The sequence below is a fragment of the Agelaius tricolor genome, unplaced genomic scaffold (genome assembly GCF_023055355.1).
Source record: "Agelaius tricolor isolate 1412-34295 unplaced genomic scaffold, bAgeTri1.0.p SCAF_17, whole genome shotgun sequence".
Classification (NCBI taxonomy): domain Eukaryota; kingdom Metazoa; phylum Chordata; class Aves; order Passeriformes; family Icteridae; genus Agelaius; species Agelaius tricolor.
The window spans coordinates 15,967,725-16,097,938 of record NW_027269277.1 but is presented as its reverse complement, the minus strand read 5'-3'; the positions used below and the strand labels follow the sequence as shown (position 1 = coordinate 16,097,938).

The following is a 130,214-nucleotide window of genomic DNA, read 5'->3' as shown; positions in this document are numbered from 1 at the left end:
CTTTGCCCACTGGACTTGGAGGACATCAGGGTTTGGGGATGGCAGGAGGCAAGGAAGGGCTGCTCTGAAGGGGAGACACGGGCAGGGAGAGGTCCCAGATGCCTGACAGACCCCAGGGCCACCCTGAGTATGAGGATTTAGGAAATAACTGAAATCTGAGCCTGAAACCCTTGACTTAAAGTTATTTTCTCATGGTTGCTCACTTGGTGGCATCTCTAAGCATGATCTCTGCAGTCTGCAGAAGGGGCCTTGGGATCCCACATCATTTATACCACTGAAACCAGCACCAGAGACAAGGCTACAACCCTGACTGCTGACCCACAGCTGGGACCAGAGTCTGAGAGTGCCCTTCCAGGGGCTTTGGGTTCTGGGATTGCAAAAATTATCACAAAACAGCATATCCTGCAAATGAAGCTCACATTAGATTTACAAGAGCTCTCTTAAGAAAGCAGCCCCAGGTGGTGCAGGCAGCTTTTCACCAGGGACTGCAGTGAGGCCAGTGAGGGGCAGTGGTAATGAGGTCCCTGCTGGGGCCACTGGCAGCAGGGGGAATGTCACTGTCATCCTTTCTGAAAAATCCTCTTTGCCCAGGATTTTCTTCTGGGAGACTGAGAAACCTCAGCTTCTCCTGTGTTTGCTGCTCTGGAATGTGGTCTGGAGATTGTTTATCCAAACATGTGAATTGTTTTAACTTAATCACCATCAGCTCTGTCGAGGCTTTGAGGAGTCAGTCACAAGTTTTTATTATTCATTCTTGTTAAGCCTTCTGTCTGTATCCTTCTCTTTCTTTAGTATAGTTTTAGTATAGCATAATATAGCATAATATAATATAATATTATATTATATTATATGATATTATGATATATTATATAATATGGTATAATATAATGTGATGTGATATTTTGTGAAATATAATATAATATAATATAATATAATATAATATAATATAATATAATATAAATATCAGCCTTCTGAGAACATGGAGTCAGACTCCTCATCTCTCACCTCGTCCTGGGGACCCTCACAAACCCAGGGGAAGGATGAAGGGGTGGCAGATATGGTGACCTGGGCCATGCCTCAGGAGCTGGTCCCTGCTGCCAGGCCCAGCAGGGAACAGGAGCTGGGGCATTTTCTCCCTCTAAATTGTCTCTATGGGAGGAGGAGGTGGCTGAGTTTGCAGCCTCCCTGGCCCTGTCTCTCCCTGTTTGTGTGCTTTGGTTCTGAGCAGCCCTCAAGGCTGTGTTTTGGAGAGAGGGTTTCATCAGGCAAAGGAAAGGTACAAAGATGAGTTAATGAGAACGATTATTCAGTGACAGCTGCTGCCACTCACCTCCTAACGAGTGCAAGGCACAGCCTTGCAGAAACAAGCCTTTCTCTGATGATTATGTTCAGGAGATTAATTTAGGAAACTCTGCTTAAGACCCGTGGTGATCTTATTTGAAATCTAGTCAATGAACAGGCAAGTGTAGGGGAAAAACATCCCTTGTTTGAGGTTCAATTGCTGGGAGCAGACAGATGCTGGGGCATCTTTCTCCTCTTCTCTTCTCTTCTCTTCTCTTCTCTTCTCTTCTCTTCTCTTCTCTTCTCTTCTCTTCTCTTCTCTTCTCTTCTCTTCTTTTTTTCTTCCATCCTTCCTTTTCTTTCTTTCTCTTTTCTCTCTCCCTTTCTGGACTGTGGCTCACACAGGGATGTGCAGTCCTTGCTCTGCTGTCCCTGGGCTCTCCCCAGCACCCTGGGGCTGTGTGGCTCAGGAGCTCAGCCTGGCTGCAGAACCATTTCATTCCCTGACTGCTGCAGTCCACAAATCCAATCCCCTGCCTCAAGCCCATGGCTGGGGAAGGGCTGGACCACGAGCTCCTGCAGGGAACAGTGGCCCTGCTTGTCCTGCAGGGAACTCCTCTGTACAGCCACAGTCAGGTCTCTGATGGCCATCCCTGTGTCTGTGCCTGGGAGCTGCTCATCACACAGGCAGGAGATGCCCAAGCTCAGCACATGCTGCCTGCTATTTAATGTCCCCATCAAGGCACAGAGAAACCAAATGGACTGGAAAACTGGCCCAGGATCAGTGCTTTCCTTCCAAACTGGCACCCACGGAAGGCAGGACTCCTCTCCTGGCACGCCCAGCAGCCCCTGCCCAGCTGGGCACAGCCAGGGACAGCAGCACTGCCAGGGGCACTCTGCCCAAGCTGCAGAGGGTGGCACAGGGTGTCCCTGCTGTGCCCCCGGGTGTCCCTGCTGTGTCCCAGGGTGTCCCTGTGGCCTGGCACAGCTGACTGGGGTCCCTGCTGCCCAGTGCAGGCACAAGGCTCAGCTCCTTTGGGGCTGGCATCAGAGCCCTGCCACCAGCTCAGACAGATGGAGAGCCAGCCCAGCTCCATCTCCTGGGGCTCTTTGGCCACTACAGAGAGCTGAATTGGGCTGGCAGGTGTCCAGACCCCAAATGCAAACATTTGGGCAGGAGTGGCTGTGAGCCCAGGGGATGAGGCTCTGTTTCCCATCAAAGCCAGGGAGGTCTGCCCCACAGCAGCTCCTGGGATTTCCTCACCTGGAGACACCAAATCTGATGCTCAGGAGCCTTCACAGGCTCCTCCTCAGCTGCATTTTGGGCATCCACACTTTCTGCCAGGGCTGGTGTCACTCCCAGGGCAGTATCCCAAAGTATTGGCAGTAGAAATCTGCATTTCCCTTCTGGTCTCCCTTTGAAATCATTCTCTCTGACCTGTGGTTGTTCCCCCTCAGCTCCTCCTGCAGTGACCCCTGAGCTCCAGGGCCCTGCTGAGGTCTGTAGGGAGCAGCCAGTGCAGTCAAGCCCTGGTTCTTTTCATAAAGTTCTGGGTATTTTCTGGTGTTTTCTAAGTGGTGTTTTTCAATTCTACCCCTTCAGTGCCTCCTTCACACCCTCTCCATGGATGGAGGAGCACATGGAGGCTCTTGGAAGGGCTGCAGGGGTTTCACTACTGTCTTTAATTCCCAATGCCCAGGAACTGAAACCAGTCTTTCCCCACACAAATCTGTAATATTCCTTGCACACAGCCTGTGCCTGTGGCAGTAAAACTCCCATCACTAATCCATACTACTCCCTTCCTAGAGAAAAGAAAGGAGTGGGGTTACCATGCTCTCAAGGGATGCTGAAACCATTGTGGTCTTCTCTATATACCCAAAAGAAACCTTTATCAGCCTGTGATTTGGGCCAGAGGTCTGCAAAAAGCCACGCTCTTAAAAATGAAATTAGAAGCCTTGAAGAATTTTTATTTGCTATCTCTGCTCACAGAAAATTAGAGGTGCAGGACATGAGGTCTGGTTTTATGTGGAGGCCTTTTCTTTTCTTTCTTTCTTTCTTTCTTTCTTTCTTTCTTTCTTTCTTTCTTTCTTTCTTTCTTTCTTTCTTTCTTTCTTTCTTTCTTTCTTTCTTTCTTTCTTTTCTTACCTCTCTTTCTTTCTTTCTTTCCTCTCTTTCTCTCTCTCTCTCTCTCTTTCTTTCTTTCTGTCTCTCATTTTCTTTCTGCCTCTCTCTCTTTCAGTTTGTTTTAATTGCAGTACCTCCTGTACCACAGAAATGTGTCTTGCATGACAACTAAAGGCAGAAAGAACACTCACTCCATAAAAAGTCTGATCAATACTGCTGGACAGCCAGAGCCAAAAACATGTCAAAAGTGAGCTGGGAATTCAAAGAAAGTCACAGCTGTCATTCAGAACCCCAGGCTGTGACAAAGGGCTGAGTCCTGCCCTGCCTGGCTGAGCAGCCCTGGCAGGATGGGAGCTCTGGGGCCAGGGAATCCCTGAGCTTTGGGCATCAGATGGAAAGCTGGGGAAGCAATGGAAACCACAGGGGAACTGCCCAGCCAGCACTGGGAGTGACCCTGCTGCAGGAGGGATGGGATACCAAGGGCACAACAGCCAATGGCACTGCAGGTGGGGCCAGCAGGGGTGTCAGGGACCAGGGGGCAAGGGCAGCAGGGGGACAGCACTGTAGGGGGAAGGTGAAACAGGAGAGCCTTATAAATGTGATTGCCTGGCAAAAGATTTTGAGAATATAGAAACTAAAAGCGAGATTGAAACGAAAACAAGCTTTGAGATCCCTCAGTTACTGAACAACTGGAAAACAATGGCATGGCCAGCTGAAGGTGAACCCCTTTTGATGGAACAACACCCTCTGCTTGCAGACAGGCCCAAGGGTCAGAGCAGACCCTGCCAGCTTGGCAGAAGGGGCCCAAAGAGGAGTTTGTAGGGTTTAAAATGTAACACAGTATGGTGATGTAATGATTCTTATAGGCTGTATGGAAATGCTATAGGATTTGTATCTTGTACTAGATTGGTTAGTGAGAATTAGAATATTCAGCACAGAAGAAGATTTATTGTATTGTAATGGGAACCTTGCTCTCTCTCATCCTCTTTACCACACTCTTCCCTTCTCTCTCTTTCCCACTCTCTTTACTTCTCTCAGTCCTGCTCTGAGCTGTGTTTGGCAGCTCCCAGCAGGGCCCTGCACCCAGGCCCTTTGCAACAAACCCCAGGTTCCAGACCTGGCTGCAGAGATCTCTGTCTCTGTCCATCCTGACTGTCCTAGCCCTGCCACTCCTACACATCACCCAGTGCTGAGCCCAGGGTGGCCCCTGCTGGGGCAGAGCACTGAAAGGGGAGAGCAGGAGGATTTATGGGCACAGCCATAATGAGAGCCAGTTACCCGTGACCATCCTAAATCTTGTCAGGGAGGGGATGAAGGGACATCTCCAGTGGACAGGCTGGGAGATTTAACACCCCCATTCCACAGTGGAATCACAAAATGAGCCCCCGTGCTGGCAGGATGGGGACTGACTCCTCCCAGGGCTGAGCCACACCTCAGACAGGAGGAAGGGAGGGTAAATAATGCCAGAGGCACTGCAGAGAGGCCCAGAATCCCACCCTGACCCCAGGGAGGGTCAGGATGCTGCCAGCATCTCTCCAAAGCCCAGGGAGGGTCAGGATGCTGCCAGCATCTCTCCCTGACCCCAGGGAGGGTCAGGATGCTGCCAGCATCTCTCCCACAGCCCAGGGAGGGTCAGGAGGCTGCCAGCATCTCTCCCAATGCTCAGGGAGAGTCAGGAGGCTGCCAGCATCTCTCCCAGTGCCCAGGGAGGGTCAGGATGCTGCCAGCATCTCTCCCACAGCCCAGGGAGGGTCAGGAGGCTGCCAGCATCTCTCCCTGACCCCAGGGAGGGTCAGGAGGCTGCCAGCATCTCTCCCAGTGCCCAGGGAGGGTCAGGAGGCTGCCAGCATCTCTCCCAATGCTCAGGGAGAGTCAGGAGGCTGCCAGCATCTCTCCCACAGCCCAGGGAGGGTCAGGAGGTCAGGAGGCTGCCAGCATCTCTCCAAAGCCCAGGGAGGGTCAGGAGGCTGCAGCTTGCTGCAGGTGCAGCAGGGGCTCATGGTGGCCCTGCCCAGTGGCTCACACCAGCAGAGCCACACACCCATCCCCCCACAGCTTTTATTAATTACATTAATAAAACATTAATAGACATTAATAAACATGTATTTATTACCACATTTCCAGCCCAGCTGCTGCAGTGCCCCTTGTCCCAGGCACAGGAAAGAGGAGCCAGCCCCACAGCAGCAGCCCAGGTGCTGAGGAGGTGCTTTCCTTCCCAGCAGTGCCTTGGGAAGGCTGACCTAGAACAGAGATTGGACAGAGTTAAAGAATAAAGTGGGGATTTATTAAGAGGCTTCAACAGATCCACCTTGGGCAGCACAACTCAAAATGGTCACAAAAATGCACAACTGGTCATGGGGTCTCTCACTTTTATAAGTTCTGCTCCATTTGCATCTTGCAGTTCATTGTCCAATTCCAGCTTTAGCCCAAGCAGTCCCATCCTTCTTTTCTCTCTTCAGCCCACAGTGTTTGTGCTCTTGGGCCTGAATTTGGATCATTTGTCCTTGGTGCCCAGCTGGAGCAGGAATTGTTTTGTCTCCCTGCTCTGTGCACAGAGCTCAGCATGCCCTCATATGAAGCCCAGACCCACACATCAAAGCAGCACAGAATGTGAAAAATGGAAAAGTTAAACCCTGAGGCATCACCAGGTGTGCAGAACTCTCAGAGCTGCTCCTGTGTGTGGCTCCCATTGCTCAGAGCCCGTGCTGGGGCACTCACCCTGCTCTGCCTGCCCTCCACAGGTGCCCTGCTCTCAGCCCAGCCCTCAGCTCCTGGCACAGCTCTCAGACCAGCAGCAATGCCCACTGGGCTGAGCTTTCAGCAAGGCCTTGGGGAATGTGAACTCAGCCAGCAGCAGAGGGGCTGTCCCCCTGATTTTTAAAGATTTTCTAGGCCTTTTGATGTTCACATTCTTGTAACGAACTTCCTCATGCACTTTCTGTAAATAACTCGTTGTTTTGCATTCTTTTATGGAGGAGGAAAATTTGATGGACTGTTGGTTGTCCAGTGTCATTGGAGAGGTGGCACTGTCACCTTCCAATCCACTGTCACTTTTGGAAATCTATAAATGCTGGAGTCAGAAATTAAAAATTCTCTTTTACCTTGGAAAGAGCAGTGTGTGCACATATTTTGTGTCCTATAGTGACGTGGGGGCTCTCCCCAGCCTGGGGACATGGGTCACTGCCACCTCCCATGGGACATGGGGGCACAGAGGATATGGGGAGAGCAGTGACAGCCCCTGCAGCCCCCACACCCACAGAGGGAGGCCACAGGAGCTGCCTGCCTCCCCCTCTGCAGCCTCCTCATCTGTCCCCACGAGAGAGGGAAATCAGGTAAGCGATGTCTACGAGCCCATATGGACGGGCTGGGATGCTGCCCAAGCTTCAGCTCGAAAAAAAAGTGCACATTTGATGGTATAAATATTTTGGTTTGCCTCCTCCTCGGCAGCCCACGGGCTGCAGCACAGGAAGCACAGCAGCAGAGCAGCCTGGCAAGAGGCTGATCCCCACAGCTCCCAATGTGTGCTGCAACAAAAGCCCACACACACTGACCTGCCTGCCCACGTGCCTCCCAGGCACTGCCACCAAGCAGAGAGGCTTCTGCCAGAGTGAAGTGGGGCTTTCTGGCCCTGCAAGGTGCTGCTCCCCAAAGAATCTCAGTGGCTGCCACATTTAGGACCAAGGAGATGCCTCATGAGACCGTCCCATTCTCATGGAGCTGTTTGGTACCTTTTGTTGCTCCCATGACAGAAAAGAGCTGATTCCCTTCCTGTTAGCAGCCTGAAATCACAGAATGGTTTGGGTTGGAAGGAACCTTAAAGTTAATTTCATTTCAACCCCTGCTGGATTGCCCAGGGACACACTGGGAGCAGCTCCCCACTGCTGGTTTGCTCTCAGAGCCCCAGAGCAGGACAAGGAACCTGCAGCACTCACTCAGACAGTGCCTCCCTGTGTGTGTGTGTGTGTGTGTGTGTGTGCTCCTCAGAGCCAAAGCTGAGCCTGGGATCTGCACTTACCTGGGCAAACATTTGTTTTGTGCTCTATCAGCAAGGTGAGTGCGCTATTCCCCTGTGTAAACAGCAGCTCCTCAGACATAAGCACTTCTGAGCTGTGCTGCACTCCCCTCTTGAAACAGCCACTTTGCACATGAAATCTGCTGCACTCTCCTGTGTCAGCAGAGTCAGAGCTCCAGGCTGTGCTGGACTCCCCTGAAATGCCTCTTGTCTTGCATGGTGTCTTGGTTTGGAAAGACAGGAGTCTGCTAAGGAAGGCAGGAGCCTCCCCTGAAATGGAGAATGTAAACCCTCCCCCCTCTCTGAATTGCTGTAAATTTTAAATTAAGGGGCTCTCAGGCAAAAATACGGGAGCAGGAAATAACAGTTCTTTAATAGGGAAGGAAAAAAATAAAAGGATAAAATAAACAATGCAGTAAACTAGAACAACACTGACAGAGTCAGAACCCAGCCTGACACCCTGTGGGTCAGGGTGCTGGCAGCAGGGCCATTGGAATTGTGGCTCAGCCCTCCTGCAGTGTCAGGGGTGGCTCTGCTGGAGCAGGGATCCTGTAGAGAAGGATGGATTCTGCCTCTGAAGATCCAGGGGAAGGAGAGGCAGCTGCTGTTCCTCTGGGAATCCAGTGCAGAAGCTGTGCTGGTGATCCAGAATCTCCAGATTATATCCAGGTAGGAATGCTTGGCTCCTCCCCCTGGGCTCACATCTCCCAATGGGATGCTGTAGCTCTTATCAGCCATGCAGGGACATTCAATGGCTGTTATCAGCAGGTGTCCCCCAGAGGGAGGAGTGATTGTGGTCACTCAGAGAGAGATAAGGCAAACTGCCCACTTGACAAAGGTAATCTGCCATAGGGATGGTAATTGAAAACACCTTGCCTTGCAATATTCAACACATGGGGACAGGCCCAGGGTGTTGGTTTATCCATTTGTAGGTGCACTCTGTTCCTTGTGCCATCCCAGTGGATGGGTCTGCAAGGCAGGAACAGGAAGAAAGGAGGATCAGCAGCATGGACACAGGAGAAAAAGGGTTAAAAACTGGGTTTGTCCTGTCAGGCTAACATGGGACCTGTCTGAAAGAGAAAGGCAAAGGGATAAAGCAGTTTCCCTCTCTGGCCTTAGTGCTGGAGCTCCCTGGGAGATGGTGGCCAAAGCAGGAATGTGTGGGGAGTGGGAGGACCCAAAAGCTGTCAAAAGTGGGTCCTGGAATGGGAAAAATGAGGCTGGAGGGAAGGGGCCAGCAGAGCTCCCTGCAGGAGAGGTTTGTGACTCTCTCAAGGTCTCATCTGTGACCTGGTGCTGGTTTGGGAGCTGCTGTGGGACCAGGAGGGGCAGAGGGAGCTGCAGAGCCCAGCAGCCAGCCTGGGACAGCCTGGAGCCGGCTGGGAGGGGAATGAGGCACACAGCCTGCAGGGCTCAGGAGCTCGGGGTTGGGAGCAGCTTCTTCCACTGCCCAGCCAGGGCTCACCCATGGGAAGGGCCAAGGAAGAAAATTGTCACAGACATCTTTTATGAAAAATCCTTTCCTTAGGATTTTTTTCTCCTGAGAAGCTGAGAGGCCTCAGAACAAAATGTAACCAATGGTTATCTGCTGCTGTGGAATGCAACAGGTGCATCTGGGACTGGTGTCGTGTGGTTGTTTCTAATTAATGGCCAATCACAGCCCAGCTGTAGTGGACTCTCTGTCTGAGACAGAAGCTTTGTTATCATTCTTTCCTATTCTATTCTTATCCAGCCTTCTGATGAAATCCTTTCTTCTATTCTTTTAGTACAGTTTTAATATAACATATATCATAAAATAATAAATCAAGCCTTCTGAAACATGGAGCCAGATCCTCATCTCTTCCCTCATCCTTGGACCCCTGTGAACACGGTCACAGAAAATTATCTGAGCCAATGAGCCCAGGAAAGCTTTGATAAACCCTGAGTGTGACAGAACACCTGAGGAGAAAATGTCTGTGGGGTCCAAATGTCTCCTGAGACACTCAGGAAACCCCTTCAGCCTCAGCAGATGGTGGCACCACACAAGCCCCCAGCTGCTGTTGTTTTCACTGGAAAACACTTTTGTCATGGCTTCTCCCCCTGGTTTGAGGCTCCTGTCAGGCCATGTTTGGTGATGTGGGGGTGAGCTATCCCCACCCAGCCCACTCTGGATGCTCAGCTGGCTTGCTCAGCTATTCTGAGCTGCCTGCAGTGGTCTGGGGCTGCTGGTCCCATATCTCTGCTGTTTATGTTTCTGTTGAGATGGAAATGCACAGAATACTGAAATGAGCCCACACTGAGGAGCTGGGCTGGGAAAGGGAAATCTCCTGTACCTCTTATAGCACCTAGCCCACCCCATGCCACAGGATGGGACACTGTCTTTTCTCTATACGTAGGGAAGCCAAGGCAAGAAAAGCAAAATTATTTGCCCAGGATCACTCATCAGAAGGCTGTGCACATTCAGGAGGGTTCAAAAGGAGCAGAGAAGGGCACCTGAGCGAGCTGGTGAATGGAGGACACATGGTATAAAAGCTCTGTAGAAGAACAGAGCTTGCTCAGCCTTGATAAAGCAAACTGGCAGTGATGTGATTTTTTTTCTCTATAAATACACCTGGAGGCCAAACATCAGGGAGGGGGGGGAAGCTATTTAAGCTGAAGGACGATAGTGGCACATGAAAACATCCATATTTATGCCTGAGGAAGTGAAAGAACAAGTTTGGGAAGAGAGAAGGGAGAAATGAATGGCCTGAAGGGTAGGCAGAGGAGATGCAGGCAGGGGCCAAGCAGGAGCTGCCTCTCCCAGAGGAGGATTCCTGTGGGATCATTGGCCTTGCAGAGCTCAGGGTCCTCACCCTTCCTGCAGGACTGGACAAGGCAGCAGGTGGGAGAAGGGAGGGGAAGCAGGAGCAGGGCTGTGGAGGAGAGGAAGAGATGTCCAGCCCCGTGTGGTGTTCAGGGAGCCCCGGGTGTTTATCTGGGTGTGTGTTCTGTCCCCATCTGTCAGAGCTGGGGCAGTTCTCTGCTGTTCTTGGGGCAGTTTTTTCTTTATCTCTCCCCCAGCCACTCCTCCCTGCAGGAGATCTCTGCTGTCCATGGCCACTGAGTGTCCCTGCAGGGCTGATCCAATCCCAGCATCCCATGGGGAGATGCTGCATTGCCCAGGGGAGGAGCCAAGCATTCCTACCTGGATCCAATCTGAGGTTTGGCACAGCCCAGCAGCCTTTGCCCAGTGCATTGCCAGAGGAGCAGCTTCTGCTGCCCTGCATGGCCAGAGGGAGCCCAGGCCCATCTGCAGCAGCCCTGGAGCTGCAGAGGAAAACTCCCCCCTTGTGCAGGATCCCTGCTCCAGCAGAGCCACAGCTGGCACTGCAGGAGGGCTGAGCCCCCATGGGATGGGGCTGTGCCACCCCCTGACACACAGGGGACAGGGACTGCTCTCACTCTGGCAGTTTGGGGTTTTTTTGGTTTGGTTTTTGTGTGTGTGTGTTTTTGTTTGGTTGGTTGGTTGGGTTTGGGTTTTGTGTTTGGGTTTTGTTTTTGTTGTTTTTTGGGGGTTTTTTGTACTATTGCATTTGTATTTTTTTTTATTTTTCCTAGTAAAGAACTGTTCCCATATCTTTGCCTGAGAGCCCCTTAATTTCAAAATTATAATAATTTGGAGGGAGGGGGTTTGCATTTTCCATTTCAAGGGAGGCTCCTGCCTTCCTTAGCAGACACCTGTCTGTTCAAACCAAGACACTGGGGAAGAAGGTGATTGCCAAACTGCTCCTCAAGGTGAGCAGCAGGAAAACAGCTGCCTGGGCTCACAGGAGGAGCTGGTGCCTCATCCTCTCATCCCCCAGGCTTTCCACACACACGTGGCAGGTGCTGGCAGGAGTCCCTACGTGCCCCAGGCCAGCAAGGGGTACAGCCCCCCCCAAATGTCACCACACAGCAGCCCCAGCACAGCCCCGTGCTCTGCTGTCCCCCTGGCTCAGAATGGCTCAGAAGCAGAGCCAGACATTGCTTCCTCACCCCTGCTTCTAGGAGCAGGCTGGGATTTCCATAACCATTAAAAACAAGCCTTTGTTATTAGCCCTGTGAATTATTTATCCTGTCATAATTAATGCAGGACTGTGAAGGGCCGTGGCAGAGCTCCCCTGGCAGCAAACACCAGCCCTGCTCACCACTGGGGCATTAAATATGCATTGGGGCTGAGAGATGGCTCCAGCTCCTGATCCCTGCCAGGCTGGCATCCAGCAAAGTGCCTGGGCATGGACACTTCCCTTGGGAAGGGCTGGATGAGCTGGGGGTGGCAGGGGAAGGAGGCAGCACCAGGGAGCCCAGCTCAGCCCCCTTGTAGCTCACCCATGAGCAGAGACACCTTCCTGGGGTGGGATCTGAGCCATCCTCAGACACATCCCTGCCCTCAGGCTCTGCATTCGTCCTGGCCCCTCTGTTTTCAGGCCAGGTTTGGGGAGGATGAGCCCCTGCACCACTCCTTGCTGTTCAGAGATGTCAGCTGGGCTGCAGGGCTCCAGGGACACTGAGCCCAGAGGGAGATGCTCACCCTGCCTGGGCTCCCAGGGCCCTGCAGAGAAGGGGTGGGATCCTCTGCCTTGGTGGCTTCACAGGTTTTAATCAATTGCCTGCAAAGGAGGGAGATGGGGAATAGCCTGCCTGATTAATAAAATAAGAGGAAATCAACAGCTGCTATGAAGCTGCTGAAGTCTTTTGCTCATTGCTCAGACCAGCCCTTAAGAAGCAAAGCAATTCCAGAGTCTGAGGTTTCTCAAACTCAGCAGGCTTTTAGGCAGAGAGCTGTGCTGGGAGCCTGGGGAGCAGATCCCATAGGCACAGGCATTACAGGACACCACAGGCACTCTGGAACAAACTCACTGCTCAGCAGGGTGGCGAAAAACAAACCAAATCCAGGCCTGGTGCAACAAGTCAAGGGATCAACACGTGGATGCTGATATTGCTTACCCTACCAAGAACCTCTCCCCTTAACTTCCCTCTGTCAGGCTGGGTCCTCCAGGGCACTCTCAGCACCCCAATCCTGCTTGGTTTACACTTTCTTTCCCATTTTTCCCTTTTAGTTTAGAAAAAAGTTTACACTTTTTTTTCCTTTTTTCCCAAAACTGGATGACAGTGGCAGGGTCCAGAGAAAAGCTGGTCCCAAGTACAGCTAAATTGATTTAAATACAATCTATGATACAGAGCACATAGATTTGATCAAGATATATATATAATATAATATAATATAATATAATATAATATAATATAATATAAATATGATACAGAGCACATAGATTTGATCAAGATATATATAATATAATATAATATAATATAATATAATATAATATAATATAAATATGATACAGAGCACATAGATTTGATCAAGATATACATATGTCTGTGCTCAGACATATACAACTGTAAGAGCAGCAGTTTTGCAGCCTGGCCCCATAAAATTGCTGCAAGCAGCCTTTCCCTGGTGCCTGAGAAAGGATTATTCCAAAATATTCAATTAACTGACTCTGCCACACAGGTCTGAACCCACTGGCATGACTGGAGCTGCTCCCATCCCACCACTTAGGAGGTTTAAACCTAGGAGAGGAAAAAAGAAGCATTAAAACGTATTGTGTGGGCTAATCCTGGCCCAGCAGTGAAGTGCACTTAAAATGACCCTTCTCTCATTTGATGTTTCTCTTATTCGAGGATCTTTCTGGCTCCAACATCCATTTCTCTGTCAACAGCCCTCAGTGCATCTCTCCTGCTATCTTTAGGCTCAGTTTATTGATCCCTCATTCCTATCTATCCAGATCATTCTTTTGTGCTCATTCCTGCCTGTCACTCCATTTACTGCAGGACGCCTGTCCTGGTTTACAATGTGCAGCTCTTTTCAGCCCCTTTTTTCCACATTTCCCCTTTCCTGGTGAGGAGATCCATGAGGCAGGGACCTGCTGGGCAGCCTGCAGTGCCCACCCAGCTGGGAGATGAGCAGACAGAGCTGTTTGGTTTTGGTTTTTGTTTTCTGGGGGGGGTTTGTACTATTGCATTTGTATTTTTTTTTATTTTTCCTAGTAAAGAACTGTGCAGGAGCAACCCACTTTGGCAGGGCTGGAACATCCCCTCGACCTCTCCTGGGAGGGAGTTAAATATAAACCAAGCACCAGAGCTGTGGTGTCAGACCTTCTGGCCTGCAACTCCTGCTGTGACACTCCTTATCTGAGGAGATTAGTCAGAACTCTGTCCTAAAGCTGCCTCTGAATCCCAAACACCAGCCATAGCCTTGGAGATAAGGGCATCAGTGTCAGCAGCCTCAGTGCTGGATCACAGCAGAGCAAGGAGCAGGGAAAGGCAGGGGATGGAGGGCAGAAAAAGGCTGAGAAAAGGGGGAGGATGAAGGTGTGCCCTCAGAGCTGCTCTGGTTTTGTTTTCACCTTTCATGTCTGGAAAGGTGAACTGGGGAAAAGAGAGGCCAAGAACAAAGCCCTGTCACTTAGCCTGGCTGGTTAACTCATTATCCCTAATGTGTGCCACGCTGTGGCAGGCAGGACAAGGTGAAGGAGAAGGGTTTTCTGTTTTCTGTCTCAGAGCAGGGAAATGAAGTCCCTCCCTGCTCAGCAGACAGCCTCCTTTCAGAGGGGTTGAGCTGAGGGATGTCCAGTCTGTGCAGAGACCCCTCCCCAGGGCTTGGCAGGGCTGAGACCCTCACAGAGGAAACCCAGCTTCCCTAAGGATGGTTTGTAACTGAAAAACACCCTGCTCTGCAAGCAGGGACACACACAGAGGGTGTGAAAACCAGCTGGGAGCCCAGTGCCTCAGCCTGAATGAGACTGAGGCCTCAGAAAATGTCAGGGAATCCCCAAATCCTGAAGTCACCAAGAGCACAACGTGGAGCAGTGAGAAGGGCTGAGGAGGAACAGGCAGCTCCATGAAAATGTGGCCATGGAAATAATGGAATTGCCAAACCTGACCCCCCTCTCAGTGGGAACAGGGCAATCATTACTGTTGAGAAGGATGAAAGTTTGACAAGAAAGTCTCACAGATATGTATGACTGGCAGAAAGATTTTTAAATGTAGAGTCTGATGAAGGAATAGAGATGGAAGCAAGTTTTGATATAGAAGAAAAGAATTGCTGAGCCAGTCTGACTGGATAACCAAGGGTGTGTTGGTTAGAAGGGGTTTTTATGGCTTAGAGCAAAGGATAAACCCACCCCAAACAAGAAGATGTTTTTACCAAGCAGGAAGAGAGCACAGGCAAACAAGGCAGCAAAGCTGCAAGTAGAAAAAAGGTCTCAGAATTTTCCACTGCAAGAAAACTGAAAAACAACTTCTAGCTGAAACTGTAATGTACTGGCTTTTAGTGATTGGAGAACAGTAACATGAATATGGTAATTACAGTAGTTATGATAGGCTATAGATAATAGTTAAGGTATAGATTGGTTCTGCTGTATTAAGATGCTCAGCAAAGAAAAGTATAAAATGCATTGTAACCTAAACCAAAGGGTGCCCAGGCCTGCCTGCAGCTGGAGCTGGCAGCTGTGGGCACAGCTCTGTCACCCACAACCCTGGATGCTGTAACCTCTCAGATACAATAAACTGCATTTTGGAGAGCCCCTGGAGCCCCACATCCCTCATTCAGGCTCTTACACGTCCATCAGAGCTCAGGGGTTTGTTTGCACTGAGGACTGCCCTGTGGGATGTTATCCACCAGGGCACAGCACTGCAGCTGATCCTGAGTCCCAAAAGCTTTGTTCTGTACAAATCTCAGGGCTGAACCTCATGGCCCAAAGCAGCTGAGGGGCAGAAAAGCTGCTCCCTCCATTTCTCTGCCTGAACCACCACATTGCCCCCATTTGGGCAAGCAACATGCAAAGACACTGATGCAAAAACCAGCTTCTGTCCTCCTGAAAAAGCCACAAAAGAGAGAGATGAGGGAACAGCCATCCATGGCAGACAGACACTGAAGAAGATTCATGCCCCCAGTAAAACCTCTTTCCACATTGTAGTCCCAGCAATTCAAATGGAAATTGTTTTTTACAGGAAAAGGACAAGAACAGGGAGGCTGCAAGGGCACATCCTTATTTAAGAAGTCCTGTTGGGTTCTGGGGAAGAGAAGGAAAAAGGGATGGGATGCTCTGGGTAAAACTGCAGTCCAGAGCTTCACAACCAGGAGTTCAGATTGCTCCCATGCTCTTGGCAAGCTGGTGGCATTTGAAGGTGCATGCTTGTACTTCCCAAGCAGGAGTATTCCCTCAGTGTTGAGTTTGTGAGGTCCCCAGGACGAGGTGAGAGATGAGGAACTGACTCCATGTTCTCAGAAGGCTGATATATTATTATATTATATTATATTATATTATATTATATTATATTATATTATATTATATTATATTATTTACATTATATTATTTACATTATATTATTTACATTATATTATTTACATTATATTATATTAGATTATATTAGATTAGATTACATTACATTATATTATATTACATTATATTATTAAGAACACTATACTAAAACTATACTAAAGAAAGAGAAAGGATGCAGACAAGGCTTAACAAGAATGAATAATAAAAACTCCTGACTGACTCCTCAGAGTCTGGCACAGCTGATGGTGATTGGTCATTCAGTAAAAACAATTCACATGAAACCAATCAAACATGCACCTGTTGGGAAAAGGATCTCCAGACCACATTCCAAAGCAGCAAACACAGGAGCAGCAATCTGATAATTATTGTTTTCATTTCTCACTGAGGTTTCTCAGCTTCCCAGGAGAAGAATCCTGGCAAAGGGATTTTTCAGAGGATGTGACAGTGACACCCAGCCCTGCTTGGTGCTCTCTGACTGGCTCCCAGCCCCGAGGAACTGAGGCAGGGGGGTGATGGTGCCTGGGCCCAGTCCCTGTCCTGCAGGGATGCTCCAGCAGCCTGCACAGCCCTGGGCACTCCCCAGACCCCTCTCCCAGTGTCTCCCTGTCCCACCACCAGCAGCAGCACAGGGCAGAGGAGCCAGGTCCTGTCACAGACACATTTTCTGAAAAATCCTTTTGCCAGGATCTTTTCTCCTGAGAAGCTGGGAAGCTTCAGCTTCTCCATGTTTTGCTGCTTTGGAATCGGAGAATTGTTTACCCAGCATGTGAAATTGTTTCTACTTGATGACCAATGACAGGTCCAGCTGTGTTGGAACTCTGGTCAGTCACAAGATTTTATTATCATTCCATTCCTTTCCTTTCTAGCCTTCTGATGAAATCCTTTCTCTTTCTCTAGTGTAGTCATTTTCTTTTAATATATATCATAAAATAATAAATCAGCCTTCTGAAGCATGGAGTCAAGATTCTCATCCCTTCCCTCGTCCTGGGACCCCTGTGAGCACCATCAGAAGATCCTGCCTGACTCTGCAGGCTCTGCTCCCTCCCCAGCCAGCACACAGCTCATTATTGCATTTCCCATTCCGAGCCTCTTGGCGCCTCCAGTGCTGCCATGGAAGGATCCACAGCCCCAGGAGTCTCACTTTCCCAGACATATGGGGGTTTTTGAAGGAGTTTTGAATGAGTTAGAGACAGGACCTCTGAGGTTTTTTGATGATGTGATTTATTTTCTTATCCTCTACATAGGCAGGAAGGGTTTTTTTGTTGTTGTTGTTTGTACTATTGCATTTGTATTTTTTTTTAATTTTTCCTAGTAAAGAACTTCTATTCCTATTCCCATATCTTTGCCTGAGAGCCACTTAATTTCAAAATTATAATAATTTGGAGGGAGGGGGTTTTCATTTTCCATTTCAAGGGAAGCTCCTGCCTTCCTTGGCAGGAGTGAGTTTGGCTCTCATTGTTACAGCATGGTTCAGAAGGCCACAAGACCCTCAGTTACAAGACCTTTTAAGGAGTTATTGACTAATAAAGCACTGCTAACAAGGATATTTATGTTTTTAACCTAATCCTTAAATATTCTGTTTTATGGAGCCATGCTAAAGTGTAAGCTTTCTTAGCCAATCATGTTCTGACACACAAACCTACAGAACTGCATTCTAAAGTCCTTGTTTACCTCTGTCACTTTTATTTTTTCTATATCTTAAACTCTAAAACTCTAAACTTTCCTTTACTTATCTTAACATGTCTCTGCTTGGAACTGTAAATCCACATTCTCACTTCTAGTACCTAAGTTTGGAAGACTTTTCCAAGGCTTCAGATCAAATCCTGTGTTTAAGTCCAAGGTTTGGCTTAAAAGTTCTGAGAGTTCATTGCATTTCAGATTCCCACACAGCCCCAAAGTTCTGAGAGTTCCTTGCATTTTGGATTCCAACACAGACAGCTCTTTTGTGACCACCAGGAGACATGGGGACAGTCGGGAAGGGAAGGGAAGGGAAGGGAAGGGAAGGGAAGGGAAGGGAAGGGAAGGGAAGGGAAGGGAAGGGAAGGGAAGGGAAGGGAAGGGAAGGGAAGGGGACTCAGCCTTAATTCATCTGGTAATTTCTCTGAATTCACAGAGAACGTTAGCAGCATCAATACAACTCATCTGCTGCACAGCACAGTCATGGGCTGCCATGGCAGGAGGCAGTGCAGAGCATCCTGTGCTGGAGCCAGAGGGTGAGTCCAGTGGGTCAGTGCACAGAGCTCCACCAGCCCCTGGGGCACTCCCCAGTCCAGGTCAGAGCTGAGTTTGGAGCTGGCAGCTGAGAAATTTTCTGTGCTCAGGAGACAGCCCCACCTGTGCTGGTGAGCAGGGGGAGCACCTCAGCCTGAGGGCTGCCAGCAGCAGAGCCCCACCATGCTCCTGTCCAAGCCTGAGGCTGGGGAAGGGAACAGGAACAGCCTCCATGCAAACAGGTCTGTCAGGCTGAGCACCAGCTCCCTGTGTCTGACAGAAAGCAATCAAGCCAAGGCCAGCTTACAGGCAACCTTTGCCACTGCTTTGCAGTAGAAAGATTTCCATAAACTGCTGGTTTGGTTGTTCTTTTCATGAGCCATTTTGTCTCAATTTGTCTTTCCCTAAAGGTCATTCTCACAGACAGCAGCCCACTGGCACCCATCAGTCAGAGGCTCTGACAAGCCAGAGGATCTGTCAGACCACAGTTTGCCTCCCAGCTACATTCAAGGTTTTACATTCAACATTTTTAATTCCCCTAATGGAGCTTTCCCTCCAAGGCTAGCACACTATCAGAAGGCAGGGAGGCAGGAGCTGGCACAGGAGAACTCTTAAAATGCACATTACTGCCAGGGAAATGCAGGCTGCCACAACAGCAGAGCTCAAAGAAGCCATTGGGTAAGAGGGCACAGAACAGCCCCAAATTTGGGAGCATCCAGGTAAAGGTGAGATGCACAGGGATCCCAGCAGCTTGAAGAGGAGTCAGACTCTCTGTGCCACAGGTGAGCAGGCTGGGAAAGCATCAGGAGAGGGCAAAGCCTTGTCTGGAGCAGGACCTGTCTCTGTGTCACCTGCAGAGCTGGCAGAGACCCTGCCACAGGGTGTGGGCTCCTCCTCCAGCCCCGAGAATGGTGAAGGAACTCCACAAGAGACCTGTCCTGCTCCTGCCAGTCCCTCTGGAGGGCAGCACCCCAGCAGGGGCTGCAGCTGGATGGCCAAAAACCACACACATGGCAGCACCTGCTCCAAGAAGAGCTGTGTCAGCACACAGCATTAAATGTAATCATTTCCACTCCCTTTTGGTGAGGTGCTGTGTGGTATTTGCAGGGGTCCCCAGGACGAGGTGAGAGATGAGTGAATCTGACTCCATGTTCTTAGAAGGCTGATTAACATAACATAACATAACATAACATAAACATAACATAACACATACATTACATTATATAATATATAATATATAATATATAATATATAATATATTATATATTATATATTATATATTATATATTATATATTATATATTATATATTATATTATGAATACTATACTAAAACTATACTCTAGAATACAAAAACTATACTCTAGAATACAGAAAGGATACATAGAGAAGGCTTAACAAGAATGATAATGAAAAGCTTGTCTCTCTCCACAGACTCGACACAGCTGGCTGTGATTGGTCATTCAGTAAAAACAATTGACATGAAAGCAATCAAACAATGACCAGTTGGTAAACAACCTCCAGACCACATTCCAAAGCAGCAAAACACAGGAGAAGCAATCAGATAATTATTGTTTTCATTTCTCTCTGAGGTTTCTCAGCTTCCCAGGAGAAGAAATCCTGGCAAAGGGATTTTTCAGAAAATGTGACAGTGACAGTGCTGGAGGCAGGTGTGAGCCATGCCAGGGCTCAGGCAGCCCAGATTTATTTCACTGAGGGTGGGAAGGTGGCTCTGGCTACCTCAGGACAGCGACTTGGACCTGGTGGGAGGGACAATGGTCTCACTGTGAAGTTCAGCACATGCAGCTCAAAACCATTATATAAATAAATTATTTAAAAGCTGGGGTAGGGGGAACCCCCTAAGCCCCAGAAAAAGCTGCAGAGGCAGCATTGTGAGCTGAGTCTTGAAGATGTGGGCAGAGATGGTGCGGGACCCCCACATCTCAGGGATGGCCGTGCACACCTGTGAGCTGAGCAGAATTCAGGGTAACAGGAGCATGGGGCAGGAACTGTCCCCTGGATGTGCAGGGAACAGGTCCAGTCCTGTGGCATCTGAACCTGCAGATCAGTGAAGAGTGAGATGAGCACAAATCCTGTTGAAGAATACATCAAACCTGTCCCAAGTGGATTCCGGGAGGAAGCAGAAGCCCCCATGGGGAGTGACACCGTGCTCCTGGCAAAGAGCTGAGGAGGGGGATGGCTTCTGGTCCCTTCTGCACCCCAGGGCACCTGGGGGAGCCCAGTGCCAGGGGCACAGGGGAAATCCTGGCTCTGACTGCAGCACTGCTGCTGGCATTTGTTAGGCATTGATTGCACAATCAATGGGCTGTCAGTGTTAGTAGCATTTTAACTGGAATTATAATAACAACAACTGTTTATTGCATTTTTGGTTATATTGTTAAAACTTTTAATTAGACTAACAATGAATTTTGGGCTTGGCATAAGACAGTGTGTTTGGGCTGACACATCTCTGTGCTGCCCTGCCTCAGGGGGATGAGCTCAGGGTCTCTGGCTGCAAGGAAAAGCTCAGCCCCACACCCACCTGATGCAGGGTCCATCCCTGTCTGCTTCACCCCCTGCAGCCTTCCCCAGGCTGCTCCTGGGGACAGATGTGCCAGGCACCATCCTGAAAATGGGCACGAGCCTGACAGCCCCAAATTCTGCCCCAGTGTGGGGCTGCCCAGCCCTGGCAAAGCCCCTCTGAGTGCCCATGACAGCTTCACCTTCTCAGCATCTCACCTTCTCCCAGCATGGAGACACACAGGAGATTGGCCAACCAGCACAGAGCTGCTGAGCCCCAGGTCCCTCATCTCAAGGGGAGACTTCATCCAGCTTCCCCCAGCAGCCCAGATAAGCCAGGCATGTCTCTGTCTCCCAGATAGTGCAGATATTTCTCCATCTCCCAAATAAGCCAAGCATTTTCCCCATTTCCCAAATAAACCAGGCATTTTCCCCATTCTCCCAACTAATCCAGGCATTTCCCCATTTCCCAACTAATCCAGGCATTTCTCCATCTCCCAAATAAACCAAGCATTTCTCCATTCTCCCAAATAATCCAGGCATTTCTCCATCTCCCAAATAAACCAGGAATTTCCCCATTTCCCAATAATCCAGGCATTTCTCTATATCCCATATAAACCAGGCATTTCTCCATCTCCCCTGCATGCCCTCCCTTGCCACTCCTCTGAGGCCCTGTCCCAGTGACTGGCAGCATCTCAGGGCTCCCAGGGTAAGAAGCAGCCCGTGCTCACAGCCCACCCAAGGGAGCAGCTCACCACAGCGTGCTCCCTTTTAATTTGCTTGTCCAAGCAATAAAGCAGAAATGAGGAATGCCAGCTAATTAAAAGTATCGATCCATGTGGCATTCAAAGCACCCGGACCAAGCCAGGGTGGGGCAGGGAAGGAGGGATGAGGAGCCTGGAACAGAACAGGGCACAGCAGGGCTGCAGTCAGGTCTATCCCTGCTCCCTGGGATTTCCTACATGGGGAAAACTCTGCTTTAACAACCCTCTCCTACAGGGCTCCATCCCTGAGACACTGAGCCTTTTCCTTACCAGAGTGTAGGACTGTATCCCCTGTTGATGGAGTGACAAAATTATCCTTTGTCTCCTCAAAAAGGAAAAGAGCCCAGAGGTTTATCTCCTCAATTAGGTGAAAAGACACCTCATACCACCTGGGGGACTTCACCTCAAACTTAAGGACAGCCAGTTGGACAGGAGCCAAAAAAGGCCCACCTGAGCAATTCACTAGAAAAAGAAGAGAACAAATTGCCATGAGGAACTGATTGCCATGAGGTGTTTTACCAGGAGCAAAGACCTTTTGCACCTGGCTCGGTTTTTCTCTGTAAAGAGTTTTGTTATTTTGCCTTTTCTTAAAACTTGTTTCCAACGCTACCACAGAAGCCATCCTGCTGATTTTAAGCCTTCTAAGGTAGCTGAGCTATCTTGGGTGTGAAACAGATCTCCAAGAGCTTGTGAGACCTGGCTGGAGGAGACCCCTATTTCCCCAGAGCAATCTCCAAGGTTCCCACTCCCTCAGCTCCCTGTGCATCCTCATTTGACTTGCCCCATGTATTTTTAAGGCTGGCTGACAGCAGACCCAGAAATGGGGAGGAAGCACAGTCAGGATGTGTTTCTGCAGCGAGGCTCTCAAAGGTCACTGCCTGCAGAGCCCTCTGCCCTTCACATCAGGACAGAGCACACAGGAGATGTTTGTCTCTGTGGCTCAGGTACAGGCAGGACTCACAGCGTGCCTGGGGCCAGAAAATCCAGACAACTTCCAGCCCACCTGCTCTGCTCTGCTCACCATTGCACAAGGTGGTTTTTAAAACCAGTGTCTGTCACTCACACGGGAATGGGAGTGGGAAGATGGGGGCCAGCACCAGGGTCTCAGGTGTCTGCTGTGCCCAGGTGTCTCTTAGCAGAGAGCTGGTGGGAATGGATTCAAACTGAGAGTAGGTTTAGATTAGCTATTAGCAAGAAATTTTTTTTGTGAGGGTGGTGAGGAACTGGCACCAGTGAAATTGTGGCTGCCCCATCCCTGGAAGTGCTCGAGTCCAGGCTGGATGGAGCTCTGAGCAACCTGGTCTAAGGGAAGGGGTCCCTGTTGGGTTGGAACCAGGTAATCTTTAAGGTCAATTCTACAGTTCTATGAAGAGGAAGCTGCTGATGACAAGACAGGAGCTGGGGTTGACTAAGCCTGGCCAGCCTGGGTCTGTCTGGAGGGGAAGGTGGCGGCTGAATCCTCACTTCCCAAAGAGTAAAAACTTTGCATCTCAAGAGATGAGCCAAGTGAGGAGCATCCAGAGAGTGCTGTGCCAGAGACAGAGCTGGGAACAGGCTCAGGAGCATCCACAGCCACCCATGAGGTAAGAAACTGTCACTCTCTTCCTGCTCTGCATCACCCATCCCATTGTCTCCCCATCCCTCTGTGGGGCACAGCTACCAACAGCTCTGCTCATGGGATCATCAAAGAGCCAGAAACTCTGCCTGAAAGCTTCCTCCCTGTCCCCCTGACCTCACACAGCAAGCAGATGCCACCATGGTGTGGAAGATTGCAATGCAAGTTGTGTTCTATATCCATCCCTATGGCAGATTATCTTTGTCAAGTGGGCAGTTTGCCTGATCTCTCTCTCAGTGACCACAATCACTCCTCCCTCTGGGGGACATCTGCTGATAACAGCTATGGAATGTCCCTGCATGGCTGATAAGAGCTACAGCATCCCATTGGGAGATGTGAGCCCAGGGGGAGGAGCCAAGCATTCCTACCTGGATATAATCTGGAGATTCTGGAACACCAGCACAGCTTCTGCACTGGATTCCCCAGAGGAACAGCAGCTGCCTCTCCTTCCCCTGGATCTTCAGAGGCAGAATCCATCCTTCTCTACAGGATCCCTGCTCCAGCAGAGCCAGCCCTGGCACTGCAGGAGGGCTGAGCCACAATTCCAATGGCTCTGCTGCCAGCAGCCTGACCCACAGGGTGTCAGGCTGGGTTCTGACTCTGGCAGTGTTGTTCTAGTGTGCTGCATTGTTTATTTTATCCTTTTGTTTTTCCCTTCCCTAATAAAGAACTGTTATTTCCTGCTCCCATATTTTTGCCTGAGAGCCCCTTAATTTAAAATTTACAGCAATTCAGAGGGGTGGGGAGGGTTTACATTCTCCATTTCAGGGGAGGCTCCTGCCTTCCTTAGCAGACTCCTGTCTTTCCAAACCAAGACACATGGCCTGGAGTGCGAGGGGAGCAGAGTCCCCAAGTGCATCATCCCCATCCCAGGACTTAGAAGCAAAGAGGAACCTGCAGGAAAGGACTCCTGCTCTGAATATGCTCCAAAAGCTTCTCAGAGAAGTGACAAAGTACCTTCTCATTTTCAAAACTGCCCTGGCAGCCTCCTCGGTGAGGTTTGCACCCAGATTGTGGGCAGGGACCCTGGGGGGGTCTCCATCCTCTGCCTGTGGTGTTTTCAGTGCTCCCTCTGAGCTCTGGGGACTGCAGGCACAGCTCAGGCTCCTGCTCTGCTTCCTCTCCTGCATTCCCCAGCCAGCAGCCTGCTCCACCAGGCCATGGCACACCCTCCTGCCTTGCCAAGCACCCAGGCAGCTCTTCCCAGAGCACAGCTGTCACCCTGATCTTTTAAGATTTTCTAAGCCTTCTGATGTTTACATTCTTGTAACAAACTTCCCCACACACTTTCTGTAAATAACTCATTGTTTTGCTTTCTTTTCTGGAGGAGGAGAAATTTGATGGACTGTTGGTTGTCCAGTGTCATTGGAGAGGTGGCACTGTCACCCTCCAATCCACTGTCTCTTTTGGAAATCTGTAAATGTTGGAGTCAGAAAATAAACTTCCCTTTTCTTCACCTTGAGAGTGCACTTGTGTTGTTTTGTGTCCTACAGTGACAGCCAGACACAGAGAGGGCCCGTGGCCACTTCACAGCTGCCTGCCCCCATCCCACCCCACACCTGGGCATCACAGCACTGCAGGAGATCAAAGATCCTGCTGAGGAACCCACCCAGGCAAGCAGGAGAGGGATTCACTCTCTGTGACAGGCTTTATCTGGCTCCCAGAAGGATAAACCTAAATCCTCTCCTGTGTTTCCCCTCCACTCTCCAGCCCAGAAGATGAAATGTGACCAAGACCAAAAGGCAAGGACCAGGCAGAGCTGGGCTGAGGAGAGCACCAGGGAGAGCTCCATGATGGGACAAGGAAACCTTCACCCTCAGGAGCCCCAGACTGGTGGGTCAGGGGGAGATGGGCTCTTGGGAAGGCACCCCAGGATCTTCCATGCCATCCCTCCAAGGGAGGTGGTTGAGATGGCTTCACCTCCTGCTCACCCATCACCCTGAGCTGCTGTCATGGCAACACATGCTTGGATTCAGGAAGGAACAGGTACTTCAGCTTGTTTACCCAAGAAGGAGGCAGCATCCTGGTATTGAGAGCAGGAGAGAAGGAGGGGAGTGAGCCAGCAGGGAGCTCACAGAGCTGGGCCTGCTTGGTGTGCAGGCTGCAGCCTCCTGCCTCCCACAGGAGGGGTGCAGCTCCATCCACTCTGCTCCTGCTGCTCATGGCTGGCAGATGTGCTCATGGGGGTGGTGGCAGTGCCCACACCTCACTGGGACCCTGCATGGACAGGGGCTGATAGAGGGTTTAACTGCACAGGGCAAAACTGGGACGTGCTGGGCACTCAGCACCAGCCTTGCCCTCCAGAGGACACCACACCTCAGAAAGGTCCTTTAGTGCTCAAAGAAAAGCCAGATTGCAGCCCCCCCAGGGCTCTGCAGGGCCTCCTGCTTCTCCAGGCATTCCTTTCCCAAGAGCAGCCCCAGCACATGGCACATCCAGCACCACCCAAGGACCACGAGAACAAGCTGAGGGCAGAGCCTCTCCTTTGGAGCCTCCCTCTCCCTGCAGGAGAAGCAGGCAGTGCTTTGATCTCAGAGCTCCTGAGCCCAGAGGAGCCTCAGCAGGATATTTCCCTTGCAGGAACCAGCTGCACGGGGGGCTGGTGACCACCTCCACGTGCCAGCCCCTTGGGAAGGGGTGGAATCTCACTTGCAGCAGCCTCTGCATTCAGTGCCTCGCTCCTGGGAGAGCAGCTCCAGCACCAGCAGCAGTGCTGGCTCCCCTGGGTGCAGAGGAGGCAGGAGCTGCAGGAAGAAAAGCTGTCTAGGAAGCTCTAAAAGAAGCCCATGCTGGAGTTGCCTCCAAACTTTCCTGATTTTCAAGAGATTTAGGTGCAACCAGCCCATAGGAAAGCCACAGCATGGTCAGGATGACAGAGCAAGATGGGAGCTTGCCCCTGAGCTTCACACCATCCCCCTGGCACACAGATCTTCTCACCAGGCTGGGCCTGCTGTGCTTCAGGCTTCAGGCCAGACCCTCTCTGCAATGCCCAAATCCACTGCTCCAGCCTGGTTTGCAGCTTGCTGACCTCACTGAGCTCTGGAGAAGGGGCAAAGCCAGATGGCCTCTGGTGCTGCAGCCCTGCTGCCCACAGCCTAAGCAGAGATTATTGTGGGGTTTGCTCACTGTCACCAAGGGGCCTCCTCATGAACACCTTAAGAACAACAAGCAGGCAGCTGGGAGGCAGCAGTTATCACTGTGGTGTCCTGGCAGGCTCCCTCCTTTTCCCCAGCTGTGAAATGGGCACCTGCATGCCCAGAGGGCAGTGAGAGCTTTTTCTGGTATCATCCAGTGACATCCATTTAATTCCTGGAAGTGATGCTCACCCCAGTATGGCACAATGCAGTTATGGGTGATCCACCTGAGCATCCCAGGCCTTTTCCTGCAGCTCTGGTGCAGGCAGGCCAGTCTGAAGATGCATCCTTTGATAGGAAACATCTGCTGCAGATGTCAGGGGGTGGATGGGTGGCTGCCTGGTGAAGTACATGTTTTCCCCTGGCATGACCTCTCCCAAAGCCAATATATTTACTCCATATTTGATGTCTCCCATCCACAACACACAGCTGAGAAACCCCCCTATACAACAGAAGCTGTCTTTGGAGAGAGCCAAAAGGAGGAAATGATTAATAATATATGGACAAGGCAGCTCAGAGCTCTGTGTCTCTGCAGGGAGCTGAGCAGACCCTTCCAGTGGGCTTTTCCTCCTGGATGCCTTTGCCAGCTCTCTGCTCCCCATCTCCAGGAGAGCCTTAGGGAAACCACCTGTAAAATGGGCAGCAGCCAAAGCTGGATCTCAAAGCTGAGCCCCATGTCTGCTCTGCTGGGAATTGAGGCAGCCTGCAAGTGCAGCTGTGCCACTGTGTGCTTCCCTCCAACATCTGCCTGTCCTGCTCACTGAAAAAAACCATGGAGCTGCTGCTAATTTCATTAGCAGGCCCGTCAAGCGGTTCATCAATCCATGATTTCCTGGCTTGCCGCCCTGAGGAAACAAGCGGGATCTGCTCTGAATTCACAAAGCCATCCCCTGGGGTCATTTGTCTGAAGGCTTAAAATTTCCCGAGTGCATTATTATCTCGGATTAAAACTGGGGGAGGGAGGGGCCTTGATTGGTTTTTCTGCCCATCCCCGGGGGTAAAGCAGAGCTCCCTCAGCCTCCAGCAGCTCCCGAGCCGCGGCAGGAGCTGCTCTGCTCCATCCGTGCCCCTGCTCCTACCCGGGCGGGGGTAAAGATGGGGCAGAGCCCAGGGGCACACACGGGACAGAGCCCAGGGGCAGGGGCACACACGGGACAGAGCCATTGGCGCAGGGCAGTGGAGGGGACATCGAGAAACAGCCGTAGTGGCATTGCCAAAGGCTTCGCTCTCCGCCCCCTGGCTCTCTGCGAGCCCGCACCGAGGGTGCCGCAGGCAGGGTCCCGCACAGGGCGTCCCCTCGCCCGCAAGGACGGTCCCGCCTGGACGGTCCTGCTGCCCGCAAGGAGAGTCCCGCACAGAGTCCCCCCTCCCGCCCGAGGATGTCGCACTGAGGATGCCCCATCCTGCACGGGGATGTCGCACTGATGAGGGTCCCTTGTGTCGCACTGAAGGTTCCCTGTGTCGCACTGAGCGTCCCCCCATCCCGCCCTGAGGATGTCGCACTGAGGGTCCCCTCTTTCGCACGGGGATGTCGCACGGAGGGTCCCCTCTGCGGCACTGAGGATGTCGCACTGAAGGTCCCCCCGATCCCGCACAGCGATGTCGTACTGAGGGTCCCCTCTGTCGTACTGAAGGTCCCCTATCCCGCACGGGGATGTAGCACTGAGGGGTCCCCCCGCTCCCGCACGAGGCTCACTGAGGGTCCCCGCTGTTGCACTGAGGATCCCCCCTATCCCGCCCGCCGATGTCGCGCTCAGTGTCCCTTCTGTCGCACTCCGTGTCCCCTCTGTGCCACTCCGTGTCCCCTCTGTCGCACTCCGTGTCCCCATCCCGCACGGTCGGGGCCCGGAGGTTCCCGCGCGGGCGCGGCGGTTCCGCGGCCCACAGCGCCCTCTGCCGCCCGCCCGCGGCACCGCAGCGCCGGCTGGGGAATGGGGAACGGGGAACGGGAAACGGAGAGCGGGGAACGGGGAATGGGGAACGGGGAACGGGAAACGAGAAATGGAGAGCGGGGAACGGGCGGTGCGGGAGGGAACAGGTGGAGAGGGAGGGAGAACGGGCGGTGCGGGGTAAAGGGCGGGCGCTGCAAAGTTCCAGCTGCAAATCCATGAGCGATCCTCCCAGGAAAGGGGAATTTGGAAGCCGTGGCTCATGGCATTATAAGGAGTAGGAACTGCAACTACCCCGATTTTAGCCAAGAGCATCTTGATCATAAAAGAAAAAAAAAAAAAAAACAACAACAAACCCAGAAATGCTACCGTTTAATTCAGAGATGATGAAAAACGTTTTTTCTTACTCCAACTTCTAATTTTGGTAATGTAACCATTCCTAATGCCACAATCCCAAAAAGCAAAGCTGTTTTGTTTTTTTTTTAATGGAAAACATTAATATGAAATTCAGAGAGGCAGTCTTATATTGGAGGGAAAGAAAGAACAAAGGAAACACCCTCCATTTTCCACTATGAACCCTTCTGGGTTGATATTTCCCTGTGTGTCCTCCCATCATTTTAACCAAACTCTTGGCTCAATTTGACCCAGAACACAAATTCCCTTCTGCACCAAATATTTCCCTGCTTGGAAACCAGCCCGAGCCCACTCCATGGGTGCAGTGGGCTCAGAGGTCCATAACCAAGAACTGAGGTGTCACCCTCCAGTCCCAGCACTGCCCCATGCCCTGAGGCAGGGGTGACACTGCTGCTTGCACTGGTGCTGCTGCTGCTTGCAGGGGTTTGGGGCTGTTCTTGCACTGTCTCCCTCTCCATCAATCTGCTCACACCATGGAGCACCCATGGCTGCAGCACAGCCTGGCAGAGCTTTGCTGGCTCTCACAGTGGTGCCACATTTCCACCCTCACACATGTCCCTGTGGCTCTGCCACTCATCTCTCCTCCAGAAGGCAGGGGCCTCTGCAGCCTGCAAAGCCCCAAAACTCCCACTGAGTACAAGAAAACCCCCTGCCTAAGAAAATAAATGTGTTCTGTGCTCTCTCTGAGCTACCCACAGCCAAGCAAATATGGGCACAGTTGGCTCCCACCATGGCTTTATTCCTTAAAAACATGTCCCTTCAGTCAGACCTGTCCTGTCTGTCATTAGACAGAGAAGAGAGACACTCTCAGCCTGAGCCCTGCTCTCTGTGTGACTCTAGCACTGCCAGCACTGCTCCTCTGCATTGCACTGGTCATGCAAGGCACCCACAGCCCCAGTGGGACCCACGCTGCTTCCACAGCAGGAGGCTTGGGAACGCTGTCTGCAGGCAGGTGCAGTGCTCAGGGCACCAAACCACCTGCACCAGTGCCCCCTGGCAGCACCAAACAACAGAAGAGAGAGGCAGCAGCTGCAGGCCCTGCCAGCTCCATGACCAGGGGAGTGGCAGTGACCCAGATGAGCCTCTCTGTCTGCAGGTGTCAGAGGCACAGTTTGGCCTGGCTCAGCTGAGTTTGGGAACCTTGTGGGTAAAGTTTCTAGGCAGTGTTTGCAGACACTCACTGAGGACTGATGACCTGGAGTGAGTTATAAAGGCTGAACCCAAAAGGCAATGAAAAAAGTGACAGGACAGAGGAGGAGCTGGGACAATCCCCTGGTTTGGAGCCACCTCAGGAGCTGGCACCAAGGCAGTGCCACAGCAGCAGTGCTAAGGACCCAAGAAAAGGCCCTGGCAAGGCAGCCACAGGGTCTGTCTTGTGAAACAGCAAACACTGCCTCAGCACCAGGTCAGACATCATCCAGCTGACTCTGTTCCCCCTCACTGCATCCCACCACCAGGTGAAGCTTTCTCCTCATCCTCAAACAGACTGTCTGAGCTGTCAGAGAAGAAATCCTCCAGTTCCTCCTGCCTCATCCTGGACTCCAGAGCAGTGATGCGCTGCTTGAGCTTCATCTGGGCATCGTTGTACTCGGTCAGGAGCCGGCCAAAGCGGGTGTGCAGCGTGTCCAGGTTTGAGGCCACCCTGTCCAGCCTCTCCTCCACGCTCTTCCCTTCTGTGCTTTCCTCTGCAGCTGACTCATCCAGCAGCCCTTCCTTCATTAGGATCTCCCTGCCACGCTCCTCCAAGATCCTTTTGGCATCAGGGTACTCTGTGACTGCTTCCATGAGATCTTCCTTGGACAGGCAGAAGAGATCAGAGTAGCCCAAGCTGATGATGTTGGCCGTGCGCCTGTTGCCCATCTTGCTGCCTTTGATGTTGAGGATGCTGATCTCACCAAAGCAGCCCCCTGCAGTGAGCAGAGCATACTGTGTCGTGCCATCGTCCCCCACCACGGCCAGCTTGCCCTCCTTGATGATGTACATCTCCTTCCCAATGTCCCCCTTCCGGCACACGAAATCCCCTGGGCTGAACACCTGAGGGCGAAGCTTCAGCACCAGCTCCACCAGCAGCCCCGCCTCACAATTCTGGAAAATCCTCACCTTCTTCAGCGTCTCCAGGTGAACATTGATGGCAATCTCTGCCCTTAACTTATCAGGGAGGTTCTTGAGGACCTCCCGTTCGTCCACCGCCTTCTTGTTGGTCCACAGGTAGTCGAACCACTTGATGACTTTGGTTTCCAGCTCTTTGCTCACCTTGCGGAACTGCATGTAGTGTTTGACGGCGTCGATCCTGGCCTGGAACTCCGCCCTGGTGGCGTTCATGTTGGAGATCATGGAGCCCACATTGCCCACGATGGTGGCAAAGATGAGGACGCCGATGAGGAAGTCGAAGATCACAAAGAGGTACTCTTCATCCCTCACAGGAGGAGGGGTCTCCCCAATGGTGGTCAGCGTCAGCGTGGACCAGTAGAGACAGTAGACGTACTCCCGGGTCAGAGAGCCGTACTCAGGCTCTGTGACGTTGGGGTACACCCAGCTGTCCTCCCCGAAGCCAATGGCCTTGGAGATGGCGTAGTAAATGCAGGCGTTCCAGTGGATGATGACCAGGATGTAGAGAACCAGGTTGCTGATGCGGAAGATGTTGGGGTGGCTGGTTCTGGTCTCGGTCCTGTCGAAGAACTCGAACATGCGGGAGAAGCGCAGCAGCCTGTTGAAACGCAGCTCAGGGCAGTGCAACCCCACCCAAAAATAGGCCAGGTCTGTGGGCAGGCTGGAGAGAACATCCAGCTTGAACTGCAGCGTGGGGATGTAGTTAGCCCGTAACTTCTTCAGGTCCTTGACCAGGAGGCCCTGTTCCAAGAACCCTAAAGAGAAGGCAAATCACAGGATTATCTCGGTTGAAGTTTAATTTTTCTGCAGGTTTTGTGAGCACCTGAGCAATAGTATGCCATGGATTTGTATGCATAAATTCACAGGGTCACCCAAACATTACCAGTTCCTACTCTACTCAGTTTGTTATCACTCAAGACCTTCATCTGGCAAAAGCCATCCAAAGATATGACTCAGGGATTTAGTCTCTTGCCACGAAGAAAAAGGAGCACAAAGGTTTCATCCTCCAGATCATGAATTATTGCAGTTCTGACAGAAAATGTAGAGCCAAGTGCTGCCTTCCGAGAACATTAAATTCTACCATTTTTCCATGCAGATAATTCATTAGCTGAGCTGATGCAAAATCAGAGATACAGACCTTCAACTATGCCCGAATACTAATAGTAATGCAGGTAATTTTGTACAATTATTCAAAGGTGAAGTTGAAAGCTGGGAAGATTAATCTTTCATATTGAAACTTGCTCCATTTCTCAGATCTTCTAATTAGATTCTTTCTCTGGAGTCTGTTTCATACTAGTGAACACCGAGGTAGGCAAAACCCTCCTTCTAATGGAGGTGTGGATTGGGCCTGTCCCTTGCAGCTCATCTGCACTTGTAAGGGATTAAAGGAAAGCTCCTGCTCACCTGTGTGCAGGCGGATCACTGTGTCCCCGAGGTAGAGAGCATCTGAGATGTAATCCAACACCAGCCACAGCACAAAATAGGTCTGTTGCAGGTCAGTGAAGCAAGCCCTGGTGGAGAAAGGTCATCAAACAGGGTGTGAGACCACAAATCCCCACATCTTCTCTATTACAGCTGAATGTTGGCTGGTCCTGAAGTGTCCAACTCTGCAGCAGAGCTTGGCCACTGGACACCCCTCTTTTAGGAATTAAAACTCCCTGCTCTGAAAAATCTGCCCTCCCTTGATGGAGGTAAAGCAGCATCTTGAAACCACCTCCCAAATGACCCTGACACCAAGGCCCTTTCCAGCTGGGCCAGAATTGACAGTGATGGGAAGAGTCTCTTTCCTTTCAGTGCCCAGCAGGGTCAGGTTGGTCCTGGTTGAGCCACAACCAGCAGGTGATCAGGAGGGTGAGAGGAGGCAGGAACCCTACAACCTCCCAGCTCACCTGGCCACGAGCAGGCACCAGTTGTAGAGGACAGGAACTGCAATCACAGCCAGCCAGTGGTAATAGCAGTCCCCCGCAGGGTCCACCACAAAGAACAGCCATTTCCTCCTGGAAATGTGGAAAACAGGGTTGGAACAAACCATGTGAGCCCCGTCCTTCATCCCCTGCACCACACTGCCTCCAGTGTGCTGCAGCTTGGGGGCCAGCCTGTGAGCCAGGACCAGTCCCCGCAGTGCCAAATCCCAGCACTGTTCAGGTTCCTTTATTCCTAAAACTGAGCTGAGAATGCAGCAGAAGAGGAACCTGTGGGATGGTGAGGCAAAGCAGGTGGCCCACATGCCACAGCACCCCCGTGGCAGAGCCAGGAACAGATGTGTGGAAGGGGGGGATCAGAAAAGTTCTCCTGTTGTACATGACATTGCTTCTCCCAGGTGAGGCAGGGACCCGTGCCAGGCACATCTGAAGAGAAGAGAATTGGAACAGGGAGCAAAGTGTGCTGCAGATCAGTGGCAGCTCCAGGAGGGGCTGCCCAAGCCCCAGAGCAGTGGCCCTGGGGGCAGCTGGCACGGCAGGGCTGCTCCTGTGCCTCCTGCAGGCTGCACAGCCCGGCCTGCAGCCTTTGAACTGCTCCCAAGTGTTTGATCCTGCTCGCCCTGGGACTCTGAGATAAGGAGCGTGCGCTCCACTTGCCAGATTCAATGGAGAAGCTGGGGAAGAGAAACTCTGTGGCTGGGTTGATAGGTTTGTAGCAGCCTGGTGGGGCAAAACAGCCTCTCCCTCCTTCCCTCTCTCCCAGCTTTTGAACACAAAACTCCCTCCAGTGATAGGAAAAAAACTCAACCCACTTGCCAACAGATTCCCCATGCCCACCCCATTACTCTGGCAGCTTCAAAGGCAGAACCCCTGCTTGGAAGTCTCCTTTTCCTGGAGTACAGGCAGTGCCCAGAGTGTGGGCCCTGGCACTCAGCTCAAAGCCAGCCCCAGTCCCTCATGTTCACCCTCTGTGCACCCACAGACAAGTGGTGATCCAGCCTCCCCATTGAAAGGGCTTATTTTTAACCAGAAAGTGCAGCTTGAACATTTGCTTTTTGAGAAAGGGGCTCTGCTCCCTAGGACAGACAGCAGTGCCACAGGGGAAGGACTCACCTGCAGCCAGCACCCACAGCCACCAAAACCTCAGCAATGCTGTTCATGGTGTTGGTCATTTCAGCTTTAAATCACCAGTGCTGCCATGACAGGGGGCCAGAATCACTTACTCTAGGCAGCAGAGCCAGGACTGGAAAAACAGTTAACCCAGGAAGATGGAATAATCATCTGCCTCTCCCCAAAGGCTTCGGAGCCATGGAGCTGCCACAGCCATGAGCAGCTCATGTGTGGCATTACCAAACTTGGGGCTCTTCTTACCTGTGGAAATGAGGGCCTAGAAAACCCCAGCAGCTCCCACGGGGTCCCCAGAACCCAGTGGCACTGAGCAGCCCTTTCCCAGCACACCTCAGCTCCTTCTAGGCATGAACAAGCTCCCTTCAGCCTCACAGGGCAGAACAGCCTTTTCTTCCATTACTGGTAAAGACCCATATACAAGGCTCAGGTTATTTTTCTCCTACAGAAAACAATTATTTCTTGGTGTTTTAATTACCATGTATAATGGTAGGGTCCAGGGTAGTCTGTGAGCTTTGCCCTCTAATTAGCCAGCAGAAGAAAAGCCAGGTTATTGCTTCTCACCAGGAGTGTGAGCTGAGGAGATGAAAGGGCTGGATTTGAAAGAGCTTTTTCACAAAGCTGCTCTTTGTGGGGACACAGGCAGCAAACACACTGCCTTCATGCTGCAGATGATGAATGAGACTGGCAAATCCCAGGTTTGTGGCTCCTGGGTGGGATGCAGTGGCTGCTGGGTGGAGCCCAGCCCCTCACATGCACAAGGTGCATCTTATTACAGACCCAGGGCTGGCTCCAAAAACAACCCTAGTGTGGGACTGCTATGAACTGGGGAGGTCTGATGTGTTTCCCACCAGGGCATGGACGAGGAGAGAGAAGATCCCATGGCTGAAGGACAGGCCAGGTCTGAAATTTTCACAGGGACAGTCCACCAGCTCCTGTGTGTCAGCAAAACAGCCCAGCAGAGCCAGGCTGGCTGCCAAGACAGGGCCTGGAGAGGGCAGGAGGGACCCTTCCCACCACCCCACCCCAGATCCTTCTTTCCCACCCCCATGGGAGCCCCGAGCTCCACACACAACTGATCCCCAGCCAAGGATGGCAGGGACCACAGCAAAGGGACCCTACTTTTTGTTTAACTTCTCAGTCTCCTCATCCTCAAGCTCATCAGCAGCTTCTGCAGGCACTGTCAGGAGCTCAGGGCCTTGGAAACGCTCCAGGAAGGGGTCTGGCCTCTGCTGCTCCTCGTGCAGGCTCTTGTTGGCCCAGTCCCTGAGCACCAGCACCAGCCGGACTATCCTGCACGGGGAGACAGGCACACCAGGGGTTAACACACAGCAAGGACAGAGAAAAGCTTCAACAGAGGCTTCACCAGGGGAGCTGCAGCTGGGGAGAAAACGCTCACAGCTCCCTCTCAGTGTGGTGGTGCTCACAGGGGTCCCAGGAAGAGGGAAGAGATGAGAATCTTGACTCCATGTTCCAGAAAGCTGATTTATTATTTTATGATATATATTATATTAAAATAAAATTATATACTAAAACTATACTAAAAGAATAGAAGAAAGGATTTCATCAGAAGGCTAGCAAGGAATAGAAAAGAATGATAATAAAATCTTGTGACTGACCAGAGAGTCCAAGCCAGCTGACTGTGATTGGCCATTAATTAGAAACAACCACATGAGACCAATCCCAGATGCACCTGTTGCATTCCACAGCAGCAGATAACCATTGGTTACATTTTGTTCCTGAGGCCTCTCAGCTTCTCAGGAGAAAAAATCCTAATAGAAGGATTTTTCATAAAACATGTCTGTGACACTCAAGCACTAGAATTTGTGCTTTATCCCTTTTAGTGATGATGTGGGACCAAAAATATACAAGCAATAGAGGCCACCCTGATAGAGTCCCACGACTTCTACCCCACTCCCACAGGAATATGAGGGATCTGTGGGGCACAGAGGCAGAGGGAGGCTGCCTGCAGGGACAGGAGCCTCTGAGCCCTGTGGGGGTGAAGCCATCCCACACCAAAACCCTCTCCAGGGGCACAAAGAGCAGCATTCACAGATGCTCATCCATGAATTCCAGACAGCAGAAGAGGACCCTCACCCCACAGAGCAAAGGGCTGTGCACAAAGGGCTCACCCACCCCAGGGGCACACGCCAGTACCTGGCCAAGGCTCCCTGGCCCTGGAAAGCATGGTCAGCCCTCTGCTCCCCCCCATGCAGGCTGGCTCCTCTCTGCAGCTCCAAGCTGGTGCCATCCTGGGTTGAGCAGGTCCTGCTGTGGGAAAAAGGGGATTATTGTACTAGTGAACCTCAGAATAATGAGTATTGACTCCACGATTGTGGAAGGCTGGGTAAATGTTTCATTAAGTTATACTATATTAACACCATACTATACCATAGAGAGAAAAACCTGTGACCCTTACAGACAGTCACGACACAGTTTTGACCTAATTGGTTAATAAATTAAAACAATATCACTAATTAAGAAATCCCTTTTTAAATAATCTCCATAACACATTCCACATGTGTCAAACAACAGATGCAGCAAGTGAAGATAAGAATTGTTTTTCTTATGAGTTTTCCCACATCCTTCCCCAGGAAATCCCGGTCAAGTCTGTGTCTCTCTCTCTGTTATGTGATCCCACAGGGGATCACACCCACTCTGTGCCACCACACACAGAGGCTCACTGGAGGAAGCTGGCAGCAGGGATTGGGCACCACAGCCCTGCCCTGTGCAGGTGTTCACAGGGGTCCCAGGATGAGGGAAGAGATGAGGATCTTGACTCCATGTTTCAAAAGGATGATATATTATATTATATTATATTATATTATATTATATTATATTATATTATATTATATTATATTATATTATATTATATCTATACTAAAAGAAGAGAATAAAGGATTTCATCAGAAGGCTAGCTAAGAATAGAAAGGAATGATAATAAAATCTTGTGACTGACCAGAGAGTCCGAGCTAGCTGACTGTGATTGGCCATTAATTAGAAACAACCACATGAGCCCATGTTGTTGCACCTGTTGCATTCCACAGCAGCAGATAATCATTGTTTACATTTTGTTCCTGAGGCCTCTCACCTTCTCAGGAGAAAAAATCCTAAGGAAAGGATTTTTCAGAGAATGTGTCTGTGCCAGTGCCCATGCCAGGCCTTTCCCTCCCCTCCCCAAAGCAGGGAGCAGCTGACCTGGTGCTGAGCCCTGTCCCCTCCGTGCCACCCTCGGGCTGGTGGTTGGCTGGGGAGCTGTGCACACCATTGCTCCTGGCTGGCATCCTCAGGGAGAGGGCACCAGGGGCACACACCCTGCCCCAGGGACCTGCAACAAGCACAGAACAGCAACAGGAAACACCTGCAGGACACATCACAGGTTTGAACAGAGGAATCCAGCACAGAGTGGGAAGAGAGGGTCCCACACCATGGCAGGGGCCCACACCATGTTCCCCAGGAGTCCTCCAAGCGATCCCACAGCTGCCTGGAGCCATGAGAGATGCTCTCCTCATCGTTCAGGCTCCTCATTCATTGCCAGAGGAACACCTCTGTTTCCTTCTCTTCCCTGGTTCTACCCACCTCTCCTTTGCTTTCCTGCTCTCCTTGCCCTCTGTTACCTGGCCTTGCCTGCCCCTCCCCTTCCCATTCCTTGCCTTGTGCACTCCTCCTTTTCCCCACCCTGCCTGCCCCTCCTTTGCCTTGCCTTTCCCACTCCAACCCCTCCTTTTACCCTGCTTGCTTTCCCCTCCCTTGCCTTGCCTTTACTTGCCTTGTCCTTCCTACCCCTCCCTTGCCTTGCCTGCCTCCTCCTCCTTTGCCTTGCTTTGGGTTGCCTTGCCTGGCTTCTCTATGCTTTGCCTTGTCTTGTCTTTCCTTTGTTTGTCTTGTCTCCTTTCCTTTCCTTGTCTTTTCTTTCCTTTCCTCTCCTTGTCTCCTTTCCTTGCCTTTCCTTTCCTTTCCTTTCCTTTCTCCTTGTCTACTTTCCTTGTCTCCTTTCCTTTCCCTTCCCTAGGGCACCAGTGCCACCACCACCATCTACTTATGAGCCCAGTGTCCCCCGGAGCCTGGAGCGCTGCTGCCTCAGGAGGGCTGGCAGGGCTGGCAGGGTCACATCCCTGCCCCAGGAGCTCCCTCGGGCTTTTCAGACACGAAGGCAGGGCAGGAGCAGCAGAGGTACGGGCACGGTGACAGGGGGACAGTGCCCACCCCGTGTGGCTGTCACCGCCCTGCAGCAGCCCCCGTGCCCTGAGCAGCAAGGCACACTCTGAGGAGCTGGCAGCCGTGTCTGGGGATGGAAGGGGAGGAGGGAAATGTGCTGCTCGGGGATGTTCCATTCCCTATGCACGTGTTCCCTTCTCCCCCCATGTTGTAGTGCGTTCTTATATTTTGTAATACCTTGAAGTAGTTTGTTTTGTATCCCCATGTTTTCCCCAAATGGTTTATCCCAGACTGTACCCCCCCCCCCCTCCTTTTCCCTCTACTTGTGTTATCCCTTTCCCGGGATAAGATCTCCAAAACCCCCACCCTGGCTCTCTGTCAGTCACCTCGACATCCCAGCCCCCTACCTAGAAGTTTCGGTCCAAGTTGTCGAGTGATTAGCCAGGGGCCAAGGGTCAACCCCCCAAGTCCTGCCCCATGCGCTGTTTTGTATGTCTATCCCCCCAGCACCCATCCCCCAGAGATACCTATTGGTCAGTAGGATTTTATCTATGTTAGTTTCCTCCCCCCTTTAAATGCGAGCTCCGAACATCCCCCAGCGCTCTCGGCAGGAACCCCCTGAGGTATAGGAGCTCCCTCGGGACTCCTTAATAAAACCTTGGAATACCCCCTGCTGGGAGTCGGCCCCTTTCCTCTTCCACCGACGTCTCGGTCGTCTCTGCTGCAGCGAAGGCAACCAGCCTGAGTGCCCTCAGCACCCTCGGGGCACAGAGAGTGTCTCCCCGCAGTCGGCCGTGGTGGGGTCACCCCCCCCACTCTCTGCCGACCCGGGTAAGGCCCAGGGACTTGAGAGGCTTGCAGAGAGACTGGGACACCCCCAGCCATCACCATCACCTCCTGAGGGCTGGAGGGACCCCGACAACTCCAGGACAGTGCCCACTGGAGATCCAGCCATGCTGAGCTGCTCTGTGGTCTGGACATCCCAGCCATGCTGAGCTGCTCTGTGTCCTGGACATCCCAGCCATGCTGAGCTGCCCTGTGTCCTGGACATCCCAGCCATGCTGAGCTGCTCTGTGTCCTGGCTCTCAGTGCAGCCAGGGACAGGCACAGGCAGCAGCCCCAGCTGGGCTCAGGTGCTGCCACACCAGGGGATGCACCCAGATTGCTGCCCAGGGTTCTGCTCCCACTCCCCTCCCAGCCCCTGCCCTGGGGAAGAGCAAAATGCTGATTCTATCCCTGCTTCAGAGGTGTGCCACAGCTGCTGCTAGGATGGAAAACTGGGAAAAGCAGACATATTTAACACACTCACACCCACTTACCTCTTCTCCTGCTGGCAGAGCAGGGGACCAAAAGTGCTGCTCTGGAGTCCCAGCAAAGAGCTGCTGAGTTTGAAGGTGATCATGAACTGCACCTTTCACCAATTTCTGCCCTCTTATTTTGCTCAGGAAGTCATTCTAGTGCCCAGTTAGCAAAAAATCTGCATCCCCAAGGCAGTCAGGAAGAGGTCAGCTTTTCTCCTCTCTCTCAGGATGTAACCGTTAGCAGTGGCTGAGGATCCATCCCTGACAGGCACACGGAGTCCTGCACCTTGTGCAGGGCTGATCTGAAAGCACCAGCACCTGGAGTCTCTTTTATCTTTGCTATCAAAGGTTTACCTTTTCCTTTCCCCTTCAAAGCCTTGAATTCCACTTGTTCTGATCTCCCTGAGCACCCACGCAGCAGGCAGTCCAAAGGAACAAACAGAATTTCCCAGCCTTGGCTGGGGCTCCTGGGCGAGCACCCAGCAGCACAGGATGTCACCCTGCTCTTGTCCCCACATCACAGACTCCAGGTGACAGCCCACCAGGAGCACTGGCAGCAACGTGCCTCTATTCCAATTCTCTTTTTGCTCCCTGCCTGCAGCTGCCTCCAAAAGGAACCTGGGAGCTCCAGAGCTGCTCCCTCGAGCACCATCATGCACAAAGCACTTTATTTGCTGTGCAGTTGTCGTGGCAGTGGCCCTTGGGGACACCCAGCCCTGCCACGTGTGCTGCCTTGGGACAAAGCAGCCAGGAGGAGGAGGAAAGGAAGAGAAAAAAAGGAAATAAAAGCATCACTCTCCAACAGGGACAGCATTAACCAGAAGCTTTTCTACTCAAGACTCCCCCTCAGCCAGGGCAGCTGAGATCCCATGAGCAGGTGACAGTCCTGCTGCCAAGGGAATCAACCTTACCTGTTCCCACTGACTGGGACATCAGCACCAGACTCCACAGAAAATAAACACATCCAGAACACAAAGAGTTTATTAAAATATGCATTTTGGGGTCAGTGTTTCCAGAATTACACCAGCATTTATGCCTTACATAGAAGTCATATTTTCCCACAACCTGCCCATGAGAACATATCCAGCTTGGCCACCTCTCCTCCAAACACCTTCCAGCCACACTTTGAAGGTGGTGTGCCTTCCCAAAGTCATCCCTCCCCAGCCCAAAATAAACCCCAAACGCAAGCTTCCTCCACAACACATTAACACCTCTCAAAGGAGAGAAAACAGACAATTCACCCCATTTCCTGGCCCCACTCACACCCCCTTACACAGAACAGCTGTGCAAGGTCCTCCTGCCACAGGAGCCACCCACCCTGCACATCCCCCTGCCACAGCACAGCACCCAGCACACCACCCTGGCTCTGGTGTGCAGTGAATGCCAGCACTGTCCTGTCCTCAGCTCAGCAATCAGCCCCAGGTTCAGAGCTGCCATTTCTTGGGGACAGATATTCATCAGTCCCTGCCAGATTCACAGTCACGGCCGCTTGGTGCGGTGTCAAGCAGAAAACACCTGAGCACTGATGTCTGTAAATAAGCTATTGGGACATCTGGATGACATGGAGATCCAGCTATAATTAGGTACAGGTGACACAGAGAGGTCCTGTTAAGCCTTGCCAAAACCTGCCCCCAGGGCCTGCGTGCACAACTCCAGCAGATGTGCTGGATGAACCACCAAAAACATCTCAAAGTCACCTCAGAACCAAGTGTTAATAAACTCTAGAGAAGGAAACAAACAGGAAAGCTGTTAAACTGAGCTTGTTCACAGCTAAGGAGCATCTGGGTCAGGAATTTCCCTCACCATGTTCTTCCATCATGACCGAAGTTGCAGGTTGGCAGCAAGACCTGGGAGAGACACTCCTCCACTCCCCTCTGCCATGGGAGCCTAACAAATATCTATTTTCCCTGCCCTGTTTGGTGCTATTGCTGTTTGCTCTGAGGTTTTATAATCCAGAGAGTCACCATGGGTAGGTTTCCCATGTAAATCTCTCTGGGAAAGAGCCAAGCCCCCAGATGTCAGCAAGGCTCTCACATGTGAACATCTGCAAACCTGCAGTGGCTGCAGGGATAGGAGCTCCTGGCCCCTCCACTCCAGTCCTGCAAGGGGGGCTGTGGCACAGGAGACTGTGGCACAGGAGACTGGCAGCATCACCTCCACCAACCAGCAGTTGCACAAGGAAGAAAAGAAAACCCAGCAGAAGTTTAGAAACCCTCAGTCACTCCACAGAAGGTGAGGAATAGACCACAGCAGTTAGCTGAGAACTTTTATGGGGTCAGGGTTGAGATCCCCAAGGTGGGACATGGCCAGGCTGTGACTGTAACAGGACTCCACACCCACAAACACCCAGCTCCTCAGGGTTGCATCTCCTCTGGCAGCCTGAGGGCAACTGCACAGGGCAGACACCTCCTGTGCCAGCCACCAGCTCTTCTGAGACCTCAGCTCTTCACAGCAGCTTCTCACACCCTCACTGTCACCAAGGCCTGAAGGACACACATTCTTGAGGGCCCACAGTGCAGAAAGCAGTCCTAAGCAAGAAATAAGAATTTCACTGCTGGCAGAGTACATGAGAAATGCTCCTCTGCCTGCCCTCACCCACCCTGCCAGGCGAGCAGGAGAGGTTGGGCATGGGCTGTCATCTTCTGAGCCAGAGCCAGGTGTTGATGAGGCAAGCAGAGATCATCACCGAGTACACCAGGGCCTCCTTCTGCCTCCAGGCGTGGCACTGCTCCTCCAGCACACGCAGCCTCCCCGAGATCCTGGCCAGCTGCAAGGGAAGCAGAGGGCACTGTCAGCACCCAGAGGGGCACTGTCACCTCCCCTGGCACAGCAAGGGAGGCACAGGGGGAGCTCTGCTCCTTCAGTGTAGGAGTGGCAAGGCTAGGACAGTCAGGATGGACAGAGGCAGGGATCTCTGTAGCCAGGGCTTGGAATTTGGGGTTTATTGCATTTATTGCAAAGGGTCTGGGTGCAGGGCCCTGCTGGGAGCTGCCAGCCACAGCTCAGAGCAGATCCCAAAGAGGGAGAGAGAGGGAAAGAGAGTGGGAAAGAGAAAGAAGGCAGGAGCATGGTAAAGAGGATGAGAGAGAGCAAAAGAGTAAAAGAGAGAGAAGTTCCCATTCCAAAACCATAAATCTTCTTCTGTGTTGAATATTCCAATTCTCACTAACCAATCTAGTACAATATACAAATCCTACAGCATTTACATACAGCCTATAAGAATCATTACATTACCATACTGTGTTACATTTTAAACCCTACAAACTCCTCTTTGGGCCCCTTCTGCCAAGCTGGCAGGGTCTGCTCTGCCCCTTGGGCCTGTCTGCAAGCAGAGGGTGTTGTTCCATCAAAAGGGGATCACCTTCAGCTGGCCATGCCATTGTTTTCCAGTTGTTCAGTAACTGAGGGATCTCAAAGCTTGCTTTCATTTCAATCTCACTTATAGTTTCTATATTCTCAAAATCTTTTGCCAGGCAATCATATCTATAAGGCTTTCCTCTTTCATCTTCCCCAACACTTCAGGTCCTCCTTCTCTAAAGCAGAAGCTCCCTTTGTGTGGGAGGAGAGGCAGCAGCACCTCGGGTCTGCAGCAGATGCTTCAGGAGGATTCTTCCCCATCAGAGAGCATCTGAGCCCCTCTCAGTGCCACCAGATGGGTCTGGCTGGGTCCTGCAGCCCCTCGGGGTAGGAGCTCCATGGATAACACACATGTGAGCTCTCTCCTGAAGGCAGGACCAGGCTGACAGCAGCAGCCCACGAGGACTGAGCAGCTGCCCCAGCAGCCTCCTCACCCTTCCCCTGTGGCTTTCCCAGCAAGCATTTGCAGCCCTTTCCCCCATCTCACCTGCCTTCTCATTGCTGCCACCTCTGTCACCCCCGCCTCCTCCGAGGTGCTCTCTGCAGCTGGGACAGGCTCCTGGGAGCTGGGAAGGAAAGCAGAGATGCAGGGGGGCCAGAACTGCTCATGGGGTGCAGCTGACCCCCACAAATGCAGTGCTGCCACAGGAAGCTGAGCCATGCAGTGTCACTGTGATATTTTCTGAAAAATCCCTTTGCCAGGATTTCTTCTCCTGGGAAGCTGAGAGGCCTCAGAAAAGAATGAAAACAGTAATTATCTGATTGCTTGGGAATGTGGTCTGGAGATGGTTTCCCAGCAGGTGCATTTTCGATTAATTCCATGTGAACTGTTTTTAATTAAGACCAATCACAGCCAGCTGTGTCAGACTCTGAGGAGTCAGTCACGAGCTTTCATTACCATTCTTTTCTAACCTTCTGATGTATCCTTTTCTCTTTCTTTAGTATAGTTTTAGTATATAATTACTAATAATATAATATAATATAATATAATATAATATAATATAATATAATATAATATAATATAATATAATATAATATAATATAGATTGTATGATATGATACATGATATAATAAATTATATATTATATAAGAATATATTATATTTATTATATAAGAATATAATAAATGATATAATATATAGCATAATAATATATTATAATATAATGAATATTATAATAAATATATAATAATGAATATCATATCATATATCAGCCTTCTGAGAACTTGGGAGTCAAATTCTCATCTCTCACCTCACAACACCACAATGCAGGGAATGTGTGCCCAGGCTGGGCTGCACCAGGGCTGCAAACAGCCCCTGCACAGCATGCACTCATCTCTCCTGAACCCCCCCATGCACATTGGTACCCCTCCAGCATGCACCCAAAGGGGCCAGACGGACAGACAGACAGACAGCACGTGCCAGGACAGGTAACAGGAAACACAGGTTTGTATTTCTTTAGAGGTGCAACAGAGAGAGAACATTTCTACTAAGCATCCATCCTCTGTAGTGCCAGGAGTTCACTGGGGGCTGGATAAAACATCTTTAGAGCCAGCCAGGTAAGCAGGTGTGACAGGACAGTGCTGAAATGGAGGGGTGATCCTGTCTGCATCAGCAGGTGAGGAAGCTGCCATCAGCTGGAGGGAACTATCACTTTTTGCTCTTGTAGCACATTTTACCTGCAATTTGAAACATAAACAAGCAACCCAAATGTTCAGCACTTTCTTCCCTCCCTGGAAACACAGGGGCCCCCACTGGAATGAGCTGCTGCACTGGCAGAGGCAGCACAGACCTGATTTCCAGGGCAGCCCCTGGAGGCACAGCCTCACTGCAGGGTCCACACCACTGAATCATAAAATAAAGCAGATCCACAGTGAGAAAAATATAAATTCCTGTCATCCTAGGCTAGCCAGGATGACAGGAAGTCAGCTATTCTATCACCAAAACTCCCCTGTGCACACCAATAACTCACACAGGCACTCAGTGATCCCCTAGGGGTTACCAAGCCCCTAACCCCACTCCTTGGAGCCCTGGGGAGGAAAGGGTGTTTATCTCTGCAACATGATGCTGATCTCGCTGAAGACAAGCCAGAAGAGCATGTGGAGATCCACTGAATCCCTGTCTGAAACTCCATTTGTGAGATAATACCTGCACAAAATGTAGCTGCAGTGTAAAATGACAGTCACAACAGAAAGAAAATGCAATTTTCCCCAGTAGAGAACCATGAAAAAAGGACACATCCTGCAGCTTTTCACTCAAAATCCCAGTTGATACAGGTAGACACCCTTTAAAGTAGAGACTAGAAATTGCCTTCTGGTGACTCATACCTTTCAAGAGGTCACTGTCAGCCAGATATTCCAGCTCTGTCTGAGACCAGACTTTGCTAAAATTTCAGGACAAACAAGTCAGCAGAGTCTTGTTGGTTTTTTTACTGTTGCACAGGGGTACAAAGCTGTCATACTGAAGGGATGTAAAGCACTAAGAAGAGGTGTTTGAGGGTGGCTGCTTTCAAAAGGAGATCAGTGCCTGGGGAGAAGCCCCAGAGTGACCCCACTGCATCACAGCAGCTCTGCAGGCCACCATGGCCTGCATGCCCTCCACTGCCACAGGGAGGAGGGAAAAGGTCTTTTGCAGCCACTAAACAGATCTCTTGGCCATTAAGAAATTAAAATGATGTTTGAAGACAGCCTCAGCCTCCAGTTTTGAAGAGCAGACACATCGCTTTGGATGCTCAGCAAGCAGCAGGGGAGGGAAGGCAGGACATGCCCCCGATGATGGATGTGATGATGGATGCTGCTTCTCCTCCCTTTCTGCCTGGAGGCTTTGCTCAAGGAGAATGAGGAGTATTTAGATGTTCCTCCAGGTGCTCAGCAGCCTTAGAGCAGTGGGGACACCTTAAGGCTGCAAGGATGCCTTTGAGCAAAGAGAATTCACTGCAGCAGCACAGATGAGGGTGGTGGAGATGGTTCCTCCAGCACATCTGCAGGGACTGAGGCCACTGCACACCTGCTCCAGGGAGCACAGAGGGACACCACAGCCTGGCCAGGGCACTGGCTGGGGGATGAGTGCAGCCAGTTCAGGGAAAGGCTAATTAAGAGTGACCAAGACACAGCCAAAGGTGTGTCTTGTCTCAGGGACAGCACCTGGGTCAGGCCATCTGCTCTGGGTTTTCATTCCCTTCACACACCCCTCTCCAACAAGCTATAAAAGCACACAGAAAAATCAGTCCTTGCTTAGCAGCAACCCCCCAGCAATGCCAGAGCAGCACAGGGCACTCAGGGTGCCCAGGGACTGGTGTTAAGCTGAGCAGCAGAGTCAAGGCTGGGTTAGTGAGGCTCACCAAGGCCTGGCACCCAAGGCAGTCCAAGGCAGCCATGCAGGAGCATCCTGCAGCCCAGAGCTTACAGAGCTCGTGCCCCAGCAAGGCCCAGGCCAGTCCTTGCAGGGTGACACAGAGCTGGCTCAGGACACGTCACCTGCACGGTGCCGGGTCCCGCAGAGAGTCCTGGACACGCTGGAAGAGCACCTGGCCCAGCAGGTACATGGTCTGGAAGATGTTCTGCATGGAGTAGATCCTGCCTGCCTCTGTGAAGAGGGCCAGTGGGGCACTGGGAGCAGGCAGGGGACAGGAGCCTGGCCTGGGTGCACACAGAATCATTGCTGTTACTCCCTGTCTCACACAGGGGGGCACAGCCTGGCACGAGGCACTGCCCCTCATCCCTTCAGCAGCTCTAGGCCATGCCACTGGCACCCAGATGGCATCAGCTGGGAGAACCCTCTCCAGCAGCCCTCAGGCCCAGAGGGACACTGGATCCCTCCAAAGCCAAGCACAGCTGTGTGCCTGCCATGCTGCTCTCCTGCCACCCAGGGCAGCTCTGGGCTTCAAGGGGGACAGCAGTCCCTGCTCCAGCACTAGCTCATAGACAAATTCCCCACTGCAGAGACTCATGAGCAGAGGCCTGGGGAGCAACACAGCTGCCTTCAAAGCTGCCCAGCACAAACATCTCTGGCAGCAAAGACCACATTCCTCTCATGGATGAGCAGGACCTGCCAGGCACTGCATTGCTCTGATTTGAATCCCCCCTGCCCCTCCCAGAACACCAAAACAGCCCCAAAACAGCCCAGTGAGAGGAGATGCTGCTCCCCACCCACCCTGGGTGCTCTGGGCCCGTGCTCACCCCTCATGGTGCTGTCCTGGGCTGTGCAAGGCCGGCTGGGCACTGTCACTCGGGGCCCTGTCCCTCCGTGCCCTGCTGCTGTGGTGGCCCTGTGGGAATGGAACAGAACCACGTCAGCACAGGGCTGAGCCCAGCCTGGAGCCCAGCCTGGAGCCCCCATCAGCACGGGGAGAGCACTCAGGGGCAGCTCTGCAGGAGCCCCAGCCTGGTGATGCCACTGCAGGTGGGGAGATGTGCCCAGAGCAGACAGAGGGTCCCCAGCAGGAGCCTGCTGAGCTGAACTCTAGCCAGACCCAAACCCCTGAACCTAACCCACCCAGGATCAGCTCTCCAGATTCAGAGAGGGTGAAGCACTTGAAGAGGCAGAACAGCAGCTCCAGCAGCCAAATAAATCAAGCCTTTGCCTGCCCATGCCTGGGACTTCTCTTTGAAAGGTTCGCACACAAGGTTAAAATCTGCTTTTGGCTCTGACCCCAGAACCCTTTACACTGCTGTAATGAACCAGCTCTGCCACATACTTCATCAAGAAGGAAAACAGGACTTAAAAAGCAGCAGCAGCAGCCAGTGGTGGGACTGCAGCTACCTTAGCCTGCCCCCTGCCCACAAAATGCAGCAGGAGATGTGGCTGGATCAAGGCCCCAGCACACAGGTGTGCACTGGCTCTGGGTCAGAAAGAGACCCCACCATCCCTACCCCCTCATTCCTAGGGCCTCCTGGAAGATGAATCCTGCCTTGGGGTGATAGCAGCTATCTGGAGAACCCCGAATTTGGGATTGCTCCCCTTCCCCTCCCCAGCAGCCCGGCCCTGCCCACACGGTACCGCTCGCTTGCGTCGCTGGGCGCTGGCTCTGCTGGCTGGGGGCAGGAAAGGGACGTCCCCAGAGGGCTCTGGGGACACGTGCACCACCACAGAGGGCACCTTCCTTGGCTGGGTCAGCAGCACTGGCCTCAAACCGGTGTCTGGTATCTCTGCAGGAAGGAGAGAGGGAAGAATTAAGCCAACCTGAATGGCCTCAGGAGAGGGAAGAGAGATGCACCCAGTGGAGAGTCAAGCCTGTGTTTAGTGCCAGATGAACACCATGCCCTGGGGTTTTTGGGCAGCCTAGAGAGGAAGAGCCACTGCTTCAGGACAGCAAGGTTTCAGAGCTGTTTGTCAAAGACAGGGCCAAACACCCTGCATCCCAAAGCAGGGACCCTACCAAAGGCCAAGAGAGAACTGCAAGGGACGTGGAGGGAGATGCCTCCACATTTTGCTCCTCACCTACTGGAATTAAGGTGTAGGGGGATAGAATATAAGTAAATAAAGGTAGTATAGAAAGTAATCTTACCCCCTAAAGAGTTGCAGCTGGGTTAATTACTAAAGATTAGGAGGAGGCCTGATTTTAATAGGCCACAGCTGTAGCCAATAGGAAGAGTGTTAAAAAAGAGTGGATTGGTTGGCTGAGGGGAACTGGAGTCAGTTGGTTACTGTGAGGACAAGGAAGAGTCAGTGCCTAGAGGAGCTGCCTACAAGAAACATCAAGGAGGTGCAAAACTCCAGCAATATGGAACCCTTGCAGTGTAATGACAATAGAACTCTTGCACTATAATGACAACATTAAGTCCCCTCCAGGCTTCTGCTGGTGACCTTTTCCCACCTCTTCCCAAGCCATCCACCATCCTCCCCTGCATTCCTAAAGGGAACTGCCTGCATTATCTGCCCCCATCCTCTCCTTTAGCAAAGCACACAAAAAGGGGGGTTCATAAAAGGCTTCTACTCCCCAAGATGTTGTGCCCCCCCCCCAAAAGACAACCCAGGGCTTTACCTGCCAGAGAAATCCTCTCAGGGATGTGCATCCTAAAGGAGGCAGGGACATCCTCTGCCTCCTCTGCCACTGTCCCCCTGTCCCCAGGGCTGCAGCTCTCTGCCACCTTCAGCCTGCTGGGAACCTGCATCCTCTGGTTGATGGCCTCGGTGAAGAGCAGGTCACAGCGCGCCCGGTTCAGGTCCAGTCCCCAAAGAGGCCACATCTGGGGGTGAAGAGGGAGGGATTACAGGGACTGCACCCCTGGAAAGTCACAGCTGGGCTAATTACCAAAGAACAGCCTTGCCATGAATGGGTCACAGCTGTGACTAACGAAGATAAGGGTGATAAAAGGGGTGGGCTGGCTGGTCAGGGAGAGCCTGGAGTAAGAGGAGCTTGAGGAAGAAGGAATAATCCGGAGAGATGCGAAGAAATAAAAAAAGGAAGAGAGCTGCTGCTACAAAAGATCTGCTGTGAGGTCAGTCTGGGTTTCATAAAATTAGAGCTTGCAGTCACAGTCAAACCAGGTAAAAGCCTCTGGTTATACCAAGGAAACATTTGCAGTCATATTCCAGCAGGAACAGCCAGCAGGGTCTGTCAGGGAAGCCAGCAGCAGGAGTTTGCTGTAGTCACTCAGGATGGCTAAGCTGTGAAGAATAATAAAAAAGGACCCTTTTCATGTTGTTAAATGAGAGTCTGTGCCTTGGCTCATTTCTACCCCTAAGGAGAGCTCTGCTCCATCACACATCTTTGGAGATGTCCTCAGGTGTCCTGGGGGGTTCACACAGAGCCAAAGAAAGCTGCAAAGTAGCAACAGGAGCAGCACTTCCAAAAATGACAACAGGGACAGCCCTACCTGCACAGGGACAACACAAGGTGCTGTAAGACAGCTAAAACACAGGCAGACACAAGCCAAAAGGCAGAAACAAGCCAAAAGGCAGACCCTGCAGGAGTGGCCTGGGACAAGGGGATGTCCCACAGTGCCCAGCTGGCAGGACAAGGTGTCCTGGGAGCCATGGATGAGCTTAGCACCCACTGCCTCAACTGAGAGCAAGGAAAGGGCTCAGCACACAGTTCAGTGCTAGTGGAAAAAATTATTTTCCATCCAGAAGTAACGTTTTCTGGAGGGCTGGGGTCATATTTTTATGTTCATACACACCTTTGAGGAAAAACGAGGTTTTCTAAAAGCAAAACACACTCTTTTGATGATGGGCTTCCAGCTTACCACAGGAAAGGCTTTGGTGCTCAGTTTTTCTCCACACACACGTTCACTGCAGTATCCCCAGGGCCATTCCCCCCCTGATCCAGCACTCCTTGGGTAACCCACATCCAGCAAGGATGGACTGTGCCCTGAGCAGAGCTCCCAGATGCTGAACCACCCTCCCAGAGGGGAAGGAAAACCACACATCCCCTTCCTCAGCGTGGAGCAGAGCCCCCAAACTTGGCTTTCTTCCAGATGGGGAACAGCACCAAGGAGGGACACAGCCCCCAGTTCTCCTGGGAGCAGCTGACAGCAGGACCAGGACATGGGATGTTGGATTATAATTTTTTTTTTAATTAGAGATGGGGCAACTGAGAGGCATTAAAAAAAAAACCACTTTTATTCTATTTCTAGTCTCATGTGAAGGGTGAGACAATACAGATATTATAATTTATTCTATTATAATCAGAAGTTAACTATTTCTTAATTACAATACACTGTAAGTTTTTCTTGTATGATGGGTAAATCTTTTTTCTCTCTGTTTTCTCTTGATGGTTTTTTAACACTAGATGTTATCACAGTGAGCTTTAAGAATTTCCTATAAATCCACTTCCCACAATGGGACATGGACACCACCTGGGGCATTGCAGCTCTTGTACACACAGTGGCCCCATGCCTCAGTTTCCCTTTTGCCAAGTCCCAGGGTTTTGAGAAGTGCTCTGGGGCCACAATGTCCCAACACTTTCACCAAACCACACAAGCAGAGGGCAATCAATGCACACTTTTGGGAGAGGATCCCCAAATTTCACCTTCCTGGCTCCCAGCATATGCACTCTTTATTCTTTCCCAAAAAGCTGCAGCTGAGGAGAAAACCCCAACAAGCAAAAGGGGCTGAGGCTGGAAGAGCCCAGCCTAAATCCCAGTGCTGCCCAGGCACTCCAAACATGCATGCACAGCATCCTGCACCCTCCTTGCTGGCACCTTTTGATCTCAGTGTGCCCAAAAAGGTCCTTCTTTGCTTCTAGAAAAAATTCTCCATTGTAAGAGGGGCCAGCAGCAGTCAGGGCAGCCCATCACACCCCTCACTGCTGCTCCTCAGGGCCCTCTGGACCCCCTGCAACTCTTTAGGAAATCCCTGGGGAAGGACCATGGGATGTGTCCCCTGCAGCTGCCAGGCCTTGAGCTCTGGGTACAGGAGGGTGGCAGAACCAGCTCTGCACTGTCACAACCAGCACTTCCAGTGATCACTCACCTCCTCCTCTGCCATTAAAAACCTTTTAATTACACAGGGATTTGCCCAGCACCAGCAGTGGTGATTGCCTGCTTGCAGACAGAATCCCTGTCCCGCACTGGGTCTGTCCTGGGGACACAGTGGGGGCCCCACACCATCCCCACCACCCTGGCCAGCCCCAACCCATGGGTCTCATCACACACACACTCCCAAAACCCCAAATAAACTGTTTTTTCTTCTCCCAAAACCCCAAAGAAATTGGATTTTTGCAGGCACCCCCTACTCAGAAACAGGAGAGTAATTCCTGGGATGGTCCCAGAATGTGTCAGCCCCACAGGAGGAACCTGCCTCAGACTCCAGGGCAGGGTACAGAGCCATGGAGAGCACCAGGATTCTCCTTCCCATCTGTGGTGCTGCAGAGCAGCCTGTGCTGCATTCCCAGCCTATTCTCTGGGAAACCAGCTTATATTAATAACAGTAAATCTGGAGAGGGCAGAGCTGTTCATTTTCTAATCACCTGTGAAACCACTGCAGCTCCCAAGGAACAGAGGGATGGGAGGGGGTGAGAAGCAGGATCTGAGACTAAGCTATTAAGAAAGGGAAAAAAAAAAAATCAGCTGTCTAAACTCATAAGAACAAAACGCTTAAGTGGCTGGATTTCCTCCTTTAACTTTCTTTAGGGCTTTTTCGAGCTCTTGCCAAGCACCCCCCACTCGCCTGGAGAGGCTCAGCCTCTGCTTTGGCACTTCTCCTTGGATTTGCAGCGACAGGGAATTTCCGGCTCACTAAACCAGAGTGGCTTTAAGTCCTGCGAGCCAGGAAAACCTGCCCTGGGGAGGGAAACCCCACAACCTCCCTCCCTCTGTCCCTCTCCAGCCCGGGACACCCCAAACCAGGCAGGCCTGGTGCAGCACACCCCATTGGGGTGGGGAGCTGGAGGGGGCAGGGGGTTTGCTCCCAGCTCTGCCCTGTGGCTCGGGGGCACCCCTGTGTCCCAGACATCTTTCATGAAAAATCCTTTCCTTAGGATTTGCCCTCCTGAGAAGCTGAGAGGCCTCAGGAACAAAATGTAAACAATGGTTATCTGCTGCTGTGGAATGCAACAGGTGCATCTGGGATTGGCTCATGTGATTGTTTCTAACTAATGGCCAATCACATCCAGCTGGCTCGGGCTCTCTGTGAGACACAAGCCTTTGTTATCATTCTTTCTTTTTCTATTCTTAGCCAGCCTTCTGATGAGATCCTTTCTTCTATTCTTTTAGTATAGTTTTAATATAATATATATCATAAAATAATAAATCAAGCCATCTGAAACATGGAGTCAAATCCTCGTCTCTTCCCTCATCCTCAGACCCCTGTGAACACGGTCACACCCTTGTCCCAGCAGAGAGGGACACGGCAGGGCAAATCAGCCTGCTCGGGTCTCACCCTGTCCCGGCAGAGAGGGACACGGGCACTCACTCGGGGTGAGCCCTCTGCCCCGGCACGGCTCCGGGGACGCACGGCACAGGGGGGGTCCCTCGCCCTCCCGGCCCTGGGGACATCCCGGCCCTGGCCCGGGGTCGCTGCAGCGGCCCGCAGAGCTCCGTGCGGGCGGACAAGGGGACACTGCGGGCCGGCGAGGGACACGGGACACTTACTGTGTGTCGCAGACCGACGCAACTTGTCGGACCTGTAAACAGCCGGGACGGGCCGGGGCGGGGACGGCAGGGAAAGCCCGGCCCCCCCGGTAATGAGCCCAGGCTCCGGTATCCAACCCGGCCCCTCTCGGTAATGAGCCCCGCCCCCGGTAATGAGCCCGGCCCCCCGGTATCCAACCCGGCCCCTCCCTGTAATGAGTCCTGCCCCCTGTAATGAGCCCGGCCTCCGGTAATGAGCCCGGCCCCCCCGGTATCCAGCCCGGCCCCCGCTATCCAGCCCGGCCCCCGGTGTCCAGCCGCTCCCGCCTCGCTTAATGCCGCAGCCGGTGATTAACACGTTGCGACTCATTGTGGTGCCACCTCCCCCGGGAGCCCTGCTGTCCCCAGCCCGGCTCAGCCGCGTGGTAGAACACAGGCATTGCTGTCGCCAGGGGCAGAAGCAAACCCGGGACCTTCCCCGTGTCCCCAGCCCCGCTCCCCGCAGCCCCCGGCCCAGCACAGCCCCGGGCCGCCCTGTGCCCGAGCTAATCTCTGCCCTCCGCAGCGCTGAATGATCCCCTCGGGATTAACGGCAGTTTAAACACTTCTGAATGGGGACAGGGTCCAAGACCTGACCGTAAAATCTGGGTTTGAAAGGACTTAAAATAAATCCCCCGCTGCCCTAGTCTTGCTATTTAAAGGGGATTATCTAAGGGGTTTAGGAGCGCAGAGAGGACGGCAGGACAACCTGTGCACCTCAATCCCCTCAAAGACCCTCAGAAAACCTTTCTGCACCTCACCTGCCGGCAGCTCGGGGCTCACAGGACAGACACCCTTCAGGTTTCTCAGAGGGTGCACCACATGGCCAGGTGAAGTTCAGGGCTCCAGTTGGATGTTTGGGGTTCACTCCTGAACACTCCCATCCTCACTGGGCACAGTCCAGCAGCCGTGGCAGGGGTTATTGGTGTCACTGTCCCCCACAACACCCTTTGTGGGAAAAAGCCACCTTGTGCCACTCAGACAGTGAGGGTTTTTTAATAAATACCTTTTTTTTTTTTTTTTTTTTTTTGCACAGAAATATACCAAGTTTTACAGAATACAAACTGCAGGGATAATGACCAAGCATCAAAGACAGAGGATGCAGAGCACCCTTGTGTCTCCCTCTGCTGTTCTCTAGCTCTGGCCCTGAGCTGTCAGCTCTCCCCATAACCCCACCCTGCTAAGGCTGGGGAGGGGACAGATGAGGTGCCAGCATGTCCTGCCCCAGGAGCAGCCAGGCTGGGCAAGCCCCAGCTCTGGGCTGAGGGCACCAGCTGGAGGGCATCACTGGGGCCAGGCAGGATGCAGGCCACTGATGGATGGACAATAGCCTTTTGGTGCTGGTGGAGAGGCTGCTGCTGGGTGAACAGTGGGTGGTGGCAGTGCTGGGAGCTTCTGGGCTGCTTCTGGGGGGTTGGAGCACAACCCTTGGATTAATCCATCAGACATGACTGGGGAAGGACAGCCCCGTTGCCTGGACCCTACAGGCAGCTGCCCAGGGAAAGGGGACACTGATCCCACAGCAAAGTACCCTGCTCTGCCCTGCCCTGGCAACACAACCACCTGAGCAGGGCTTGGCCCTGCTCCTGACTGTCAAGGCATGGTCTTGTGGCTCCTGCCCCTGTGAGCAGGACTTCCAGGCCACAGCCCTGGACACTCAGCCCACCTGAGAGGTCAGGAGGAGAGTGCGGTCCCTCATTCCACCGTACCTGCTCTGGAGGACAAAGAGCCCCAAAGAGAGGGGCCAGGCAAGGCAGAGAGGTTTGGGGCAGGGAGAGGAGGTTTGGCCTGTCTGCAGGCTCTCACCTCTGGGGCAGACACCAGACAGGCCACGCTCCAGGAGAGAGTTGAATCCCCATCACTAAAAGACATGAGACCACAGTTGGCTCGGGGTCAGAGAGGACCCCCTTGGCCAGCTCTGCAGCAGCCACACCTCCAGCTGCTCAGCACCCACAGGGGAGAGCAGAGAGCATCAGGAAAAGGCCCTGCTACTCCAAAGTCACTTACCTCAAGTACAAGACCACCATGAGCCCTTTCTCCCTTTCCAAAGAGATCCAGGAGATCAGAGAGCACCTTCAAGCTGCTCCTCCCTGATCTCCACACAGCAAATATCCCTACAGGCACCACAGTGTGGCCCGGGCTCCCCACTCCCACTCGGCAACAAATCCACATGGGGGAATCACCATCTCCCCACAGAGCTGGCCCCACCAACTGCAGGGATGGACAAAAATTTGCCACACCAATCCTGCATCTCCATCACCTAATCAGAGCCCTGAGCAGATCAGGGCCCAGAACATGGGGTGAGGCTGAGCAGCAGCCCAGGGAGGCAGCAAGGCTGCTCTAATCATGGGAAATGTTATGTCTGTTTGAGGGGGAAGTGAGGAAATCAAATGCACCATGGGGAGAGCCCCACATTGAGCCAGGAACAAGCTGCTGCTCTGCTCTGGCTGCTGCAGCACTTACGTGAGTGGGGAGTGAGGGGCAGGAGACGGCTCCAGAGCCATCCCACAGCCAGCCCTGCCTCACCCCACCTGGGGACAGCCATTTTTGGTTAGGAGGGTAAGGCTATTGTGTGATGGCACCAGATTGTACAAGTGAGATGGGGGCCTGACGAACGCCTGAAGGGGGTGCCAGGCACGGCGAAGGGAGGGTGGCTGGGTGAGTGTGAGAGTGTGCAGAGGCAGCAGGGAGGCACACCCGCTATTTGCCCGCGGCGGGGGCCGTGGCCACGATCTCCTCGTACTTGGGCGGGGGCTCATTGTAGGAGACGCTGGTCTCCTCGCCGCTGCTGCTGCTCTCCGGGTGGCCCGTCACCTCCTCGTAGGAGGGCGGGGGCGTGGCGCTGGACAGTCTGGAGAGGACGGAGACGGAATGCTCGGGCGGGCACAGGGCGCCGTCAGCCTGGGCGGTGCCCCCGGCCCGGGCATCCCCGGCCCCGCGGCTGCTGGCTTCCCGCTGGTACTGGGTCTCCCCCTGGCTCTGCGAGCGCTCCCGGTACACCATGACCCTGGGCAGGCTGCGGCCCGTCCGGCTGGCCAGGTAACGGTTCTGGGCGTAGGAGGGGCGGTGGCGGGTGGCCTTCTGCAGCTGGCACCTCCAGATGATGAAGAGGGCGATGACTATGAGGAGAGCCACTCCCAAGAGGGGCACCACCACGTACATAGCGTCAGAGCGCTCCGTGCTGTGCCCGGGGTCCTTGACAGAGTACACAGAGCTGGTGTAGCCTTTCCAGAACTCCATCTGTGACGGGAACAGGGAAACAACCATCACGTGCTGCAGGTGGGAGAAGGACCCCAGCCACCACCAGCAATAACCACTGCTTTCCCCAGGCCCACAGAAGGGGCAGCATTTTGGATGTCCCCCACCCTTTCGACCTGAGGTGCTGTGGGACCAACACAGAAGGTCCTGGGAACATCCCTCAATATCCCACAGCAAGCAGGGAAAAATGTATTCCACTCCAAGCCCAGCCTAGAGAATCATGGACAACAGCAGAGATTTGCCACACGTGCCATGGGAACACCAGCTCAACCTGCAGCTGTGGGCAGGGAGTCCTGGCAAAAGCAATGCCTGGGAAGGGAAAGTCATGCTGGGAAGTGAGGCCACAACATGCTGCCTGCAGCCAGAAGAGGACAAAAGGGACAGGAGAGGCTGTTCCCCTTGTGCTTTCCCTCTGTCTCCAGCCTGCTGAGTGTGAGCCCTCCCACATGCCCTGGGACACACACGCAGGACACACCCACCGTCTTCTCCTTGTTCTCAAACACCTCCTTGACCTCCTCATAGCTGCAGACTTCCTCGATGCACTCCCGCTCGATGGTGCCCTGCCGGATCTCCTCCAGGAAGCCATTGGCTCTGGGAAAGCGTTTCAGGAGCGAGTGGGCATTCCTGGCTCCCAAGAACACTGCAACACACAAGGCACAGACATTCTGAGCAGGGACAGGTACCCATACCCCATCGCTGGCCTCTGCCCAGCCAAGCTTTCCAACCCAGCTTCCTGACACCACATGCATCCCCAACACCAAAAACCAGGGCTACAGTCAGGTAGGACAGCAGGTAGGAGAGCCAGAGGTCCACAGGACTCTTGGGGTCTGCCCAGAGACATGGCACCAGGACCCACCCTGTCAAGGCTGAGGTGCTAGAGACACCACAAGCAGCAGCTGCAGCCACACAGAGCAACTGAGGAAGAGAGAAAAGATTCCAAAAATATTTCTTTCCAACCTTCTGCCCCAATGGATTTCATCTTTCTGCCCCTTTGTTGCAGGGCAAGGGAGATCCCACCAGGAGAGCAAGACCCCACAGGGCTGGGACACAGAGCTCTGCCAGGACACGGGGCCAGCACTGAGAGGGACTCAGAGGCCACAGTTCACCACGACAGCCTGCTGGGAGCTGGTGTCCCTGCTGCCAGCTGCTCAGGGTCGTGCAAGCTCATCAAGGACTCTGTTCAGACCCCAGAGAAACCACTGTCTTCTCCCAGGCCCAGGACAACAAGTGCAATCATCCCCAAAACACAGGGACAGCACAGGGGTATATGAGTCAGGGGCCTGAGCAGCCTCTCCTCACACAGCAGCACATTCTTCTCCCCACTGTGTTTTGATGCAGAGGCCTCACAAACTTTCCTCTGCTCCCAAAACCTGGGAGACTCCTCAAGTCTTCTCACAGTGCATGCACTCCTGGAGCCAGGAGCAGGAACAGCACCTTCCTGCCTGCACGAGAGACATCAAAGCCTCTCTCCATATCCTGCAGGAGGGACACCTCCAGGGGGTGCAGGAGGCCAGCACCTGCCAGGACCTGCAGCAGCACAGGAGGCAAAGCTGTTTGCTCTGAGAGCAGAAACTTCACACAGAACATGATCCTTCCAGGATCCAAACACGCATTTCATGACTGAGTGTTTCCACAAGGCAGTTCAACACACTCAGCTCTAGGCCGCTTCCAGCTCTTCCCACCAAGCCACAAAATCCTGCTGCTTCCCTTGGGAAGATGAATCAGTTCAGCTGGGTGATCCACAGGAACCTATTTACCTCCTTCACCATCAGGCTGTTTTCCACTGGATTAACAAGGTGAACCCATTCACACAGCAGCAGGAGTATCAGAGGAGGCAGGGGGACACAATCTCCCATCTGACCAGCTTGGTGCTAACAAAATACTGGCTTCACAAGCAAAACAGTCAGTGAAAAGCCACCGACTTCTTTCCTTAGGAGCCTTTTGCCAGGGAGAAAGGCAAGATTCCTTCTGCTTTACCTTCCGTGTATCCTGCTGCTGAAACAATACAGCAAGGTATTTGTGGGAGTATTTGGAAATATCAACAGGGACAAGATCATGGTGTAAGAAACAACCACTACTGTGCTACACCAGCCTGGGCTTGGAGGCACTGAGCTGCTTTTGTGCTGTGTAGGTGCATTTCCCCCTCGTGATTTATTAATGCCTTGCTTCTGTGAGAGTTTGCAGAGGGCTGAACCACTGAGGTGTGAATGAAGAGCAGCATGAATGATGTGAGTCACAGATCTTCCCTCAGAATCGACTTTATTATGCAAACCATTTTTTTTTTTACAAGGACAACCGAAAAAGCATTTTCAAGAGGCACAGAAGGCATCTTGCAGAAGGGCAGGGATCAGCTTGCCTTGGCTTTCACAGTTGTGGAGGGCTATGCTGGCTGGAGAGGAACAGGCTGGCAGGCTGACCTTGTCTTGAGCCTTTCCAGAAGGAGATGAAATTTTACAAAGACAACATTCACTCTGCAAATGTCCTGTACTTTGCTGGAGAAGTCTGGCCTCACCTCCTTTGCCTCCCACCTTGATCAGGCCGTGGTATAAACTCTCCCCTCCTTGGCACTTGAGCCTGAGACTTGGATTTCAACTTCCTCAGCAATCTTAGAGCAACAGGCTTGGCTGCAGATCTCACTGTCAGGGTTTTCCATCCCTGCAGAAAGCAGTCACTGGACCCCTTCCCTGCTTTGCCATGCTGAGCTGGCCACTAAGGTAGGAAATAAAAACAGACACACAGGCAGGCAGGTATCAAAAGCACTGTCCTAACTGCAAGCATGCTGTGACAGAGGTGTGTGTTTTTCCCCACATGCAATTTCCCTCGGGGACATAGAAATGGTAGGAGAGCAGAAACTGAGTCACTGCTCCTTTCCCTTGAAAGTGCAAAGTGGCTCAGGACCAGAGCAGGAAAAGCAGTGGCCCTCAGGAAACGAGCCTGTCATCTCTACTGGATCCCCAGCTGACATGAAGAGCAGCCAGCCAGGCAGGTGCTGTCCCCAAACAAACCAGGGGGCTGAGGGGACCTGACAATGCCCAGCAGGCTCAGTGCTGATCCCCTGTGCCTCTCCAAGCCTCCCCACACCAGCTGGAGAACCGGTGCTCAGGAAAGATCAGAGCTTTTAGGCAGGGGAAGCAGGAGCAAGGGCTGGGTTCACCTCAGCCCTGCTGGCTTTCCTGAGGTGCTGCTGGCCCCTGGTGGACACCACGCCATGTCTCAGCTGCCCTGCTTGGGGGGCTGCTTCTCTGGGGAAGGACTATGGCTGTGCCTGCAGGGATGGCAGGGAGCTTGTGGTGGAGAACCTGCCCATCACCACATCCACCCCCTGGACATCAGGGTCACCGTGAAGGGGACACTGCCACCACAGGGGACACCTTCCACCACCAGGACATGCTGGTGAGCCAGCACCTGAGCTCTGGGAAGGCGAAAATGCAGCAGTGGAGGAAGGCAGGGACCCAGCTGGGCACCCTCCTCATTAACTGAAGATTAAAGCAGCCTTTTAAAAACACTGCCTGCAGATCTCTGCTCCCTCCCGCACCAGCAGAGCACAGATAATGAAAGAAGGCATACCTGTTATCCCTGGGGTCCTCCTCCCCAGCGTGGCTACTGCCTCCACCTTCACAGCTGGCTCTGGTGGCACTCGGAGCAAATCCTGAGATCCCAGTCAGATCTCTCCATCTCCCCTTCACCACTGCTGTCCTCCTTATGCTCCCATCACACCTGGGCACGCAGCCTTCGTGCAGGCTGCCCAGGAGAGCCAGAGGGAGGCTTGAGCCCAGCTCTGGACAGGCCACACACCTCTCTGCAGCCTTGCCAGGCTCAGCCCATCTTTAGTGCTGGCCCAGCAGTGCTCTGGGTGTGGCACAGCGAGCTCAGGGTGGGGCTGAGCTCGGCAGCATGCACAGAACGCAGAGCCCCGGTGCCACCGGGCACACAGGGCAGTGTGGCCCCCAGGGTGGGCATGGGCATGAGGAGCACTGCTGATGAGAGATGTCAGAGCAGACAGGCAGCCCAGAGAGCCCTGGGGAGGCCTGTCCTGCACAGCAAGCAGCACACAGAGACAGAAATGCTGCAGAGGTCAGACCTTCAGCACCTCCTCTCGACTCCCACCTTGCAGAGGGGAGAGAGAAGCACAAGTCAGGCCAGACCTCAGACCTCACCCAGGGCCAACAGCTGATGGCAGCTGCTCCCCAGAGAGGATAACACCCCCCAAAATGCACAGGCACCCCTTTGTTGAGAGGTGGCTGTCAAACATCCCCCTTCTCTCCAGCACCACCGGCACCTCTCCGCCTTGCCTGGGACCACTTACTTGCCATGCTGCCTCACTCGGCCAAGGGGGGCTCCTGCCTACCTGCAGGGAAGAAAACAGAGAGTCACTGACAGCTTAAATTTCCAACCCAGTTTCAAAGCCCAAGCCTCCATCACCCAGGTTCAGATTCATGCAGAAAGCATGGTGCTGAGTGGTGGACCCACCACAGATCCCATCCCAGCAGTGCCCCTGCAGAGAGCCAAACACTCCAGCTGCCTCCCTGCTCCTCACCTGCCTGGGGTGGCTGGAGGGGCTCAGGGCACCCTCAGCTCCTAGGGAGAAGCAGGGCCCTTGCAGACTGGATGAAGGAAAAACTGGATGAGGGATAGGCTCCATTTCTCACCAGCAGATGAGATGACCTGCATGTCACAGACTGCTGGGAGCAGCCTGGTGCTCTTCCCTTCCACAAGAGATTGATGGATACAGGTGAAGCAATCATCTTATTTTAGAGCAACTTCACAGACGTGCCAGTTCTCACTTCTGCAACTCCTACCCACAATCTGGTGGTTGGGCCAAGCTAAGGGCAGCAGCAAGAGTGACAGAGCTGCCTGCACACCCAGGACAACAGCTCTCCAGCTGGACAAGCAATTTTTGTGCTTCAAAAGCAAGACTGAACTAAACAAAACCCCACAGAAGTTCCATGAAGCCCTGCAGAAGCAGAGGATACCTGCTTGTTTTCCATGCTTTGTCTTCTCCCTGTGCTCAATGCCCCACAGATCAGAGTGCCCTGGCTGACTATTGCTGTGACACTTGCTGTGGCAAAGCCACAACTGTCAGGAGTCAGAGCAGACAGGACTGCCCAGCTCCTGCAGGGATTTATTGCAGGTGAAGGAGCAGGCATGGTTAGAAACAGCAGGAACTAAACCACATGCTGGTCTCAGGCCCAGGACTTCAGATATCCAGTTATCCCCAAAGCACTTGGATCTGCTGTGCTGGAGTGAGGTGAGGGACAGAACAGAGCTGTTCTCAGGGGGGCTGGAAACACACTTCTCCTTTCACATGAAAGGCAGGAACAGCCAGAAGGGCTGATGCTGCATGCCAGCACACCTCACAACAGCCACCTTCCAGTAAATGCAGCACCTGTCCCTGCCAGCATCAGGTTTGCTGTGCTTTCCAAGGCTCCTACACCTCCTAGTGCCAAGAGGGCATGCAAGCCTGGAGCTGTGTCCAGAGAGAGAAAGCAGCTTCTTCCCAACACTTTGGGAAGCTCAGATTGCAAACCTCAATGTGGAGTGGAAGCAGGAGTGAGGGAAAGCAGCAGAGTACCAGAAGGGAGGGATCTGCTGCCTCCAGTGCCCCATAGCCCAACCCCACTTCTCTGAGCCCTTCTGGGAGATGTGAGAGGCCTCTGGATCCTTGAATTCCCCCACAGGCTCTGAGCAGGGACCACCTGACCCACTTCTGCTCTCATCAGTTTTTACAAAGAGACCCAAAGCCCCAGGATAAAAGAAAGCACGGCACAGAGCACATGCCACAGTTTCCACACAAACCCTCCTTGTTACAGGCATCCTCCCCCTCTGATGGACAGGAGAACAAAGACACAGAAAGAAGGATATTCTCACGTCACACAACAGACCACAAATTTAATGCCGTTTCATTTCATTTACACTCTTTTACTTTCTTCCACGTATCTGTGTCAATGCACCCAGTGCCACAATCAGGGAGCTGCACACAAGCCTCCAAGCACAAACAATGCCGGTGAGAAGGGCAGACGTCCCAGCCGCTTATTTTTATTTCCACATGCAAATTCCTGGCCACCTCCCCTGGCTCCAGCGAGCAGGAAAAGCTGGAGCAGCGCACACACTGACGCCAAGGGGAGCAGCATCCCTCCTGCCCCCACGCAAGCCGAGAGAAGCCTGAAGCTGGAGGCTGACCTAGCAGACGCCCACCCATTCCCGATGCCCCCCCTCCGGCTTCCCATCCTCTATAAATACCCCATCGATAGGAGGTTGCTAAGGCAACCGTGAGGAGGCGCGAGGGATGCAGCCATGGGAGTGAGGATGCTGCAGTCGCACATTTGTGTCTCCCCCAGGCTCCCCCCATCTCCGCCCCCGCTCCCGTCACTGCTGCCAAAGGAGGAAATCGTGCCGGGAAAACACGGAGCGTGCCTGGAGCCGGCTCCCCGCGGACCCCGAGGGGACACGGGGGTCCACACTGGGAGGTGGCACCTCCTCGACAGGCTGGGGGTGGCCCAGTCCCCCCGAGCCCCCCGTGCCGCGCCACGGCACGCAGGGAGGGTGCTGACAGTGGCAGCATCACGTAGCCGCGGTGCCAGCTGGATGCCAGCAATATTGGGGCTGTTCCGTGCCAAGATCCACGGCGAGGAGAAGAGGCTACGGCCGGCTACGCTTGACAGGGCAGGAAGCCTCGCCCTCCCAAAACAGCCGTCACACCCCACCCTGCTCGCTGGCTGCTGTCACACTGCCCTGGCAGTGCCACTCCGGCCCCTCTGTGCCCAAACCCAGCTCCCAATGATCCCCACTGCGCTCGGCTCCCAGAGCCACCCCACGGCTGGGACCCCCAGCTCACCTGTCACCCTGCAGCAGGGACCCCCAGCCTACCTGTCACCCTGCAGCTGGGACCCCCAGCCCACCTGCCCAGGTGTGCAGGGGCTTTCCAGTCCTCCCTCAGCCTTCGGTGCCACCCCACAGCAGAGCCCTCAAGCCTAAGTGTCACCCCACAGCTGAGATCCCCAGCTGACCTGTGACCCCACAACAGGGACCCTCAGTTTACCTGCCACCCCATGGCAGAGCCCCTCTGCCTACCTGTCACACCACAGCGGGGTCCCCCTCCTTCCTCACCTGTCACCCCATAGCAGGGCTCCCTAGCTCACCTGCCACCCCATAGCGGGGTCCCCTAGCTCACCTGCCATCCCATGGTGGGGCTCCCTAGTTCAGCCGGCACCCTATAGTGGGGTCCCCTTCCTCACTTGCCACCCTACAACAGGGACCCCCATGTCCCCTGTCACCCCACAGCGGGGTCCTCCAGCCCCACCTCCCCGGCTGTGCGGGGTCCTTCCAGCCCCACCCTCCGCCCCACCGACACGTCCTCCTCGTCTCCGCCGCTCTCTGTTCGCCGCGCGCCCAGACACGCCGCGCCAGTCCCAGCGCTCCCGGCTCCCCTCTCCGCGGTACCAGCCCCTTCATCCCCGCTCCAGCCCCGCAGCCGCGGTCCCAGGGCTCAGCTGTCCTCCCCCCAGCCCCGCGGCCGCACCCCGCGCCCCGCCGGTACCTCATGGCGGCCCCGCGCCCGCCGCAGCCTCTCCCTCCCGCCGACGGGCAGGGGAGGGGAGGCCCCGCCCCCGACACGCCCCCTCCCGCCCCTCGACCAATCGTGTCCTTCCGCGGCCCGCGCGCGCCGCCTTCCTCTTGCAATGGGGATGCGGGGCGGGAGGGTGGGCGGGACCACGCGCTCCTCCCTCTGCTCGGGATGGATCGGCAGCCAATCAGAGCGGGCTTCAGCTGCCGGGCGGTGCCGCGATGGTCGCTGGGAGCTGTAGTCCTGAGCCCCGCCGTGGTTCCGCGGAGAGCGGGCGCGGCCCGGGGGCGGCCCCGGGGGTTGGCCGGGGCTCCGGGCGGGTCTGGCCCCGCTGCCGCACGCAGCGCTGTCTGCCTTCCCCTGCCTGTTGCCTCACGCCGGCCTGCTGGGGTCGGGGCTGCCAGCATTCCGCGGGTGCCCCGCGGTCATATCCCCTGCCGCCTCCTCCTCTTCATCATCCCGTTCTTCTTCTTCCTCCTCATCCTCCTCCTCGCTGCCCGAGTCCTCATAAAAGAAGAGGGTGGCCTGCACCGGGAAGTTCTCCAGCAGCTTCTCCCCCACGCTATACAGGTGGTCAAAGGCCTTGGACTTGGGCCAGAGGAGCCTGTGTGGGGAGAGCCGGAGTGAGCCCCCGCCCGCCGCGCCCCCGCGCCCGCCCGCGGCCCCGGGGCCAGGGCACGTACCTGACCGGGTGCTGGAAGAACGCCAGCGCTTTGCTGGGACCGCCGTGCCCCTCCGCTGCCCGAGCCTGGGGAGACACAGCCGGGTGGTACCGGGCTCCCGCTGCCCGGGCTGGCACCGGGGTGCCACACACACAGCGACTCCCCCCTCCCCTGCCCCCGAGCTGAAGGGCTCGCAGCACCGCAGGGAAGCTGGCATCTACCCCCACACCCTCCTGACGGGCTTTTTGCCAGTGTAATCTCTGCCCCGTGCTCCAGAGCGGGTGCCCAGGCATGCCGCTAACGCCCTGAGGAATGCCCGCCCGGCTGGGAACAGGCGGCCCCCTCAGGGCTGCTGTGGCCGTGTCCCCTCAGAGGCTCCGCCGGTGCTCCAGGGGAGCTGGGCACGGCACGGCCCTGGGACAAAGGACTCCGTGGGACAAAGTGACTGAGAGGGTGGTTGTGTGCCAGCAGGGACCCCACGGGCATGGGGACAGTGCCAAACTCACAGCGTCCATCTCCTCCCGCCGTGGCGCGGGTCCCTCCTGGGCTCGGGGCAGCCACGGTCTCCAGAGAGGAAGGGCTCTAGGGGAGAGACAGAGAAAGCAGCTTCAGTGCCACAGCTACCCACCCTGGCCCGCTCCCTTTGCCTTGCTCGGGTGAGGCAGCCCCACAGCATCACCCGCCCGGCCAGCCCTGCCCGGGTGCCAGCACCTCTGTGCCACCCACGGCCACTGGCATCAGAGTGTCCCCAGCTCCGCAGCCTTCACCCAAACCCAGCTGGCGCTTTCCCATCCCACCTTCCTCACCCTCCTGCCCGCCCCATTTTCCCCAGTACCTTGCCCCTTGCTCCAGCCCCGGGGGTGGGCAGGCACTGGGCACCGGCACCCGGAGCCCGTGGGCAGTCAGGCAACAGGCAGCAGCTTGCATGGTAGCAGGAGATGCTGTTCCTTGTGACACTGCAGACCCTCGGTGGGGACACATTTATAGCTCTGCCTCGGCCGGTGACTCACAAATTCTTTGGGGCTGTGGGGACAGCGGTGTGAAATTCGTCCCAGTTGTGTAAACAGAGGGCCGAGGGGAGGCTGGGGGCGGAGGGGCTGCGATCTCTGGTGGAAAAGCAAAACACAAAAGGGAAAATTTGGACACCATTTGTGAGAAAATCCCCGGGGGGGAACAGGGGAGGGTAGAGACAATTAACAAGGATGATTAAGTGCTCTTTGTAGCCATTTGCATAAGGGAGGCAAGGGAGATGGGAAAGGGATGGGAAATGGTGGGGCAGATGGGTATGGGATTGGGACAGTGCAGTGGGCATGGGATGGGACTGTATGTTGGGCATGCCATGGGCACAGTGTGCTGGGCTTGTGTTGGGGACAGCACAAAGGGCATCACAAGGACAGTGATGGGCTACAGTGGTGACAAGCACAGAGCCACCAGGAGGCAGCTGATGGCTTGAGAGAGGCTCAAGAGCGGACAGGGAGGGAGGACACGTGGCAGGGATGGACCCCAGGCGCTATCAGGGCAATGGTCTTGCTCAGGCACCCATGGCCCATCACCTCAGGGAGCTGCCAGAACCCATTTCCACAGATAGGAGAGCAAGCACTTGCCAGTGTTCCCTGCCCTCTCCTTTGAGTTTTTGAGATGTGGACCACAGCAGGAGGGACAGAAAAGCTCCTCAATGTGAGGGTGCAAGGCTGATGCAGCCCCTGGCCACAGCAGGGCCACTCATCCTGTCCCTGCCCACTGCTCCTGCCCAAGCACTCAAAGAAAAGTGCCACTGGCAGCTCCTAGGAGAGTTTCAGTTTGGGACAAGGAAAGAAAATAGCAAATGGTCCCGGCTGTAGCTCTGCTATCAGCATCCAAACACCGCTGTCCAAACGCCGGCCGGACCCTGCTCAGCTCTGAGCACAATTTGTCACCAGAGGCCCTGCCTGCCCCTCTCCATCTGTGGCAGCCGGTGAGCAGGAGGGGGCACGGGGCCAGCACAGCTCTCATTACCTTCCCCATTTGCTCCTCATTTGGGCCAGCAGTCTTACAACAACAAACCCCGTGGAGGACAAGCAGGGCCAGGAAGAGTAAACCAAAAGTTCAGGCTGGCTCTGAGGAGTGGGGAGCTCAACCTGCTGGTGTTTCACTGCCCCTCAAACCCCAATACAGGCAGCACAGCCCAGAGTGGACACAGGGATGGTGGCACAGTCACCTGCCAGCCACTAAGGCTGTCCAGAAGGATGACAGCAAGCCTCAAACCTGAACCCATTAGGTGAACCTACCCCAATAATTCATAGACAACCAGCAAAGCATTGGGCATCCCAGCTCCCCAATCCTTCCCGACACCCAAAGGGTTTAATTCTGATCTGCAATAAGCCTCTGATCCAGGAGATTTGCAGGTGGATTGTGCAAAGCTGTAGCTGAACAACTGCAGCCCCTGATCCCCTGGGCTGGGGCCCTGGCTGCTCACCCTGCCCCGAGCAGCCGCCTCCAGTCCTGGGTGACCCCCGGCTGCAGCCACCCTGGGTCCCACGCTGCACCTCCAGCCACCTCTGTAAGTACCTCAGAGCCCCCTCCCTCACCTTCTGCTGGCACCCTGAGCACCCAGGTTTTTCTTCTCTAGGTGTGGGAGGTCTTGGTGAGAGCACAGGAGAGCAGACAGAAAGCTGGCAAACTTTGGTGCCGAGCATTTGAGGTGGCAGCGGGGGGACAGGAGCAGGGGCAGGCCCCGGGTGGTGGCAGCACGCTCAGCCAGGAGCGCTCCCAGGGGGAGCGAGGCCACTGGCCGCGGTGCCGGGCTCAGCCCGGTTTCGCAAGGCACCACAGAAGGAGGAATTTTTAAACAAAGCAGAGGGAAAACAAACCAACCCTCTCCACCACCTCTGCCAACCTCCCCCGGCCTGTGTACAGGGCTGTGGGCGGGAGGTGGCACTGACTCAAAATCCCACAGGAGCTGCACCCCGAACTGCTCACCCCTCCACAGGACAGGTCACCCCTCCACAGGACAGGTCACCCTGCTTGGCTGGCATGCTTCCACAAAGCATCCCAAAGAAGATGCCAGCCCTGATGTAATTCTGCCCTCTGCGGGCCTCCAGGCTCTGCTGAGGATGCAGGTGTCACTGTCACATGCATCCCTCTCCATCCTTGTCCCCAGCAGCACAGAAAGGCTGATATCCACGGTTCAATCTCAGCTGGCCGTGTCCCTTTGTGCCAAAGGAGCCTCAGCTGCTCTGGGTGGGTCGTGGGTGGCTGCAGATGCCTCGGGTGAGCCCCATGCAGATGGGACAAGGTGCCATCCCCTTTTTTTCAGCTGAGGGAGCTTTGGCTTCACCACCTGCAGTCACCTCCATCAGGTCCCAAATAGCACGGTGCAGCCGTAGCTTTTTGGCTTCCTCAGCTCGAGGCGTCACAGAAGACAAGGGACCTGGAGGAAGGCAGTGGGCTCTTTCCCCACAGCAGCAGCTGGCTCTCCATCCCTGCCCGCGGCGTCAGTGCAGGGGAGGGCTTTGGCGTCCGTCCTGGGCAGCGCTGCTCTGCCTCTGGAGCCTGCCTGGGGAGATAGCGGGGGTGAAAGGGCGCCTGGCGCTCCTCCACGGGCTCGGGTCAATCGTTAATCGGGAGGGATTGCTTTCCGCTCCCGCAGGTAACTCCCCGCGGCTCCCACCCCGCACAAAACCGGCACCCCCGGCAGCGGGGTGGAGCTGCAGAGCTGCGAGCGGAGCCTCTCGCCGGGCCATGGGAACGTGAGCAAACGGGAGGGACCTGGGCGACAAGCTGCGAGCCTCGGCCAGCGACAGAGGTGACAAGCAGCCCCCACCATGGTGTCCATGGGGCTCCAGCTGCTGGGCTACACCGTGGCCTTCCTGGGCTACATCGGCACGCTGACGACCACGCTGCTGCCCAGCTGGAAAACCAGCTCCTACATCGGCTCCAGCATCGTGACAGCCATCAGCTTCACCAAGGGGCTGTGGATGGAGTGCGCCACGTACAGCACGGGCATCACCCAGTGCGACATCTACAGCTCCCTGCTCAACCTGCCCGCCGACATCCAGGCGGCCCAGGCGCTCATGGTGAGCTCCTGCGCCGTGTCCTCGCTGGCCTGCCTGCTCTCCGTCTTCGGCATGAGGTGCACCGTGTTCAGCCAGGGCTCGCCGGGCAAGGACCGCTTGGCGGTGGTGGGCGGCGTGGTCTTCGTCCTCGGGGGGCTGCTGTGCTTCATCCCGCTGGTGTGGAACATCCACGTGGTGCTGCGGGATTTCCGCAACCCCGTCATCCCCGACAGCATGAAGTTCGAGCTCGGGGAGGCTCTTTACCTCGGCATCATCTCCTCCCTCCTCTCCCTCGTCGGCGGCTTCATCCTCTGCACCTCCTGCCCTGCCCGGGGCGCCACCACCGCCTACTCCAGCGCCTACCAGCCCCAGCTGCTGGCGAGCAAGAGCCCCCAGTCCTCTGCCAGCCAGGTGCAGAAGACCAAGAGTGAAGTCAATTCCTACAACCTGACAGGATACGTGTAGTGGCTGCAGGGGGAACCAGGCTGGCACCTCTCCCGGCTCCCAGGGCGTCCGGGCTGGCACCGAGGGGGCGCGGTAAGAGCAGAGGGCACGGGCATCGCCGTGTGCTTGGGGGGGCTGACCCCGCTCTCTCCCCGGCATTCTGAGAGCCTTGTGACTGCTCGGAGATCCCAGCTGGTGGCTTACACTGCTGAAGAACCCTGAATCCGGCTCCTGGTCTTTACTCCGTGCAGCTCCTGGCACGGCGGGAGCCCAGCCCGCAGCCCCAATGAACCTGCCTGCAAAGGGGAGAGGGCTTGTGGCCGCAGGGAGAGGCCCGCTGGCCATGGAGGCATCGCAGCAGGGTCAAGGGCATGTGCGTGGGTCTGGAGGTGCTGCTGGGGGTGGGGGGGTGAGTGCTGGTTGCAAACCGATGTCGCAATAAATACGTCTTTCTAGCCACACTGTATCCGAGCTTTTCTCCGGCACCGAGGGGCTGTGAAGGGGGCCAAGATGTGAAAGGTGTCCCTGGCCCTTGCTCTGGCCTGCCTCCCCCAGCCCACGGCTGATGGCTCTGTCACCCGGGAGCCCCGGCATGTGGGAGCCCTGCTGAGGGGGAGGAGGGCCACTCCCTGGCACAGTTTGTCCCTGGGCACCACGCTGGGACGTTGCCATGCACCACTACTGCCAAGGTGCCAGGAGGGACATGCAGAGCTCCCTGTGGGATAATAGCAGGCAGCACCTTCCCTCTGTCCCCCCAGCCCTTCTTGCCCCGGGGAGTGCAGGTGTGATGAGGCTGGGGTGCCCACAGGGGGATTCATTGCCCCTGTGTGTGGCACACCCCAGTCCACAGGAGGTGGGCAGCCCTGGCATTCCCACATCGCCATCCCAGTGAGCACTGGCACCGTGGGCAAACATGGTCCCAAGAACCAGGGGCAGCTCCTGGCTATGGTGGAGTCTGAGCAGCCCAGCTCAGCTACAGAGAGGCCTCACAGGCAGGTCCTGAGCCATGAGGTCCTTGGAGGGTCTGTTTTGGGAGAAAATGCCACCAGTGAGACACTGGAAAGCTGCAAGGGATGGGCAGGCAGGAGCTAAGGGTGTGGAGGGACAGGCTGTGTGCTGCAGGCCTGCACAGGAACATCCACACAGGCTGCAGGTGGCACTGGGGGTGCTGGCACAGGCCAGGCCATGGCAGGAGAGGAGGGGCAGGCAGCCCAACCCCACAGCCCACCAGGCTGATCCATCTGCTGTACCACTGCCCCAGGTGAGAGAACCCCTGCTCTGCTGTGCCACTGCACAGGGCCACCCAGAGACCACCCCAGGGAGCAGCAGGCCTTGGTCTACCTGCTGACCCCTCATAAAGCAATTTAGATTAGGCCATGGAGAGGAGGGGACCATGTTCTGCACTCGAACGTCACCACCGTCACCCTTGCACCAGTGAAATTGTGTTTGCTGTGGGGTTAGCACGCTCCTGATAACGTTGGGTCACGCTTTCTCCCCTCCTCAGAGGGCAAGGAGCTACACAGGGACCCATCCCAGGGTGACACTCGCTGAAGGGACCAAGGTGGATCTCCAGGCAAAGGCCAGTGACCCCATTTCCATGGCCAAGGGACAAAGCACAAAGCACAGCATCAACCCTGGAGCAGCTGAGTTATTTATTCCTGCCCCAGGGAAAAGAGTGCCCTGGGGCATGCAAGAGGCTTAACCTGCTGCTGCAGCCCCCCAGGAGATGCTGCAAGTTCTGAGGGTCCTTTGGCCATAAATGGTTTTTTTCTGGGCAGCTGGTGGAGAGAGTGGGAGAGAAAATAGTTGGCACAAAATGTCACACCTTAAAGAGGAGGAATTCCTGGGCACTGGGTTCTTGCCCCTCACCTCCCACCCCTGTCTGCAGGCAGAGGCTGTGCTAATTAAACAAAGGGGCATTTGAAACACTCAGAGCTTGATTGGTGCTGGGCTTATTAATGCTTTAATTCAGGGAGCAGAAGGGAAGCTTCCCCCAGAAGGAGAAAGGCAGCTGGCACAGGCAGAGTTCAGAGCTGGGGTACAGAAACACCATCACACTGCAACAGGGACCAGTTCCCCAGGCCCCTGGGCCACCACCCTGCCACAGGGGAGCCCCTGCATTAAGCACTGGGTGGGTTCAGGGAAGGGAACGTTTTTCCCCTCCAGCTTTCCTGGCCTTCAATGTGAATGAACCCAAAGATGTGAAACCTGGCTACAGGGCAAGGCAGGGTGACACAGATTTTCCACTTGGGAAGGAGGATAGGGAAGGGGAGGGGAGGACACTGGGTGCACAGCTGTGGTGGCAATGGTTATCTCTGCATCATGCAATAGCCATGTTCTCATTATTGATAAAGCAGGTTCTTGAGGGCAGTCTGGATGTGGCCCAGCCTAGGGACAGGAAGAACAGGAGCCCAGACTGCCCCAGGGGCAGCTCTGCTGATGGACAGTGTGAGGGAAGGGATGGAGCCCAGCCAGCCAGCACAGAAGCAGCCCCTCAGAAGGCTCCTGCCCCTCACCAGCTCCGTGGCAAAAGCTGAGGGTGCTCCAGAATTCCTGCAGGAAAGGCCCAGGGGAGCACAGCCAAGTTCAGGACAAGATGGGGGAAGCAGGGCTGGGCAGAGGGCTGGGTGGGGAAGGGCTCTCTCCATCTCAAGCCCACACCTCACAGGCTGGTGTGGTGGAGTGGGGAGCCTTGCAGCCCTCTCTGGAGGGCCAGGCTGCAGTGACTAATCCCCTGCCATAAGGAAATTAGTCCTTTCCCTCTTTCCCATCTGGATGATGCCTCGATGGAAGGAATGGGGCAATAAAATAATGTGCCCTTATCTTCAAAAGTGATAGAGGCACTATAAACACCCAGGATCAGGGACTGCAACCTCATCAGCTGGTCATGACAAATGTGCAGAAAGTCACAACTTCTTCCAAAGAGGGAGCAACCCAGCCCATCTGCAAGGGCCCTGCATCCAGCCCTTGCCCACCAAGCCTCTTCTCATGCAGAGCACTGGCAGGGATGCCCAGGTGAAAAAGGGCACAGGTTTGCCCTAGAGCCACCAGGATCACACACCTCCTGCCTCCCTGGAGCCCTACAGGCAGGCAGAGCTCCTTCTGGCATTCTCAACCTGCTGCTCATCTCTGCCTGGCACAGCTGACCTGGAGCAGCAGCAAATAATCCACGCAAGCTCTCTGGGGAATATCAGGCCACGTGCTGGGAGGGCCCATCTCTGCCCACAGCCCCCAGGAATTTTGCTCAGATAGGAGGGAAGGGAGGGGGAAGGAGGTTCAAGCCAGGTTCCTGATGGGCTGAGGCACTTGGAAAGGAGCAGCACATTCCTCCACCCTCTGCCCAGCCACAGCACACTCCCAGCTGCCTCCCACGCCGTGTCAGAGCCCTCCTGGCCCCTCAGCAAGCCAGGGTTGATGTGGAACATTGCCCATGGCTCTGCAGCAGCCTCTCAGGAGCAGCAGAGGATACACAGCTGAAAGGGGCTGCCCTGGACACCCCAAATCCTGACTGCCAGGCTGGGCTCAAGTCACACACTGACAGGAGTGGGAGAGGCATTCCCTGCCCCAGCCATGCTCCTGAGCCCAGGAAAGAGCCTCATGGGTTCACCTCTGCTATCTGTGGTGCTCAGCTGGCAACTGCACTCACATTTCACCTCCTGGGGCCGTGGGGATGGCCCTGTCTGGAGTCAGGGCACACAGCACGGGCTGTTGGTGCCCAGCTCTTCTGTCCTGCTTGCACTGGAGGTGAGGAACAAGCCCCTCTTTGGAAAACACCTCCTATCAGGGGAAAAACTGCTGCACAAACTCATGGCTGTCCACAGCCTCCTAGGTGAGACCTGTTTAAAGGCACCTTAAAGGATCTTTCGGTCTTGAAGGAAAGATATGAGGGCAGAATGAACTCCATGACACTGCAGGGGACAGAGGCCTTTGGAGATTGCTAGAAAGCACCTTCCTGTTTGAACAACAGCTCAGAAATCTATCAGGAGGGTTATAAAAGGTGTTTATCTCAGAAAAGCTGATACCCGTGGAGAGGACACGGATGTTTGATCTTCCAGGCGTTGCATTAACATCACAATCTGATTGTTCCATAATAATTGGAGTCCAATCTCTACTGGAGGAGCTTCAATTAGTGATCTCAGCAAGCCTCATGTACCTGCAATCTGTAGTAGCAAAAAAAAAGGCTTTGTAGTAGAACCCAAACCAATTCAGTGAGCAAGGCATACTTTTATAGTGTAAAACATAAGGTCTTCCACAGATTTTAAAGAAGTATTGGGAAAAACATACTCCATCTCCAAAATCTGCCAAAATCTGATTTGGAGAACTGGTTTAGAGAATTGCAGATAAATTGTGACAGACAGAGAGAGGAAGACCAGAGGATCCCAAATGCCTTTGCATGAACAAACAGAGCTGCAACCACCTTAGCAAGTCTAGAGAGTCAGCCCAAGCAATCCCTGCCATCCTGGCACCTCCAAGCCTGAGGGCACCAACATTTTGGCAGCTGCTAACAAAGGTTCATGCCTAGAAGATGCTCAGACCCCAGGCACAGCTGAGCCCCTCCAGGCTCCCTGCTAAGCACCACAAGTCTGGAAGGAACAGATCTTCCCATAAGCAGAGAAACCAGTCAGCTTTGGGGCTGCCTTCTATCTCCACTCAGGATATCAGGGTGTGCTTTGAATGAAGGTTTTCCCTCACTGGCAAGCTAATCTTTCCCCAAGTCAGGTGTCTTTTTTCACAGAACTTACAACACCCACTATTTCTGGGACGTCCAGCCTGCTAAAAAGGGCTGAGAGCAGAACAAGACTCACGTCAGAAGCAGCATGATTGCCTTGAACTTGCTTTCCCAGAAAAGCTGTCTCTCTAGGTTCCTCAGGTCACTGGAGCAAAGTCCCACAGCACCAGCTCTACCTGCCAGGTGCTCCCAAGATTTCTCCAACAGATGCATTTTCATTACCCAAATTTTTAGCCTTTTCCTTTTGAGGTTGTGGGCACAATTTCAGCCTTCAGTATTTTTCAGGGCATAGAAAAGCCCAGAGACTCTGCAGACATTCCAGAGCTACAGGCTGACCTCAGCTATCCCTGGAAGCACCACTGTGATGCTGACATGCCCTCTGAACAATTCCAGCACACTTTCACAGGAATGAGGGCACTGCTCTTTGTCTCTGGTTCTTCCCCACTGCCACAGGAGCCAGGCACACATCTCACCCACCACTGGAGCCTCTGATCCTCCCACGACTGAGCACCTCCTCCTCAGCCTTCTGCCCTTCCCAAACACCCTTTATTTTAACGTTTCCAGATGGTGAACTGGCAGGATGTCTCATGCCAGGCCTGGCTGCTGGCTGGGGCAAGGCTCGCTCCACCTCCATGCTGCTGGGGAGGTGGCAGGGGAGAGATATCACAGAGAAAAACAATTAGCTCCTTGTTTCAAGGCAAGGAGAGCAGGCTTTGGGTCCAGGGACATCCTTGGCAAGGGAAAGGACCCCCCTGTTGCAAGGCAAAGCCCCTGGAAGTAGCTCCCAGAGCAAAGTGCCCATAGCCCAGCCAGGGAGCTGCCTGGATCCTGCTAGCACACAATAAATTTCCACCTGCCTGGGCAGACCTGTGCCTGTAGCTGACACCCCAGGGCCTGCTGACAAACAAGGGTCTTGCTGGGGGTTATGGCCTCCTTCCCAAAGCTCAGGGAGCCCCATCTCCCTGCTGTGCTGGGTGACCAGTGTGCCAAGGGCTTATTCCTGCCTTGGGGTTCTGCAGCTGAAAACTGTTTTACCTCACAGTCACAGGTGCAGCTAATCCACCCAACTTCAGTACTGAGTAAAATCCTCATGGGGAATAAGCAGTGCAAAACACAGTGTAAAGGCAGCCCAGTCCTATGTGAGGAGACAAGTTTACCCTCAGCTGTCCCTGAGTGCAGCTGCCCTTTCCCATGGGAGATCTTTGCAAAGCAGAGGGAGGCTGCCCAGGAAATGCAGGACTAAAGCTCCCAGCTCAGTGAGGGGATGAAGAGAGCCACAGTGCCTTCAGCAGAGTGAGCTGAGGAGAAACACACCACTGCTCTTCCCTGGCTCCTTGCACCCCTGCCTGCTCCTGCACACCCCCATGCAATGCTGGGACCAAGGGCAGGACAGGCTGGGTCCCCCCAAGCCCTGCCAGGGCTGCTGGGTGCAGCCACAGGAATTCATGGGGCACAGCACGGTGCTGGCACAGCGGGCACTGGGAGGAGAAGGCTTTACCAACCTTCCTTATCTCTGAAGATGCCTTTCTGACCTCCTCACCTCCAATATGTGTTTATCTCCACTACACAACTTAATCCCCCAAACTACTCTGGCAGCAACTCCTGGCACAGGCATCCTCAAGAGAGTTTTGAAAGACGCAGAAGAGAAGTGCCAAGTTTCAAACCCAGCTACTCTGATACCAGCTTATCCAAGGAAAATTAATAGCTGCAGCTTGCCAAGCTACATCCATTTAGGAAACGCTCCATCACAGAACTACTTTGTGTGTTATTTCCTCACACTGGGGAAAACAAATCAGCTCAAGAAATGCCAAAAGACCCATGTATTGCTGTAAGGAGCATATATTTTTATCTTGCTGCTGATGTCAGACACAGAGAGGTGAGAATATGAAGCCTGCTAGCTGTTCACAGGCTGCTGAACGCTTCCGTAGGCTCACGGCTCTCTGCTGATGGATGCTTGCATCAAAGCTGCCCTTTGCTCACCACCTCCTCAGTCAGTACAGCCCATTCCTCTCACTAACTCCTCAGTGTCTGTTTTCTGCACATCACCGTGCTGGGCTTGGCTGGGCAGACTGAATTTCCTTCACAGCAGCTGCTGTGGGGCTGGGTTTGGTTTTGTGCTGATAACCCAGGGGTGTTTGAGCTCTCCCTGAGCAGGGATTGCACCCAGCCAGGGCCTGTCCTGCTCCTCACCCTCAGCAGTGAGGAGCTGGGGGGCACAGCCAGGGACACCCCAGACCTTATGGCATCACCCTCAGCACACAGAGCTGGGGGAGAAGGAGGAAGGGGGAACATTCTGAGTTTGTCTTCCCAAGTAATCGATGGAGCCCTGCCTTCCTGGAGCACCTGCCTGCCATGGGAGGCAGTGCATGAATTCCTTGTTTTGCTTTGCTTGCATACACGACTTTTGCTTTAGTTATTAAACTGTCTTTATCTCAACCCACAGGTTTTCTCACTTTTACTTTCCCAATTCTCTCCCCCATCCCACCGGCGGGGAGGGAGTGAGTGGCTGCGTGGGGCTGAGTTGCCAGCTGGGGTTAAACCATGACAATCACTCAGCCATGTTCTCCTTTCCCTGGGTGGCAGGAATAAACCAGGAGACAGGATTTAGCCCAAGGGCTTGACACACGCCATGAAAAACTCTGGGGATGTCTGTGAATAATCTGCTGAAAAATAAGGTCAAGTATGTTAGGGATAAAGTTCAGATCACAGAGCTACTTAAATGGGAGGGAATAAAAAAAGATGCAAAGAGGAGGAGCAGCAGCAGCTAAGATTACGCATATGTGCCGTGAAGAACATTGAGATCAAGTCTGAAGGAGGTGTGGACATTTCCTGCTTTAGAAGCAGCTCTGGAGAAGAAAATAAAGGTCTGTCTTTTCACCCACCCAGGGTAGATGCCTCAAAGCATGATTGGCTTTGGGCATAAAACTTCCCAGAATGGTCAGAAGCATGGATGCTCCCAAGATCATTGGCTATTTTGTACTTCAGAAAATATATTTCATGCAACCATAAAAACTGGTGCAAGCATCCCAAACACTGCTAAAGTAAAACTTCAGCTCATTGCAATATCCTAGTACAGATTCAATCTCCTCAACAGCTCTACTGAAAATTGAATATGATTGAAGTGTGGGCCTGTGGTTTGAGGACTGGCTGGAGAGATGTCAGAAACAAAACACCAAACAATGAATGAAGGTAAGAAATGCTGCTTTCAAACCATGAACAGAGGGAGACAAGGGGCATACCTTCAATCTCAAGTGTTCCCACCTGCAGCACTGACCTGGAAACACAGTAAACAACACAATCTGAAAAAATCAAGAGAGGTCACAGAAACAGCTCTGAAATCTCAAAAGATGACCTGGAAACTAAACAGGATTCAACCAAGCAGGAGATCAGGAATGGTGGAGACAGACACAGGTCCTACAGACTGCAAAAAACCCCACAGCTGTATAGACATGTCCTTTCTGCCTGCAATAGCAACAGAGAAAGTCCCTTCTGGTGAGTTGTAAGAAGTTATAAATGCTGCCCTTTCCAGGAGGAAATGATGTGGCACAACCCTCACCATGCAGGATGGGGATCTCTGTCCACAGCACTGAGTTGCTCAACTCTGGCTCTCAGGCAATGCACACAGCACACGTTTGGTGATATCACCTGAGCACTGCTTTCTGTCACATGGCCTCATGCCTCTCCAGGTAAAATGAAGAGTTTCAGTCAAAGGAGGGATGCTGGGCTGGCCACCCACGCACCCTCTCCCCCACACCCACGGCCTGGGTGAAAGAATGCACTTCAGGAGGGACAGGGAATGTGTGACTGCAAGGGTGGGCTCTCCTCAGCTCCTTGGAGCCAGTCATTTTAAGGTGTGAAGGAGGAAATCAGGGTTCAAGATGCTTCTGCACTGGAAACCACCTCAGGCTTGAACAGTATTGAACTATTTGCACTTGCCCTTGTTTTCTTCCCATAAACCATATACTGCAGGCAGCACAGGGACATGCAGCATCTTTTGAGTGCAGCCTCTCCCCTTTGTCACATCTGGCTGCTCCCAAACCCCTCATCTTCCTCAAACACCCATCATCCTCGACATTTCCAAGTTTAAAGTACAGCCATGTGTCACTGTGATATTTTATGAAAAATTCCTTTGCCAGGATTTCTTCTCCTGGCAAGATGAGGAGCCTCAGCTTCTCCGTGTTTTGCACCTCTGGAATGTGATTTGGAGAATTGTTTACCTCATGAGTTTACCCATGTGAATTGTTTTTAATTAATGGCCAATCACAGCCAGCTGTGTCAGACTCTCTGGGTCTGTTATGGGTTTTTATTATTCATTCTTGTCTAGCCTTCTGATGTCTCCTTTCTCTTTCTGTAGTATAGTTTTAGTATAATTTTAATATAATATAGTATGATATGATATAGTATAATATAATATAATATAATATAATATAATATAATATAATATAATATAATATAATGTAATGTAATGTAATATAATATAATATAATATAATATAATATAATATAATATAATATAATATAAATATATCAGCCTTCTGAGAACTTGGAGTCAATTCTCATCTCTCACCTCGTCCTGGGGACCCTCACAGCACCACAACAATTGGTGACCACAGCCATGCTGCTGGCTGAAGAAGAGTAAGAGGAGTTTAAGAAGACAGGGCCAAACAAGGGAAGCTGCCAGGCAGGACAGCATCAGCTGGAGATGCAGGGAGCAGGGCTCAGGCAGGCTCCCCCAGAGCCTTCCTTGCAGCAGATCTGAGGCAAGCCCGGCTCAGCACCCGCCGGCTGTTCCCATGGCTACCCGGGAAGATAAATTGAGTTCAAGGAACCTCGTGTTGCTACATTATTTAACAAACAGACTGTCACGCTCGGAGGAAAACACAGGCGGGACCCAGTTTAGCAGCTGCGTGGGCTGGTCAGACTGATGGATGCCCTGACGGCGTGGAAAGGCCAAAATCCAGCTCAGCCTGAGCCTGGCAGGGTGTCAGCCACAAGGAGAGTCCAGTGTGGCCACAGCAGAGCCATGCTGGTCCTGCAGGCCACAGCTGCTTGTCCAGAAACACAGCCAGACCCTGCACCTCACACAGCCCTGGATGCCTGAGCCGTTTATGAAAGAATCCAAAGCCTGACTTCAGGAAGGGAAAGGCCTCCCCACCTCCAGTCTGTGCTCTGGCCCAGCAGAGCTGCTCAAAGGCAGCCCTGGGCAAAGAGCAAAGGGATGTGGGCACAAAGGAAAGCACAGGAGGAAAAAAGAGCATGGAGGAGTATTGCAATCCTGTGATGGCCCCAAGGAGGGGAGAGAATGATGCATCTGACTCCATGGATATCAGAAGGCTAATTAATTACTTTATTAATCTGTATTATTCTATACATCTAAAACTGGATCTGCCAAGCACTCAACCCTGCACACACTGCCCAGAATCTCGTGACTGTCCCCCAACAGTCCTGACACACACACACACCTGGCCCTGACAGGCCAAGGAAACAAAACACCATCACTGTGGGTAAACAATCTCCACATTGCATTCTGCTTTGGCACAAACACAGGCACAGCAAATGATAAGAATTGTGTTTTCTTTCTCTGAGGTTCAGAGAATGTGAATCCCAGAAATATTCTTGGGAAGAATCGTGCCTTGCTTTTCTCTGGGAAGAAAAATGTGGAGCTACAGAGGAGTTATAGGGGTGCTGGGAGAGATGAGCGGGCTTTGAGGGAAAAGGTGTTGATGGAGCTGGTGTTGGAAAAGAGGCCCAGCATGGCAGCAGTGAGGAGAAACAAGAGGGGTCTGGGGGGGAGCTGAGGCAGGGAAAACAGGAGGGGTTTGGCCCCATGAGTGTCCCGGGGCAGCGAGGGATGAGCAGGATGAGCAGCACTGTTCTCACCACACCATGTGTTCAGTGCTGGCGTAACCCAGCCTTTCCCCTTCCCCAAAATCCGGAGGGAGGAGCAGAAGGTGACCCAGATCGCTCTGTGATTCACCAGCCAGCTGCACAGGGCCACGGTGCTGTGGTTCTGCGAGATGCCAGGGTCCACCGGGCCGTTCTGAGGACCCTTGGTGGGCAGGCAGGGGACACGTGCGGGACACAGGCAGGCCAGCAGTGCCACCGTGTGGGAGCGGGTCACCTCCCTCTGCAGGACACGGGCAGCGAGCTCTGCAGCGTGAGAGAGAGCAGTGGGAAACACAAACACACACACGCCTATAAATAAACTCAGCTCTCACCCTCCCCCCGTCCCGAAACTTGAAAAGAATGAGAGGCTTATCCAGAGAAATTTTCTCAGCCAGAAGCCTGCTCCTTGCTGGAAGCCAAAAGACTGTGTTGTCTCTCAAGTGATTTTCAATAATGCCCAGAAAAATAACTCTTTCACCAGGCACTGGAGTGAGACTGACAGGACTGTAAATACCAGGGTCCTCCTTCTTGCTCATCTGGAAAACTAGGACTTTGGCCAGCTTCCAGTGTGCAGGGACGTCTCCAGGCTCCCAAGACTTGAAGAATAAGGGAGAGAGATGCTGTGATGACAGCCCAAGCATTTTCATTTCACCCTGGGATGAACCCTATCGTGCCCCATAGACTTGTGTGCATCCAGCTGGAGCAGCAAGCCTCAAACACGTTCAGTTTCGGCTGGGAGTTTATCCTGCCCCTAATCACAGCTCCAGGGGTCCCAGGGCCCATCTGATGTTAATGACAGACATGAGGAAGGTATTAAAAATCTCTGCTTTGTCCATGTCCCTGCTTGCGAGGTGTCTGACCTCATCAGTGCAGATGATGTGATCTCTGAGCCTCCTTTTGCTGTTAGCATGTTTTAACAAGTCCTTCTTACTGTCTTTCACAGCACTGGCAAGCACTAATCAAGCTCTGGCCACATGGACTGTTGAACAGCATCTCCCTCATTTTCCTGTGTAACCTGTCCTTCCTTCCAACTGGGCCTTCTGTTCCCCCAGAAATGAGTGCTTATGACAATAAACTGTCTTTTTTCTCTCCACAGGAGAGGTTCTGATATGGAATGCAGGTTAGCTGGACCTTGTTGGTGCTTCCAACCTCAATGGAGCATAGTCCTCAGCACTGGTTCCACTTGCAGAGCCTGGTATCTCTGACCCAAGGGCACCTGAGAAGGTGGGGTAATCTCAGAAGAGCACACAGAGAAATGCAGTTTAACCCCTGTGTGCAGCACAGAGCACTGGGAACAGCTGATTCCAGGGGAAGGCACCAGCACAGTCAGGAGTGACAAGGAAACAGTGTCAGGAGAAGTTCTCTCTAGGCACCACCGTCCATTTGTGTTGGTGTCCAGAAGCACAAGGTGAAAATCTGGCACGTAGGGGTTTAGAATAGAAAATGTAATTATCATTTTTCTGGCAGCCACAAGTTGAACTGCACAGGTGTTTTCACTGAACTTTCCAACACATTCATAGGTCTCCATCCTCAGAGAGCTGCTGACATTGCTTCCTTCTGTTGAAAAGCTCCTTTATTATCTGGTTTCTGAATTATAAAAATTTACTTCTTGGGCTCCGGAGCCAAGAATAATTTCTACTTAATGATAAAGGCTATCTTATCTGGCTTTATGGAATGCTGAACTTCAACAGCTAACAGCCATTGAGCCATATGAACTGGTTGCACCCTGGAATTTGTTGATCAGAGAAAATAATTTTCCTTCAGTAACATCCAGATACTTGTCCAAACTCTAGCAGTTCTTCCCACTTAGCATTAAGCTGAAATTTTTGGTAAGGAAGCAAAACTTCTTGTTCTGCAACAGGTCAGGAGTTCTCCACAGGAAATTAATTTTTCTATTGATGTTTTGCCATTGGAATGTGACTCAATCAGCACATTGAACTAAAACCCACCCAATTCTCTAGAAATGATCTCATTGAAATGGATGGATTCCTCTGGAATGAAAGGCTGTTATTTTAAACAGGAAAAAAGAGGTCAGGCAGTGATCAAAGAAAGCAGGCACTGAAAAAAGTTCCTGACTTAATGTCGCCTGTGTGAATGAGAGGCAGATACTGGCACGTACGTGTTCCTGCCCCGCAATTCCAGCCTGGTGTCCCCTGTCCCGCACTCCGACCCAGTGTTCCCTGTCCCTCACTCCGGTCCTGCTGTCCCCTAGTCCCGCACTCCTGTCCCACACCCCGGTCCATCTCTCCCCTGTCCCTCGGGTCCCGGTGTGCCCTGTCCCTCGCTCCGGTCTCTCCCCTGTCCCTCGCTCCGCTCCCGCAGCCGCGTCCCTCATCCCCACAGCAACGCCGACACGCCCCGCCCCTCGCACCCAGACAGCCAATCGGAACCGACATCCCGCGAGTGGCGGCCGCGCTGACCAATGGCCGCGTAGACCGGGAAGGCGCGGGGGCGGGCCGGGCCGGGCGGGGTGCGGTGACGCCATCGCCGCGCGCGGGCCCCGTGCCGGGGGCGCTGCCGGAGCTCGGCCCGCGCTGCCGCCGCCGCCAGGCCATGAGCCAGTTCAGCTTCGGGGCGCCCGCGCCCGGCGGCGCCTTCGGCCTGGGCGCGCCCCGAGCCGCCGCCGCCACCACCACGGCCAGCAGCGGCTTCTCCTTCTCCGCGCCGGCGCCCGCCTCCGCCTCCACCGGCTTCAGCTTCGGCAGCGCGGCGCCGGCGGCGGGCGGCAGCCAGCCCGCCGGGCTCTTCTCCTTCAGCAGGCCGGGCACGGCCGCGCAGCCCTCCGGCTTCAGCTTCGGCTCGACCAGCGCGGCCCCCGCCGCCCCGGCAGCCGCCGCCTTCCCGCTGGGGTGAGACCCGGGGCCGGGCGGGGACGGACACAGGGACAGAGGGACGGACACAGGGACGGAGGGAGCGGGGTCCTGTGGGTGCTGGGCGAGGGCTCTGCGGGGAAAGCTGCTCGGAGCGAGCCCTGGCCCTTGTGCCGGCTCTTCCCAGCGCCCCGCAGGGCTCGGCGAGCCCCGGCCCCGGTCCCGGTCCGTTCGCACCGGAGCCCCCGCAGCGTGGGGAAGGAGATGTTCCGCGATCCCGGCTGGAACCGGGCTGGAGACGCGAGCACGCAGAAATGCTGAAGCTCTGCTGCCCAATATCAAACGTCTCGTTCTCTCTGACCCGGATCCGGAGTGCTCGGAATGTTTTCCCGGCACTTTGGGAGGGATTTGCCGATCAGGAGAGGCGGCGAGTGCTGGAGCGGTTCTGCAGAGCTGCTGCTGGCAAAGCTTGCTAGATGGGAGCTGTGGGAAGGGAGCTCAAATGGGGACGAGCAGGAAAAAACCAGCCTTGTGTAAAGGGAATGGAAATGGTGAGCTGAGAGAAGGAGCAGCTCCACGTGTGCTGCCATCAAATGCCCAGTGGTACCTGGGTGGGTGGAGGTAATGAAGCGACAGGCAGTGGAATGAGCCCTGAGGGGGGATGGCAGGTGACAGCAGCTGGATGGAGCCTGTTATCAGAACTGACACAGCCTGGCCAGCTGTGCATCTCTTTGAAAGGAGGTTTCTGCTGTCAGCAAATGGTCAGGGAGAAAGCCAGCTGTGCACTTGGGTGGATGTGTGTCTCAAGCAGAATGGCTTCCTTTCTTTTCTTTTCTTGCCTAGGGCAAACACCCCAAAAGTGACCTTTGGGGCCAGCACTGCCACTCCAGCTCCTGCAGTCCCGGGGGGCTTTTCCTTTGGTGCCCCTGCGGCAACCAGCACCCCCTCGAGTCAGGCAGCAGCCCCGTCTGGCTTTGCCTTTGGCTCTGCTGCCAGCAGCAGCAGCACCACAGCTCCCTCTGGGACACCAGGAGGTTTCACCTTCTCCAGTGGCACCACGAGCCAGGCGGGCACGGCCGGGTTCAGCATCAGCACCGCGGCCACGCCGGCCACGTCAGCAGGGCTGAGCTTTGGCACGGCCCCTGCGGCTGCTGCCAGCACCAGCACGGCCACCCTGGCAGCTGCCACCCCAACAGCAGCGCCCTTCAGCCTCGGGGGGCAGCCCACAGGTGGGTGAGCAGCCTGGGGCTCGTGGAGTGACACACTGGGACAGGGGCACCCAGTTTGGGGTCACTGGGATGGGGCTGTGCTGTGTGCACACAGTTTGGGGTCACTGGGATGGGGCTGTGCTGCAGGCACAGTTTGGGGTCACTGGGATGGGGCTGTGCTGTGCACACAGTTTGGGGTCACTGGGATGGGGCTGTGCTGTGTGCACACAGTTTGGGGTCACTGGGATGGGGCTGTGCTGCAGGCACAGTTTGGGGTCCCTGGGATGGGGCTGTGCTGTGTGCACACAGTTTGGGGTCACTGGGATGGAGCTGTGCTGCAGGCACAGTTTGGGGTCACTGGGATGGGGCTGTGCTGTGTGCACACAGTTTGGGGTCCCTGGGATGGGGCTGTGCTGTGTGCACACAGTTTGGGGTCACTGGGATGGAGCTGTGCTGCAGGCACAGTTTGGGGTCACTGGGATGGGCTGGCCCAGCCTCATCCCCAGTGGGCACAGCTGTGAGCAGCAGGTGAGCAGCACTGGCAGCAATGAGCCATGGAGTGCCCAGGTGTGCTGAGGAACCACCAAAGGGAGCACAGGGCACACAGGGGCAGTGCATCAACAGGAGGGGTATAAAGGGTTGGGCTAAAGAACAAGAAGGGCAGATGCTTGCAGCCTTCTGCAGTGGTTTGGTGTTTCTCTGTGTGGGTTGAGGCTTTCTGTGTTTGTATGATGGTTCTGTGTGTGTCCTGGCTGTCTCAGCTGTGCCCTGTGCTGTGACACAGCCTCGGGGGCAGCTGCAGCCTGGGAGCCTTTGCCATGGGGGTGTCTGAGGGTGCAGTGGGGGTTTGGCTCTGCAGCCTCTGGCTTATGCTGGGGCAAAGAGCAGCGAGGGGCTGAGGCCAGAGGTGTTTCTGACAGGCCTGTCCAGGGGCTGCAGTGCTGGGGAGCAGTTGCTCTTTAGCCTGGAGGAAGGAATGCCATGTTTTCCTTTTGCTCCTGCTTCCAGGTCTGACCTTTGGGGCTCAGCCTTCAACCGCAGCCACCAGTACAAGCACAGCAACACTGACCACAAGCACCAGCCAGGCCCCCACCCTGAGCTTTGGAGCCAAGCTGGGAGGTAGGAAGCTGTTCTAGAAAACAATTCCTCAAGGCTTTGGGGACTCTTCTCTCCTCCTGGCTATAGCTGTCTGTTGGAAGCAGACAAATCTCTTATCCTGGGGTGTGGGGAGGGGCCACAAGTGTTTGTTCCTATGGGTTTGCCCTGGCAGTGGGGATCTGTGACAGCTCCCAGAGCCATTGCACAGTGTGTCCTGTGCTTCTGATTGTGTCCCAAATGCCAGATTCTGTTCTGTGCTTGTTTGGGGAGCACAGGGGAAGGGAGGCACAATCTTAAATGGGCAGATTGTGAAAGACAGGGAGTGGAGGGAGAATAAGAGGGAAAGGAAGTTAAAATGCTGACATGGCCAAGAACGAGGTGTGGCTGGGCAGTTGGTGTCACCCTCCCAGCAGGGTTGTTGGGCAGGGGGTGGGAGCTCAGTGTGCTCTGCTTGTACAGCTGGAGCTGTTTGTCCCTGCAGTCACATCCACAGCTGCCAGCACGGCCTCCACCACCAGCACCACCTCAGTGCTGGGCTCCACGGGGCCCTCCTTGTTTGCATCTGTGGCAACTTCTTCAGCCCCAGCCTCCTCCAGCACCACGGGCCTCTCACGTGAGTCTCTGCAGGCAGCTTTGTCCCTGGGGCAATGAAGGGGCAGCCAGGCTGCTGCTGCTGCCCTGGGGCTGCTGCTGCTGCTGCCCTGGGGCTGCTGCTGCTGCTGCCCTGGGGCTGCTGCTGCTGCTGCCCTGGGGCTGCTGCTGCTGCTGCCCTGGGGCTGCTGCTGCTGCTGCCCTGGGGCTGCTGCTGCTGCTGCCCTGGGGCTGCTGCTGCTGCTGCCCTGGGGCTGCTGCTGCTGCTGCCCTGGGGCTGCTGCTGCTGCTGCCCTGGGGCTGCTGCTGCTGCTGCCCTGGGGCTGCTGCTGCTGCTGCCCTGGGGCTGCTGCTGCTGCTGCCCTGGGGCTGCTGCTGCTGCTGCCCTGGGGCTGCTGCTGCTGCTGCCCTGGGGCTGCTGCTGCTGCTGCCCTGGGGCTGCTGCTGCTGCTGCCCTGGGGCTGCTGCTGCTGCTGCCCTGGGGCTGCTGCTGCTGCTGCCCTGGGGCTGCTGCTGCTGCTGCCCTGGGGCTGCTGCTGCTGCTGCCCTGGGGCTGCTGCTGCTGCTGCCCTGGGGCTGCTGCTGCTGCTGCCCTGGGGCTGCTGCTGCTGCTGCCCTGGGGCTGCTGCTGCTGCTGCCCTGGGGCTGCTGCTGCTGCTGCCCTGGGGCTGCTGCTGCTGCTGCCCTGGGGCTGCTGCTGCTGCTGCCCTGGGGCTGCTGCTGCTGCTGCTGCTCCCCTGGGGCTGCTGCTGCTGCAGGGGGAGTGGAGCAGGCTGGGCACAGCTTCTCCAAGGGCCCTGCATTCCCTGGCTCATGCAGCCTGCTAATGGTGTCTTCTCTTCACAGTGGGTGCCACCTCCACTGCTTCCACTGGGACAGCCAGTCTGGGAACACTTGGCTTTGGATTAAAGGTTCCTGGAACCACAGCTGCCACCACAAGCACTGCCACTGGTAGGAACAGCATGCTGGAAGGCACTGAAGAGAAGGGAGACTGAATTCACTGCTATGTACAGCTGTAAAGGGCCATGTTAGAGTAGGAGCAGAGCAGCTGTGATTTGTAAAGCCCTCAAGTGACTGAAAACAGCACAGTCTGTCTTTCTCTGATCCTTTTCCATCTCTTTGTGAAAACACAGATGTTCCCTCATCCACTGCCGAGGTGCAGGGGAGGAGCTGGGTGTGCTGGCAGTTCTTGGTTCTAGCAGTAAAACAAGGGGCTGGGCTGGGGATGTTTTCATTCCCTCCTTTGACAGATGTGGGATTTGCTGTTGTTCCCTTCAGAGGGATCTGCTGCAGCTCCTCCAGCCATGGGCACCTGGAGCTGCTCTGTGTTTGAGAGGTGCCAGCTGTGTCCCCTTCTGCTGCCTGACTTGAGTCTCTGCCTGCAGGGACAACCTCTGCTTCTGGCTTTCCCTTGAACCTGAAGCCATTGACTACCACTGGTGCCATTGGAGCTGTGACCTCCACAGCTGCCACAACCACAACCACCACAGCCAGGTGGGAGTTTGCTGCCATTGACCCTTTGCTGCCTGGCCAGGAGCAGCTGCAGGGCTCAGGCTGGGCTCTGCAGGAGGAAGGGGAGATCAGTGAGAGTTGTGGTGTTTGTCTGTGCTGACCTCGTGTGCTGTGCTGCCCTGACTCCTCTCAGTGCCCCCCCAGTGATGACTTATGCCCAGCTGGAGAGTTTGATCAACAAGTGGAGCCTGGAGCTGGAGGACCAAGAGAAGCACTTCCTGCATCAGGCCACACAAGTCAATGCCTGGGACCGCATGCTGATCGAGAATGGGGAGAAGGTGAGGAGGCCTCCAGAGCAACCTCATTCTGCTTGCTTGGCTCCTGCAAGGGCTCTGTCACAGGTGCAACAGGCATCTAGAACATGGTACAAATAGCTGTGAGCTCCCCCTGGCTGCTTCTCACAGTCTCTGGGTGTCTGCTCTGGCCTTTAGGCCTTGGAGTCTGTTCTGTGCCTTTGCTCTGTGATACCAGGTTCTCCTAGGGGGGATCATTCCAAGTTTATTCCATCATTGCCGTGGAATAGGGAGGAGGAATAAGGGAGGATCATTTCTCCCTTACTCCATCTTGGGTCTGTAGATCTTTGTGACCATCTCTTGTTTCCAGCAGAACTTGAACAGTACTGCTCTCTCCCTCCCACCTCTCTTCTTTGCAGAGCTGACTTCTTGGTTTTCAAGGTGTAATGAAATGTCTTCTGTTTCCAGATTACTTCACTACACAGAGAAGTAGAGAAGGTGAAGGTTGACCAGAAGAGGTAGGAGACCATGAGCACTTGACATGATTTCATTTCTTCTCTGCATGGTCCTGCCTGGCTGTGGGACAGCTGTGCAATGCCTGCCACATGAAAGGGAAGCAGTTGGCATTTCTCTTTGCAGACTGGATCAGGAACTGGACTTCATTCTGTCCCAGCAGAAGGAGCTGGAGGACTTGCTGACCCCTCTGGAGGAGTCTGTGAAGGAGCAGAGCGGGACCATCTACCTGCAGCACGCGGATGAGGAACGGGAGAGGACGTGAGGCACCGACTGCTGGGGATGGGGATGGGCCCTGTGCTGGGCTCACAGCAGCCAGCAGCACATGGGGCTGGGATGGGGGACAGGACTGAACAAGCAGTGCCTGCTGTCACATATTTAATCCTGTTCTATGCATGGCAACTTCGATTTTACTCTTTAGAAACTAGAATAGTAAGTGGAAGCCCTTGAATCAGCATGAAAAGCTCTTTGGGTGTTGGTGTAATCAGCTGTCTGGGAAGAGGTTACTAATTTTGGCATAATTTCGGAGAGTTAATGGTTCCTCAGTGCCAGCAGTGGTGAGAGCAGGGAACTGTGTGGCACAGGCTCCCTCGTAAGGCTTTAGTGATGCATCATGGCTGGGTAATTAAAGGCAGTGTTTGTCTGGTTCAAGAGATAAGGAATCCTGAATCCAGGCTTGCTCCTTTCCTCAGTCCCCACAAAGCCTTGCAGGGCATCCTCCACTCTCCTGCTTGTCTGTAGATCAAGGGAGACGGGCTGGGAGTGCCTTTGTGTGGGTTTGGAGCCTCTCTGGCTGCTGTTCCAGGTCTCTGCTGCTCTTTGCTGCAGATGTGGGAGCTCATTCTGATTGCCCACAGTTGCTGTGACTGTAAGCAGCTCTTCAGAGTTTTCTTTAACCATTCTGATCTTGTTTCCTGTGTGCTCTGCAGCTACAAACTGGCTGAAAACATCGATGCTCAGCTGAAGCGCATGGCACAGGATCTGAAGGACATCACTGAGCACCTGAACACATCCAGGGGCCCAGCAGACACGAGTGACCCTGTAAGTGCAAGCTTCTTTTTTTATTATTTACATTAAATTGATCTTAATACTCCTTATGGCTGTACTCAGCAGCTTTTTATTTCAGTAAATGTTTCGCTTCAGTATTGCAGACTGAGTTTTTCCACATTCATTTTGAATTTTGCCACCTCAAGCCTGAGGTGAGGAATGTTCTGCTGGTTCCTAGGTCTAAATGAAAATAAGCCAAAGCCACAGACATATCCTCTAAACTGTGCAGTTTTCTTGCTGGTATGGAGGAGCAAAGGAGCAGCACTGCTGCACACACTTCCCTGGCCAAGTGGCTGCTGCCTTAGGGAAGCTGGGCAAGGAGAAACTTGCTTTTGACTCCTCTTGCTGTTTATGCACTCTCACAACTGACTTGCACCTTTTCTCTCTGCTCAGCTTCAGCAGATCTGTAAAATTTTGAATGCACACATGGATTCCCTGCAGTGGATTGACCAGAATTCAGGTGAGCTTTGTCCTGCAGCCTTTTGGGACTGTGAATGGGAAGCAGGAGCCTGTGTGTGAGTGTTTGTTCATCCTTGAATTCCTGAGGATGCCTGAGGAGTGTTCCTCCTCACCTTCAGTGGCACTGTCCCTTCTGGCCTTGAATTCTCCTGCTGTGCCTGATTAGAGGCCTCTGCTCAGAAGTTACTCCTGACAGCTGCTGCTGTTTTACCAAAAAAGCCTTCCTAAAATGTTTTTCTTTGTCCTGCAAGCAAAACTGTGCAGGGTTGTGTTCTGGGGTGACTGTGACATTAATCCCTTGTTTCTGCCACAGCTGTGCTGCAGAGGAAGGTGGAAGAGGTGACCAAGGTTTGTGAGAGTCGCCGCAAGGAGCAGGAGCGCAGCTTTAGGATCACCTTTGATTGAAACACTCCCCTGTTCAAAGGATGGACATAAACACCTCTCTTTTCTGTGCAGGTTTTGAGATCCAAAATAATGACCTGGCTTTTGTTTCCTTTTCTTGCAATAAAATGTGTTGTTTGTTCCCAAAGGTGATCTTTGTTGTGTTGGACAGGAGTAGCTGCCTGAAGTTGGTGGGGGAAGTTTGGTCTCTGTGCTTTAGCTGTGCCTGCAGACTGCTGAGATACACAAATGCTGCTTTGGAGGGCTTGGGGCAGTCTCTGGCTCCAGGGGATCCAGCAGAGCTGGGAGGCTCCCAGGAGTGAGGTGTGTACACAGCCCTGCAGCAGCAGCACAGTGCAGCACACTTGGCCCTAGAAGACTTGGGACTATAAACATCAAGAAGCACACACTAAGGAAATACCACAATCAGTGCATTTATTTACCTGGCCTCTTCCCTCCCTCCTTGCCACAATGTGTGTGGGCACTGCCCAGCTCTCAAGCAGAGCCCAGGCCCCAGCTCTCCTTTCCCCATACTGAGACTGCTGGTCCTGCACTGTCCCTGGTTCAGCCACAGCTTCCCCACGACTCCCTGAACTCCACAAGGCTGCTGGTTCTCCATCCCTCACGTGGCAGGAGGGTTCTCTGCAGCAGAGGAGCTGCGGGTGGCAGAGTCAGCCTCTGGCAAGTGCTTCCTGCTTTTCCCAAAGGCGATGACCAGGGGCTTCCCCTGCAGCTTGTACCCGTTCAGCAGCTGCAGGGCTCTCTGGGCTGACTCTGTGTCTGCAAAGAGAGGGGGACACAGGGTCATCCTAGGGCTGTTCCCATCTGCTGGCCACTCAGCCTGCTCTGACATGCTGAATGAACACTGCACATGACAGACTGCATCGCTTCTGCCCTGGTAAATCCCTTCCAACCCAGGGAAAGGACCATGGCACTGTTTCTCCTTGGAAAGCAGGCTTGGCAGCAGCACTGTGCCCTGCAGGAGGACGTGACACCTTTGGGAGTCAGGGAAGAACAGAGAGGCACAAGGCAGCAACTCACCAGGGAAGGTGATGAAGGCCTGATCCCTCATGCGGCCGCTCAGGAGGCGGAACTGGATCAGGGGGCTGTCCTCCCTCTGGAACCGGGCAAACAGGGACACCAGGTCCCTCACTGTCACCCGGGGGCCCAGGTTCTTCAAATACAGCACCTGGAACAGGGACACACAGGGTCAGCCAGCCTTTGCCATGCAAACACACCTTCCAGCCTGTACAGCTCAAGGTGTGAATTAGCTCAGCCCTCACACCCACGTGCTAATGATGGCATTTAGAGCACAGGTGGGTGTACAGAGAAAGGCAGCTCTGAACTCAAGGCACCACCCTGCTTGCCTGCATCAAGAGCTGACAGTTTCAGTTTATTATAAAACAGTTCAGTTTATCTAGTTCAGTTTATTTATAAAACAGTTTATTCAGTTCATTCTGTTTATTTATAAAATGCAATTATCTCCAGCTACTAGACAGGAACAGTCTGAATAAAGTGACAGCAGGACTCAGCCAGGCCCAAACAGACAGAGCACATCTTGACAGGTGACCTGCTGGAGCCAGGGAGGGCTGGGCTCACAGGTACAGCTCTTTGCCAGGCTGGTGCCTCCCCATCAGAGCCCAAGGTCCCTTTTCCCCCCACAGTGAAGGCTCCTCTCCCCCCTGGCCTGCAGGATCACCCCAGCATCTTCAAGGCAACAGCAAAGAGGAGCCTTTGCCTACTGACACGGCTTCAGGGCATCCTGCTGAGCAGGGGTAAATCCTGGTTCATGTCAGCTTACCCTGCTGGGCTCCCCTGGATGGTAGGATGAGAACCTGGGGATTTTCCGGAGTTCTTCCTCTGAGAGGCGGTTCCTGAGGATCTCCTCTTCTGGGACAAACTCAACTGGCTCTTTGATAACCACAGGCCTTGGAGGGGACTGCTGGGGCTCTGCTGCAGACACACTGGGACTTGCTGCCTGTTCTGCTTGCTCCTCCTGGTCTGGAAGTGATGACTCCTCAGTCCTAGACCCCTCTGGGGTGGGGGACGAGCAGGGGTCACTTGCAGCAGACTGGACTTTTTCAGGGCACTTCTTGCTCAGCAGCTCTTGGTAAACACTCTCCAGATGAACCATGGGGTCCTTTTCATCTGTTCCCCTCTTCTGAGTGTCATCTAATTCATAACAGAGATATGTGGTAACTATCACCAATAGCCTGGAAAACACACAGACTGCAAGAGACACAGAAAGGAGAAACCCTGTTTCACCCCAGCCTCTGTGCCCAGGCCCTGCAGGTTGTTTAAAACAGGAACAGTCCCAGCAAGTGCTGGTTCCTCAGCTCAGGATGAACCTGAAGAGAGCAGCAGCTCCACCTGTGCTACATCAGAGCTCTTTCCAGAGATGCCCTCACTTGCCTATCTGCAGCCACATTTCAGCACTTTCTAGTGACTCCTTCAACACACCTTCCTCCTCTGCATGTGCAGCAAGGATGGGCCATGCTGCCTTCTTGTACCACTACCTGGAATAGGAACATTTGGCTTTCAAGGACATCAGATTAAGCTCCTGGGTTTAAAAAGGTCCATGACATGATGACATGGACTCATCAATGATCTCTTTCAATTCTCTTTAATGGAAATGAGGACAATGTGAGAGCAGCATCTCCCAGCCTTCAACTGCACCCAATTCCCCTTCAGGGATGAGGCTTTAACAAGTCATTCTTCCTCTTACCTGCTCTGTGCCTTTGCTTCCTTCACCCCCTGCAGATAAGGAACAATCTCCAGTCCCACCCAGGCACTTTGTGTAACTCAGACCTCCAGGCTCCACCAAAGCATCACCCCAGCTCCCCTCCCACACCCCGAGCTGCTCTGCACTACATGCAACACCTCAAAGAGACCCAGAAATGCACTGTAAAAGCCTCTAAGTTCTCATAAAAGAGAACCAACTTTGCCTGCTCCCATAAGAGAGGAAAATATCCCCTCCCACACAGCGCCAAGGCAGAACCACATCCTCGGGGACAGAAGGCCAGACCGAAACGTGTGGGGCTGGCTGTGTGTGCAGGAGGAGCCCTGGGTGGGGGCAGCACCTTGGTGGTAGAGGGCCCTGAGGAAGGAGTGGCGGTCGGTGCCCTGGAACAGGGCCTGCTCGATCTCCATCTCCCGCCGGCTCAGCTGCTTGCTGCCCGCGAAGCGCTGCGGTAGCGCCAGGATGCGGCGCCGCTCCTCCAGCTTCTCCCGGATGGCATCCAGCCGCTCCTGCGTGGCCTCGGGGGCTGCCCCCAGCCCCGAGCCCTGCAAAACAGCACAGCTGCGATCAGCAACAGCACGGGCTCCTCCCCAGAGCCAGCCAAAGGGCACAGCCCCAACCCTGCAAAACAGCACAGCTGCGATCAGCAGCTCCACTATTTTCTGAGACCCCCGTTGTTGGAAGGAATGAATGAATCTGAGTCCGTGTTCTTAGAAGACTAATTTATTATTTTATGACTTGTTGTAGGGTGTTTTTAGGCTTTATAATTATTGGAACCTGTGACCGTGTTCACAGGGGTCCCAGGATGAGGGAAGAGATGAGGATCCCTGGGCAAACAAACCTGGCTGCAGGGGCCACTGCATGCTGCCAAAGCACACCCCAGCTGCTGGAAGGGCATTTCTGCTCCATCAGAACACGCTTCCATGGGGCTGGGGCTGCATTTTCTGTTCTCAAACTCACTTTGAGAATTACTGTGGCAGATCCTTCTGCCTCGGGCTACAAACCAGGCTTTCTCCCTGCACTGAGCACGGCCTAACAGAGCTTCCCATGGTACCTCTGCCCCACATCTGCACAGCTTCTGCCATTCACCGTTTCACAGCTTCCTCCAGGCACAAAAGGCTGTTTATACGGAAAAGCAATTCCCGGAAATAATTTGTTGTACTTTGTTTTCAAAAAAGCTGCCACTTAGCAGCTGAAAATAACAGAAATCTGCACTCACTACTTTGCCAAGAGCTCCCCAGGCAATCTGAAGTTCTGTCTCAGCTGACATTATTCATCACTCACGGTGGAATCTTTCCTCCACCTCCAAAGCTGCACATCACTACCTGACTTAGGCTTTCTCCATAAATATTCTCCTCTCAGAACCTGTAGAAGACATACCCTGATGTCACCTTTTTTTTTTTTTTCTGTCAGAGGAGTGTTTTCCATACAAATAATTTTTTCTGAACGTCCCAGAATACATTTCATACTAAATATAACAGCTGGTACTGACAACATTGATTTTCATTCTTAAATTAACACCACTCCTCTCTGCACCAAGCTTTAATCAGGCCACACCAGGGCTGGATTTGCATTTAAACACCAAAGCAAGTAATGACTTCAGCGGAAAAGAGGCAAGCCCCTGATTACCACAGACAACTCTCTCCTGAACACAGCTATCACTCAGGAAGAGGAGGCAAAGGGAAGCCAAGGATCAGCCCAAGTCCTGGTTTGCATTTTCTACTTTGGCAAATTAAGAGCAGGATGCTCCAGTGCACCTGACATAGGACAACCCCAAAAGCCTCTTGTCTCTAGAATGTGAAAAAATAAGGGTGAGGGTGGGGGAAGGGGAAAAACCTGCTGGAAGAGACCCAAGGAGGAGCCAAGGCAGTGCCACCACACTCGGTCTGAGAGCTCTGCACTATTTCATGTGGCTGTCCCAGGGCCCCTGAAGGACCTGCAAGCCCCTAAGGAGAGCACTCCCTACAAACAGCCATCCCAAATCAGCAATGGGATCCAGGGATCTATCAAGGATACCCAAAGCAGGATGTTGAGGTGCCTTTTCTCCTTCTCTTCTAGCATTTAAATCCTTAACACACAGGTATAAACAGGTGAAATGATTTGTTTGAGATCAAGGCAGAAGCAGGAATATCCTCACATCCTACTGTGTTCCGAAGGACCCACTCCTGTCTCCACCACACCTTTTAACACTGATCATTCCACCAAAGAAAAGAGGCCAGAAAAAATGTGGGATAGTGCTGGGCTACAGGAGTGGCCATCCTTTACCAATGGCTTACAAAGGACTGGAATTTTCTACCAGAGTGCCACAGGGTCAGAGGTAGCTGACCACCCTCAGGTGAGAGCAGAGCATGCCCACCTCTCACTGTCACATTTTCTGAAAAATCCTTTCACCAGGATTTCTTCTCCTGGAGAGCTGAGAAGCCTCAGAGAGAAATGAAAACAATAATTATCTGATTGCTGCTCCTGTGTTTGCTGCTTTGGAATGTGGTCTGGAGATGGTTTACCAACTGGTCATTGTTTGATTGGTTTCATGTGAATTGTTTTTACTGAATGACCAATCACCATCAGCTGTGCCAGACTCTGAGGAGTCAGTCAGGAGTTTTTCATTATCATTTTTGTTAAGCCTTCTGTCTGTATCCTTTCTCTTTCTTTAGTATAGTTTTAGTATAGCATTAATATATAATATAATATAATATAATATAATGTATATGTGACAGTGTTCACAGGGGTCCAAGGATGAGGGAAGAGATGAGGATCTGACTCCATGTTTCAGAAGGCTTGATTTATTATTTTATCACATATATTATATTAAAACTATACTAAAAGAATAGAAGAAAGGATTTCCTCAGAAGGCCAGCTAAGAATAGAAAAAAAAATGATAACAAAAGCTTGTGGCTTGGACAAAGAGTCTGAGCCAGCTGACTGTGATTGGCCATTAATTAAAAACAACTCTATGAAACCAATCAGAGATCCACTTGTTACATTCCACAGCAGCAGATATCCATTGTTTACGTTTTGTTCTTGAAGCCTCTTAGCGTCTCAAGAAGAAAAATTCTAAAGAAAAATTTTTTCATAAAAGATCTCTGTAAATATAATATAATATAATTAATATAATATAGCCTTCTGAGAACATGGAGTCAGATTCTCAATTCCTCCTTTCTGGGGACCCCAGCAAACACCAGACCCACCTTCCTTGCTGAATCCTGGTTCTTCCAGAGCAGGATCTCCGAGTCAGAGAGCCCCAGCTCCCGGAGAGAGGAGGTTTCCTTGTCACTCTCCTGCAGGGCCTGGAACTGTGACAGGCTCAAAGCCCCGGCAGCCTCTTCCCCAAAGGGTTTGTAAAAAGCCGCAGGGGCAAAGCATCTCCGCTTGGACTTGCACCTGTGGGCCACAGGAACACAGCAGCACAAACAGCTCAGCACTGAGGAACGGGGGCAGCACGGGGCTGCTCCCTCCCAAAGCACACCAGACCAGGACTTACTGCTCGATGGAGACACTGGTGTCCAGCTGGTGGTGGAGGAGGCTCTTCAGCTGCCTCTCCCCTTCTGTCTCCAGGTCCTCCAGGAGGAGCTCATCGCTGGACAGGCTGCTGTTCACCCTGGGGCACACAAACACAGCATGGGCAATGGGGGAAACACGGCTCAAAACGCATCCCTGCCACAGCTCCTCCACCTCTTGGGCTGATTTTACGGCATTTAACAAAACAAGGAACCAAAACTACTTGACTAAAACTCCCTTTAACATTACCAGAAAAGTCAACAGATTTGGGATTCCTTTGAGAATATTAAAGTACCCCAATTAGCCTTCGGGTGTTTTTGTATTGGTGGAGGGGTTGTTTGTTCACTTTAAAATTGCATGCCATCATTTTTATTGACCAAAATCATCTAGTATCTAGGTACAAGATGATGCATAACTTCCATCCAAACACAGGATCTGGCATCTAGCGCTGTCTGGCTAGTTTCAAATGAGTCAGGCAAGAAAGAAGCGAAACCGCGACGCCGAAGCGAAACCGAGAATTTCAGCAGCGCTTTTCCCTTTCCGGGGTCACCCGCTCCGGAGCAGAGTCCCCAAACCCGAAACCCACCCCAGACCCAGCCCAGCCCGGACCGTGCCGTGCTCCCGCTCCCGTTCCCCCCGCTCTGGGCCCGGCGCCGCTCCGGCCGGAGCACCGGGGCTGGCACCGGGGGTGGCACCGGGGCTGGCACCGTGCCCGGCAGCCCGTGGGGGCTCTCTGGGCACCCGGGAGCCGCGGCTGCCCCGCTCACCGGCGCATGGCCCCGCCGCTCCGCACCGCCAGCGCCTGAGGGGAGCACCGGGAGCCGCCCCGGAAGGAGCGGCCGGGCCGCGGCAGCGGCACCGAGCGGGGCCGGGCACGGAGCGGAGCCCCGGGGCTCCTGCAGCGAGCGGTGCCCGCCGTGGGGTGAGCGGGGACAGGGGACAGGCACACCCCAGAAACACCCGCACCCCTCTGCAGCTGAACGGGGGAGGGAACGTGGAAGGCAGGGCTGAGAGAAGCACCGGAAGAGATCGCTCTCGTCAGATGTCGTCACGGGCAAAACGGGCTGAGCGGGATGGGGAAAACGCCAAGCGCTTGGTTTTGAGATTTTAAAAGTTTAATGGTAATAAAGTGGTTATAAAAATAGCGATATAATTGGAGTAATAATAATTTAGGACAATTTGAATTAGGACAATGGGAAACAGTAGAAACAAAGAGTTAAGGACAGTCCGGGTACCTCTTTCTGGGCAAAATAAGCCCGAAAAAGAACACACGTTAACAGAGGATTAACCCTTAAAAACAATAGCCTGCTGCATATTCATACATCTCATACATGATGCATAAATTCCATTCAAACACAGGATTCTGTCTGGTCAGTGTCAGCTGCTTCCTCTGAATCCTGACAGCATCGTTAAACCACAGCGAGGCAGGAAGAAGTTCATTTCTCCTGATAAGGGAGCAATAAATTCTTTTTCTCAGAAAGATTTAGGTGTTCTCTGGCTGGTATCTCGGTGTGAGTCCTTTCTTTAAAAAAAATATCTCACACAGCATAGTTTCTATTTTAACATTTTGTTATTACCGAAAACTATATTTAACACACTACTTAAGAAAATTAATACAGCACAACTTTCTGACATAACACATATAATATTCATTTTAATATTTGCAAAAAGCCAATCATAAAATATGCATTTTTCACAGTAGAGATATTAAATATAAGTTTATTGCTAACCAAAGCAGAGAAGGATAACGGGAAGTCAAATCAGCCCTTAGAAACACCTTCCCCCAACCTGTCCCTCCTGCCCCAGCAGTGCAGGGAGATGGGGATGGGGTTATGGTCAGTTCACAGGGAGATGGGAATGCAGGTCACGGTCAGTTCACAGGGAGATGGGGATGGGGGTCATGGTCAGTTCACAGGGAGATGGGAATGGGGGTCATGGTCAGTTCAGCACCCCAGGTTTGGGGTCCCTCCCACAGGAGACTTCTGTGAACATCTCTGATGTGAGTCCATCTCACAGGCAACAGCCCCCCTCAAACTCCTGCAGTGTGGGTCCCTCTGCCATGGAGTCCTTCCAGGACAGGCTGCTGCAGCCTGGGAGCAGAGCACCTCGGCCACAGGCTCACAGTGTCTTCTCAGGCATGCCCCTGCTCTGCCCTGGGGCCCCTCCATGGGCTGCAGGTGGATCTCTGCATCCCCATGGGCTGCAGGGGCACAGCTGCTTCACCATGGTCCTCACCACAGGCTGCAGAGCAATCTCAGCCCTGGTGCCTGGAACACCTCTTCCCCTGCTTCTGTTGGTGACTGCAGAGTTGTTCCCCTCACAGGTTTTCACCCCACTCTTCTCTGGCCACAATTACAACTGAGCCACAAATTGGTTTTTCTTTCTTCTTAAATCTGTTTCACAGAGGCATTACCACCCTATCTAACTGGCCCAGTCCTGGCCAGCAGCTCATCCAGGGACTGCCTCTGCTGGACATGGTGGAAGCTTCTGGCAGCTTCTCACAGAAGCCACCCCTGCAGCCTCCTCCCAAAACCAGGCCGTGGAAAACCACACAGAGCCCTCCAAGGCAGCATTTATCTTATCTCACCAGTCTGCAGGCAGAGCTAAAGCACAAAGAGCACACACTTCATCCAGTTTCTGATGGGAGCAGGTGAAATCCTGTCCAACACCACAGACTGGCTTTGAACAAACAACATATTTTATTGTAAAAAAGGAAACAAAAGCCAGATCATCATTTCAGTCCTTAGCTCCCAAACACCTGTGTTTTCTGTGGAAATTTTATGTCCATCCTTTGAACTTGGGAATGCTTCAATCAAAGGTGATCCTAAAGCTGCGCTCCTGCTCCTTGCGGCGACTCTCACAAACCTTGGTCACCTCTTCCACCTTCCTCTGCAGCACAGCTGTGGCAGAAACAAGGGATTAATGTCACAGTCACCCCAGAACACAACCCTGCACAGTTCTGCCTGCAGAATGAAAAATATTTTCGTGTTGACAGTCACTCAGATTTGACAGTGGAGAAAGCAGGAGGAAAGCACAACCCAAAGCACTGCCAATAAGAAAACTTCTTCATTATTGACTGGCAGAGGAAAAAATGGGTCTCCTTTCTAGGAAAATTTAAAGGAAACAGATAGCTATTGTCACACACATTCTGTAAAGCATTCAGGTGGCACAGGAGCTATACCAGATTTCCTAAAAAAGGCATGTTTGGAATGTGGAGCTTAGCAGAAGTGTTTTGAAAGAAAACACCTAATAAACGCTGACCTAAGCCAATAATTCTGTGTGAACACGGAGAACAGCAGGCCTGCTTTCACACAGGCAGTTACCCCAGGTGTGAGCATTTCTCAGCACTGCAGCCAGGCAGTGCACTCGGGCTGCTGAGAGGAGAGCTGCTTTATTCTGCCGTGCCCCCGTGTGGCTGCTAGCAGTTAAAATCCAAACGGCACAGAATTCCAGAATCCCTCACCAGGAGGCACTCTCCCAGGGAGAAAAACTCCTTTTTTTCTGTCTTTAGTAAGACTCCACTGTCAAATGTTCACTACTGAGTGCATCTCTCTGTGCACTGGATCTCAGACTACTGAGGCTGTGAAATTCCCACATTATTCCTCCAGTTACCCCACCTGCAGATCAAGGCAGGCTGCTCCATCTTACCTGGATGTGGCTTCCCATTTTCAGATTCAAGGAATGATAGCACTCAACACACACACTTCCACTCACCAATTTTCCTGCATCACAGGCAAACCACACACTCTTTTAGAAGTTGAACTATTTAACATTAGTTTGACAGAATGAATAAGGTTTTTAAGTTCTCTGCTTTGCAGTGACACATTTCAAGGAGGGCTTTTGGGGTAAAAAACACCAGTTCCCAGGAGTAACTTCTGAGCAGAGGCCCAGAAGGGAGAGTGCCACTGAAGGTGAGGAGGAACACTCCTCAGGCATCCTCAGGAATTCAAGGATGAACAAACACTCACACACAGGCTCCTGCTTCCCATTCACATTCCCAAAGGGCTGCAGGACAAAGCTCACCTGAATTCTGGTCAATCCACTGCAAGGAATCCATGTGTGCATTCAAAATTTTACAGATCTGCTGAAGCTGAGCAGAGAGAGAAGGTGCAAGTCAGTTGTGAGAGTGCATAAACAGCAAGAGGAGTCAAAAGCAAGTTTCTCCTTGCCCAGGTTCCCTTAGGCAGCAGCCACTTGGCCAGGGAAGTGTGTGCAGCAATGCTGCTCCTTTGCTCCTCCATACCAGCAAGAAAACTGCACAGTTTAGAGGATATGTCTGTGGCTTTGGCTTATTTTCATTTAGACCTAGGAACCAGCAGAACATTCCTCACTTCAGGCTTGAGGTGGCAAAATACAAAATGAATGTGGAAAAACTCAGTCTGCAATACTGAAAGGAAATTTTGACTGAAAGCCTTTTTTTAATAAGGCTATAAGGAGCATCAAAATCAATTTAGAGGTATCAGAAGGAGCTGGTTATTCAGATCTTGTTTTATGAGGATATTAAAAACAGCATAAAGTACAAGTGGAGTATCCACAGGGGGACAAATGAAGAGTTAGAGCTATTTCAATATTCTTTGCCTCTTCAGCAATATAAAATAAAAGCTTGCACTTACAGGGTCACTCGTGTCTGCTGGGCCTCCTGATGTGTTCAAGTGATCAATGATGTCCTTCAGATCCTGTGCCATGCGCTTCAGCTGAGCATCGATGTTTTCAGCCAGTTTGTAGCTGCAGAGCACACAGGAAACAAGATCAGAATGGTTAAAGAAAACTCTGAAAAGCTGCTTGAAGTCAAAGCAACTGTGGGCAATCAGAATGAGCTCCCACATCTGCAGCAAAGAGCAGCAGAGACCTGGAACAGCAGCCAGAGAGGCTCCAAGCCCACACAAAGGCACTCCCAGCCCGTCTCCCTTGATCTACACATGGGGACAGACAAGCAAGGGAGTGGAGGACTATGAGCAAAATCTAAGTTGCCATGCATAGAACAGGATTAAATATGTGACAGCAGGCACTGCTTGTTCAGTCCTGTCGCCCATCCCAGCCCCATGTGCTGCTGGCTGCTGTGAGCCCAGCACAGGGCCCATCCCCATCCCCAGCAGTCGGTGCCTCACGTCCTCTCCCGTTCCTCATCCGCGTGCTGCAGGTAGATGGTCCCGCTCTGCTCCTTCACAGACTCCTCCAGAGGGGTCAGCAAGTCCTCCAGCTCCTTCTGCTGGGACAGAATGAAGTCCAGTTCCTGATCCAGTCTGCAAAGAGAAATGCCAACTGCTTCCCTTTCATGTGGCAGGCATTGCACAGCTGTCCCACAGCCAGGCAGGACCATGCAGAGAAGAAATAAAATCATTTCAAGTGCTCATGGTCTCCTACCTCTTCTGGTCAACCTTCACCTTCTCTACTTCTCTGTGTAGTGAAGTAATCTGGAAACAGAAGACATTTCATTACACCTTGAAAACCAAGAAGTCAGCTCTGCAAAGAAGAGAGGTGGGAGGGAGAGAGCAGTACTGTTCAAGTTCTGCTGGAAACAAGAGATGGTCACAAAGATCTACAGACCCAAGATGGAGTAAGGGAGGAATGATCCTCCCTTATTCCTTATTCCTCCTCCCTATTCCACCCCAATGATGGAATAAACATGGAATGATCCCCCCTAGGAGAAGCTGGTATCAGAGAGCAAAGGCACAGAACAGATTCCCAGCTCCAAGGCCTAAAGGCCAGAGCAGACACCCAGAGACTGTGAGAAGCAGCCAGGGGGAGCTCACAGCTATTTGTACCATGTTCTAGATGCCTGTTGCACCTGTAACAGAGCCCTTGCAGGAGCCAAGCAAGCAGAATGAGGTTGCTCTGGAGGCCTCCTCACCTTCTCCCCATTCTCGATCAGCATGCGGTCCCAGGCATTGACTTGTGTGGCCTGATGCAGGAAGTGCTTCTCTTGGTCCTCCAGCTCCAGGCTCCACTTGTTGATCAAACTCTCCAGCTGGGCATAAGTCATCACTGGGGGGGCACTGAGAGGAGTCAGGGCAGCACAGGACACGAGGTCAGCACAGACAAACACCACAACTCTCACTGATCTCCCCTTCCTCCTGAGCCCTGCAGCTGCTCCTGGCCAGGCAGCAAAGGGTCAATGGCAGCAAACTCCCACCTGGCTGTGGTGGTTGTGGTTGTGGCAGCTGTGGAGGTCACAGCTCCAATGGCACCAGTGGTAGTCAATGGCTTCAGGTTCAAGGGAAAGCCAGAAGCAGAGGTTGTCCCTGCAGGCAGAGACTCAAGTCAGGCAGCAGAAGGGGACACAGCTGGCACCTCTCAAACACAGAGCAGCTCCAGGGTGCCATGGCTGGAGGAGCTGCAGCAGATCCCTCTGAAGGGAACAACAGCAAATCCCACATCTGTCAAGGAGGGAATGAAAACATCCCCAGCCCAGCCCCTTGTCAATAGCCCCATGTTTTACTGCTAGAACCAAGAACTGCCAGCACACCCAGCTCCTCCCCTGCACCTCGGCAGTGGATAAGGGAACATCTGTGTTTTCACAAAGAGATGGAAAAGGATCAGAGAAAGACAGACTGTGCTGTTTTCAGTTACTTGAGGGCTTTACAAATCACAGCTGCTCTGCTCCTACTCTAACATGGCCCTTTACACCTGTACACAGCAGTGAATTCAGTCTCCCTTCTCTTCAGTGCCTTCCAGCATGCTGTTCCTACCAGTGGCAGTGCTTGTGGTGGCAGCTGTGGTTCCAGGAACCTTTAATCCAAAGCCAAGTGTTCCCAGACTGGCTGTCCCAGTGGAAGCAGTGGAGGTGGCACCCACTGTGAAGAGAAGACACCATTAGCAGGCTGCATGAGCCAGGGAATGCAGGGCCCTTGGAGAAGCTGTGCCCAGCCTGCTCCACTCCCCCTGCAGCAGCAGCAGCCCCAGGGGAGCAGCAGCAGCAGCAGCAGCCCCAGGGGAGCAGCAGCAGCAGCAGCAGCCCCAGGGGAGCAGCAGCAGCAGCAGCAGCCCCAGGGGAGCAGCAGCAGCAGCAGCAGCCCCAGGGGAGCAGCAGCAGCAGCCTGGCTGCCCCTTCATTGCCCCAGGGACAAAGCTGCCTGCAGAGACTCACGTGAGAGGCCCGTGGTGCTGGAGGAGGCTGGGGCTGAAGAAGTTGCCACAGATGCAAACAAGGAGGGCCCCGTGGAGCCCAGCACTGAGGTGGTGCTGGTGGTGGAGGCCGTGCTGGCAGCTGTGGATGTGACTGCAGGGACAAACAGCTCCAGCTGTACAAGCAGAGCACACTGAGCTCCCACCCCCTGCCCAACAACCCTGCTGGGAGGGTGACACCAGCTGCCCAGCCACACCTCGTTCTTGGCCATGTCAGCATTTTAACTTCCTTTCCCTCTTATTCTCCCTCCACTCCCTGTCTTTCACAATCTGCCCATTTAAGATTGTGCCTCCCTTCCCCTGTGCTCCCCAAACAAGCACAGAACAGAATCTGGCATTTGGGACACAATCAGAAGCACAGGACACGCTGTGCAATGGCTCTGGGAGCTGTCACACATCCCCACTGCCAGGGCAAACCCACAGGAACAAACACTTGTGGCCCCTCCCCACACCCCAGGATAAGAGATTTGTCTGCTTCCAACAGGCCACTATAGCCAGGAGGAGAGAAGAGTCCCCAAGGCCTTGAGGAATTGTTTTCTAGAACAGCTTCCTACCTCCCAGCTTGGCTCCAAAGCTCAGGGTGGGGGCCTGGCTGGTGCTTGTGGTCAGTGTTGCTGTGCTTGTACTGGTGGCTGCTGTTGAAGGCTGAGCCCCAAAGGTCAGACCTGGAAGCAGGAGCAAAAGGAAAACATGGAATTCCTTCCTCCAGGCTAAAGAGCAACTGCTCCCCAGCACTGCAGCCCCTGGACAGGTCTGTCAGAAACACCTCTTGCCCCAGCCCCTCGCTGCTCTCTGCCCCAGCATAAGCCAGAGGCTGCAGAGCCAAACCCCCACTGCACCCTCAGACACCCCCATGGCAAAGGCTCCCAGGCTGCAGCTGCCCCCGAGGCTGTGTCACAGCACAGGGCACAGCTGAGACAGCCAGGACACACACAGAACCATCACACAAACACAGAAAGCTTCAACACACACAGAGAAACACCAAACCACTGCAGAAGGCTGCAAGCATCTGCCCTTCTTGTTCTGTAGCCCAACCCTTTATACCCCTCCTGTTGATGCACTGCCCCTGTGTGCCCTGTGCTCCCTTTGGTGGTTGCTCAGCACACCTGGGCACTCCATGGCTCATTGCTGCCAGTGCTGCTCACCTGCTGCTCACAGCTGTGCCCACTGGGGATGAGGCTGGGCCAGCCCATCCCAGTGACCCCAAACTGTGCCTGCAGCACAGCCCCATCCCAGTGACCCCAAACTGTGTGCACACAGCACAGCCCCATCCCAGTGACCCCAAACTGTGCCTGCAGCACAGCCCCATCCCAGTGACCCCAAACTGTGTGCACACAGCACAGCTCCATCCCAGTGACCCCAAACTGTGTGCACACAGCACAGCCCCATCCCAGTGACCCCAAACTGTGTGCACACAGCACAGCCCATCCCAGTGACCCCAAACTGTGCGCACACAGCACAGCCCCATCCCAGTGACCCCAAACTGTGTGCACACAGCACAGCCCCATCCCAGTGACCCCAAACTGTGCGCACACAGCACAGCCCCATCCCAGTGACCCCAAACTGTGCCTGCAGCACAGCCCCATCCCAGGGACCCCAAACTGTGTGCACACAGCACAGCCCCATCCCAGTGACCCCAAACTGTGTGCACACAGCACAGCCCCATCCCAGTGACCCCAAACTGTGTGCCCCTGTCCCAGTGTGTCACTCCACGAGCCCCAGGCTGCTCACCCACCTGTGGGCTGCCCCCCGAGGCTGAAGGGCGCTGCTGTTGGGGTGGCAGCTGCCAGGGTGGCCGTGCTGGTGCTGGCAGCAGCCGCAGGGGCCGTGCCAAAGCTCAGCCCTGCCGACGTGGCCGGCGTGGCCGCGGTGCCGATGCTGAACCCGGCCGTGCCCGCCTGGCTCGTGGTGCCACTGGAGAAGGTGAAGCCTCCTGGTGTCCCAGAGGGAGCTGTGCTGCTGCTGCTGCTGCTGCTGGCAGCAGAGCCAAAGGCAAAGCCAGACGGGGCTGCTGCCTGACTCGAGGGGGTGCTGGTTGCCGCAGGGGCACCAAAGGAAAAGCCCCCCGGGACTGCAGGAGCTGGAGTGGCAGTGCTGGCTCCAAAGGTCACTTTTGGGGTGTTTGCCCTAGGCAAGAAAAGAAAAGAAAGGAAGCCATTCTGCTTGAGACACACATCCACCCACGTGCACAGCTGGCTTTCTCCCTGACCATTTGCTGACAGCAGAAACCTCCTTTCAAAGAGATGCACAGCTGGCCAGGCTGTGTCTCAGTTCTGATAACAGGCTCCATCCAGCTGCTGTCACCTGCCATCCCCCCTCAGGGCTCATTCCACTGCCTGTCCCTTCATTACCTCCACCCACCCAGGTACCACTGGGCATTTGATGGCAGCACACGTGGAGCTGCTCCTTCTCTCAGCTCACCATTTCCATTCTCTTTACACAAGGCTGGTTTTTTCCTGCTCGTCCCCATTTGAGCTCCCTTCCCACAGCTCCCATCTGGCAAGCTTTGCCAGCAGCAGCTCTGCAGAACCGCTCCAGGACTCGCTGCCTTTCCTGATCGGCAAATCCCTCCCAAAGTGCCGGGAAAACATTCCGAGCACTCCGGATCCGGGTCAGAGAGAACGAGACGTTTGATATCGGGCAGCAGAGCTTCAGCATTTCTGCGTGCTCGCGTCTCCAGCCCGGTTCCAGCCGGGATCGCGGAACATCTCCTTCCCCACGCTGCGGGGGCTCCCGTGCGAACGGACCGGGACCGGGGCCGGGGCTCGCCGAGCCCTGCGGGGCGCTGGGAAGAGCCGGCACAAGGGCCAGGGCTCGCTCCGAGCAGCTTTCCCCGCAGAGCCCTCGCCCAGAACCCACAGGACCCCGCTCCCTCCGTCCCTCTGTCCGTCCCTCTGTCCCTGTGTCCGTCCCCGCCCGGCCCCGGGTCTCACCCCAGCGGGAAGGCGGCGGCTGCCGGGGCGGCGGGGGCCGCGCTGGTCGAGCCGAAGCTGAAGCCGGAGGGCTGCGCGGCCGTGCCCGGCCTGCTGAAGGAGAAGAGCCCGGCGGGCTGGCTGCCGCCCGCCGCCGGCGCCGCGCTGCCGAAGCTGAAGCCGGTGGAGGCGGAGGCGGGCGCCGGCGCGGAGAAGGAGAAGCCGCTGCTGGCCGTGGTGGTGGCGGCGGCGGCTCGGGGCGCGCCCAGGCCGAAGGCGCCGCCGGGCGCGGGCGCCCCGAAGCTGAACTGGCTCATGGCCTGGCGGCGGCGGCAGCGCGGGCCGAGCTCCGGCAGCGCCCCCGGCACGGGGCCCGCGCGCGGCGATGGCGTCACCGCGCCCCGCCCGGCCCGCCCCCGCATCTTCCCAGTCTACGCGGCCATTGGTCAGCGCGTCCGCCACTCGCGGAATGTCGGTTCCGATTGGCTGTCTGGGCGTGAGGGGCGGGGCGTGTCGGCGTTGCTGTGGGGATGAGGGACGCGGCTGCGGGAGCGGAGCGAGGGACAGGGGAGAGACCGGAGCGAGGGACAGGGGAGAGACCGGAGCAGCTGGAGCTCCCTCAGGGGATGTTTAGGTTGGTCTGCTATGGTTCTTCCCCCAGAGGTGGTCGGGCACGGGAACAGGGTCCCAGGGAGTGGTCAAAGCCCCGGGGCTGTAAAGAGCATTTGGACGGTGCTCCCAGGTGTTGTAGTGTTATTATTTTTTGCCCCCGAAGAGGGGAGAGAATGATGCATCTGACTCCATCTTATCAGATGGCCAATTAATTACTTTATTATACAATATTTTTCTATATTATATTACACTATGTTACATTACATCTAAACTGAATCTGCCAAGCACTCAGCTCTGCACACACTGCACAGAATCTCGTGACTGTCACCCAATAGTCCTGACACAAACACACACCTGACCCTGACAGGCCAAGGAAACAAAACACCATCACTTTGGGTAAAAAATCTCCATATTGCATTCTACTTTGGCACAACACAGGCACAGCAATTGAGATAAAAATTGTTTTTCCTTTCTCTGAGGTTCAGAGAATGAGACCCAGAAATATTTTTGGGAAGAACTGTGTCTTGCTTTTCTCTGTGAAGAGAAATGTGGCAACACCCAGGCACATGCTGGGGCTCAGGCTGTCCTGCACAGGGCCAGGAGCTGGACTCACCCATCCTGATGGGTCCCACTCGGCATATTCTTTGATTTTATGTTCCATTTTACATGCTTTGTCATCACACACACAGGAACTTGGCTAAACTTTTCCTTCCCAAACGCACAGCAGGAAAATTGTGCTCTACAGGCTGTTCCAAGCACATTTAGCTTCTGCTTCATCTGCCACTTGTTTTCCCTGCAGAGGTGAGCAGTGGCTATGGATTTGGACAGCGTGTTCTCGGGCTCTTCTCTGCAGAACCTCGCCAAACTGCTGCATGATGCTCCAGAAGAGGATGATGATGGTGATGATGATGATGTGGTGAGTTTTCATGGGAGTTGCTGCTTCTTTTACATATTATACCATAGCCTTGTGTTGTTAATCAAGGAGTAGCAAATCTCTTTTTCTCCAGAGTGAGTAAAAGCAGAATGAAAACTGTGGTGCTGCTCACAGGGGTCCCAGGACGAGGGAAGAGATGAGAATCTTGACTCCATGGTTCAGAAGGCTGATTTATTATTTTATGATATATGTTGTATTAAAACTATACTAAAAGAATAGAAGAAAGGATTTCATCAGAAGGCTGGCTAAGAAAAGAAAGGAATGGAATGATAATAAAATCTTGTGACTGACCAGAGAGTCCGAGTCAGCCAGACTGTGATTGGCCATTAATTAAAAACAACCACATGAGACTAATCACAGATGCTCCTGTTGCATTCCACAGCAGCAGGTAATCATTGTTTACATTTCATTTCTGAGGCCTCTCAGTTTCTCGGGAGAAAAAATCCTAAGGAAAGGATTTTTCATAAAAGATGTCTGTGACAGAAAACCTTAGAAGGTTTTGGTCTGACTGAAACAGCTTGAGGACCCTTTCAGAGTAAGAAGCTCTTGAGAATGAGCAAGATGCCCCAGGAAAACAAGGAGACACTGTGAGCACAACATATGAGGGAGGTTTAGTTTTTCAGCCTGAAGGAAAAGAGAACATAGACTTGAAAGAGCTTCAGATACTTCAGGCTTCCCCTACTTTCCCCTGAACTCTGCTGGAGATGAAGGCAATTGCAGCCAGATATGAGGGGAAAAATTTGCTGCTCAGCTTCCGAGTTAGGACCAAAATATCCAGAGGCAACTGAGTGTTTTAATTGCATATGTCAGACATTGAAGAACTGCAGAGATAACTGATCACTAAATTACAACAGGTATTTGGTGGTTGTAAAATAGGGGAAGGGGAAAAATCACCCTAAGGTGCATAATCTGAATGAATAATGAGAGAAATATCTGAATGTGTTCTTCTGTATCAGTTCCTCTCAGGAGCAGATGAAAATGACAGTCTTTGGAGAACATGCATTATTCCTGCAACATGCAACACCTGATTTTATCCAGGCCTGCCTGTGTGCTGGGAAGAAATATTCCCAGGAGCCTCAAAGGTGTCAACAATGTAGAAGGCCTCTGTGAAGGCTCAAAACTTTGCCAAGTGCCTCAGAATTTTGAACAGATCATATTATGACATGAATAACAGAAAAAACAAACAAACAAACAAAAAACCCAAAACAAAACAAAAAACAAAGAAAAACAAAACAAAAAACCAACCCCAAACCCAAAAAAAACAAACAAAAAACCCAAACAAACAAACAAACAAAAAAAAAACAGATAACAAAAAAAAAACAAAACCAGATAACAAAAATGGCAAATGCCTGAGTGTTCCTCCAAATCATTCCTCAACAAAGAGCTGACCAGCCCCAGTAGTGTGATATTTGGGATAGAAGGGGTGCAAGACCCTTGAAGTTTTATTTCAGAGGGTTACAGATGTGGTCCTTCACACCCCAACTATCCTCCAGCTCTTTAATGCCTGCCTTTTAAACCCTGCATTATTGCTGTACATCTCTGCAGTAAACATCCTGATTTTAAAAGGAATTTGTTTACATCTTATTAATAAAATGAATGACACTTCAGAGACAGAAATGGAAAGTTGCCACAAGAGATGTCAATTAAGTCTGAGTCAATCTGGGTAAATTGAAATCTTTATTTTGATTTAATTTAATGCTCTGTGCATATGAGGCACTTTTATTGAACCAAGGAATCTTCATATATAGAGAAATGCCTCACATTGGCCTATTAGCACTAAATTGATTCATAATTAGAAGAAAATGTTCTTGCCTCATGATCTCTACAGTAAAAAGCAATCCAAATGCTGTAATGGGGCTTTCATGTAGCACCCTTGGTTTCCTGTAATATTTTCATGGCAGGCAAAGCATGGAAATTCTGCCAAAATGCCATGGAAACCAAAACTCACAAAGCACATCTGTCTGTATTGCTGGGCTTCTGTGAGTCCTGCTTAAACCCAGTGTGTCAAGGTCACTTTCTGCTGTGTCAGAGTGAAGAAAAGAGATTTTTCAGTGGTTCACTCATGAAACTGTGGGATAATGTGTTTTCAATTCTACCAGGGATTTGTTTGACCTTAGATGATGTGTTGTATTTACTGACATCATGGTTGTAACCAAGCTTGGCTCTATAAAAATTGATTTAAGATGCTCTTGCCTTTCTTTGCAGCCACGCTGTTCTGTTGGTGCCATGACTCCTGGGAGTGTTGGACCAGTCAAGAAGGAGACCACCAGTAAGGAGGAGTATTTGTGTGTTTTGGCATTCAGTCTCATTTACAGTTCAGCTTTTTTAAAATTTTAATTTAAAATTTAAATCTTAAATTCTGCTGAATTTACAATTCAGTTACAGCAAACTGTAACAGCTATAAAAGAGGGGTCACTGATGTTTGAGATGGGCATAGCATGACATTCCTTACAATTACACTGTAAAATGATTCCTTTCCTGAAAGCTTAACTCTAAAACATGCAAAGAGGAGCAGAAAGGGTAATGCCAGAGCAGCTTCCAGTGGAGGTGATAATAGTTCAGAGCACAGCCTGGTCAGGGGCTGCAGGGATCATAACTGAGCAGCAAAAGCTCCATGTAAGAACTCAGGAAAGACAGGAAGGCAGTTTTGGCAGAGACTTGGCAAAGTTAGTGTTAAGTTTTTTTGGAGCTGAGGCTGTCACATTATTGAGCCCTAAGAAAGGCCTACAAGGGCCAGGGTGAGTTTTGCAAGAAAGGAACTGTGGCAAATATAATAGATTATTTTTGCTTTTATTGCTATCCAACAATAACCAGAGATTCTACTCTAAAATCCTCAAGTTTCACATTTACCAGCTTACTAAAAGAATGTTTTTCCATGCAGGACAGACATAAACCATACTATTCTGCCCAAAAACTTTAATGTGTCTTCAGCACCTTGTCTGGGCTGTGCCCAGTAATTAATGGGAAGAGCTGGATTTCTGTGTGAGGAGGTGATCCTCTTGTGAATGACTCTGCTCACTGAAAATCTCATGTCAGGGGGCTTGTGGAAGATTAGTATTTCATCCCTCTACACTTTACTGATTTTGAAGTGCTAGATATTATATGCCAGAAAGGAGGATTTCCAGGAAATAAAGGTTGGGTAAAGAAGATTTAAGTGAAAGGAAAACATCCTCCCTCTGCAAATCCTCATTCATAAGAGAGTAAGGTGAAGAAGACTGTAATCATTACCTAGAATGCTTTTAATGCAAAGATTTTTCTAAAGCCTAGAAATACTTTTCCAGGCTTTAGAAAAGGCTTTTCTTTTTTTTTTTTTTTTTTCATTCTTGAAAAATATTCTAAGCTTTCAGCAACACTTGAGGAACAGAGACATTTCAAAATGTGTCAGTGAGATTTTTCTCCTCACTTACAGGTACTTTTCAAGTGAAATCTGAAAACAAGAAAACCATTTGGAATACAGAGGAGGTCCCAGAAGGATCTGAATTTGATGATACATGGGACCCTAGAGAAAAGCCAGAGTAAGAAAGCTGAGACTGCCTGTGTGGGCTTCACATAGCATTAATGGAAATGAGAGTTAAACAGCATCTGCAGCCAGCTGGAAAGATTGTGTTGTGCAAGAAGAAAGGAAAGATATCAGTGTTGCATCTAAAGCAATATGTGAAGAATGGTTTTAACCCCTCTCTTGAAATCTTCTGATCTCAGAACAGAAACTTAGTGTTGGTTTTCCAGCATAAGTTTATGTGCAGTGTCAGTTACTTGTATAAAGTGGGATTAGGAGGGGAAGTAGGTCAGAAAAATGATTTATTAACTTTAAAATATGCCATTTGTGTGAAATACCTGCTTTTTCCTGCTGCAACTGAGATGCATCCATTTTTCCATACTCATAAATTCATAAAGTACTCCAATGTATATTTGCATTTCAAAGATTTAAGCTCTTTAGAGACAAATAGTACTGCAGAAGAAAAGCTGTGTGCAGGCAATTTTGAGCTCTTAAATCTTGTCATTCAATCTTAGCCTGTCAAAGCACAACTTGAAACCAGAGCCTTTTCCCTTGCTTATAGAAAAACAGCAGCAAAAAATATTCTTGAAATCAGGCATGTGATTTGGAGTTTGTGGAGGTCAGAAAGCCCTGAGGGTCAGTCCATAAAGCAGCTTTTGCATTTCCAGTCATTGTTTCAATGCCATGTCCTGAAGTGTTAAAGGCTGTAGCCCATGAAGCTGCACATTGTGCACCAGAATCTTCACTTTTTCTTGCATGTAAGTCAGGACATGAGGAGTCCAATTTCCCAGTTAAACACAGGACCTGAGACCCACCTTTCTGAAAATGGGGTTTCCAATTTCCCAGCTAAACACAGGACCTGAGACCCACCTGAGCAGCGACTCAGCCTTTCTGAAGATAATTTGGAATTCACCCTCACGCACAGTTGTCCCTGAAATGGTCACCTGTCAGGTACAGAACGTGCTGTCTGTATTGTAGGCACAGAGGAGATTTTCTTGTGCTGTTCTTTGACCATTCCCCTCTGCAGTGCTTCTCCAGCCTCAAGCACTTCTGACCCTTGTTGCACAAATGAAGAGAGAGAATATAACTCTTTGCAATAGTTCATCAAATGAAGCAAAGAAAATGTGCTAAAAGGAAAACAGATGGCTACAGAGGTGCATCCAGAGCTATTAGACACATTTGTCACTGACTTAGGAATTATTACATATGCAGATGCACACTGGAGATGTGAAAGATTTTCTAACAGCTTAGACAAGTGATCCACCCCAGTAATTTTGCTGAACTTAGTAGGAGTAGCATATGTTATAAATACAAATTCAGTTTTCCTTTCCTCATTCATTAATTACCAAGAGCAAGGGAATACATGATTCCACGTTTTGTAGAAGTGAAGGAGAAGAAAATTAAAGTTAGCTGAATGCAAAACTACGGTCTGGCTTAAGAGTGTTATGCTTAGGCTGCAAGAATATGCTAAAGGACAGAACAGAACACATGTAATTGTGGCATCCCCCTTTTCAAATCCATTCCCAGGAGTTTGTGGTGTTTGACTTGCTGATAGGCATTAAGAAGCATTTCCTGGTCCTGCCAAGGCTGGTTAGGGGAGCAGAGGCAGCATGGTGAGAGCTTTGGGAGGTGGAGGAAAGGATTTTAACCTGTCTTCCAGCTCTCCCAGTCATGGCTCTGAACAGAAACCCAGTGCAGATGGATTGGAGCCTTGAAGGGAGACTGCAAAGGAGGAGAGGCAGTGTGAGGAGGATTTAGAGTCCTCTGAGAACCACAGTCTCCTTCAGCCTCCTGCTCCAGTATTCCTAGGCAATGGCTTCTCTTTGGCAGGTATGAGATTTCCTTCAAGCAGCACGTGGGAACAGAGGATGTCTTCTTTGGGATGACTGGGAAAGACCCCTCCACTGCCTGCTGTGAAGATATAGTGGTGAGCTGAGCCTGGAGCTCTGGTCCCTTCTCTGTGCTCTTTCTCTGCCTTTCCCACCTCCCCATCTTTCTGAGGGGCAGAATGTAAACACAAAGCTCCACTGCTGCCTGTGATTGACCTCCTGTAGCATTTTCTTGTGGTTCTCCAAGCATTTTTAGGTCACATTTACACTTGCTAACCTGAGGAACTTGTGTATCTCCTCAAGGACCAAGTGTGCTCAAGGCAATCTCTGCAAATGCATATGCCCCATATAAACTTAAAGGGAATAAAATGTAGCTCTGAGATGAAGTTTCATCTTGGACACACTTTTGGAGAAGAGAGGGGCTGGGAAGGAGATTTTTTTTCATCTTCCTGCATTTATTACAAGCATTTTGCTAGTGTGGGCTAGCAAAATGCTACAATGCTGACAGCCTTTAAAGTTCCAGCTATCAGATCCTGCCTCATCATTATATAATCAAAGACCTCCCTGGTTTCTGAGCTCCAGGACAGGTAGAACTGCTGTGTTATCTTTCTAGCAGAAGCAAACTGTCCCTGCAATGCACAAAGCCTGAGGCTTTGCTGAGTGTTGAACACCTGTCAAGCACATTAGCAGCTCAGGAACTGGAAGAGAATAGGATATCAATACACATCACTAAGCTATTGAAAGCAGTCATTATCACTGTCGGATTTGCTCTGATACAAATTACCTACTCAAAACGTTGCTCTTTGATACTAGCATTGAAATATTCATGAAAATGAGCTCTTTTATGGCTTTTAGGGCAACATATGTAATCACAGCTTTACCTCTGCCCATCGTTTCAGATTAAAATCAAGCTGCCAGAGACAAAGTACTCAGACATCGCATTAGACATCCAGGACAAGGTTCTTGACCTTCGAACTCCCAAAAAGTAAGTGCAGCACAATTCATAGAAGTCCAGTTAATATCCTGTTTGAAATGGGGTTTAGCCAAGCTTTAAACTGCAGTCTGTGTGGAAAGCAAAGCTAAAGATTGCACTATTAATAATTGCTTGTGAAAAATAAGTACAGAAAAACCACTCATAGTCCATCCATAGGTGCACAACCTGCTGGCTTTGAATCCGTGATACTGTCCAGTAAAAAGCTTTAGGACATATTTTGGCTACTTAAACAGCAAGTATCAGGGACTCAAAACAGCTGGCAAAAAGCTGCCCAAGGTCTTGAAACACTTAGTCTAGTATTCCTAAGCACTAATTTGTACAAATACGTATGACCAAAGATGGTAAAAAAAGTGCAGATAAATTTTCAGTAGCTGAAAACTGAATTATGAACATATCCAAGCACAAATGCAGAGATGGAAATGTTACAAGGTTTTCTAAAGAGATTTGCTTTGATTTTTTTAATAGGGCTATTTCAAGCCTACAAAGATAACTGATAATACACTCTTGGATTTCTCAGTCTTCCTCCATCTCTCCCTCAGTGTGCAATTCCTCTGCCTGAGATTTCCTGATAATTCCCATGTCTGTTTTGCTCAAAGTCCTTCTTCACAAAGACTGCTTTTATAAGAAACCTTAATCCTCTCTGGGCTGACTTGCTGCACTGAATGGGGTGTGGGAAGATTTATATGAGAACAGCTTTCTGCAGATAAATTCCAGGTGCAGGCCATGGATTAAGGCCTAAATAAGTCCCCAGCAGACTAACTACAGAAAAGCCATTTTTCTCTGCCAAAAAGCAGGCAAAATCAGTTACCCTGTGTTTGATTTTAACCCAAGGATGCAACAGGAGTGGAAGAAGGTTTGAGAATGTTAGTTTTGAAACTGGAAAATTGGGAGGAATAATTGCTCAGCTAATGACTTGCTGAACCTTTGGGCAGTAAAAGAAGTAGCTTAATGCAATGCTGCAGATGTAGAAAACCTCAGCATCCTTTTCCTTTTGCAATTCTATTTTTTTGGTGACTCAGATCTGCCATTATCTTCTCAGTACCCAGCTGTCTCTAGTCACAAGCCTAGCAAATAAAAAGTTCACCATAAATCTGATGGTTGCTTGGGTACAGCCTGAACCAGTGCTGCTTTCACAAATATAAGTGCAAGTCTTCTCAGTATGAAGGAAACAATCAAGATGTCAAGTTCTAGATGCTGAAAAACTTTGTTCTCCCACAGATGGGTAAAAAGATTCCAAGCAACTGCTTCCAGCTCTGTAGTTCTGGGGCTGCTTCTAAGCCAGGCTGCTTTTAAGTGACAGAAATATTTCAATATTTCTATCAATATCCAGTCTTGCTGTGCATGAGGTGTTGCAGGAACCCCACCACCCATCACAACAAGGGGATCTATTGGGATAACATTCCCTGGCATATTGACTGAGGAATTGCAGGAGTAATTTGCAATGATACCTCAACTGCTCACCTGGTCTGAGACACTGACATCCCCTGTGTCCTCTTTTACAGCAAGCTGCTGCTGCACCTCCCCTACCCTGTGAACAGCAAGGAGGGCAGAGCTCGTTTTCTCTCTGAGGAGGAGATCTTGGAAGTCACCTTGAGACTATCAAGGAAGTTGGATTTCATCAATTTTTCTGATGGGTAGAAAGATAGAGAAAGTTTGCAAAAACTAAATGTTCTAGTTTGAACTTGTTCTGAAATAGTAAATGGCTTCCCTTGAGCAGTCCAGGGGAAAGTCTCTGGAGAAATGAGTCAGGAGGAGCACAGCACCCACAGGTTCTAGCAGCTGATGCTGTCTGACCCTTCAACTGCTCTGGTTCACTTTCTGCTTCCTGCAGTCTGGAGCAGCCCCTGTGAGTCAGAAAGTGGGAGATTTCAGTTCAAAAGCCACAGGAAGCCTTTTGTGTGGTCATGGCTGAGGTAGCCCAGTGAGGCTCTGGGCAATGTCTGCTGCTTTGGTGCCATTTCAAGCCTTGCAAGTGCTACTGTCCTTGCTTGGTCTCCAATGCTGGGACTGGGGCCAGTTCAGAATCTTCTCTTGCCTATTTCTTGGTGAGAAGATCATTCTGCAGGGATTCATATCCACACCTGAGGCTCCTTTACACTGGCAGAACAAGTTAACCAGCTATAGTTGGGTTGCTGAACATCTCAGCTCTTTTGAACAGGTTTTTGACAATTTATGGTTCAGTGTTGTCTAATCATCTGCTGTCCTTCCACCTATTTTTCTGATCTTTCTTGATTAATAAAATAATAGGTTCTAAGGAACAGTTCCAGTTATTTTTGAGTCTGCCTTCTCTATATTATGCTCTGAGAGACCTCATAAAAGTTGAGATAAGAGGAATTTTGCATAACAAAGTTTCTCTCAAAGGGCTGAAATGCTGCAAAATGTTCTTTGGCCTTCAGGTCCAATCTGGAGATAGAGAGTTGGGTAACCAGGCTGTTTCTCTCAGTAGCTGCTGGGCAAATATATTAATTTAACATTGTTGGTCCTGCAGGAAGCAAAGGTACTTGCTCAATGATCAAAGTGGAGAGGACAAGCAGGCCCTGGCATGTTAATGGCACACTTAACCAAAAGCCTGTGAGTACTTTCAGAGTCAAATGGCTTTGAGTCCTGCATTCTTCTGGGGGTAAAAGTAGAGGAAAATAAGTGACCAGCTAGGCTGCAGACAGCACCCATGCAGCTAAACTTGAGGCAGGCTGTAATGAGAAGATGGATGCTCCATGATGGACTGCAGACACTGACAGTGAGTTTAAAGGTGCAGTCACTGTATGTTAGTAATCCCCTGCATTATAACTCCAGGACAAATTAGGCTGATGTCTGGACATTTCAACCCCTTCCCTGAAAAGTGAACCATTGCTTGGGTCAGAATAATCCTAATCAACTTCTGCTTTAGCCTTAATGCACTGGAAAGCAGATATTTCATTTATGATTCATCACAAGCTATGAAATATGCTGATAACACTCAGGGGCTACTCCAATTGGTATCTGCTTAAGGTTCCATAAATTAGATCTGAGTGTGTCTTATTCCAAAGCTGTGGTTGAGCAGGACAATGTGGATGTATGAGAAAAGGCTGACATCATTCCTCCTGACTCAGTTTTTCCCTCCTGTGCTTGCCAAACAAGCTGTTTCTTGGAAAAAGGTTGTCTTTGTGGTCCCTAGACAATATGCTGCTTCATTTTTGCATTTCTTATACACATTACAAGAAAAATGGAAGATTGACCAGTATTGATGTGCATGTGAAGGTAACATTTGTCCAAATTAATTCAGAATATCCATGGCAGGGTGCAACTCTTCTGAGCCCTACTCCAGTGCTCTATCCACAAGGTTATATTGTCTTTATAATTGGCAGTAGTAATTTACTAAGCCTTAAATCATCAAGCTCTGCTTAATTTAATGTCAGTGTTTGATACTGAAAATAGTGATGAGTCTGGCTCATTGTGCCTCCCTCCAGTGTTAGTTTCTTATGGAAATGAGCATATGCCACACTGGTATCCATACCATAATTTATCTCCAAATGTTTTTTAACCTGAGGGCATTTTATCAGCATTCAGGAGACAAAAACCTGAGGTAAGTATGTTCTGTAAGAAATAGAAAAGGGAAATACAAATTTGTACTGCTTAAGAGAGAGGTTATAATGTGATTTCTTGTACCTGCTGGGCACTCTCTCTGTGCATCCCCCTCCAGGCTCCTGTAGGTCACCCATGATGGGGAGCTGGTGACACTGTAGGAAAAGGGTGATATCCTGACAGGGCGAGGCTGAAATCACAGAGTGAGGATAGAGGAACGCAGGGGACAATTCATAACCAGGCTTTGTGTGTTCCACTCAGGATAAGCTCTGCTGCCCTTTTCACTGGAGCAGGGACACTGCTCTGGGGGTGGGCAGTTTGCTGGGCTGCTTGGATCCCCTGCCTGAAAGCATCAGCATCACCTGGAGAGGAGCTTCTCACATCCTCACTTCCTTCCTATCAAGGACACAGAGGCTGCCCTAGGCAAAAGTTTGAGTTTTGGGGTTTGGATTTTTCCATATCTCCTCTCAAAACGACTTGCAGGTTGTCAGAATTCCCAGAAATCTGGAGGCTACTGCCAGCTACAAGGGTTGACTTTTTGCGTGGGTTTGAGGGCAGCTTTGCTTTGCTGAAGTAGCACTGGCAGAAATCCTCCAGGAGGGGAACCCCCTTTGCCTCTGAACATCAACACTGATGTGGAAGTGCCTCTCCAACACCTGCAAGCATCTTAATTAATCAAAATTATGAGCCCAGTTAAACAACCCAGCCATTAAGCCCCAGCCATTAAGCATCATCAAGCTTTATTTGGTTCCCATAAGAAGCAGCTTGATTAAATGTATTGCAGTTAAGTGGAGGGTACTGCAGATGTGGAACTGAGATAGAGGCTTGTTTGCAGCAGCATCCCAATAAACTGCAGGTTCTCATCTCACCTTGTTCACACAGTCTGTCCTCCAGTTGTGGTTGCAGAGCCACCATCCTGCCTTCTCTCAGAATGATGGTGGTGTGCTAAAATACACAGCCCAACTCACTGTCTGAATTTCACCTCTCTTCATATTCCCCTTTGTCCACTTACTGCCCTGGGGCCAAGACACTTGCCTTATTCTATTGCTGGAGGAAGAGAAAACCCAGATGAGCTGCTCCATGTAAACACCTGAGACAGCACAAGAACTTAAATTTAGATTCTTCCCTTAAACCTGCAGGCTCTCATTCTCATCTTCCTCCAGGTCTGCTGTTCATCATATACCCCTTCTGTTTGTCTTAAAAGACTGCTTCATTTTTCTGCTGTTCAGATTGAAGTTTGTACCCAAACTCTGTGTACTTCTTGCACTGTGTGAAACACTGCTTTATCAGTTTATCCTTCCCTCCAGACCGAGTTTATCTAAAATGACTGAGCTGTACCTACGTGTACAGACACATCTGTCTCCCTCCTGCTGCAGCAGCTCCTTTTCAACCTGCCGCTGTTGCTGTGGACTTTCCCCCTCTGCTCTTCAGCACCTGCAGCTTGGATTGCTCCTTGTTCCCTGGGATCCCCTTCAGGAGCTGCTGCCACAGACAGAGGCATTGTCTGCCTGTGGTCCTGGCTCCAGGGAAGGTGCCTGGAATATGCTGGGGGCTGGTTTGTTTTTTTCCTGTGATCTTCACAAACAGGAGATGATTTTTCTCTTGGTGTCTGTCTTGGTGTCTCTCTTCATTCTGTTTTCTCCTTCGGGCAAAATTCACTTTCAGGTTGTGATGAATTCATCAGAGGATGCTGAGCAGCATCTCTGTTTTTCCCTTCCCATCACGATTGTTTGTTCTGTGCTCTTTTCAGGAGACTCTGATCTCTCCTCTCCTTTCCTAAGTGCTTTATCTCCCCTGATTGTTCTCACATTAGGACATTTCTCACCAGAGCCTCCTGGCAGATTGCAGTTGGCATATCTGACCCTTGCTGGATGTTCCTAATGTGGGTGAAGGGTGTGATTCATTTCCCCTCACTCAGATCAGAGCTGGGTGAAGAGCTCTGTCCTCCCTTGATGTGTGTCCTGTCTGAAGGGGACACAAGCAGCAGCAGCACCACAGCAGAACCTGGAGGGTGTTAAGGCACTGCTAGTGAAGGACCATGGCACAAAAGCAGGAGATGCTGCAGGCTGTGAGGAGTGTTGACAGAATTGAGAAGCCTCTTGAGCCCTTGCTTCAAAGGTAGCCACACATCCCCAGTGAGTCTGGTTATAAAGAAATGCACCAATGCAGAAAAAGTCAGAATCATTCAGAATTTCAGCCTTCCCCAAGGCCTGAAAAGTTTCTCTCTGCTTCCTGATGTGTGTCCCCACATCCCAGGTGAATGCTTAAAGAAGGTTTTGAAATCTACTCCAGGGCAACAGTGACACAGGCAACAGAGGAATGCCTTTGGTTCTGGAGTACTTCTCTCAATCCATGGGAATCTTTGATCATTTGGGGCTTTCTCATCTCAAGGCCTCCCTTTCATCTTTTTTCTCTGCCTCCACACACTCATTTCTGAAGAGAAGATCATAGGAAGCTGCCAGAATGACAGCAGCTACTGTCCACCTCCAGTCCTTAGAGACCATCTCTCTTTAATTGGGTGTCTCCTTTGTGCAGCTCAGCAGCCTGGAAACTCACTTCTGATGCTGATCAATATTTTTTTTTAACCATGCCATTTTAACTTGATGGTATCACAACCCAGCAAACACTTCCAAGAGTGCTATGTGGTATTTACTGAAACAATTCTCTGATTCTATTTGGCAACCTGTCTCCTGCAGCTGCTGAGCAGAGAGAAAAAGAGCCACACACCTCTTCTGGAAAACTCTTGTCATGTCAGAAAGCTGTGTAAAGAGGAACAGGATGGGAATGGAGATGGACACAGCTGATTTTGTTAACTCATCAGGTGATGTGGGCAAGGCAGACATTTGCCAAACGGGGACAGATTAGGAAATGTAAGCACCAATACACCAATACTTGAGTTAAATACTGTGAGCTCTGGGTGGGTTCCACCCCTCACAGGGGCCCAGGTAATGAGAGTTTAACACCCCTGGCATTTCTGTGACTGGGATCTCCTGACCCAGATTCCTGTACTTATGTCCCCAAAGCTGCTCTTGGGGGGCACTGGGGCAAGCTGACAAATATATAGAGGAGGATGAGGGATTGACTTCATCTGGGATAGTCAGCCATACCTTTTCTCACCTGAGCTGAACCCTAGGGAGCCAGAGGATTCCATCCAGGATGAGGTAAATGGAGAGGAGCAGCACTGTGAGAAAGTGGATGAGCCTTAAACTGTGTTTAGGGCAAACTAAATGGTGGGTGTGGATTGAGATGCTGAAAGTGAGGGAGTGATGTGAACTGGGCAAAGGCACAAGTGGGAGAAGAAAGACATGATCAAAGTTTCTTTAAAGCCGCTGTGTTGAAAGGGAAGTTCAGAGCAGCCAGCCACCCTGGCTCAGGGCTGATGAGATACCTTTGTTAGAATGTCACCAGCACTGAAATTCCTGTGCCAAAGGAAGCTGTGGGAAGGGGACTGTGCCTGGAATAGCTATGAGGTCTCCAAAAGGGCCTGAGCACTTGAGTCATGGAGATTTATTGGGCTGGGAACCCTGTCTCACTCTGGGAGTCAGACTAAGGTGGCCCATTGCAATTACTTTTATCAACAGCAGATGAAAGGGGAATTGGTGTTGGGAGTTCATGAACCCTCTCAAGTGCTCCCAACAGCCTGAGTCTCTGTGCTGTCCTTGCAGCACCTATTTCTGGGTAAGCAGAGCTGTGTGTGCAGTGCCTGGGTGACAGATTGCTGTGCCCTGACCTGGAACAGGGGATGTCACATCTACTTTTAGGCCTACATGCATATGCATGCTTGCCTCCATCCTTTTCCCTATTTAAAGCAGGCCATGTTTATTTTTAAAACATAAAAAATAAAAACAAGAAAACAAACACCCACAAAAATAAACACAAATAAATACCACAAGGTTCTGCTCTAAGATCAGTAGGTAAATAGATAAATGAGGGCATTAGAATTGTTCTTATTCTGGAGCCAGGTGCTGCCTTCAGACCAGGGGTGGGGCATCCCTCAGATGAAGGGAAAAGTTTCAGAAAGATTCTGCAAGGTTGTCTTGAACCAGTGCTTGGATAAGAGAGCTGAAGGTGATTAACTGCTTGCTGTAATACAGATGCTGAATGTAGAGAATGCCTGAAGTAATAGAAAATCCCATTTCTGTTCTCTTGCATCATGAGTTCCCAAGTTTATGCTTGGTGAGTTTATTTAAATTGGACCACTGCTTCTATTTGGAACTAATATTCTTGTTTTCTTGAATGAAATGTGTTTTCCAATGTTGTTGCCTTTCCCCAAACCACAGCCAAGCAACATCTCAGCCTACTTTCTTAAATCAAGAGAATTGTTTATGTCCTTGGGAGCTGGCATAATAACATCTGAAGGAAGCCATGAGACACTACAGGAATTCATTCATAAGTTAATGAAAGCTGTGCAGTGCAGCATAAGGATGATCAGGGCAGGTCTTGGGCAGCATTTGTCAAACTAAAATCCTTTCTGTTGAAATTGTTTTCCTTGGAAGGATCATGGACCAGCTTAAATACTGCTTCTATACAGGTTTGTTATATAGTATTTTTTGGTATAAAAATGTGTAATAGAGCAGGGTACAGCACAGAAAAAGAAGAAAGAAAGAGAATTGCTTAAATGCCCACCAAAGGGTGGGGGAAACCCATCTGGGTAGTGTGGCATATTGTCCATGGAATTTGTCACCTGGAAGCAGAATGTTTTGGTACTCACTGGAGGGAAATGGAGATGGGGCTGATGCCAAACAGCTGATAAAACCAAAGCACACAGAGCCTGAAGCCCTCTGAAGAAGCTCTGAAAGAGCTGGATTGAATGAGTTTGTGTGCAGGATCTTAACTAGAAGACAAGCTGCTATGGTGAGCAAGGTCAACTCTCCCCCTTGATTTGGGATTGCTCTTGTGGTGGGAAAATGAGGTCCTAGAGTAAATATGGCCTTGAATGCTAAAGCTGTGTCTCAGTGCTCAGAGCAGGTGGCCAGAGCAGGCCAGTGGTGCAATATCCCAGCCTCTCCTGGGCTGTGAGTCAGAGCAGACTCGTCACCATCACGCGGCTCTCCCGTCACAAGGACGTGTTTGTCCCCTTGCATTGCCCGGTGCCTTCAAGGAAAAGGAGCCCCTGCTCAGCTCTGTGCCTTACTCTGCCTCAGGTCTGCAGCAGGACACTGTGCCCAAAGGAACTGACCTGCTCCTGCTTCCCCTTGCTGAAATCCAAGTGGGAGTGTGGGAATGGAGATGGCCATGGCTGTACTGGGCACTGTGAGGGCACAGCCTGAGTGCTGTGCCCAGCTCTGGCCCTTCAGCTGAGGAAGGACTTGGAGATTCCTGAATGTGTCCAGAGGAGGCAACGAGGCTGCAGAGGGGCTGGGAGCACAAACCCTGAGAGGAACCCCTGAGGGAGCTGGGGGTGCTCAGCCTGGAGCAAAGGAGACTCAGGGCTGGCCCCATCACTGCACAGCTCCTGAAAGGTGCCTGTGCTCAGCTGGGGCTGGGCTCTTTCTCCAGCAGCACTGACACACCCAGAGCACACAGCCTCAAGCTGCACCAAGGGAAATACAGGTTGGGTATCAGGAAAAGGCTTTTACAGAAAGGGTGAGAAAGTTCTGGAATGGCTGCCCAGGGAGGTGGTGGAGTCCCCATGCCTGGGTGTGTTTAACAAAGCCTGGATGTGGCACTGGGTGCCAGGGTTCATTGAGGTGTTGGAGCTGGGGTGGACTCAATGATCTTGAAGGTCTCTTCCAACATCATTATTCTGTGATTCTGTGAAGGTCTCTTCCAACCCAGTCATTCTGTGAATTCTGTGAAAATGCCCTCCTGAAGCATGGGCTGGAAGAAAAGCTGGGGATGTTAGCCCTCTCCTCCATGGAGGTGGTCTCGTGCTTTTCCTGCCTGGGAAAAGTTAAAGAGAGTCAATTTTGCTTGTGTGAACAACCTCTGTCAAATGAGAGCAAGGTGCTGAGCTACCAAAGCCTGTTTTCCATGGATCTGTCCCTCAGTGCACACAGGAGGATCTAAGAGGGCCCTCAGTGATCAGAGTTCTGTTGCAGAGCAGGATGTGCCTGTCATCCATGTGGATTGAGATGCCTGAATCAGCACACTCATTTCCCCAACAGTGGGAGCATCAGTAGGTTTATTTTCCATCTAGATGCTTGTTGACATGCATGGTGTAAACCCATCATTCCAGCTAACACTGACAGAGGCAGAGAGGTCTCATAGTCATTAACCACCAAGCTCAGATGTTGCTGAGAGTGGGAGGGGAGAGGAGCTGCAAACAGCATACTGGCATCAGCTGCCTCTTTCTTAAAAAAAAAATAAAATCTGCCAAACAAGTTTAAATTGCTTAGAAAGTTTTGGGAGTAGGAAATTAAAAAAAAAAATTAAAATTAAAGAACCCAACTGCAGTTGCTCTGGGGAAGGAAGAGAGTGGCAGATTTGTGGTACTCTAACAAAGCTGCCAAGAGCCTAGCTCAGAATAGCTAGAGAAGATAGACATCATGCTTGCAGTGACTTCTCAGACTGGAAAGGGTTAACCAAGCTGTTAATTGTTCCATTCCCAGCGCCTCAGGCTACCAGATAAAGTTGAGTTCCTAAGAAAGACCCCATCCCCAAATATTGGCAAGCTGTGAGCTACAGCTGGGGTTTGGCTGACACTAATCCTTGAAAGCCCAACTGCCTGTGTTCCCCAAGGCTGCTCATCAGCCTGAGAGCAAAGGAATGGTGTGCCCAGCAGGAGCAGGGAGGAGGGAGCTCATCCTGCCCCTGTCCCTGGCACTGTCAGGGCACACCCTGAGTGCTGTGCCCAGCTCTGGCCCCTCAGCTTGGGAAGGACCTTGGGACACTGAGCACATCCAGAGGGGACAACGAGGCTGGAGAGGGGCTGGGAACACAAACCCTGAGAGGAGCTGGGGGTGCTCAGCCTGGAGAAAAGGAGACTCAGGGGTGCCCCCATCACTCTGCACAGCTCCTGAAAGGTGCCTGTGCTCAGCTGGGGCTGGGCTCTTTCTCCAGCAGCACTGACACAACCAGAGCACACAGCCTCAGGCTGTGCCAAGGGAAATACAGGTTGGGTATCAGGAAAAGGCTTTTACAGAAAAGGGATAAAGTTCTGGAATGGCTGCCCAGGGAGGTGGTGGAGTCCCCATGCCTGGGTGTGTTTAACAAAGCCTGGATGTGGCTCTGGGTGCCAGGGTTGAGCTGAGGGGCTGGGGCTGGGGTGGACTCAATGATCTTGAAGGTCTCTTCCAACCCTGTGATTCTGTGAAAATGCCCACATACAGCACCTGCAGCCCCTGTACTCACAGGTAAATGGAGGCAGCTTTTTCACTTGCTGCAATACTGCTTCTGCTTTGTAGGGAAAGAAGAGTTAGTGGGCAGTGGAGCAGCCACTCCTCAAAGTGGGCTGCAGTGCAAGTGGGGGTGTCAGGGGTGGAATTTACCTGCCCCAGAGCCGCTCCCTGCTCTGAGCAATCTCAGGCTGCAGCTACACCAGCACGAGTGAGGCAGCCCCAAATCGCTGGTTTATTTTCCTGCCTCTGCTTTATCTCACCGAGATCTGTCTGCTGCCTCCTGGCCTGAGCTCTGCAGGCTGGTGCAGTTGCCAAGGGAAGCAGACATTCCTCCCCAGGTCTCAGCACTTGCTGCTGCTGTCTGAGCTCGATGGAGATCAGGGGCTCTGTGGGCAGGGACACGGCTGCCCTCTTGCTGATGCAATGCCAAGCAGGCTGGGAGCTTTCAATAAAAAGTAATTAATGGTAAAGCAGACTCCTGCAGTCCTGCAGTCTCTTCTATTTCTGTTACTTAGGCTTTTAAAGGCAACGGGATCACAGCGGTTTGACTTCCTTCTCTGGCCAAAAAAAGGAAGCACACTTAATCTGGTGACCTCACATCCATCTCCTGCCCTTTATTAGCACCATCTGTCTCCTTCTGCTGCTGAAAGGAGACTCTGCCTATCCTCATGGCTGGGACAATACAAATATTGCTCAATCACAGCCATGCTCCAAATGCAATTACTCAATTGCAGTGTTAATTGAATTATTTGAGTTTAATTATTCCATTAGGACTTTTGTCAGTAAAGCTAAGCTGCTTGCTTTCTCTCTGGGCTAGCATCACAATACAGCATCTGGCTGCACAGGGAAGGACTGATTTCACTCACTCAGACCCAGTGAGGCTGAAGGAAGTCTGGCACTGTGCAGAAATGGTGCTCTCAGGTTCAAGGAGAGGTGTCTTGGCTGCAGGGACCTTCTTTTCTCCAGTCCAAGCACAATGATTGCAAGCAGAGGGCAGGGACTATTTATGCAGAAATAATTTTGTCTGAAGAGTCAGTGACAAAAATACCTGTGAGGGTTTTGGAAGTGAAGGGATCAGTCCTAAAAGATGCTGGGCAGAAATCAAAAGGAGCAGTTGCACAACATGAGCCTGTGATAGGGCAATATATACTCAGTGAGACAGCTGCTAAGGGTTCCTTACAGCCCACAGAGAGGGGCTGAGGTGGGGCTGCAGTGGCAACTTCTCCAGTTCTTGTGGTAAATTCACCCAGGCAAACAGAAAAACTGCTTGGAATTTATTTCTGATTCCTATCCCAATATCCTGCCACTATCACCAAATCACAGAGTTGTTAGGGTGGGAAGGCACCTCTGGAGATGATCTAATCCAGCCCTACTTGGGTTTTCCTGACTCTTACCATCATGCAGGACCCTGTCCCCTGCCCGCCCCTGTGCCCCTGCTTGGTGGCTTTGCCATAAATCCATCCCTGGTTACATCACAGGCAGCCCCAGCCAAGCCCAGGGGCATTGGAAAGCAGCCTCTGGATTTGTAATTTTGTTCTTTTTTGACTCCAGTGCCTCATTTAATATTTCACAGCCCCAGCAATGCATTCCTGTGCAGGGACAAAGGCTGGCTGGAGGTTCAGCCACTGACATTTACATTATTAGGCTGGGGCTCCAGAGCTTGTGCTCAGCGAGGTGAGCAGGGTTCTTCCTGTGCTCCTAGCTGGAAATACAGGGTTGGCAAAAACTTTTGGCACTTGACTTTTAGTGCTGATCCAGCTGATGGTTATGGATGGTGGAGAATAATCGAGATAACATTGCTTTTGGAAACTTTGCCCCAAGCTTGCTTTAAATGTGAAGTCTGGACTAGGATGAAGCCATCAAGAACAGTGTTGGGCCCACACAATCCCAAGTCAGAAGCTGTTTCCAGTGCTCCTGCTCTGAACAGCTTCCAGACCCTCTAAACACACAGGTTTAAATAATTGCCCTTCAGTCTGGAAATATTGGCTCTTCTCTTGTATCAAATAACACCTAATGTCATTGTTGCTGAAGGCAACCAGGATGAAATTGCCTGCCTTATTTTTCCCAGTGTGTTGGCTTTATGCACTTGGCAGCATTTGGAGTCAAATCAATCTTGCTTTCCTCTCCTGGACAGGTACTTAGTTTTGCTGATGTCAGGGTCCAGCTTTAGTGCAGAGGAGGGAGAGGAGGCAGGGCATGGCTGAGAGCACAGGGACTTGGCTTGCAAAGCCCAAGGAAGGATTGAGGCTACTTCATTAAATCATAAAATGGTTGGGTTGGGAGGGATCTCAAAAACCTCCTCCCTCCAGCCCCCTGCCATGGCAGGGACACCTTCCCCTATCCCAGACTGCTCCAAGCCCCATCCAGCCTGGCCTTGGACATTGCCATGGATGGGGCAGCCACAGCTGCTCTGGGCACCCTGTGCCAGGGCCTCACCCTCACTGTGAACCATTGTTTCCTTATGTCTAATCTAAACCTGCCTTCTGTCAGTTTAAAGCCATTCCCCCTTTCCTATCACTCAATGCACTTGTTAAAAGTCCCTCTCCAGCTCTCTTGGAGCTCCTTTAGACACTGGAAGGGTATTCTCCACATTGAAGAGGTTCTCCAGGCTGAGCAATCCAAATTTTCTCAGCCTGCCTCAACAGGAGAGATGCTACAATCTGAGTTTCCCTGGCCTAGTGCTTCTACCTTGTGCAGAAAAGGGCTGGCAGAGGTTTGGAGAGCTCAGCTGGGGATTTGGGATGCTTGGGGATTTGTACCTGCTGCAGCCCAGGAGGTGTTCCTTGGCCTGCACCAGGAGCTCCTCCTGTGGCAAAGCTGCCTTTCAGATAAAGGGCATTGGATGCTCTGAAGAGGAGTTTCAAGGGACAGTGAAGTACCCCAGGACCTGTGGGGACTCCTGACCAGTGGATGGGTGGCAAATCAGCTTTGGGAGGAGCTCAGGGGATGTGCTTTGCTGTACACTGAACATGTACAGCTTCCCCTGGGCTGTGAGTGCCCAACTGGCTCACAGAGCCAGACCTTCCCTTCCCTTCCCTTCCCTTCCCTTCCCTTCCCTTCCCTTCCCTTCCCTTCCCTTCCCTTCCCAGCGCTGTCTCTTCTCTCCATCTCTGCACATTATTCCTTTCATCTTCTTCAAGAGGCCTCCTGCTGTCCTAAATCTCTTTTCTCACCTTGTTTAGACACTGCAGCCCAGTCCAGGACCTGAAAAGGGTGAGCATGACCAAGATTATGGCTCTCCCTGTGGGGTGCCCATGGGCAGCCTGGTGGCAGCTGGACAGAGCACTGCCACGGGTGCTTGAGAGGCCAGGGGTGACCTCCCTGGGCACACAGATCTTTAGGAGGTTTGAGCTTTAGGATCTTTGCTGGTTTGAGCCTTTCACTTTGTTAAACTGCCTTCATCTTGACCCATGAGTGGTTTTTCCACCTGCTTTTGTCCTCCCACTCCATCCCATTCCCTCTCCTGCTGAGGAGGGGAGGGATAGAGCAGCTTGGTGGGCACCTGGCATCCAACCAAGGTCAGCTCACCACAGGAGTGCAATCTTCTTTCCTTGCTTTATTTGTGCTGTGACTGCTTTGGGCTAGTTACCTTTAATTACTGGCTCTGCTGAGGCTGGTTGAGTCTTTTCCAGTGAATGGTTTGGAGGTCCTTGCTCCCAAACAATGAAACCACTTACCATCACTTATCTTTTAAATCAGAGTTTATATTTAGCTGGTGCCTTCCATCCAGGCTGCCTCTCCACAGCTGCACAGAGGAAAGCCCTGCAGTCCTGCTGTTCACAGGAGGATTGCAATGCTCTCCCCAGCCCTGCTGCCCAGCTGAGCTGTGATCTCCAGGAGAACATCAGGCCCCACACTGCTTGCTTTGATGAGCTCAGTTTTGGCAATTTCTTCACTTTGATCATCATTATAGAGTGGAAAACTCTTCTAGGTGTGTACAAAGACATTAAAGCTCTCACAGCCACCACACAGAGGAGAGAGCAGCTGAGAGTCCCCTGTGTGAGAGCAGCTCTGCTTCTCTTTCCTGGGGGTGGGAGCAGAGCTCAGTGAGGGGACCAAGCATCTGCTCTGGATCCCAAAGGGCTCGAGACTTCTGAATGTGAGTGTTGTAAACCAGGAGATGGGATGGTTTGTCCTGAAATAACTTGTGTTTAATGCAGGCTGAAGGGAGCTGGGAGCAGCCTCAGCATTCCCCAGCCTGTTGTTTCCCTTTACACACAGCCCCAGGAGCAGGAACTGCTGCAAGGATTTCCTTCAGCAAGCACTGCCTGCACCAGCAAGAGCTGTGCTCCCACCAGCCCTGCAGAAATGGGGCAGTGGGCAGGGAAACTGTCCTTCCACTCATCCCACCCACTGATCATGGCTTTGGAACAGCTCTCTGGGGACACAGTGCTTTAAACACCATGGGATCCTTTTGGTCACCCACACCCAGCAGCCAAACCCAGCTGTGTGGTGTCCCTGGGAGCATCTGGGTGTGCAAACCCCCTCTAGGATCTCCTGATGGGGAGACCCCTAAATAGTTCTGTGCCAGGATTGAGAAACAAACAGACTTTTGGTTTTTTCAGTCTTCAGGTTGTTGTTTATTTTTCTCTTATCAACAGTTCAGCACAGGGTCTGCACGCCAGATTTAGAGTACAAGGGGAAAGGCATCAAAAGTCACAAGACACACAGGTTCAAGGTCTTTTAAAACTATTTTGTCCAATTAACTCTTGGAATGTATTTTTTTTCTATCTTTCTACCAATTAACTAATTATTTGTCTGTTCACACAACATCTGCATTGAGGCTCTTTCTAACCAATCCCCCTGTGCCACCAACACTACAGAAAATGGAGCAGATGAAGAACAAGAAGGAGATCAGACAACACCAAAACCCTCCATCTTGTCTCCTATCCACCTCCAAACTAAAAAACTCAAGACTCTGAGTTTTTCACCCTGTGATAAACTATACGTTCTGGTTTGAAAGCAGTGAGAGATTCCAAGTCAGAAATACAATTTATTAGGAAAAGGAAAACCAAAATACATGCAATAAAACAAAAGAAAAACCACTGACAGAGTCAGAACCCAACCTGACACTCTGTGGGTCAGGGTGTTGGTATCAGTCCAGTTGGAATTGTGGCTGCAGCCCTCCTGCAGTGTCAGGGGTGGTTCTGTTGGAGCAGGGATCCTGGAGAAGGGTGGAGTCTCTTCCTCTGAAGAGCCAGTGGAAAAGGCAACTGTTGCTCTGGGAATCCAGTGGAAAGACTGACTGTTCTGTCCCAAACCCCAGATTATATCCAGGTGGGGATGCTTAGCTCCTCTCCCTGGGTGGAGCATCTCACAACGGGCTGATATCATTCTCTGATTTATGTGATCCATTGTGGTCCAATGTGGTCCATTAAACAGAAATGGCTTCTGGAGGGAATTATCTCTGAGTTGTGGGGAAAGGCATTGATGGGCCTATTAACAGGAGATAAGGTAAGATACAATGCCCCTCCTGGTTTCAGCAGCTCTTGAGGATGGAAATAAAATACATCTTTATATTGTAACCTAGGACACTACCACTATCTATTTCACACACTCGTGGATTCCAGTTCATCCCAAAGCCTTGGAAGCTTTCTCCATGGGTGAGGGTTAAAAGCAGTGTTCTCCTGGGGGTCAGGACATCTCAGGACAGGCAGAGGAACATTCCCCATGTCCTGGGTTCCCACACCTGGGGGCTGTCCCCCCGTTTCTCAGGATGGAGGGATGTTTGGGCTGAGGCTGTGAGCTCAGAGGATGCTGTGCCCAGCCCCACACGCCCTGCTGGCTGCCTGACCCTGCTCCACACAGGACAAGATGCCAATGAGAGGGCAAAGAGCCCTCATCTAATTATTGTGCTATATTTGTACATGAGAGAAGGGAACTGAGCAAGAGCCATGCTGCTGCTGGGAACTTGATGGCTTTAGGTGAATTGAGAGACAGGGCACTCCAATTAAGGCTTTTTCTTTCCTTTTTGCACACAATTCCTCCTTTTTCCTCTGCCTGCCTGGGAGGCTGGACTGCCTGCAGTGCTTCCCATGGCAGGAGGTGGCTGCAGGGGGGTTAAGTTGTGCATCCCTGGGAGGATGCAGAGGGGTGCAGGGACAGTCGGGAGCATCAGGGGACAGCCTGTCCCACCAAGGGGTTGTGACAACGCCCTCCTGGCACTGGCCATGCACAGATGGAAATGAAATGCACCACTCTCTTGACGGTGTTTCAAAATGCCATTAAGGGATCAGAGCATGCTCCAGCCCGGGTGCTGGCAGCAGGCAGGGGAGTGAAAGAATTGATTGGCTTCTCCCCGTGATCCAAAAGGGTTCCGATGTCAGGCCATTCATTGTGGTGGCTGGGATGCTAACACCATCCACAGGAGCCAATGGGTGACTGTGCTAATGGCTAATCCGGGCTGATGGATGGCCTGGGGGAGATGCTGCTGCTGCTGCTGCTGCTGAGTAAGGGGGAGGCAGCAAGGGGAGAGGGA

The 130,214-nt window shown here is 52.3% G+C and overlaps 9 protein-coding genes across 13 annotated transcripts; 3 read left to right on the top strand and 6 right to left on the bottom strand.

Moving 5' to 3' along the window:
* Positions 1-29,742: 29,742 nt before the first annotated feature.
* CNGA2 (cyclic nucleotide gated channel subunit alpha 2) lies at positions 29,743-36,760 on the bottom strand. The gene is made up of 6 exons (XM_071442674.1): positions 36,660-36,760; positions 35,619-35,732; positions 34,584-34,754; positions 32,304-32,411; positions 31,819-31,925; positions 29,743-31,169 (listed from the first exon to the last, which is right to left on the bottom strand). The coding sequence occupies exons 1-6, from the start codon at positions 36,743-36,745 to the stop codon at positions 29,743-29,745; spliced, it is 2,013 nt and encodes a 670-aa protein (XP_071298775.1). The 5' UTR covers positions 36,746-36,760.
* A 3,139-nt stretch (positions 36,761-39,899) lies between these two features.
* On the bottom strand, positions 39,900-52,428 carry LOC139597382 (mitochondrial fission factor homolog A-like). Its single transcript, XM_071442675.1, has 7 exons — positions 52,310-52,428; positions 48,259-48,463; positions 47,274-47,422; positions 46,454-46,542; positions 45,752-45,913; positions 42,765-42,843; positions 39,900-41,687 (listed from the first exon to the last, which is right to left on the bottom strand). Exons 2-7 carry the CDS (start codon positions 48,461-48,463, stop codon positions 41,556-41,558), a joined length of 816 nt encoding a protein of 271 aa, XP_071298776.1. The 5' UTR covers positions 52,310-52,428; the 3' UTR covers positions 39,900-41,555.
* Positions 52,429-53,307: 879 nt separating this feature from the next.
* Positions 53,308-63,429, bottom strand: PRRG3 (proline rich and Gla domain 3). Of its 5 annotated transcripts, none has more exons than XM_071442678.1 (5): positions 62,453-62,894; positions 60,123-62,420; positions 59,892-59,933; positions 56,065-56,225; positions 53,308-55,567 (listed from the first exon to the last, which is right to left on the bottom strand). In XM_071442678.1, exons 3-5 carry the CDS (start codon positions 59,896-59,898, stop codon positions 55,028-55,030), a joined length of 708 nt encoding a protein of 235 aa, XP_071298779.1. In that variant the 5' UTR covers positions 59,899-59,933; positions 60,123-62,420; positions 62,453-62,894; the 3' UTR covers positions 53,308-55,027. The 5 variants fall into 5 exon arrangements, 3 of the variants coding, with proteins under 3 accessions (XP_071298779.1, XP_071298778.1, XP_071298780.1); XR_011681585.1 differs by lacking the exons at positions 53,308-55,567; positions 56,065-56,225; positions 60,123-62,420; positions 62,453-62,894 and adding exons at positions 57,828-58,014; positions 58,114-58,294; positions 59,153-59,692; positions 63,123-63,429; XM_071442677.1 differs by lacking the exons at positions 60,123-62,420; positions 62,453-62,894 and adding an exon at positions 63,123-63,247.
* Positions 63,430-63,521: 92 nt separating this feature from the next.
* Positions 63,522-64,738, bottom strand: RIPPLY1 (ripply transcriptional repressor 1). Its single transcript, XM_071442935.1, has 4 exons — positions 64,647-64,738; positions 64,318-64,393; positions 63,833-63,897; positions 63,522-63,753 (listed from the first exon to the last, which is right to left on the bottom strand). Exons 1-4 carry the CDS (start codon positions 64,736-64,738, stop codon positions 63,522-63,524), a joined length of 465 nt encoding a protein of 154 aa, XP_071299036.1.
* A 2,231-nt stretch (positions 64,739-66,969) lies between these two features.
* CLDN2 (claudin 2) lies at positions 66,970-68,715 on the top strand. The gene has a single exon (XM_071442073.1). It carries the CDS (start codon positions 67,615-67,617, stop codon positions 68,308-68,310), a length of 696 nt encoding a protein of 231 aa, XP_071298174.1. The 5' UTR covers positions 66,970-67,614; the 3' UTR covers positions 68,311-68,715.
* Positions 68,716-81,386: 12,671 nt separating this feature from the next.
* Positions 81,387-88,903, top strand: LOC139597380 (nuclear pore glycoprotein p62-like). The gene is made up of 12 exons (XM_071442673.1): positions 81,387-81,752; positions 82,557-82,942; positions 83,930-84,040; positions 84,501-84,632; positions 85,457-85,561; positions 85,996-86,104; positions 86,256-86,400; positions 86,824-86,873; positions 86,995-87,129; positions 87,798-87,909; positions 88,309-88,375; positions 88,688-88,903. The coding sequence occupies exons 1-12, from the start codon at positions 81,457-81,459 to the stop codon at positions 88,777-88,779; spliced, it is 1,740 nt and encodes a 579-aa protein (XP_071298774.1). The 5' UTR covers positions 81,387-81,456; the 3' UTR covers positions 88,780-88,903.
* Positions 88,904-89,173: 270 nt separating this feature from the next.
* On the bottom strand, positions 89,174-96,010 carry RBM41 (RNA binding motif protein 41). The gene is made up of 7 exons (XM_071442672.1): positions 95,761-96,010; positions 94,977-95,093; positions 94,684-94,876; positions 91,836-92,040; positions 90,557-90,927; positions 89,797-89,944; positions 89,174-89,535 (listed from the first exon to the last, which is right to left on the bottom strand). Exons 1-7 carry the CDS (start codon positions 95,766-95,768, stop codon positions 89,378-89,380), a joined length of 1,200 nt encoding a protein of 399 aa, XP_071298773.1. The 5' UTR covers positions 95,769-96,010; the 3' UTR covers positions 89,174-89,377.
* A 1,659-nt stretch (positions 96,011-97,669) lies between these two features.
* Positions 97,670-105,419, bottom strand: LOC139597377 (nuclear pore glycoprotein p62-like). Its single transcript, XM_071442671.1, has 12 exons — positions 105,052-105,419; positions 103,854-104,245; positions 102,673-102,783; positions 102,081-102,212; positions 101,683-101,787; positions 101,127-101,235; positions 100,845-100,989; positions 100,358-100,407; positions 100,102-100,236; positions 99,607-99,718; positions 99,017-99,083; positions 97,670-97,893 (listed from the first exon to the last, which is right to left on the bottom strand). Exons 1-12 carry the CDS (start codon positions 105,345-105,347, stop codon positions 97,802-97,804), a joined length of 1,746 nt encoding a protein of 581 aa, XP_071298772.1. The 5' UTR covers positions 105,348-105,419; the 3' UTR covers positions 97,670-97,801.
* Positions 105,420-105,578: 159 nt separating this feature from the next.
* DNAAF6 (dynein axonemal assembly factor 6) lies at positions 105,579-115,165 on the top strand. Its single transcript, XM_071442670.1, has 7 exons — positions 105,579-105,664; positions 106,442-106,558; positions 108,782-108,845; positions 109,986-110,091; positions 111,903-111,999; positions 112,801-112,886; positions 114,398-115,165. Exons 2-7 carry the CDS (start codon positions 106,457-106,459, stop codon positions 114,531-114,533), a joined length of 591 nt encoding a protein of 196 aa, XP_071298771.1. The 5' UTR covers positions 105,579-105,664; positions 106,442-106,456; the 3' UTR covers positions 114,534-115,165.
* Positions 115,166-130,214: the final 15,049 nt, after the last annotated feature.

Coding starts and splice junctions, on each gene's coding strand:
- CNGA2 (XM_071442674.1), bottom strand. CDS start 36,745: ATGCCAGCCAGGAGCAATGGTGTGCACAGCTCCCCAGCCAACCACCAG. Junction 32,412..34,583: donor ACTGAGAAGTTAAACAAAAA/GTAGGGTCCCTT, acceptor CCACATTTCCAG/GAGGAAATGGCTGTTCTTTG. Junction 31,170..31,818: donor AGTGATCCGCCTGCACACAG/GTGAGCAGGAGC, acceptor CCTTCTCTTTAG/GGTTCTTGGAACAGGGCCTC.
- LOC139597382 (XM_071442675.1), bottom strand. CDS start 48,463: ATGTGGCCTCTTTGGGGACTGGACCTGAACCGGGCGCGCTGTGACCTG. Junction 47,423..48,258: donor TGAGAGGATTTCTCTGGCAG/GTAAAGCCCTGG, acceptor TCCTTCCTGCAG/AGATACCAGACACCGGTTTG. Junction 42,844..45,751: donor CGGGACCCGGCACCGTGCAG/GTGACGTGTCCT, acceptor TTTCCTTCCCAG/CTCCCAGGAGCCTGTCCCAG.
- PRRG3 (XM_071442677.1), bottom strand. Junction 55,568..56,064: donor TTGAGAACAAGGAGAAGACG/GTGGGTGTGTCC, acceptor TTCCCGTCACAG/ATGGAGTTCTGGAAAGGCTA.
- RIPPLY1 (XM_071442935.1), bottom strand. CDS start 64,738: ATGCAAGCTGCTGCCTGTTGCCTGACTGCCCACGGGCTCCGGGTGCCG. Junction 63,898..64,317: donor GGCGGGAGGAGATGGACGCT/GTGAGTTTGGCA, acceptor GTGTCTCCCCAG/GCTCGGGCAGCGGAGGGGCA. Junction 63,754..63,832: donor TTCTTCCAGCACCCGGTCAG/GTACGTGCCCTG, acceptor CTCCCCACACAG/GCTCCTCTGGCCCAAGTCCA.
- CLDN2 (XM_071442073.1), top strand. CDS start 67,615: ATGGTGTCCATGGGGCTCCAGCTGCTGGGCTACACCGTGGCCTTCCTG.
- LOC139597380 (XM_071442673.1), top strand. CDS start 81,457: ATGAGCCAGTTCAGCTTCGGGGCGCCCGCGCCCGGCGGCGCCTTCGGC. Junction 81,753..82,556: donor GCCGCCGCCTTCCCGCTGGG/GTGAGACCCGGG, acceptor TTTCTTGCCTAG/GGCAAACACCCCAAAAGTGA. Junction 82,943..83,929: donor CCTCGGGGGGCAGCCCACAG/GTGGGTGAGCAG, acceptor TCCTGCTTCCAG/GTCTGACCTTTGGGGCTCAG.
- RBM41 (XM_071442672.1), bottom strand. Junction 92,041..94,683: donor ACCAGGATTCAGCAAGGAAG/GTGGGTCTGGTG, acceptor GCTGTTTTGCAG/GGCTCGGGGCTGGGGGCAGC. Junction 89,945..90,556: donor ATCCAGGGGAGCCCAGCAGG/GTAAGCTGACAT, acceptor TCCCTGTTCCAG/GTGCTGTATTTGAAGAACCT.
- LOC139597377 (XM_071442671.1), bottom strand. CDS start 105,347: ATGAGCCAGTTCAGCTTCGGGGCGCCCGCGCCCGGCGGCGCCTTCGGC. Junction 102,784..103,853: donor CCTCGGGGGGCAGCCCACAG/GTGGGTGAGCAG, acceptor TCCTGCTTCCAG/GTCTGACCTTTGGGGCTCAG. Junction 102,213..102,672: donor CTTTGGAGCCAAGCTGGGAG/GTAGGAAGCTGT, acceptor TTGTCCCTGCAG/TCACATCCACAGCTGCCAGC.
- DNAAF6 (XM_071442670.1), top strand. CDS start 106,457: ATGGATTTGGACAGCGTGTTCTCGGGCTCTTCTCTGCAGAACCTCGCC. Junction 110,092..111,902: donor GACCCTAGAGAAAAGCCAGA/GTAAGAAAGCTG, acceptor TCTCTTTGGCAG/GTATGAGATTTCCTTCAAGC. Junction 112,000..112,800: donor CCTGCTGTGAAGATATAGTG/GTGAGCTGAGCC, acceptor CCATCGTTTCAG/ATTAAAATCAAGCTGCCAGA.